Source organism: Argentina silus, assembly GCF_951799395.1.
Source record: "Argentina silus genome assembly, chromosome: 6".
Classification (NCBI taxonomy): domain Eukaryota; kingdom Metazoa; phylum Chordata; class Actinopteri; order Argentiniformes; family Argentinidae; genus Argentina; species Argentina silus.
In genome coordinates, this window is record NC_139660.1 from 8,775,502 (window position 1) to 8,919,680 (window position 144,179).

Genomic DNA, 144,179 nt, shown 5'->3' on the forward strand with positions numbered 1-144,179 from the left:
ACCGGTATGCAACTCTAACAATAAGTAACTGATGCTACTGCTCCCCTTATTTCATTTCCCCAGCTTTGAACATTCCTGTAAAGTAAGTAAGGACTTTTGGAGAAGATTAATCAGACGATAAGGCCCACACAGCGGCAAAGGCCTGATACACAAGAATGGGGGCCTTTGGACCCTGAATACATTGGTGGTCAGCTTGTGATAAACTGAGTGTGTGCAGGAGCAGGTTGGTTACTGGTGTGTGTGTGTGTGTGTGTGTGTGTGTGTGTGTGTGTGTGTGTGTGTGTGTGTGTGTGTGTGTGTGTGTGTGTGTGTGTGTGTGTGTGTGTGTGTGTGTGTGTGTGTGTGTGTGTGTGTGTGTTTGTGTGTTTTTGTGTGTGTGGGCGGAGGGGGAGGGGGAATCAGCACAGGAGTAAGGTATAAGGTCAGGGATCTATATACAGATTAGTCTTTTTGTTCTATTTTCTTCTGATAAGACTTGTTCGGTCAGAGCACCGTTGTTTCACATCCTCATCTGTCCAGCTCTTCTTCTGGAAAGCTTCGATCTGAAGGAAACAAAATGGAATTATTTATACATAATCCAATGGTTACTTCATATTTTACTCCACCTCCACAACATATTGATAACACCAGTAAACTCCTGCATTATGAATCCACTGGAATTTAAAATCTTTGTATGCCAGATGTTTTACCTGATAGTTCCAGCAAGGAGGGGGTTAAAGGCATAGAGCCAGTCGTGCATTTCTTTGTCATTGTTGGCTTGAAGCAGTATCCCGCGATGCTCTGTGCACACAGCAAATGTGTTGGGGGTCTATTGAGGAAACAGTGAAAAAAGTATATCAACAACCAGTCGCTTGGGAGGGCAGGTTTTCTTTTCAGCATAGGTGTAGAGTTGGGAAGAAAAACATGGCATCCTCAGTGAGTCTTTTCAAAAATGTTTTGTGTGAAAAGTGACCAACCTTGAGCATGGCCTGCTGGTCCTCACTGTACTCCACCTGGGCAGAGGAGAGGTTGAGGATGGCCCTCTCCACGCTGTCTCTCTCTGTGTTGTAGATGTAGACATATGGCCTCCGCACCACCACGTAGCGCTTCACCCAGCCATTGGTGTTTGGCTCCAGGAAATGCAAGTAGCCCTTCTTAGACACAATGGGGCTGAAAGATATTCACAGTAAGATTGTCACTACATTTAATGAGTCCAACTGCCCTGCCTTTACTAGGTCAATGATAAAGCTGTGGAGCCACTCACCTGACACGAATCTCCTGGATATCAGGTACAAACGTGCGGGCCCTAGGCTTGGGCTCTTGGGCTCCGTTGGGGGACTTCTTGACCTCTCCGTCCTGCAGGGAGTCGGGGTTGGGGCTGACGGCACGGGAGCGTGGTGTAGGCGGTCTGGGGTACACAGGAAAAATCATTTTCATTCTGTGTCAAGTTAGTTATCTAAAAAAATAAGTTCTAATTCTGCACGTGATTCTGTTTCAAAACACCATCGTATGGGTGCTCCAACATCTCTAGATTAGTGTTCTGAGCCTCTGAGAGGTGCTTCACAACTCTTGCTTCAAAGCATCTCATAATTAGTGTTTCATACATCCTAAAACATGTCTCTAAACCTTCACAAAAATATGTTGAAGTACTTACAGACCATACATACTATTTATGGTCTGTGAACCAAAAAAAAAAGAAAAAAGTTTTAACTGGTGGAAACTTTAAATTGGTGGCAGCTCAGTTTCCACCAGTTTTCGGGTTTCGCAACACTTTCCTTTAACAGTTATTAGCTGATATATACATAATGTAACAAGTTGTAAATAAGTCAGCTTAGCGAACCAAATCTTTTCAACTTTGTCGTTTCTGTCCAGTAGCCTGAGGACTGTTGTGTGTCATTTGTGCCATGGCAGGAGTGTCTCGGGAGGACTGACCTGAGATCAGTGTTGCCATAGTAACCTTCCACCAGTGAGGGGCATGTTGAGGAGGGTGTGAGTGTGTTCAGGGCAGAGGCTGAGTTGGAGTCCCTCAGCAGTGTCACAGACATCTCAGAGAGCTGGAACACACACCAAAACAACTTGTCAAAACACTGACTGGAAAAGCTCAGAGAAATAAATGTCTGTACCCACTCCCGTTTTCCTCACAAACAAACTAAAGCACTTAATTTATAGTTAATTAAATGCTATTCTTACTTTATTGCATTGCTATAATATATGAATACAGTACTCAAATGAGTCCTTTGAAATACTAGCCTATTTGGCTACCTAGAGTAAGTAGTAAAGTACCTTGCTTTCACTGGCACTGACACACACATGGCTATACTCTCTGTTGAAGGAGTGGGTGAGCAGCCGCAGACACTGATGGAAAAGGGATTGACAGAGATTAAAGTCTGAGAGTAGGGAGATTTCCAGAGATGTTCTCTGTGAATACACTGATTTTTTTTTTTTATTACTAAGAAGCAGGCTTAACAGAGCATACAGGCAACATTCAACTAACAAGCAGGTTTTTAAAGCAGACACTGACCTTGGCGGCTAGCTCCCTCTGCCTCTCATTGGGGGTGTCGGGGCTGAGGCTGAGGCCCAGGCCCTGGCCGACCTCAGGGGACTGAGAGGACTCACTCAGCTCCTCAGTCACACAGGACAGCAGCGACTCCTGACCCAGCAGCAGGGTGGACTCCAGCTTCTCCCTCAGGAGGAGGTAGTGTCTGGTCTTCTCCACCTAAATAAACCGAATAAACATCACATTCGTCAACACCAGCCTCTACTTCAGAGATTATGATACATACTGTACAGTCCAGTACAGACACATGCACTGAACTGGAAAGTGTGTCAGGCCCAGCAATAAGCCATTCAATGGCAAACAAACTATTATCTTTCTATAGTACATGATACTCGTCCACATATTGGTTTGAGTATGAATCAGTCCCCACCTCCTGCAGGAGACTGAGTTTCTCCAACTCCCACTGGTGGTCCAGGATGAGGCTGTCACTGCGGGGCCTCCAGCCAGCCAGATTCTCCTCCCCACGGACGTAGGCCACTGAGGTGTCCAGCACCCGCCTGCGTCGCCTCTGCATACCTGAGAGGTGACAGGTGAGAGGTAAAGATGTTAAAGAGAGCAGGGGTAGACAAAGCTAGACAGTTGGATGTAAGAAAGAGAAAGTCTCTTACCTGGGCTCCCTTTGTCCGCCAGATGACACAGGCTGACTTCATACACACCAGTGACACGGTTCCTGGAGACAACAAGAGAGTTTAGGTTGATTTCATGGTTTTTAGGGGTGTCTGAGATGCCCCAAGCATGCAACAGATGCAAAGGATGGTTTACTGTAGCTTATAAAAGATGTAAAACCCACCCCTCTGCTGCCCTAAGGCTTCCGGTGCCAAAGAGGTTGCGGATGGAACGGGAGGCAGGGAGCTTGGCGTCTCGGGAGTAGAACACCATGCAAAAGTCTTTGGTTATCACTGTGGGCTGAGTGCAGTTCTCCATCTACAGTTTAAAAAAAAGGAAAAAAGATCAGAACCTCATCCATCTCTCTACACCTCAGATCATTTCAGATCCAGTAAGTGCCTCTAAAGGTTTCCCCCCAGGAGCCAGGGGTCAGGGAGCTCAGCAGTCACTCCTGCTAATGCCGTTACTGTACCTCCAGGTAGGCGGACAGGGTCATGTAGATTTTCTCCCCATACGGGGTGACACGGTTCAGCAGTAAGGAGTTGTGCATGGAGCTATCCCAGGCTGCCTCGAAGCGGTAGAAGGTCCTGAGGAGTGGGTGGAGGAGGAGGCCAAAGAGAGCAGAGTTAACTACAGCATGCAGCGGTCCCCGAGAGAACAGAGGCTCCTCGACCCCCGTACGACCTCTGCCACAGACTATTCTGCGTGTCTCCAGCCAAGACTATACATTGTAACATGTACTTATCTGAATATTGTCTGCATTCTGAAAGCAAGTCTAGATGTTTGGTGACTGAATAGTTTTATAGTTAAGAAGTACAATGTTGCTGTCTATGGCAGATCTATTGTGTTGGGAAATTGGTTTGCCCTGGAAGTTTTACTGTAAGCGGTCGCTCCCTATTCACACTGTGATAATGTGTATAAGATCCTATCTATTACAGCAATTCTCTCTGGAATATATAAGTGTGTCTCTTATAATAAGATATTGTGTGGTTACTAATAGACAAGACTGATTTGTGACACATGGCCAATTAAGTGACATAATTTAGAGATAACGACGGTAATTGCATGCAACAGAACACTTCAGTTGTGGGTCCCCTTTGTAGAAACCACGACAAAATAGCATGAGGAAGGATGACTTCATCAGCACAGAACAAAAGGAGGTTTGATGAGAGATTGACAGACGAACAGAGGGACAGGGGTGAGAAATACCTATGGTCAATTCCCAAGGAAATGCTGTGAGAGGAAGGAAAAATCAGCAAAACAATCAAAGGTGAGAGTCAGGAAGTCTGTTGTGGTTGTGAGCTTTGTGATCCAGACAGGTGTACAGTATTTTCCCTCAGATTGCTTATTGTTATGAGTACACAATGATCATTTGAGGGTATTTCAATGAACACCAGAACATACTGTACATCTAGAAGGCCTCAAAATGGACACATAAAAGAGTACGTACTGTATATATCGAACTCATGCTATCTCCAGTTCTCATCTCCAGGTGAGGAGGTCAACTAAGACCACATGGCTTCTCTTCAAACAAAACTAGATTCCATTCTGCTTCTCTTCTATGATTTACCCCTATACACTGATATATGAGGTCTTCCCCTGAGCAAATAATCACACATTGAAACCAGTTTCTGGCCTCCGGCCCAGTATGGCCTTAAATCTGAAAAGGCTCATCCAAGCAAGAAATGTGAGAGGAAACTAATGTTTCTATAAGCCATAAAAAGGGGGATGAAATGGACCCCTTCATAAAGTTCAGATGTTGAGCCCGTTGGCGCTGGACTGAGATGACCCGGTGGGAAAGCGAGCAGCGTGTCACTCATAGGGAAGAGTACGGCAAAGTACTGAATACATCCCATAGCGAGGCTAGCAGCTGTATCCGTGGGAGGAGAGGAGATGCTTCAGTTAAGATGAGTGGACCTGGAGGAGGCAGCCTCACCCATCCAACCACTGACCCCACTGATCTGGACATGCACACACACCCACACACGCACACACACACACACGCACACATGCACACACACAGAGCAGGCACACTAGGAGAGTGATGAGGCCTTCTCATTCACACTAACAGAGGGAAGGAAGAGATTTCTTTCCTAGCACTACATTTAAATTCAATCCTTTTTTTTTTCCTTCTCTCTTTAAATTGCTGATGCCAAGTTTGAAGTCATGCTACTGGCATAGCATGTGAGGAAACATTTGTTTCTGCCGTTTGGCTTGCTTTCACTGAGGCATAAATGAGATTTGAAAAATGTCACAACACAGCAACGAGTTAGGGAAAATGCTACTGCTGAGGTAATGGTTCCATGGATTACATTTTAATGTTTGGGCTGGAACACCCTGCCAACGAGGATACTGTAAATGAGGCGTTCCTTACGAACAGCACTTGAGTAATACTGGAAGGGTTTTTTCCTGCTCCCCAGCGATTTACCATTGCTGTGAAGGGAGGGACATTATGTTACAGCCTCCTGGGGTGGAAAGGCTGCACTCTGTGCTGTTACCAAGGAGACTAATGGATGGTTCTCTGTACAGGCTGCTCATGGCCTCCCAGTAGGTGTGTTTCTGAGAGCATGGTTCCAATGAAAGTTTTGAAATATCAACAAAAGCGTTTTATTTGTACATGATACTATCAGGTTCTTGCATTAAATCAAAATATGTGAAACAATGAGAGTTAAACAATCCCTCCCTACTCTGCTTACAAGTTTCTTTTACAATACATTTCAGGATTGTATCAGTGTGGTAGCTTCAGTCAAGTCAAACTGAAACCCATTGGATGTTTGAATCCTTACTGCCCTCTAGTGGTAAAAGATTGTACTCATATACAGTGTACAGTAGCATGTTGCAAGCTTTCCAAAATAGTTAGCTGGTCCAGCACGATATTTCATTGAGTGTAAGATCAATGTTAAAGTAGGGGCCAAAGCTGACCCTAAAGTGACCCTTATATGTCTGGCTTATAAATGTCCCTGCAGCACCTGCCAAAGAGGAGACAAAAACGGAAATGCTGGCCCCACGACACCTCCAGCAGAGACACAGCCAAATTCAGCCCATAGGAAGCAAAGCGAGCCATGCAGTCCCTGTACGACATCAGCCCCAGCCCCACAACAGCTCAAACACACATCCAGGGGAGCGAGAGGAGGAGGGGGGAGGGGGGGGTGCAAAGTTACATCTCCTCCAACTGCTCATGAGGAAGGAGAAAAGAAAACAACATAAAAGAAAGGCGAAAAGGAGCGAGAGACAGCCAGAAACCACAGTGGAAAACAATGGGAATTGATTCAATGGATGACTAGAGGGTTTTAAATGGAGTGAAAGTAGAAAGAGTATACAGAGATACCGTACACAAAAAAGAGATGCGTATCTAACTCAACAGTATGAGAGGAGAGGGATTTGAAAATAATAATACCTAGGCATGTCCGAATCAAGAAACTGTCTGCAAAAACACAAAACAACATTCCGTTAGTGGACTGGAGGGAGAGAAATGTCAGCATCAGCATGTCCCTTATGATGGCCCCTCCAGGGCTGAGCAGAGACCAGACTGGACCACTCCCAAACCCTCCTCCCCCACCTTGGCCTGGTGCTGTACTCCCCTCTCCACTGAAGCCCAAACAGGATAAGATTTTTCAAGGGGCATCCTGGGTTGTGGCGTCAAGGAGTTCAGCACCATGTCAGAGATGGTCAGAGATGGACCAGCAGGACCACTGCACAGGTCTGCCTGGGGCCTCTTTTCCATATTGTTCCTTTGTGATGGCAAGCAAACCCAGGTCTAGTAGGCTTTGTGAGGAGGAATTAGGCGTCAGCAAAGCAGTGTGGTTAAACCATAAGAGAGGAGGTCACCATACTGGTACATTAGAGAGAAGACCATCTAGATTTTGGAGAAATTGTTAAGGCACTCATCTTAGTATATAAATGCTATTTTTGTTTAAGATATTAATCGTCAAGAAGCTGAACATTACATTAGCAGTACATTACATTCAGCTTGATTAAAGTGTATAAGTGGATAAAGTTGAAACTTTGGTTAATTTCATGCCGATATACAATGATATTCTAGGCCTATACAAAGCCAAAACATTACCAACGTTAATATACAATGTTAAAAAAATAAATTTAAAAAATCATTCATTCTGTGGCACTATACCAAGACACTTCATGCAGTGCTATGGTGAGGTTGAGTTATGGTGAGTGGCGAAGCTAAGTGAGGTTTGGTGTTAGGGACTGGATATGTGGTCTTGAAATGGCAGGGTGCATCCCATGGAGGGGAAACCTAGATTCTCAGAGCCACAGGAGCAGCATAACCTGCAGTACCCTTTACTACAGTATAAACTAAGTAGAAAGAGAGTTCTGATACACGAGGAAACAGTGGCAAACACTATAGCCAATGAGGACCAGGGTTATCCATTGTTGTTTTGTAGCTATTGGGCCACTTAAAAGCCTCACAAGCTCTATGGCTCTATGAAGATGTGCAGTGGGTGTGGTTATGGTCACCAAAAACAGATGGATCTTTTCAGGTTAGATATTCTATTAGCCATGAAAACTAAGAGGCCATATTTACTCCTGATAACAACCATCATTTTGGATGTGCATGCAGGGAGACACGGCCAAATGCTTGGTAGAGAATTCTGACATGGTGCTTGTTCTTTACCAGCAGAATAATTCAGAGGGGTTAGTTTGTTAGTAGTCAGGTCAGGGAGATGGTGGCAAGTGAGGATGCATTGAACAAGGTGAGAGGTAGCATGGAAGTGGAATGACAAACAGACATCTAAAGCACAGACGAGCACCAAGGGGAGGGTCGTACACAGCCAACACAGAGGTGAGCTAAATAACCGTCAATAAAACAGCTTGAAGAACAAAACGTCATCATACTGCAGATCTAATCACAGAGGCTTTGCTTACAGCACAGACTACAATAATCAGCCTTATAGAATATGTCAATGTATGGGGATAACAATAATGTACGTTTTGTTTGTGACTGAACTGCCTCTCGAGCAGAAGGATGGAACACTCTTGTACTGTGCGTTGCCTTTCTTCCCATGTGACCTCCTGCCTCTAGACTGATGAAACCACATTTTGTTTTGCAAAGCATCTGCTGCTAAAGTGAATGACAGGGGGATGAGAGAGGATTTGAAAAATAACCCAGCCGTCCCCACCCAAAAAAAGTGAAATAATTGCCTGAAATCAGTCAAGCTGCGCATCTTGACTGCGTTTCAAGCATTCTGACCCATAGCTGTCTTTGCTATGAGTGCCATGCAATTAGCCTGTGTGCAATGCACCAATGCTACAGGGGATATGTTACTGTCAGTGTGATGGTGTCTATTTGTCTTAAAATAAAATCAAGAATAAAGTCTTAAAGAGACTTAAGACTTAAAAAGTGTTGAGTCAAGGTGAAACTCGGTAGGTAGTGCTTTAGGGGGGCTGTGATACCAGAGTCTCTATCGTAACTGTGTGTGATCCTGGGGGAGGTTGTGTGTGATGGGACAGGTCTATAATAAGGGTGTGAACGAGAGGAGGGGGAGGTGTCACTTTAACAACAGTGACACAGGAGAGATATCAGCCCAGAAGGCTTCTAGTTCTATACCACTGTGTTGTTAAGAACACACCCACTGTGTGCTGATTGACACACAGGGATTCACCAAACCCCATGTGACACAAGAGCACAGCACCCGAGAGCTTAGCTACTGTATGCTAGCGTCACCATAGTGATGGTGCATTTCAATTTTGAATTGCACAAATATGAATTGCATATTCCTTGCAACCATTTGAATTCAAAGGCAAGAGAAACACATTCTGAATGGAGTACTGTAGCAGTACTGTGTTTCTCTTATTATGATGTTATCTTGACATTTTCAGAACAGTTTTTTATAAATGTATCATAAACAGTTCAATATGATGTTGATACATCAAGCAAAGTTACAATCATTTTCTACAGTATATAGGTAAACATCGTAGGATTCTGACATTCTTGTTGCTTATAGCTAGCTGAGTATCTGTAGGTGAGTCCCCATGAAGGGTCAGTATTGGCACATACCTGTCGTCTTGCATGGGCCTGACATACCCAGCAGACAAGATGTTGAGAGAGAGGATGTTGGGGTCGATGATGGTCTCGTCAGCCTCTGGAGTGTTGCGAAGGCGCCCTATGAAAACATGGAAGCCTCAGTGAAATATACTTTTAAATGTTGCACGTCGAAGGTATTCAAAACATACAGTCTCATTGCATTGTAAGATTTGAAACTTTACTCACCCACAACAAGCTCACGGACCTCCTTCCACTCAATGTCGCCGCCTGTCTCATGCACGATTGTCACAGTGACTCTCCTCTGGATGCCCTGTGGATAAAGAGAGAGAGAGAGAGAGAGAGAGAGAGAGAGAGAGAGAGAGAGAGAGAGAGAGAGAGAGAGAGAGAGAGAGAGAGAGTAATTGGTATCCAAATCCACAAGAAATCATTTCAATCATCATTACAATTCTCCTACTCCTCGCCCTGTTCTCAGAGTGTGACTGGCCTACCTGGTGCAGTAAGAATGTGCCATGGCACGGCATGCCTCCTCTGTGATCCACCACTGCAGGGATGTAGCTGAGGAGACAGATAAAAAGTCAGCCATCATTCCCCAGCCTCCCGCCCTCCGTCCACACAAAACACAGGAACAAAGCCTTCATTGATTTCACATCAGCCTGTCTGTTCCAACTGGTAATTGTTATTTCAACAGATTTTTTCACTGCACTGCTTTTTTGTACTGTGGGAATTTAATATGGAGATGATGTTTGTTAGTCATAGCAGGACAATTATTTCAACCAGTCTTAATGTTACAATCATTACACTCTAAACATGCACTATTAGTCTTACAAAGAAGAAATCAATACAACGTTCATAAAACAATATTGCGTTTCATGGAATACTGGGCTCATCGATTGCCAGGATCTGTTAAACTAAACCATGTCTCTTGATGTAGCATATAATACTTTCATTTTGTTGGTGGGTGACATGAGATACTCACTCTCCATTGGCCTCCAGCTCACAGATCTCGAAGAACACCATGAGGTCATACTTGCAATGGCAGGGCCCGGCTGTGGGGCGTGTCAGGGCAGTCAGCTTCGTGGCAGGTACTGTGTGTGTGTGTGTGTGTGTGTGTGGAGGAGAAAGCGAGAGAAGAGATAAGGGTTATCATACAGCTCTTGCCCCACAGGCTGAAAGAGAGAGAGGGTACCAGAGTGATGCAGGGAGAAAGGAGCCACTCAGACCTGTGGAAAGGGGACCAGGATGTCAGGAAGGCCATGACCAGCAATGCAGTCACCCCTTAACATGGGGGTGTATGTGCCCATATAAATCTATGTATACTAATAATTTTGAGCTACAGTACATATAATATTTCCCAAGTAAACAGGAAACGTTAGGGAATAACTGCATTACTCATATGTAGCCCTGGTCCTGAGAAAAGTCAAAGAGAGAGTAACCTAAATCAGGGAGTGATTTATATACATACAGTGCATTCGGAAAGTATTCAGACCCCTTAACTTTTTCCACATTTTGCCATGTTACAGCCTTATTCTAAAATGGATTCAATTCATTTTTTGCCTAATCAATCGACACACAATACCCCATAATGACAAAGCGAAAACAGGTTTTTAGAAATGTTTTTATTGAAAATAAAAAACTGAAATATCACATTTATACGAACATCTCTGGAGAGACCTGAAAATAGCTGTGCACCGATGCTCCCCATCCAACTTGACAGAGCTTGAGAGGATCTGCAGAGAAGAATGGGAAAAACTCCCCAAATACAGGTGTGCCAAGCTTGTAGCGTCATACCCAAGAAGACTTGAGGCTGTAATCGCTGCCAAAGGTGCTTCAACAAAGTACTGAGTAAAGTCTGAATACTTATGTAAATGTGATATTTCAGTTTTTTATTCTTAATAAATAAGCAAACATTTCGAAAAATCTATTTTGGCTTTGTCATTATGGGGTATTGTGTGTAGATTGATGAGGGAAAAAAATAATTTAATCCATTTTAGAATAAGGCTGTAACATAACAAAATGTGGAAAAAGTGAAGGGGTCTGAATACTTTCCGAATGCACTGTAAATATAGCCACATTCACTGAAGTGTGACTCAAATCACTCAGACACATCCTTTATACCCACTTCAATTTATAATCCTATGCCATAAATGATTATTTATGACAGGGACTACTGCTGAGAGCCCATTGATCCAGTGGAGGAAGAGTTCAGAGGAGAAACTGTAGGGGGAATCAAACATACAGAAGACACACAAGACACAGGAGAACCAACGCAGTGTAGAATCCCAGAATCTATTCCTTCTTATGTCAGTCGACTGATTATCTAATATATCCCAAAAATCACTTTGTCTCAGATCATTTTGTAATTTAATATAAATGTTACGCATTTTAAATGTATTTATTGATAACTTATTGTCTATATACTGTCCATCAGATTACAATCTGATCACATTGTGCATTAAGGGATACAAAGCTGAATAAAAAGAGCATAGTTTCAAGGATTCTCTTTGGCCTAACACAGACAGTAACCAACCCGGCTTCTGGGCTTTGATAACTGAACAGATAGAGATGGGCGGGGCTGTCAGCTTGGCTGGCTCCTCCCCCTCGAGGAGGAAGGAGGCGGCCAAGCCGGCTGCAGACAGGGCGTGGCCTGACAGCGAGTCCACCAGCGCCCCATTGAACACCTCCGGGACCAGGTAGCGGATCAGCTCCAGGGTCTTCTCCCGGTCGGGCGGGGTCTCAGAGTCCGCTGCTTCACACCCAACAACATGAAGCTGATGTGACGTGACGTTACACGTACAGTACACCAGCACAGAGGCAATACAACAGAGACACAAGCTGTACCAGACATCTCATCATATGAGAGCCACCATGACACGCCCAATAGAAACATTCACATTCTGATTTAGAGGCGTTCTTAAAAAAGATACAACAAAAGGTACAATAAGTATAACATTTCGTTCCCTCTGTTCTTGAAGAACAATGAGATTGTTTTAGTGCTTACCTGGTTTAGATAGTGGCATCACACGAGGGAACTGTCTTCTGCAGGGACGCAATGGGCTGATTGTAGAAAGAAATATCACAAGGTCACAAAAAGACATTTCATTACCACATGAAAACTGTCAAAATAAAGATTACAGAGTTTCCGGTAGCTACCTGATAAGGTCTTTGCAGAGAGGAGGGAAGGGCTGTTTTTGATAGTGCCCAAACACCTCAAACACGATCGGCTGGGTCTTGATGTACTCCACAAAGGATTTGGTCACTTCCACAGCAATCTGTTAGATAAATAGATATTTCTAGCACTTGAAAAAAGCACATAAACCACATTATTGTGTTTCATTATCCTCCTAACTGCTTTCGTACGTTCTGCACATGGTAGAAGCCCAGAGGAGGGCCACGGCCCGTGTTCTTTAGAGGTTCAGTGGAGAACGCCTCGTCATGCCGGTGGATGAAACTGCAAAGAATCAGAGACAGAGGGTGTGCTCAGAAAAGTGCTTACCATCCCAATTTCACCTACAACTTTCACTCATTCAAAATGGGTACTATCAACTAGATGGGCACTATTTCAAAGAGTTACAGTATATTGAAGGTACTGTACAAGTAGGTTAAACTGCAGTAAACATTCTTACTTGAACTGGCAGAAGATGTCGGCATACTCTGCAGAGATGCTGGAGGCTTGCAGTACAGTCACCCTGAAGGTGAAGACATTACCAATCCTCAGGTGCTCCAGAGCTCCATCCAGAGAACCCTCCACATTGGCCTTCAGTGGGCTCTCCAGTTCATCTGGGCTGGCTGCAGGTGGACAGATAAAAAAGAGACATGGATATAGAAAACTACAGAGAAGTTAATCCTCTTGTTCCTACATTCCCGCATACTCATCACAACACAGATAGTCTGCATGTTGTAAATATATACTGCATACAGACAGTGTACACCCTCACAGAGAGGGCATTACCCGCACATGTGTTATTGTTGACCTCATCGGCTGAGGGTCCCATCTCTGAATTCTGACCTTCGCCCTCCACGAAACGGAGCTCCTCCTGGGAGACCCCACCAATACGGGACAGACCTACAGAGCAAGACTCCGTCTGGAACTGACCACAGGGGACAGCATAGAGTTAGTAAAGTTATAGGACGTATAGTCACAAAGGTGCAACTTCAAATCCTCTGTTGGTTCTGTGGAAGCCCTACCTTCTCAAATTGCTGATCCTCAAATGAGATCTTGGCAGTACCAGACTGCCGAACACCTGAGCCGTAGTCCGGAGCCTCCTCATCAGCTGGAGGGAAACACAAAGCACCTTCACTTCACTTCCTCAAGAAGTCACACTCAGTTTGTCCTTCATTCAAATCCTCCCTGACCTACAGTATCTCTGTATGCAATCAGGATCTAACAAAGACAGTAATGTTTCCATCTTGTCGGTTTTCTGTTTTCTCATTGTATTTTGTTGGCATGCTTGATTGATGTTTAGGTGGGAGTGGGGGTCTGTGGTTCAGGTCTTACCTGAGATAGCCTGCACAGCCACCCTGAGGAAGCCCTTGACCTCTCCTTTCTCACTGACGATGGCCACGCGATGGACCAAGGGCACAGGGTACAGCAGGTTACTCAGGTAAACAAAGGCCCTGGGAGAGAGATGGGGAGAGAGAGAGAGATAGAGATAGAGAGAAGACATAGAGAAGAGAGAAATTGAGAGAGAGAGGAGTGTGGGTTAGAGAGAACAGATATATTAGAAGAGCGTACAGAGGTGTAGTATCACTGCACTGGACGAACACAACACCAAGCTGCAAAGCAACCAAACAGAAGCTGGGACTGCTCTTGCGATGGCCATGGCTGCCCTTTACTATAAACTCTCTGTGATCTTTTTGTCAACATCAATGATTCTAAAGTTGGAGGGTCAATCAAGGGGCATGAGGAGAGCTTTCATGTTTTGTTTTTGAAAACTTGGTGAGGCTAAGGAGCATGTGTACAGGATGAAACTATGTCTGCCCTCTGTGTGCATCTTGCGCTTCAACTGCAAAACATACAGCAGCTGAATAGTAAGCTTGGGAACAGATGTCTCAAGATCCATTCATCTGTCTGACTGGTGTGTCTGACTGATGCCCTCCATCTGGTGACACAGCATACCCACCACTCTGCACAGCACTGTTTCTACTCAAGCTGTGTAAATATAACCAATCACAGCATGGAGAGTGGCTCTATATAAACACAATTTACAAGCAGCATTATCTTTGAAAGTTAATGTCTGAAAGAAACTTACTGAACTGTAAAAACAACTTTTAACCACTTAATTATAGGGTCAGGAACTGCAGGTGTTTTGGCTGACAAATTCCTAACATACACTAATAAAATACATTAATTAACAATTCTCCAGTTAGAATGTTATTTAAAGCCTGCTATGACTATTTAAACAAGAACCGGAACAAGACCAAAATGTAGTATCCTTGAATGACGACACTATCAGTGTTGTCATGGAGAGGGGACCAATACTGGATGTAAGCATATGTAAACAGCAAATATAGGCTATCAATGGTTATGTTGTTGAGTGAGTGACACAAAGTTGCAGCTGACTAGCAGATATATGTGGGAACATCTTCTTGTGGATTTCCTTCACTTTGACTGATCAACATTATAGAACCAATAATCTTGCAGTCATGGACCAAATTTTCCAAGAGCCAATGGGCGGGGTAGACATTTAAGGGTAAAGGAGTGGTAGAAAGGGGAGGCTTACGACAAGATTCAAGATTGGTGAGGTGCAAAGAAGGCATGCTCAGGACAAAAAGGTGAACAAAAAAAAAGCTTTCAGCTTCTTGACTCAAAGGAATCAAAAAGCAAATCAAACAGAAATCATTAAACGGAACATGGCTTAGCTTGAACCAACACTGCCAACAGCTTGAAATATGCTACATCAAAAACCAAAGGATGACACCAGAAATCAAAATAAGCCCACCTCCAACGAGTGGAGTGCTGTTTTGTGCAAAAGAGGGGAGCCAATTTATCAGAAGTATCCACGTAAAATTGGACAAAAAAGGTCAAAATAAAAAATGTGTGCTCTGGCATGCCTAAAAGAGACAGCTGCAGTAGAAACCAGCTCTTTCATCTTGAGATATTGAGTCTTCCTGAATTACCAGTTTGTTGCACCAGTTTGATGAATCAACATTCATGACATGGCCAGGAAATTTTGTATGCAAAACAGATATCTAAATGTATTATATGAGACTAGTCAGTGCTTTAGCTGATGGTCTCCTTTAACTAAAAAGCTTCTATTTTGCATTTAGACGTACAAAAAGGTGAGACACATACCTCAAGCAGTCGTTGAGCAACAACTTTGCTTGGACCACTATCAAAGCGAGTAGTACTGTATGAATTGATCCACCAAGGGTTAATTCACAGAAAATGTGTACAGGACAGGTTTTCCATGTCAAAGAGTAACATTCATCCATGATCTGTGTATGTCAAGGCATGTGACAGTAAGAGTAGCTCAAGATATGTGTTCACAAGACAAGTCATTTTGGATGAGATTCAAAGGTATGGAAATGATAAAAAGACAAGCGTAAAAGCCCCAAAATGTCTACCAATTGCATTCAATATTAAGTAGGATAACGGGCTTGCCCTATAACAATGTTATTTAATATATTAAATGTTTCACAGTTCTATTGGGAAATAATGAAAGGGCTATGTGTCTGGTCGTTAGCAATGGCATTTCTCCCTCAGAACTCACAGAGACTAAGACAGTGAGAGAGCTGAGACAATGAATTGTGGCTGGAGCAGCTAGCGTGAGTTGGAGGGCAGCTAGAATTAAAAGGCAGGGAGTGCCTTGGATGTGGACAATGGGAAAATGGACAGAACGAGAGACGGGGGACGTTTGTTTCTGATCTTTGCATGGATTCTACCCAACCAAAATGACGTAACCCCCAATAACATCTGCTCTCACGCAGAGTTTCAGCCACAGTATTCTTGTCCCTACAAAATACTGAACTTGTAAAATCAAAGATAGGCCAATATGGAAATAAGTAGTGTGGTTGCCACAACAGTGATAAAACTTCTATCAACAAAATTGTGTTACTGTAACTCCCATATTCTGCTTGTGCTCCCCACCCATGTACACAAATCCCAGTGTCCCATGTTCCTCTCTGTGCAAGTGTGTGTATGTGTATATACTGTGTGTGTGTGTGTGTGTGTGTGTGTGTGTGTGTGTGTGTGTGTGTGTGCGTGTGTCGCTGTGTGTGTCGCTGTGTATGACGATGCGTGTGTGTCGGTGTGTGTTAACGCGCTCATGCATGTTAAGAGAGGCAGCAGAGAGACCCTGTGTCTCAGTGTGAAAGAGCTAGTTTCCTCCCCCAGCATGCTCCTGAAACCTCACCAACCTTCCCACTACACTGAATAATGGTGAGCGGTCGTAAAAGGGATCCTGGCCTTCGCTGAAGCCTCGGCAGAGCTCTCTCTCATCATCATCATCATCATCCTCTCCCCCGAGCTCCGAGCACGGGTCGTCCAAAAAGATATCATCGTCCAGGTCCTCCAACTCCTCCAACTCCTCCTCCTCCCCTCGCTCATCCCGCCGCGAGTCAGCGAGCTCAGTAATGTCAGAGTTGGAGAGGGTGGGGGAGGGGGTGGGGTCACTCATGCGCTCGCTCATGCAAGTTTTGAAAAGGGGGTTGCTGGTGCAGCCAGAGACATGGGAACTAGGTTAGTACAACAAGATAGAAACACACACTGGATAAACCTAGAGAGGAACAGGGGACCAGTTCTGCTATAGCTCAGCAGAAAGACTTGGCTCCCTTCAGATCAATATGGCAGGCTTTGAGATGTATTTACAGTTTTATTCAGTGAACCTTGAATACAGGAGGGTTCCTTGTGGCTAACAGCCACCCTTCCTCAGAGGTCACTGACAGATCTGGTGACTAAAGAGTATTCTTAGCTTTGGTTGTGTTGATGCTGCAAGCCCATGTTCACCAAAAATGCAATCTCCTCGACAGTCAGAAATAAACCACTCAGGCTATTAAATACCAGGCTATCAATAATAATGTCTTTCCCCTTCCCCCAAAACCACTTTGGGGATACCAAAATGATGCAAGGGGCTCTATGGATGGTTTTTGATGCATAGACTCACTGCATAAATGTGTGCGCTGCTTACTCATGCTGGTGCCAGAACCATGCATTATGATCCTGCTGAAGTTGATTTGTGCAGGAATTTCTGGCATGGTCATAGGCAGTGAATAAACAGTGTGGACTGGGCTTAGTGATTAATCTCTAACGTTCCCTGACCATCTGTGCTCCTCTATGACCTGACCATGCTTTGACTTGGTCATCATCTACTGTACCTGCCAACCAGACGGAACCAGGGGAAGCGGTCGTAGAAGGGATCACCACCCGTCATCACATTCTCACAGTCTTCTATGGCACTGCTGGGCACCTCAGCTGCTCGGTCATACATCTCTCTCATAAGGTCCAGCCTCTGCCTGCAGGGGGCAGCATCAACCACCAAATCAAACATCATAAGCAAAGAAATAGATCTGCTATAATGCTATCATTGTTTACATTGCTGAGAACTGTCCATACCTGTCCATACTACTTCATATATGTTCTACTTACAGTACACTGGGGCTGAGTGGCTCTGTGGTTCAAGTTCACTAATTGTTTTACTGACTATGTTTCTACATGTATACCAAATATCCGGATTAGAGCATGCTCAAGTACCGAAGCTTCTCCAGTGTCCAGTAGTGTGTGGCTCCATTTTTCTGGTCCTGGACCTCCACAGCTACAATGGTGCGGGGGAAGGGCCTCTTCTCTCTGTCCTTGGCAGCCTCAGGGGGCAGCAGGTCCGGGGATAGTGGGGAGTACAGTGTGTCTGTGAGCAGCACAAACTGGAACTGAACCTGGGGGATGGACACAGGGTGAGGTTAGGGCAATAAGAGAAACATAAATACATCTGTGGTGATAAAAGACATGAATTTCTAAAACCTTCTTCTTGAGCTCCACACTGATGGCATTGGCCTCCTTTAGGAAGATTGCATTGCCCCACAGCAGGTCTCGGAGGGAGGTGAACTGGTAACACCTCCACTTGCGGAATCCCCACAGCGCCAGCTCTGTCTCTCTCTCTGTCCATTGCACTGAGGGTCAAAGAGTGTAAACAATCACCACAAATCCAGTTCTCACCAATTTGATCAAAGAAGGAATAATATTGTAATCTGTTCCTTTGTGTTGCAGTATATGCTTACTGAGCAGGAAGCAAATCTCAAAACCTAAACAGACTGAGTTTGATATAGATCCACCTCTACCTTCCTCCTCAAGTTCCTCCTCTTCCTCGGTGACATCGGGGTAATAACGGTCCACCTGCTTCTGAAGGGCTTCCAGCTTGCTCTCATAATCCTATGGATGAGAATATTATTTCACAAAAATGTAAATATTTATATATAATATAACATAAAATACATATAATATATCCATTCATTATGTGTGCTAATAGATCTTACCAGTCTCTGCTGCTCCAGTAGGTTATTGGCCTCCTCCCTCTCTTTGCGGTACTGATCCTCCAGCTCCTGCAGCCTGTAGACACAACCACAAATAGAACAGCGGAAGCTGAGGAGACTGATACTGCACCTCAGACCAAACAGTAAGCAGCACTTTGGCTGTCATTCCAATCCCTCAGATGCCTAAGTTGCAGTATATGCTAGTTATTGTGACTCTTAATTTCTGGTATATGTGTGGTATTGTGCAGTGTGTGATTTGTTACAGCTGTTGTGCTCAAAGCCAAAAGCTGGACTTACTGCTCTCCTATATACTGTCTCTTTTTTTTCCTACTTCAATTTTTTCTTCACTCTCTCTATCTCCTACTGTATCTTTACACCTCCCCTCTGCCTTTAGTACTACCTTCTCCCCCTCTGAGTGCTACATAATATCTCCTCTCCTGTCGTACCTCTGGTCCATCTCCTGCTTCATGTCGATGCCCTGTTTATCGAGCAGTTCTCTCTGGGCGAATGCCCAGTCCACAGGCTCCACAGGGGTCTCAGCGCAGGGGGTCCTCTCCCTCTCCTGCCTGGCCTGCTCCGGGTGGTTGAAGCGGAACACATGACTCTTCCCCAGGATGATGCGATTTCCTGGACAGGTCAATCCAGAAGGCAATAAAATGGACCAAGAGCAACAAAAAGCATTTTTTTGCTGTATAAACATACAATATACATGTATACAAAGAGACATGGACATGAATCAAATCAAATCAAATTTCATTTGCACAGGATACAGCTGTACATTTACAATGAAATGATATGAGTGAAGAATATGAGATGTTTTAAGTATGAGAGGCAGAATGAAGTAAGAAAGTGTAGGGGTTATTTCATAGGAGGAGGGAGAAAGAGAAATGGGTAAGAAGAAAGAAATATTGAGATGGGGAGAAGAGAGAGGGAGAGGTGACCCACCGGATTTCAGCACTGTAGCCTCTGTCACTCTCTTCCCATTGACATAGGTCTCAGCTTCCTCGCAGGGTTCCAGGATAACTGCTGCTGAATGACAGGGGAGAGGCCATGAGGGAGGCACTCCTCCAAACATACTACTGTACGTCTTCCCCAATATCATAAAACTCAGGCTACATGCTACTCATCTATAGTGCAGGGTAGGGTAGCTCACCTTCTCCCATGGGGCCAGTGGTGCTGGTGAAGGTGCAATGTTCATCCTTAATGAAGTGACCACTGAGGACGATATCCTGCCGACTGCTGGCATCCACTCGACCCACCCTGGGCAGGAGGACAAGGACAGAACATTACAGCGGCATTTAAAGGACAGCCAAGGATTGGGTGGAAATACTGCAGTATGAAGCGGAGCAAGATACTTGCTTCCATATGGATACATAAAAAAAATGGACATTAGGTGGTCTCGTTCTTGAGCATCAACAAGCAACCATGAGATGTAATGGGTTATGTTCTGTCTTACTTGGTGATTCCATCTTTGATATAGTAGAGCAGGCACTCTGACATCAGAGGATCTTCATTGAGGTTCACCAGATGAGGTGTCTAAAACAAGAGGGGTACGGTTCATTTTGGAGTTCCTTTCTCTCTTGTCCTATCTATCGCATGTGAGCAATGACCTTGGGAGTTAGATCATTAAACCAAATGTCATCAGGTACTGTAGATACTCCACAGTGACTGTTTCCACCATCACTCAAGTCAATTGGATGTACAATGCCATTTTTCATAAAACACCTCCATGCATACATCTGATATCGTAACACAGAGATTCACTCTATTGAATAAAGAAAAAACCCATGCAGACAGAGTCAGATTCAGTGCACTGGGATTCACAGCACCAGTCCATAGGTGTTATTTATACCCATGAAACACCACTGAATCCACTAGCAAACAGAAGAGCAATAAATGTCCCTAAAATAGAGACACATGTATTTAACGTGTTTGCTTTTCCATGTTTACACTCACTGCTGCTCTCAGCGTAGTGCGCATCTGTTTGCAATGAATAATGAAGTAGATTAAAGGACAAAACTAAGGGACTAAATGAAAAAGAAACCCTTTACTGATTTCCTTCACGAGTGTAAAGCACAAGGTCGAATTAGAGCAATGGAGACAGGCTAATGCCATAAAGCCTTAGATGGAGAGGACACCCTGGGGAAGGAAATCAGTGGCGCACACTCATTAACCACATAATTCTACTTCATTTCTGTGTTTAAAAAATTTAGTAAAAAGTAACTCAATTTCAAATCCAGCGTATGAGATTATTTTATCCTATTTTTAAACAGAACTATGGTATTGCTGAAAGCAGTCATTGAGAAGCCATTGACTTGAACCTCTTAGGCATAGTATCCATTTTGAAATAGTGTCAATATTTTAACACATACGGGCAAATGGGCCCTGTTGAAACATACTCTCTTATTAATACAAAATGAGAAAGGACAGAGTTCACGCATAAGAATTGTCAAAGTGATAGTTTAGTTTAGTGGGGCACTCAGAGAGGAGATATGTGATAGCTATGTGACACTCCAGAGAAACAAACCTCGTTGGGGGAGAACAGCCCTACATTGTCTATAAAGACGGCCTGGGGCTTTCTGTGTGAAGGCTTCAAAGTAAATAAACACAAATGCATCACTTGAGAAATAAATTCAAACAAAGTATACTTTCTTTTGCATCAAATCTATTCTACTTGACTTCTGAATATGTGAATCAGGTCTCATTGAGAAGCACAGCTACTTTTGTTGAGTACATGGTATTACCTTGAAGACCTGTTAAATTAGACTGTCTCCTTACCTTCTTGGGGGAGAAGACACCCACTGTGCCACCATCTTCCCTCATGGCCACACCCATTTCAGCCAGCAGGGCCTCTCTGTGGAAAACAATTACACCGTTGTCACTAGAAACTCAACAAAAATGCTACATTTACTCCTGTGTACCTCAGCATGTAAATCTACTTAAACCAAAGCTGTATAGCCTGTTCCACATCGGTTACTGCTCTACAATTATGGTGCTTTACAGTTCTATAAGCTCACCTTTCCATTCTAATGGCTTCGGTTCTGCGTAGTTTCTCCTCCCAAGTTTCATTGAGCTCAGCGATGATTTTCTCTGTCTCCTAATAGTTTAAATCATAAAACTCTTATCAGGACACAGTCATACAGGAGTACATGTAACAACTTAGCAACTTAATGCTTTACACTTTGTTTGCATTTAAATATGAATGCTCTCAGTAGTGTCAACACACAGTCATCCAGGTTACTGGACACATTTAATGGTCATACGCAGTGATGGGATTGGCCATTGGTGTATCATAGCTGGGGGTCTGTGTAAAAGGTGTGCCCTCTAGTTTTCACCTTGAGCCTTTCGATGGCCTCTTCACTGCCAGGGCTGAACATGATGCGATCATGGAGGCTGGCGATGGATCCCGCACGGCTGGACAGGGCGGAGAGAGAGGGGGAGGGACTCATCCCCGTCATGGTATGGGTCACTGTGGAGAGATCATCCTTTTGATTGACAGCTTGCCGTTTATTGTTATTGTTCTTGAAATCGGATAGGTCTGTCAAGGAGGGGCGGGGCATGGGAGGGGCGGGGCATGGGAGGGGAGGGGGGAGGTGGGGAAGCCAGGTACAGGGAAGCCAGGTACAGGGAGGTAAGAGAGACGGAGAGAAGCAGACAGAAAAGGAAGAGAAGAGAAGAAAAAACAGAAAAGAAGAAGAAAGAAGAAGACATATATATATAGCTTGAAACAAATCTGAAACACAAGCGAAAGTTTCACTGCGAGTAAGGTCACAAGAGAGAGGAGAAACAGCTCCTGCCATACAAAAATAATAAGAACTTAAAAGATACAACTGCATCGGCATATAGCGACTTGAGGGCCAAACAGAAATAAACCAGATCTAACTTCAAGCAGTTCATATGCAATCAAACTTCAAGCAAAGCGTTCTCAATATGCAGAATCATACTAAAATCAACCCTGTCATCTACCTTAGCTTTCCCTGTCTGAAGAAAGCAGGAATATCATTTCAGCTGCATCGAGTTACCATTCTAGAGGTGAATTAGAGGTCAGTGATGTCCTCAAGATATATTGTCTTGACCCTCCCTCATATTGATCATAATTCAATACTAAGATTTTTCCTTTCTATTTGTCATGGGAAAAGCACCATTCAAGTCAAACTATCCTTGGATATACTATTTTTGATTGAATATTATATTCATGTAACATAGAAGAACACATATCATCCCATCTATGGAGGGGGCTGTGGTTCCTTAGAGAGCACTAGCCACCACTGTGGAGATCAGATTACAACTAAAAGCTGGTGAGGTTCATTAACTGCTCCACCAGCTACTGTAAAACAATCATTACCTGATACATTACTGTAAAAAGGAAACCATTTCTACTATAGAGCGGAAGGTCTCTCATTGATAACCAAATAGAACATGGACATTGGTGATTTCTTTTTTTTATTATGCATTATGTTCCCCATTTTTCATCTGCTCTTGTGATTCACTGTGCCCTGTAATGCATAATAACCTAATGTAACCTTCTACAGAACAAAGAATATCAGCACTGCAGGTGCTGCTATAGCAACACCAAGGTGCAAAATGGGACACGCGTACCGTATCAAACAAAACCATCAGCCTAGTTGCTTTCTCAAGTCATGTCATGATTCTTGTGAGACACTGAAGCAAGAATGTCCTATTTGTCTTTACTCTAACTAAGACACATGCTAACTACCCTATCCTGCTAAAGCCTCATCCTCATACAGCATGCGTACATTGTGCTCATTGAGGATTACATCCCACAGTGCCAGAGGAGCAACCTTGATGCCACATCAGCCCTCTCTGCCAGCCAGGGGTATAAGAGCATGAGCTAAGCACACAACCAGCTGTTATGTGCCTTTGGGCCAAAGTTAGTCACTCAGACATCCATCTGGGCACTGGAAGCACTGATGTGATATTCTACATCCATAAACGCTAGTTCATCAAAGTGTAGATGCACATACTGAACATTTGGTGTATGATGAACAGACTGGTTTTCTGTATATGACTCCTTCACACCAGCGCCAAAGCTGTAAGCACACAATAGAATCTCTACAGCACCAGGGCATGACACCTGGCTAGAAGCCTGGAAATGCTAAAGATTGTGGTGGTAAAATAATTTTTACAGTATTTTTCACTCTACCCAGTCTGAAAAGGGATGACTAGCGAATACATTAGACTGAGCCCCTATTTACTTTGGTGTAAAAAAATCTGATGTGATCCGATTATGTCAATCATTTCATCATTAGATACTCGGGTGCTGCAGAGAATGAAGCTATGTAAGAGCTGCTAATGCTAAGTTGCAGGAAAGTGCACAAGAGCCGAAGAAACACACATTTCAAACCAGCAATCTCAGTGCCAGCAGGCCCCCGATACGCTGAGAGAGAGAGAGAGAGAGAGAGAGAGAGAGAGAGAGAGAGAGAGGGAGAGAGAGAGAGAGAAAGAAAGAGAGAGAGAGAGAGAAAAAAAAGGGCAAGAGAAAAAGAGATAGGAGAACACTTTGAGACTCACTCATTCACTTATTGTGAGCTAAACATTGTGAGAGAGTGTGAAGTGAGTAAAGAGGAAGAACGGAGAAGTGAGAGTGCAAAGGAAGTGAGCAGGAGAGATTGGGCGGCAGTGGTTAGCCAGTGATTTTCATTGTGAATATACATGTGAGATGTGGTCTCCATATAAAAACATTTTAACATCAAATCATTATGATTAATGTATGTAAGAATGGCCTCAATGGCCAGAGCAGCCAACTGGACTTACTTTCGATGATGTCACCCAGGCCCTGGGCATAGAGGAGGTCCTTGAGGCGGCCCACCTCCTCCTTCAGCTCACGCACCAGGCGGTTGTTGGGGTCCTCGTTGATGACAGCGTTACAGCGGATCTGTTTGGCTCGGTCTGCATACCTGTGGAGAGACACACAGGCATTATAACACCTGGGAGTGGTATAACTGGGGCTTCATTGAGACCCACTTTGACACAGACACAAACACACACACACACACACACACACACACACACACACGTACACACACGGACACACACGGACACACACACACACGCAAAAGGCTGAATCCCCTGGGTACCCAATTACACGATTCAGCAGTCTAACAGTGCAGCTGCAACTTTGAAGGGTGTTTGAAGAGTGAAGCTGGTACAAGCCACTGAGAAAAACATAATCTGTCGTTATGCAATACTGAGGTATTCAATGGCTTCGTCCTTCAATTCCACATTCATCAGCTGTATGGGAGGATAAGACAGAGACAGAGACAGAGACAGAGACAGAGAGAGAGAGAGAGAGAGAGAGAGAGAGAGAGAGAGTTGCTCTACCTGAGTGTGCTGAGGGTCTCATCATAGTTGATATCTGCTGGGCTGAGGGCAGCAACCATAGCAGTGCGAGAGTTCCCCCCTGATCAAGAGAGGAGATGACATTCGTCAGGGCACTGTACATACACACTGACTGTCGATTAGAATGTACTACAATGGGGTTAGATTAGCTGTATTTACCCTTATGAACATACGGTAGCAATCAGTAAATGGTCTAACAGTCACTAAGTGAGCTTCATACCTAAGTTCTCTCTCAACAGCCAGGTCAACACAGAGTCTCTGTATGGGATGTGGCTCTCCACTTTCTTCTTCTTCTTGTTCTGTGTGCCAAATAAAACCCAGATGAGTATACTGTCAGACTGCATCAGAACTAAGAACCATGAAAAGACATACTGCAGGTTAAGTAAAACAATACATTACCTTATTTAGTCCAGAATCCTACAAAGTAGATAATAAAACACAAACTTCAATTTACAGCCGTTTTAAGAACACTGTGGAGAAATATTGTCAAATATGAAGAATTGCCCGTACATGTACTACTTCCGCCAAAGCAGAGATGACTTTCCCCAGTGTGGTCAGAGATTTGTTGATGTTTGCTCCTTCCTGTAAAAAAAAGAGTAAGAGCAAAACTTTTAATGGAAGCTAACATCAACACAACTCAATCACTTCACCCCATAAGAAGAGACCCCTTTGAGCAAACAATAACCAATACCATCTCTATCGGACTACTAGCAGAAAGGCAGAGGCAGAAGAAAGTCAAGTCTCACCTTCAGCCTGGTCCCTTTGGCCCCTGTAGAATCAGCCCTCTCACTCCCTGCCAAATCCACCAGGCTGATTTTGCTGACCTGTGACAGAAAAGGATATTTGAGGTGACATCAAATTAAGCTAAAGTAAAGACAGCAACAGTTTGCACCAAACATCATCACAATGCCACTGCCATATTATCATGGTGTTGAAAGTCACAGAATTCAAGTAGCTAACAGAGAACTGATTGCAATTCATTCTACTGTATGAAATGGGACCACTCGGAATGAGACAGCGCCCCGTACCTTCTCCGAGGTGTTATCAGTTTCAGCATCATGGCGCTTCTGGGTAAAGATGATGTTGAAGACAGCATGAGAGCGACTGCTAGTCTCGTTCATGTTGGTGGCTGCCACAGTCCTATACAAAAAACATTGTTCATCTGTGTCATTTTAACAAGTAGAGAGGCAGTAATGTAACACAGTGAATTGCAATTATGTTGCGACAGAAAGGCAGCTACATAAAAAAGGCAACAGCACCGAATTACACTTTGTAAATCATCCCAGATCTATTCCACAATAATGTGCATAACCTCTACCCTGGAGTTAAGCCAGGGCTATGATTAATTGTATGAAGAAGAAAACAGACACATCAATTAAAACTAATTTCTCAAATGCTCTCGCCACTAAAACATAAATTATCAGATGCCTAATAATGCATTACATTTAATTTGAGGCGATTTAGGCTGGTTCGTCAGTGACTGGTAACACAACCGTCTAATTGCATGGTTGGTTTGGAGCTAATGAGACAGTGTGATGTGCTAATTTGTGGGGGATGCTCAGCCTGTGCAGCAGTGAGGAAGAGTGTTGCAGTGAGGTAGAGGCCTTGTTTGTCATTACGACATGTCCAGTCCTGTTGTTATCGGATGGTTGGATGAGGGACACGTTGGAAGAACACCGTCAGTACTGACACCTTTTTTGCAGTGTGAATAGACAGAGCATTGAGCTGTCTGGACTTGTCACAGGCAGCATTCCCAGTGAGATGTATACCGCACTGAATGACAAGTCAAGCAATGGAGGTTTTAAGGTTACTAAACTGCTGCTAATTGAGCTTTCATTGTCAGGCCTATGGATTATACACTTATACACTTATATACATTATGAGTAGTTTCAATACAGGGTACATTGGACTAATGCTCATTCAACTTGCTTTAGAATCTGGAATTTCAATGAGTCATCACTGTTGTGAGTCTCTGAACAGTAGAATTGTGTCCTCTTTGTAGAGTGTCCTAGTTTCCGTCTTTAATGTGTTGTTGATTTCAATGGAGGATTTTCAATGGATTTTCAATGGTGATCTATTCTTGTCATTCAGTTTGAGTTTTCCCATGCAGTAAATTCACTAATAGAAACATAAATGTCTCCTTAATTAATCTATTCAATCGTGGCAATTCACAGCATGGAAACTGCATTTCATCAAGCCTTCTCAAACTGCCCAAACTGCTGCTCAAACTGAGAATGAACCCTATTTGATCAACATCTATTTTATGTTTTGTATACTGGTTCTTTTATCCCTGTAAAGTGTGTTAAGATGTGAAATGCAATTTAGATAAAGAATGATTTGATTGGATTTGATTTGAAGTGAGTAGTGCAATCACCTGGCCTTGTTGCCAGAGTCCATCAGGTCCTGGATGTCATTGTAGGAGGTGACAGCCAGTTTGGACAGGTCCTCTACATAGGGCCCCATCAAGGGGTGCTCTCTCACACGAAGGTTCCCTTTGTTCTTAGGGTTGAGCAGGTCACGCACACGCTCACAGTAGATCTCCATGTAGCTCACCTGGAGGGTTAAAAAGGGTTAGAAAACATCTAGTGTGTATGGAAAGCAACCAGACATGAAGACAGGGGCCAACAACAGAAGCCCTCCATGATTACCTCCACAGAGTAGGACTTTGTGTTGTCAATATTGCTGTCGTTGATCTTGGTGAAGAGGTCTTCACACAGCTGGTAGGAGAAAAGGAAAAAGGGATGTTTAGTGTCTGTTGTGCTTTATGTTTAAACATAGGGTCAGACCCTGGATGTGCCACCCAGTTATACCTCAGGTGTGAAGGTATATTACTTACCAGAGGGATGATGCCTTGCTGATCCTTTTGATCCTGCCTGCCCATCATGGTGTAGGACTTTCCGGCACCAGTCTGCCCATAGGCGAAGATGCAGACATTGTAGCCCTCAAAGGCATGCAGCAGCATCTCCTCTCCAATGTCCTTGTACACCTGCACTTGGGAGGCATAGTTGATATCCGCTGGCTGTGGACAGAGAACATGCTGAGTGAGCTAACCATCCATCACCAACACAAACAATGACACAACTAAAGGTAATTTCTATCAATCTGACCAAACTTTTTAAGTCCACTAACCCACACTAAATTACTTCATAAAGATTTACTGTGAGCCTCAAAACCGGATAGTAGCAGTAGTGGTGCTAGTAGTAATAGTTGTCAGAGGTACTTACAGAGGTATGTGACCAGTAGGAGTAATCAAAGTTGAAGCTCTTGTTCTCTTTGGGCTGCTTGGGGTTGAGGATGGCTGAAAGACAGGACAGAGTACAGGGGTTAGGATGAGTGTGAGAGGGCTCCCTGTGTGAAACTGGATATCTGCGCTGGGTCAGTGTCAAAGTGTGCTCAGGGGAGGCAAGAAGGGCTGGGTCACCTCACCCATATGCACTGAGACTATTACAGACAACTAGCCTCTGAAGCCCTGTAAGCAGTTCCGAATACAATTTCTGTACATTAAGGCTGTATGACTCATGATGCCTCTGTTTACTGAGGAGCAACAGAGACTTATGCTAGTAAAAGCAACCCTTCTAGCATAAAACCATCCAGGTAAAACCATCATTTTCAGGGTCAGTGGAAGAGGTGAATGCCACTGACGCCACATTACTACTACTTCTGTTAAATGAGGGCTGTCAGATTGATTCGTGAGGGTGATGAGGTTGGAGGTGAAGGACGACCTGTGGTCATTTTCATTATGCTAAAAAAAACAGGAGCACTGATTAAGTATCTGAGAACACTGGTCTACTTCTATACTAGTGCCTTCACAATAGGGCTTCTAGTTACAGTAAGGCCCAGGAGAAGCTATACAATGTAAAACATTATTTCCTCTTAATCACTGATGCAGTGAATTCACGGATTCTCATCATGACATCATCTTTAAGTCACAAAAGGTCAACAAGCTATTTAAACTAATTGATCATGGGAAGAATCAAGTGACTCATGCATTGTCATCACTGCCTCTCTCTTTGGCAGTAATCATTTCCTGTCAATTCAATCTCCTCTGATGTGACGTCATGGATGACTTTGATGAGTCATTCATCTCCCACATAGAGCAGTTGGTACCACAGATGCTAAATAAAAGAATGCAGGGCCGTATTCAAGACATGAATCGTTCACAAAACAATTATATAACCCAGTGAAATGACCTAACTTAGCCATGTATTAGCTATCTCCCTTAGTGAAATCCAAATGTAAATTAAGGCGTTATGATGTACACACACAGACACACACACACACACACACACACACACACACACACACACACACACACACACACACGCATGCATGCATGTAATGTAACAGATGGATCACCTCTACCTGAAGATACAGATCTACACACAAACACACATGCTGTGAACTCAGCGCACATACAACTAACACAAGTACCCCAACCTTGTAAAAAGGCATATCTAGGGCAAATACTGTATGAACACAAACAACCGCAAACTCAATGTCTCTGATATACTCTCTGTGAGCTATCTTACGACCCTATGTACTAAAGAGGGGGAGAGTCAGAAGAGCAGATGGATCAATCCTGTAAAATGAGATCCTTGCATCAGGCAGGGGTGACTCTCATTTCCCTGGGGACTTTTAATAAATCAACAGCATTTCCTGTGCAGGGTTCCTGTTCCCGGCCAGTACAGACAGACAGATTTGCTAAGTTGTAGAGTCCACATGCTATCCATAGATTCAAGGACCTCTCAATATCATATGTTTTAAGCACAGAAACACTAGCAGGTTGGGCTATGTTTATGATATCTATCATAATCACAACAGTACAAAGTGTACTTCAATGAATAAATAATGCCAAGGTAGACATTATATGGCATTTCACAGCTCTTATGTAGCCATTGTGCTAACATTGTGCAAACCACCAGAGAAAGCCTCTCCCTTCATCCCAGTACTCCAGACACCATTTTGTCTGCAAGTGCTGAGATGAGGTCGATAAAACAAGAAAAAGCCAGGGGCTAAGTAGACTCCTAAGTGAGGACACGCAGGGCCGTTTCCCCCTCTTAGATACAGTGTTTCAAATGGTTGAATATAGGCCAGTGTGGTTTGGGTTTAGGGTTTCAGACCCATTTCAGACCATACAAACACATGAGACCTCATTGACAAGATTAGGCATGATGTACAGTAGGTCTCTCACTCTGATGGGAAAGAAGCCAAATACGCACACATACCGTAGGCCTACACACCATTGTGCCACACACACACACACACACACACACACACACACACACACACACACACACACACACACACACACACACACACACACACACACACACACATGCATGTAATGTAACAGATGGAAACACATGCCATCATGGAGTCGTCTCTCCCCAATGAGCTCAGCCAAACATGAGATCAGCCACCCATGAGATCAGCCACTGTTCAACAAGTCAATGGGGACAGCAGCACAGCACAGGATCATAGACTAGAAAACCAGAAATTGGACCCTTCTATTTTTCATGTCATCTTACAATCAATTCTCAACCTCTTGTACCTCTTGTGTTGTATCAAAAGCTATTTATCAGTTGGTCGATCAATCAGTCTAACCCTAACCCTAACCCTAACCCTGTCATTCAATAAATAAACAAACAACCCACCCACCGAGTCTTTCAGCCCCCCACATTTGTGCTATTTTAGCTTGAGCCTTTGCTCAACCAGTACAGCAGACACCCATTAATGTATGAATCGGTTTAGCAGTCAGCACACCGTCTTTTCCCCTAGTTATGTCTTCCATATCTTATCGAAATGTAACATTATGTATATGTAATTAATCTCATTATTAAGGACTGCATTACATCACTGTTGGGTGGTGAGAGTCACGCTAGCCTACTGTGTTTCTCTGACAGTGTCAGCCCACTGACCTCCTTCCCACCTTGACGGCAGTTTGACGGTACCCAGCTCAGCGTGCTGCTAAGTGTTATAATAATAGTTTTCACAGCACAAGGGACTGACAGCATCATCACTGTTCATGCCCCATCATAATCTCTCTCAGGGAAAGGGAACATTAATCAGTTTGTGGTTATAATTGTGAATTCAAACTAACAGTCCTATGTGGCTCAGTTAGTAGAGAACGGCCCTGGCAACAGCAAGGTTGAGGGTTCAATACCCGCTGTACATTCACATACAAGTGACTGCTGAATGGCATATGTACCTAGCTTTTCCATACAGCGCTATAATCCACATAAGAAGTGATAATGAGAACATTGTGAGCCCTGATACCACAACAAGGTTTGGCAGAGTGTAGAGTTGTGGAATGGAGTGTGTAGACTACACCTCAATTCAAGTGCTATTTGTTACCAGAAGCTCTTGTGTTCCCTTTGTGGAAACTGGGAGGGGCCTGTCTGTTCGGCAAGAGCAGTTGATCCGGAGGAGTTCCTGTGACAATTCAGTTTGAATTTGTAATCACAGCGTAGCGGCCTCTTCTAGCTCTAGCTCCGCTCAAAATCTGGACTTGTTTTATTATAATACACAGTAAACAAACTGGTTAAATCATATCATAGCTTCCTGAGAGGGATTTTGCATTACTCCATCAAACCTCTCCACAGAGATACATACAATATTGCATTACCTACACCCACATTTTTTGTGACAGTTGCTTGTTCTATTCTCTCTCATCCCTGACTGATCTGAACTGTGATTCATACTGTATAAACCCCCCTTGTAAAAAGAAGTGCTCTGCTTTCAGCCACAGCAATTACATCAGCATCCGCCATCAGCGGAGTGGATGAGGACCACACGGAGTGAACAGGCAGGGTTGGGCTTTTTAATCACATTCAGTGCCCTGTGGCTGATGTTCTTCTAAGTGCTGACTGCTTACGTGTGTGAGTCTGGTCCCATAGAGGCCAGTCTAACCAGTGTGGTAGGGAGGCACACGTCTCTAATCTCCAACAGACTCCCCTTAAAGAAAAGGTCACTGTGCTTTGTGTGTGTGTGTGTGTGCCCACCCGTTTATGATGGAAACTCTCGTAATTGCGAGTTTATGGATGTCAGCAGGCCTGGAATTGACAGGGCAAACTTAATTAGGCAGGTTATAATAAAAACTAATTAAGAGCTCTGTCAGAAGGTGCTCTCTGCTCTTTACTGTCTGGTTGTTTCCAGTATCTCCTCCCTCTCATACTGCAGTGCAAGCTCTACCAGCTCCTTTCTCTCTGCTTTTTCCTGCTACCTTGTGCCAACATCCCCCCATCATGTCTCAGAGCTCTATGTTTCCTATCCGTGAGGTGACAGTGTATCTGACGCTTCTGCTACACTGCAGTCTTTCTTAGATACCACTTGCATGTTTCAAGTTACGTGCTTACTGTATTTGTACAGCACACCCAACCTCTTATTGCCATTGCTTGCTGTGACTCTATAAGCCTGACTCTGGGTGATGCTGGTCAGACAGTCACGGATGACCTGCTGCAGTCAATAGGGAGAGGAATTCTGGGTGCGTCAGCAGGTCTCACAGTAGGGATGTAACACCCCTGACAGAGGCTGGTGGAGAGCCCAAATCACTGTGAACCATGGTCAGAGGGGGTATGGTCTACAGTGAAAGGGAGGGAGGGTGGTGTTCTGTGGGGGAAGGTGGAGTGGGGGGAGGCGGTGGAGTGATGAAGGTGGGTGCTCTCTTTGGGGGGGAGGTGGTGGGGGGTGGGGGGAGGGGGGGTATGTTTCTGTCTTATCTTTGGTTTGTTTTTATCTCTGTTATGTTATTGTTTGTGTCAGTGTGTCCATTATAATAAGATTAAGATTAAAAAGATTATCTAATGACTAAGACACAATCAATAAAATACTTATAAACCCTTTATAAAGGCAACTTTAAAGTAAAGTGTTACCAATATTTCATCACTAAATTAATTGCATTGTCAAGCTAACTAGTGTTAGCTCCTTTCAATTAGAAAAGTATCCTTCCAACAAAATAAGTATTGATACGCCTTGACACCCTTCCACTGATTTGCTCCCCAAAGAGAGGTTCATGATGATTAATCCTTCAAGTCCATCTCTTGCACCCTAATCAAGCCTGGCATGATGGCAGGGTAGATCTCTCCAGCCAGGCCTGTCACTCACTTAGATCGCTGCCATTCTTCTGCTTTGTGGGAACGGGGCTATTGACCCATCTCTGGCCGTCATTGAGCACAAAGCAGAGGGGGAGATGCACAAAAGCCCCCCGGCTCACTCTCCTTCCTTCCCCTGGCCCAGACTACAACAAACAACGGGCCATTTACACCCTGCCCCTGGCCTCCCTCCAGACACTGCTACCCACCAGAGGGTTTTCTAATGACATCATCCTGCCTCCATACAGACCCCACATCCCAAGCCAGAGCTATTGACTCTGTGTGGCAGAGAACAATCTGCCGAGAAGCACTGCTGCCTCAAAGAGTGTCATTGGGTTTGTGTCCAAGGAGTCCAAAGCTGGCATCAAACATGAATGCAGTCTAATCCTATGAGAGGATGTCTGGGAGATTTTATAATACTGCTGATTTGATGGTAATCTCTGTCTCCTACTGACAAGGGAAACTGTTTTAAGGTCAGTGTTTTGACTACAATGTATATAACATTGCGGTAACTAAACTAGCTGTGACTGCACAGCTAAATTCAGGACAGGTTAAGATTGTCTTTGAGACGGCTCTGAAATGCTGCTGACACAGCAAACAGAATCTTCTTGCAGGTAATCTTGCATTATGTGTCACACTCCCTTGAACCGAACTCAGTATCATGTTGTACTGCAGATCTACTCCTATGTCCTCACTGCCCAGCCTGAATATGGCATGCTAGCTCCTAGACAACATTTACAATATCGTATCATTATAACAATGATGAACTCTCTGAGGTGTTTGGGAAGCGCAACACTGTACAGTGTCACAATACCATGCATGGTATCTTGCATTCTAGCAGCATAAGCAAATGAATGCTGTATCTAAAGTAAGCGAGCATCATAGATGTTGACTGTGAAGCTCTACATCAGCATCTCACGGTTGTCTTTACATCTCTAAAGATTGTAAGGACATGCACTCAAATGACATTAATATAAAAAGGAAGCCTCTGAGGACATTCCAAAGGTCTCCACAGTGTCAAGTTTGCCCAGGAGACTGGCAAGAAGATTACATCACTGCAGGTGGCAGTGTTCTCTGGCAAGGCTCTGGCCATCACTCCCTTCATTAGTGACGGAAGACAGTGCCATATGCCAGGGCAGTGAAACCAGTTTGATGAGAGCAAAGGATGTGGGACAAAATCATCACAGGAGCACAGAATTTCCCCTTGGGGGGTTCTATCAACTACAAGAAGCTTAATCAAAAATAAATGGTTGGAGTAAGCAAGTATGTTTTCTACCAGGGCTGAGTGTGTTGTGTGCTGGTATCGACAAACACGGGTCATTTGAGGGGACAATAGTTACGGTTAAGTTAATATTAGCAATTACTTATATGAAAGACCTAATTAAAGATCTTGCATAGCGCTATGAAAGTGTAATAAACATGAAACCACATTAAAAACACACAACACCTATGGCAACTGTATGTCAACAATGACTGTCTGAAAAAAAGGCAACCAAGTTGTTGTCTCCAGTCACATGACATGAAGAAGGAGGGGGAGATGGTTAAATTAGGCCAAACGGTAAATATTTTAAGGAGCCTCATCCATTATTAACAAATGGCTTTACCTTGCTGAACAGACTGGATATCAAATCTCTCTCCAGTCTCCTCCCGACCAATGTCCTTTCCAAAGCCTGGTATCCCAAGGAGCTCAGGGCACTCCATAAGATACTAGTAGGTGTCCAGCACTAGTTTTGTAATTATTTCATAATGGTATGGCAGACATACACATACCAGCATGGACAATAACTGTTAGCTGTGTCAATTGCGTCAACAATATAGTTTACATTGGTAGTAGGCTACTAATCAATTCTGTTCTTAGTTCTTAATTCAATAACAAAGAAACCAATAAATCTAATCAATTTCAACAAACACCAACACAAATGAAAAAAACATCCATGTCAAAATCGTATTATTCAATTCTGCAACGTTAAATTAATGACTACCCCTAAATGAATGTCAAGTCATATTTGCTCCTCTACAGTCCAGTCCAGTAACAAAATGGCTGCCCCTGTAATTTAGTTTTCCATAAGATGATATCTGCTGAAGCCTGTATCTGGGTAGAACAAACAGCATCAACCTATCCCTATGAAGATAAATTCCCTTATTTCCTGACCTCCCAAGAGATGGAGAGATGGGGTTGGTTACAATACTCACTGGTTGTGTTCCCCGTCATCTGGATGATGCATTTGCTGTCTTTCCCGGTCTCTCTTGAGTTGAAAGGGCGGACACGCACCGCCACCTTCACAGAGGCCCCTGCCATGGTGCCGCCTTCCTAGCACCCTGGAGTGCCTTCTCAAATGCCCAGCTGCAGGACCTGCAAGAGAAAGTGAAGAGGGAATCAAAATTACTATAACTGACTTATTTTAAAGGTTATGACTATTAATAACTTCACTGGCACTGTTTTTAGTGCCCTAATACTGTACACCCTGAAATTTCAAATTGATTACAGTATGTTCACCTTGTGTGCACCACTCAGCCAAGATTCCAGTGTCATTGCATTGCCATCAAGATAAACAAAAGGAGGTATATTGATTGTTTCATATTGATTGATTGATATTGAAGATGCCTTTTTTCAAAACGGAAAAGCTTATAAATCACATTACCGGCAACTTAGGTTTAGGATAAGATAGCTGTAGTAGACTCCCTCTGTCATTACTATGGCAACCTATTCCTCAGAGACTGATCAAATCTATAATCTTGTTGAGGGTAGATGACACTGCGGATTGTTCAAAATCCGAGCACAGGTCAGAGAGAGGGTCTATCAGAAAACTGAAGCCTCAAACCACTAAGATTAAATATATGAAACATATAAAATATGTTTGTAGAAACATAGCATCTTTGGTCTAGACAATCAGTACAATAGAAGAGGACTGTGTTACTGTGACATGAAAAGACCATGCATGGTCAGCTACAGTCGTGGGGAGATGGATACCTAGCCTAGCAGCAACAAAAGAAGTGCAGGCACAGCTAAATGTCTGCACGCTTCCCAGGATTACATTGGCCCAATAACACAGAAACCAAACACAAACCCAGGGTTCATTTATTGTGGGAATCCAGGAGATAGGAGAGTAGTTGGTTTCTAGGCCAGGTGAGAATAGGTAATCATCTTATTTCTAGGAATGAGATTCATGCCTATTCACATAACAACATAATAATTTACAACATTATTATTACTGGATATCACCACATGGTCATAGTGGATGAAATAAGAGGGCATTTCTGGAAGGACAATGAATCATCAATGAAAGTGGTCAAATCACTGTAACCTAATTTGATAGTGTTGAATAATAAATTATCTTAACAGGGAGCAACACAAAATGTGTAATACTTCTGGACTGATATGAGCTATCTCTTTTTCTCATAAACCATAGCCTCCCCTTCTTGCTCACAACACCCTAAAATTGATCTACTAGGCCCTTGTCAAACTGGCACCAACACAATGTTTAATGCATTGTACTATTCAATTGCCACTTTAAAATGAGTTTAAATTGTTGAGCCCACTGTGTGTATGATCAGTTGAAATGATTTGATAAAATCATACACATAAGAATAATTGTGTATCTTACAAACAATGACTTGGTGTAAAAACTGCTCTGTCACACCTTGATGTAGGCCCAGTAGCTTTCCACAATATGGGCCTTCAGGTAGTGTTGCGTGTAGGACAGAATATGTCCTTCAAGTTACAAGTTAAGACCCGTTCTCAACCACCTTTCCCATTTTCGCCATGGGCCCACCCCAAGAGTAATTCGGGTGCCCCGCCCTCGAAAAAGAAGGCATCATGTCGCACAACGTTTCGACCACTACTACTATACAGTATCATGTTGTAGACATTCGATGTAGTAGATTTTCACACATGGGTAAATGGCCAGGCCTAGCCTATTGCTGATTGTCGATCCTACCCGTATCTAATTCATGTAGAAGCCTCGGATATTTCAAGGGAGTCTGCGCCATATAGGTTCGAGTAGGCCTAAATTACCATTACCATTATTGACATCTCACTACCGTTTCACCTTGGCCTATGAACAGACTCCTCTACTGTCAGCGACCACATTCACTTGGCCTGATATGGATTAATAAAACCATAGCGTGCCACTAGTTGGAACGCCGTTGGCCTAGGTGTGCTGAGCTACACCTTATTGTGATGTTTTGTTTGCCCAGTTGAAATTAGGAGAATATAGTACCTTCAATGGTCTGTACCACCGGCGTGTCTTAATCTGGTACGGTTATTTTCTGGCAAGATACCATGAGAATGTAGGCCTAACTGTACTACCATTTTGGCGATCGAATGAGAATTATAAGGCTGGGGAGGATGCGTTGTAGAATGAGTAGCAGGTTTCATTAATTGATCATCATATGATGATGTTACAATTTTCTATGCACGTCAACAGAATCCATAAGTAGCCCTATAAGATATTTCCTATAACCTCGATTTTTCATTTAAAATTCACCAATCATAAATGTTTTAGAGGCTATGATGCTATTCGCCGTGAATAGCATTTGGTAAATGATACGCATCATTCTAGAGTTCTCTGCCGACTGGTCGTAATTTGGTACCAAACCCATGAATGACAGAGCGTTTCATCTCAACCTTCTAAAAACGGTATTGACAAACAATTAAAAAGGTTATTATAGAGCCATGCTGTTACAGAGACATTGAACCCTCCCTGTTTTCCATCCTTCAGACATTGTCTGATATGTTGACAGCTTCTCAATAGCCGCACCCCACACCAATCCCTTCCCATGAGATCCAACACCAAACAAACAAATGTTGGCTCATTAAAACTGCATTATCACCAGAACAATGAAAAAAGATGAGGTCCTACCTCTGTAATGTCTGTAATGCCTTGTCCTTGTTTACAGGCTTGTTTGCTGTGCTCTTCTGTTTATCAGCTCCCAGTTCCACCTCTTGTCTTGTTTCCACAGCCTTTTCGTCCTGCGCTGTCACTGCCCAGCTGGCAGCTTCCCTTCTGCCCTCCACCAAGAAGGAAGAACCCAAGGTAGAAATAACACTGGTAGAGGGTTTAGTAGATACCCTGCTTAGCCTGGTCGTGTGAGGGTTTGAAAACAATCAGGGCTTGCGTGTTCCACAACCTAGAAGCCAAAATGGCTCTGTTGTCTGCCTACGGCAAGGATGCTGAGCTGTACTGAGCCAGTGACATCATCACTGAGGGAGGTAGCAGCATCAATGCAGCAGAGAGAGAAAGAGAAGGGAGAAAGGGAGGGGGAGGAGAGAAAGAGATTAGTATCCTCAGGGGAATGAAGCACACACAAAATACCACTCGACCTGTGTTTTGAATAGGTATAACTGATTTCTGTAACAGCTTACTGAACTACACTGTACAATACATACTATAGGAAAAGAGAATTACAAATAATGAAAAAGTACATTTATTTTGAAGGACAATGGAAAGCTAAGCCACCGCTATTCTTTCTGGTAAATTAAGCCTTTGTAGGTCATGCTGTGAGGAGACAATAAAAACAAAGCATCTCTCTGTGCAGTAACATGGGAATTGTGAATGTTATCAGGTATGATAGCCCATTAAGTTGTTTAGAGGTGTTCAGGATCAGGCATGAAATGCAGAGAGACATTACATACTACTGTATGTCAGAGCTCATGCCAAGAGGAAGGTCCTGAGTATGAGGGTCCTGAGTATGACACACCCAGACTATATTTCAGATGACCCCAAACCACTACTTTTATTCAGGTTATATATAATAACCTATTATATATACATATATAATGTTATGATTATTTAATATTTTGTTTATTTTATTATAATTATTTATATGTAATAGGGTTTTTTATCCTCAATGTTTTTGGATTGGTTAATGATGGATGGATTACTGAAATTTGCGAAAATTTGATATGTTTTGCTTGATATGAATAAAGCAGTATAATGATACAGCAGTATAATATCTACAGTATGCAACACTAGTTGATCATTTACATTGATTTATAATGAAATGATTGTCTATAATGGCTGCCCTTTTACCCTCTACTAAGGGTTAGCTATCTGGGAGTTAAGGGATTATATCCCATTCCCAAAATGTGAGAGAAAATATCCCTCTGCTCTTTTTTTGAGTAAATCCCATTGCAAGTCATCCCGTGTAATATGCTCTCAATAGAAGGGATTGCAGTTAGACATGGATACTGCTCCTCCTTGTTGAGTCAGCTTTGGCTTAGACTTACAAGGGGTTGAATTAAGGTCTTATTTGGAAAAATAGAGGAAAGTATTATGATTCTAATTCAGGAATTTGTAAATTATATACGTAATATAACTGAGTTAATTATGGTTCTTCAAGATCAAGTTTTTATCGATCTATTTTGTTTTGTTGTCAAATGTTCCCAGTAGGGTAAATTGTTTGATCTATATTTTTGATCTGTACATCATTTAAACAGGCTTGTACATCATTTACACATTAAATGGTTGGATGATGATATGTTGTGTGTGTAGAGAGAGAAAAAAGGGCCACGGGTAGTGTCCATTGTTAATGAGGTTTACTCACAATAGAGGGTAGTGGATGGGACTGTCTATCTGGCTGCTCTAGAAGGTACCATGGAAGGGCAAGCTTGGGCCGCTCATGTTTCAGCCCTCGTGAAACACAATGCAATTGTGTTTTTTGACCTTGCTCTCTGCACAGCCTCTATCCAGACATGCTAGTTACTGTCAGACGCTCTCCTCCTCTTGTATCTCTGTCTCCCTCCCTTTCTGCTCTCTTCTGACTCACTCTTTCTCTCCCTTCTCTATCTGATGCAATTGCTGTCTGTAATTCAACAACGCACTGTATCATGGTCTAGCTGGAGCTATACTGCTGTCAGTGTAGCGAGTGTGTATATACCACCATCATCATATAATTTAACAAATGATATGCATATTGACCCAGCTCCCCATGGCCACACAAACACCAACCAGAGGATGATTTAATGACAGATGTTGAAGTGATGATATGGTATCTATGAAAAACACTTACTGTGTTTTATTCCAACTGTCTGTATGCTTAATAGATGGCTGGCTCGCTACATAAACAGCGATTGAGTCGTAGAATTTATACTGTACTAGAGGAAGAGGTAAAAGATAGCAGGAGATTTTTGAGTTGCTGTTGACCACAATAAGAAGGAGAATGGAGAAAAATACATGGTGTGGGTCTGACTAGCCCAGTTCTCCTTCGCTCCATGTCTCAGTTTAGTGGCACTAGGACCTGAATAATTTATAGGTAGAATGAGTTGTTGCTGCAAGCCCAGTGTCTGACGTGTTTTCTTAAAGAGACGCACACTGTGCACCCCTCTCAGGTCCACAGCCCAGGGAACCAACCTTCACTCATAGGGTCTATAAAATCATAGAAAGATCATAATAGACATAGATAGGCATTGTAATAATGAACCAGATTACTTAATTCACTGTTTATCAATTTCACTCTTTGGCTCCTCTTTCACTCTTTGGAACTTCCGCTCCTCTACTTACAAGGCTTATCATTAAACTGTCTGTGCGGAGTGGAGGTCAACAAACCTTTATCCATTATAATGTTATGCAAGGCTTGCTAGGGGGAGGTGCCTCCATAGTAGCACACTGAACCACAAAATATTTGAGACCTAAAAGGAGAGTCAGGACTCTATTATACAGGTAACAGAGCATAAGACACAATAATGAAGCCTGGATCGACGGTCAGTGCAGTCAGGAGCAGAAGGGTGCTGTGTGGCAATGAAATCCGTCCTGCCCTCATCCTCATTAAGGATGGGAAGATCCTCAACATCCTTCCAGATCCAGGCCTGGATGCTGACTGTGAGGTAGGCTGTGTCTCATGTACAACATACTCCCCCTGTTGGAAAGAAAATGTACTGATCTGTTACTCTAAATCGGCCATAGAAACCATGCAGTTTCTCATACGCTTTAAATGTTTGTTCATAAATACTCTGTAATAACTTATATAACATGGCATATGATATAACACTGATTCAGAATTAATTTGATGGCAGGAGTTAGATGTGGGTGAAAGTTTGGTTATGCCGGGCATCGTGGACTGCCACGTACATGTGAATGAACCAGGTCGCACCACATGGGAGGGCTTCTGGACTGCTACACGAGCTGCTGCCGCTGGAGGAGTGACCACCATTGTGGACATGCCCCTGTAAGAATATGGAGTCCCCATTTCCGCAGAATCATTAGTTTGACCCTCAATCCACACACAGAGGTTAGGGGTTGTAGATAGAGGTAGCAGGGTAAATAGATTGCATAAGAATACTCTTTTAAAGCTGACCTTTCAGAGCTCGAATACAGATCAAATCTTTCACAAGATATCCATGAGGCATCATGGATTCAGACTGAAAATCAAAATAGGCCCAATGCTTTCTTTTTACTTCAACAATGAATACAATATACTTACCTAGTGTGTTCCACCAAATGTAGGCATTTTGTGTGTTAAAAAAAGTGGGGAAATATGCAAAGTGAACCGTGTGCTTATCCCTCTTCCTATAGCAACAGCATTCCTCCAACTACCACCCTTGATAACTTCAAGGAGAAGATGCAGGTAGCAGCGGGCCAGTGTTTTGTGGACACAGCCTTCTGGGGAGGAGTCATCCCAGACAACCAGGTATTGTTGGGAAAGTTGGGATAGAATTAGCTCTCTGGTCAGTCTCAAACAAATCACAGTGGTGATAGGGTTCCTGTGGTTTCTACTTATAATACAAGTGATGATAGTAATGATATGTCTCCCTTAGCTTGAGCTGCGGCCCATGCTCCAGGCAGGAGTGGCTGGTTTTAAGTGCTTCTTGATCCACAGTGGGGTGGATGAGTTCCCCCATGTGACCGATAGTGATCTGCATAAGGCAATGAAGCAGCTGCAGGGCACAGGCAGTGTTCTGCTGGTAACTCAAATACAGTATCCTCATAATATTCACTGTACTTTCAAAATATAAGTATATTACCAAATATTACCAAAAACAATTATATTACATAGGCTATACATGCTCTTTTTCCCCTGCTCTGAAGTTTCATGCTGAGAGGGATGTCCACCAGCCATCGGAAGAAGAAGGGGGTAAGAATCAATTTAACACTGACAGCTGGTGAAATAGAGGTTATGCAGTAGCAGAAACTAGGAATGACAAAAATCAAGTAAGATGAAAGCATATTTCCATACGGGCCACTCATGTACTAGTATTGTTACACTACAATTACAATAAGAAACATGCCTAGATAATTTATTATTCAGTTCATTACTGTATACTTCTTTATACACAATGTGGCCATTTGTGGACTTACATCCCTATTGCTGGTACAGATCCCTCTGAGTACTCCACCTTTCTGAGGTCCAGGCCTGATGTCATGGAAATGGATGCTATTCGAATTGTCACTGAGCTCTGCCTGCAATACCAGTGAGCAGATCAGCATGTCCACTATCAACATCATAATGCCATAATCATGTTATGTTCTGTGCTCATTGTTTTCTCTTGTAGAGGTTAGAATTCAGCAGTAATAACATTTAGAGAGATCCCACCATACTCTGTACTGTATATTCCTCTCTTATCCACTTAGGGTGCGTTGCCACATTGTGCACCTGTCCTCTGCCCAGCCACTGGGGCTGATCCAGGCAGCCAGGCAGGCTGGAGCCCCCCTGACTGTGGAGACCACCCATCACTACCTTAGCCTTTCTGCAGAGCACATCCCTTCAGGGGCCACCCAGTTCAAATGCTGCCCCCCCATCCGAGGAATAGCTAATCAGGTGACATGATCATGGAGACAGGTTTAGGAGGAGAGTAAGAGTAAACCCTTTCATCTCTGTATCACAGAAGGTAACACAGGGGTCAGTCAATCATATTAACAGTTTATTAATACCTGAACAAATGAAGTGATCTAAAAATACTCAAACATCTTCTGCCCCACCAGGAGCAGTTGTGGTCCGCACTGAAAGCTGGGCAGATCGACATGGTTGTGTCAGACCACTCGCCCTGCACCCCAGACCTTAAGAGACTGGACAGTGGGGATTTCACTGAAGCCTGGGGGGGAATCTCCTCCCTACAGTTTGGTAAGATCCAGCAGCCCAACCAGTGACTGGTAATCTATGAGATTCTGTACTCTATAGTGCATTAGCAAAGCCACATTTTATAGCTTAATGGCCATCATAGGCACTAAGCTGAAAGGTGTCATTTTTGATGATTGTTCTGGAAAAAAAGGATGTTTGTACTTTCATATACAATATATTCATACATGAAAATATTACTTATATAGCAGCAAGTCCCCCTAAACTCGCTCCTGCTGATCATAGTGCTTTGTTAATCTCCCTCACAGGACAAAGTCCACAGGGAGGTAAACAACAGTGCGGTTTACAAGACAGTCTAATTATTTACTGCAGTCACAGTACAAGGTCTGGTCAAAGTCTCTTCACTGACGCCAGGACAAACAGTGATAATCCAACCAATTGCTATGACATCCATATACAGAATAAAGATTCTCACCTATCATTATTATTTCAGGTTTGTCTCTATTCTGGACCTCAGCCAGTAAGAAGGGCTTCACCCTGCCTGACGTGGTGAGGCTCCTTTGCCAGCGAACGGCACAACTCTGTCGCCTTGACAACCAGAAGGGGAGCCTTATTCCTGGTCACGATGCTGACTTGGTCATATGGGACCCAGAGAAAGAGTTTGAGGCTAGTATCAGAGGGATTCAAACATGTTATTCACAACATAGCATCGACTGGTATACAGTATAATTCTAACTCTATAGGCTCTTCTATTGATTCTTTGATTCAGGATGTTATTTGCTGCCATGTCACTTTATCCAAAATATGAGAGGCTAAAATATAATCAGTTCTCTTTGTTGCTCTCTTGTCTATTATTACATTGGGTCAAATAACATTTTATTGTTGAATGTAAACCCACTATGCAGTTTTATTGTTAATTTCTGTTGTTACACTTCCCAGGTGAAAGAAACAAGAATACATCATAAAAATAAGGTAAGGTAACATATAAACGTTTATAATAACATATGGAAAGTATATAGCATACAGTATAGCCTACAGTGCTGCTTGAAAGTATGTGAACTGCTTTGCAATTATAGATTTTTTTAGTTTTTACCATGACATTTTTATTTAATCAGAACCAGTCTTTTTTTATCTGACATAACAGGTTTATATTTACCAATTCCATATGTTGGAGGAAATCATGCATGGAATAGAAAAACTAAATTATAAAGAAATTAGTGCAGGTGCAAAAATAAACAAACCCCAAGTTGCATTGGTTAAATCAAGTAGGTAAGTAGAATCAGGTGGGTAAATAATTGGGTACCAAATGAACCAATCAAAGCAGAGATCTTTAGGAAAGCGTTTGGGCGGGACTCTGATAGATAGAGATAAGAAACCTGGTTTGGGTCACATCATCAGGGAACCATGAATTCTGAGGTATACCAGGAGATTCTTGAACAGAACTTAAAGCCATCAGTCAAGGAGCTAAAGCTGGGCTGAAAATGGGTCTTCCAACAAGACAACGACCCAAAGCATTCAAGCAAATCTACCAAAGAATGGCTCAGGAGAAAGAAGATTTGTGTTTTGGATTGGCCAAGTCAAAGTTCTGACCTGAACCAAATGAGATGCTGTAGCAAGACCTGAAGCGGGCAGTTGATGCCAGACACCCCTCAAACCTCACTCAATTGGCTGAGTTCTGTAGGGAGGAGTGGGCAATAATCCCTCAAAACAGATGTCAGAGACTGATTAGTGGCTATACAAGACATTTACTCCAAGTTATCGCTGCTAATGGAGGTGCCACAAGCTATTGACTGAAGAGGTTCACATATTTTTGCACACATGAAATCTGAGTTTTTGTTAAATAAACCACTTTTGTTATATCATTTTTTTGTTTGTGTCCTTTATTTGAATGTCTTTATTACAAATTGTGGTTTAGATAAAGATTTTGTAAGTTAATTTTAATATTTTATACAAAAATAATGACCATCCCTGTAGGGTTCACAAACTTTCAAGCAGCAATGTATGTATTCTCTCTCTTTCTCTCTCTCTCTTTAGCTGACTCCCTACCTTGGCCTCACATTGAAAGGGGAAGTGCTTGCCACCATTGTCCGGGGAAGGGTGGTGTACAAGCAGGGGTCCTTCTCCCCTCAGCCTCTGGGGAAGCATCTCCTCATCACCCAGGGGTAGACACTATGAGGGAGGACAGGCCATGTCTGTCTCAAAGTTCATAAGCTTGACAGTGTTTAATAAATAAACAAAGCATTTTCAGTAGACTCTTTTACTGACTCAAAAATGATTTGCAATGATTTACAATGATTCACCTGAGGAATTCTTGGCTTGTTTTTTCGCTTGTAGTTCTGTCCCCTGCACCAAGAGGACAACACAGTTTGATACACAAGTTGCAGACCCATAATAGTCATAAGAATTACTCACAATGTAAAGTAAAAAGTGTGAAAATCTGTTGCTTACTGTCTGGAGTGTGTAGGCACCTGCCTTGCAGCCTTGAGGATAAGCTTCGAATAACATGTTGATAAAGTGACAAGTCTGGTGGTCAAGAATTTCTCAGGTCCTTATAATAAAATTATTTTGCTTTATATTATTTTCTAAATAAGTAGGCTACCCATGTTTTTATTTTTATCTGTAGCTGTGTATTATGAAATGTCATATGGTTTCATCCATTCATTCAACCATTTGTTTTGAGAAGCCAGCCTTTATTTTGATCACACAAATATTGGCCAGATTTTCACCACAAAAGTATAGGAACTCGAAAAAGTGAGTTGGCCTATCCAGTCTCCTGACCAAACAGCCACTGAAAGAAATCTATGGACCATAAAAAAAATGCTCCAAAATCAAATACAACAGGGCAGAAATGCATATCTCACAAGTGCACCTTTTTAAAGTTTATTTTGTCAGGAAAATACACATACAATATATTCATTACTCAAACCTGAACTCTATCTCACTGAATCACTTGCAGCTGTACACTTCTCTGTCTAAAGAACTAAAGACTAAAGACAAAAAACCGATGACATTACTGTACACCAATCAGATTACTCTGAATGTCTTATATAAAAAAAAATTCTTGGCATATTGCTGAGCATGCTCAAACTGGTATGGTTAATGATTAACATTTGTAAATGTGTCGATGTGTTGAATACATTTAAAATTACGTGTGAAGTGTTGACTTTTATGACAGTAAAGGGCTCTGGATTTGTGCTTTTACCTTACCTTACCTTTTACCTTTTGTGTTTTTCCAATGTAACTTTCACTTGCTAATCAGTATGTGAACAACAAACACAGATGCAGGGTCAGTGACGATGCCTGGTTGGTCAGGTGAGGGGTGTGCTCCTCAGTCGTTGTTAAATTCAGTTCCTTGATACCCACACTGACACCGGCAGCCCTGCACCAACCATGTCATCCGTTTTTATTCCCCCACCAAAATGCTTGGAGAAGCCTTTTGTGGCTCCCCACCGCCACATGTTTGGACCAGGACCTTCCAATGTACCTCCTCGCATCCTTACGGCCGGGGCCAATCCGATTATTGGACACATGCACCCAGAAATGTTCGAGGTAAATATAGACTCAATTGATGAATGATCATCCACAGTCATGTTGCAGACTTTCAATTATAGAGCGCACAACACAAACTTTTATGCATAGCCCCAATCGACATGGACGGTTTTACGCGAAACTTTTATGTGTGTTTTCCCAGTTGAGATTTGAGACTTTGAGACTTATTCAGGGTGGACAAACATCAAAAGGGTTTACGGTCTAAAGCAAATAATTTCTGATTGGATAGGCCTATATTGCCGTAATTGGGTCATTCCAGAATTGGAGGACAATTAGGCATCAACACTTTTGAAAAATTGACTTCTTTTTTTTTTTTTGTAAATGTACTTAAGAATGTACTTAAGAAAAACACGTAATAAACCATCAAATAATTTGATTCATCCAGCTCAAGCATCAAAGGTATACTTTTTATGAGATGTTTTATTTGTTGTGTGCTATGCTTGGCGTAACTCTATTATGAATACTCATGAACCTGAAAAAAGTATATTTTAAAATATTGTTTAATAAATCATTTACCATTAAGTAAAGAAAGTCACATTCACATTGAATACTCATTTAATTTCAGATAAGACTTGATTTATATTCATTTAAGAGCTATTTCGTAATATTTTGGACCCACTTTTTCTACAACAATATTTACATTCTGTCTCAGGACAAGTATAATTTACACAAGTGCATGTTTTTGTATTTTGTACAATTTCATGGGTGGGACAGAAAATGTCCTCCAATTCTGGAATGGTTTCTCACAATAATTTTCAATTATTGTGTGGTCGCAGTGATCTCCAATCGCCCAGAAATACGTTTTGCCCTACATCTACATACCAATCATAACATTTGATATGCTTGTGCTTTTATTAAATACGTATTAAATAAAATAAGCCAAACCATTGTAGGAGATGTACTAATGGAATTAATGCTTACCGAAATATTGCCCACAGAAGCATCTTGTGTTTGTTTTTATAGATAATGAGTGACATCAAGAGTGGAATCCAGTATGCCTTTCAGACTCTAAACAACATGACGATAGCTGTAAGTGGCACTGGCCACACTGCCATGGAATGTGCTATCTTCAATACAGTTGAGCCAGGAGAGAGTGTTCTCACTGCAGCCAATGGGATATGGGGAGAACGGGCAGCAGAAATGGCGGAGAGGATAGGTACTTTATTGTCACAAATTGTATCTGTAACAGATAGTACATTTTCCTTGAGTTTAACATTTTTGTGATTGAAATACATTTCTTGCAAATGCAACAGGTGCCAGAGTTAATACCATTGTGAAACCTCCTGGTGGCTATTTCACCAATGAGGAAATTGAACAGGTAATGCTCAATGACTCAAATATCTTTTATACAGTAATCTTCTGACCATCTTTACCAAGTGGTTGGATGCTGTCTGACAAATTCTCTCTGTCAATCAAAATAAAGCTGGAGAGTCTGATTGGTGATGCCATTGTTTCATCACAGGCCCTGTCTAAACACAAGCCAGTGCTGTTCTTCCTTACACATGGAGAGTCCTCCACAGGAGTCGCTCATCCATTAGATGGCATTGGGGAGCTATGCCACAAGTAAGATCCCATACTCACCTCTCATTTCAAATCAAATGGTTAAAATAACACAAGAGAAAATGCTAGCGAACATTACCTGACTTTTCCTTCTTCAAGGCACAACTGTTTGTTCCTTGTTGACTGTGTGGCATCAATGGGAGGTACACCTCTTTACATGGACAAACAAGGTACTGTATAGTATCCCAGGGAATCATACCTTTGGACAAACATTTCTAAATTGGCTACAGAGACAGTTAATCACCATGTATATCTGTTTTTTAGTAGTCATGTGTTGTTGCATTGTTACTTGACTGTTGAACATGTTGAATAAATATTTCATCAATGTTGCCAAGATTATTAAATGTGGATTATTTGGTTTGCAGGCATAGACATCCTGTACACTGGCTCTCAAAAGGTTCTGAATGCCCCCCCTGGGACAGCACCTATCTCCTTTAGTGAAAGAGCATGGTGAGAACATATTCTAAGAAAATATTCTTTAAAAGGTAGATAAGTATATTTTTCTCAGAACACGTGCACCTTTCAACTTCTATCCAGCCAGAAAATGTTCAACCGGAAAACAAAGCCAGTGTCCTTCTTCCTGGATATGAGCTGGTTGGCAAACTACTGGGGGTGTGATGGCAAACCTGCAAGAATGTGAGGTTCTCCTTTATATTCCACTGCATCACCAAACAATAATCAAACACAGCATACAACTGCATACAACATTTCAGATAGTAGTTTCATTATCTGCCCTTTTTTTTTTTTTTTTTTTTTTTTTTTACAATGTAACAGTTTCAGATTGTACACCAGGGCATTTTACAGTACTCCGCAGAGAATAAGTAAAGCAGAGTTGCTAACTTGCTACATTCTGGCAGCACCATGTTTGAGCTGTTTTACCTCTCTACAGATATCACCACACAGGGCCTGTGTCTGGATTCTACTCTCTGAGGGAGAGTCTGGCCATCCTAGCAGAAGAGGTGTGGGGGTGGGGGTGGGGTGGGGGGGGTAAATTAGGCTCCTATTGGATATTACACATTTAAGTGAATTCTAGAATTAAACATGAATATGTTTGTCAAGGTTGTGTTGTTGATGTTACATAATCGTGTCTGATCTCCAAGGGTCTTGAAAACTCATGGGAAAGGCACAGGGAGGTGGCAGAGTACTTCCACAAAGGCCTGGAAAACATGGGTCTCAAGCTTTTAGTGAAAGACAAGGTGAGTGTCAAATACCCTATTTACTGCATTTACAGTGGACACAAAAAAGTTTGTCCAGTGGTTTAACCTTTGAACTTTGACTAGCTGAAGTGTTTAACATAATCACACAGTAATACTTCAAATTAAGACACTTCACTGACACACTCTTCTCTCTCCGATGGCTGGTGTATGGATAGAATGTAAGGTTGCCGACGGTCACTACAATTTTAGCTCCCCCGGGGTATGACTGGAAGGAGATCACAGCCTACATCATGAAAAACCACCAGGTAGAGATATCTGGAGGTCTTGGACCATCAGTTGGCATGGTGAGTATGGCTGCTGGTTCTTTACCAGGACCAAAAATGAACATATAGATACACTTTTGTAAGGGCACACTTGCCTTAAGGACAGCTTTATGCATGTGTTAAGAAAGCTCTTAATAATTAGCCCCTTCCCTCTCAATGTGTTGGCTCAGCCAAGCCTTCTTCTAACAGACAGGTACTGCACAATGAACACCTGGTCTGTTTTTTTCCCCCTCAGGTGTTGCGTGTGGGACTGATGGGATGTAACAGCAGAAAGGCCAATGTTGACATGGTCCTGGAGGCCTTGAGAGATGCTCTCAAACACTGCCATAAGAGCAAGGTGTAGCTAACATTGTAGTCTCCTAGTGCAATTTCAGTCACCTTCTGAGGAAAAAATACTCACTACACTTTGCATCTCTGATAAATATAATTGTGTTTGTTTATCTAAACAGTGTTGTGTAAATTCAGAATAAAATCTTTTTCATTGATTAAACATTGTCCATGTCATTCATTTCTGTGCCTCTCTTTCTCCTAAAGCAGATCATTTAAATCCACTTGTCAACAGTAGATGGCCCCTTCTACTTACAAAAGTGTTACAAAAAAACCATCAGTAACACTGTTTATTATAGACAGTGAACAGTTTATGTGTGCTATTAAGTTTATGTGTGTAGATAAACCCCAAAACTATAGCAAACTTCGATGTGACATGAAATAAAGGGTGCATGGTGTGTTTGTTATTGATCAATACATTCTATCATCAATGGTTTGCCCTTTATTTTGGGTAGGATAGTATCATCATGGATCATGGATATTGTAGTTCACAGAGTAGGGTCGATTATATTACAATACTATTTACATCATATAAATGACATCAAAATATGAAAACATGTTTATTGCCTGACGATTATTCGGTTTATATGCTCAGATTGACCTTTGTGTGACCCGGAAGAGGATGTGGGGTTTCGTTGACAGAATGGGCGCGTAACTGCACAAGTGACGTCGTTTGAAGTGTAAACTAAAGCAAGGACTCTAGCTTTGTTTGTTTCTAGTCAAGTCAAACGAAATATTTATGCTCTGCTCATAAAAATGACAAGCAGAAGAGGAGCTCTCATTGTGCTTGAAGGAGTGGATAAGGCAGGAAAAACGACACAATGTAAAAAGCTTGTCCAAGCACTGCAACAAAGCGGACGGACAACAGAGATGATGAGATTTCCAGGTGAAATTAACCTTCGCCGTTGATGACAGTTTATAGAAATGTAGCTACGTAAAGTAGGCAAATACATGTAGATTATGTCAGTTATATATACACCTAAAGCTGTCTGAGTTCCAAGGCGCACAAAGAAAGCTGCATATTCTTATCACACTGAGCTTTGCTTTCATCACAGGGGGGCTATTAAGTATATGGGGGCTATCTAGTTGATTTCTTAATTTCATTTCATTAAAATCATTCAGACATGATGCAATGGGATACTGTACATGTCTATTCTTTGGATTGTTTTTACAGATAGAACTACAAATATTGGGCAGCTGATCAACTCCTATCTTGAGAAGAAAAGCAATTTGGAGGACCACACTGTGCACTTATTATTCTCTGCCAACCGCTGGGAGCTAGTGTAAGACATGGATAACGTGGCCACATCTGTACATGTTCATCATGTTTTATGGATAATAGTAGAACATTTATTAATGCTATTTCAATCAGGTACTCCCAGGAGAGGCCATCAACATTCATGAATTATGCGAAATGATCATTCAACAGTGCGTAGATCCCAGCAGAATAGCCTACATGATATTTTGATTAGCTGCTATACTGGTCACAGAAAATGAATCACTGTTGTTACGTAATGGTGTGTTTGATAAAGATGAATGAATGATCTGATAAGGAACCGTTATCCTCAGGCCTCTGATGAAGGAGAAGCTGGAGCAGGGAATAAGTCTGGTGGTGGATAGGTATGCCTTCTCCGGAGTTGCTTTCACTAGTGCCAAACCGGTGAGTTCCTAAGCAAAATACAATGTCTTGTCTTCCCACCCTATTGTCCTTCCTTTTACCTTTTTGGGGAAATTTGCTATTTTTCCGCCCCTATGTGCGTAGGGTTTCTGTCTGGATTGGTGTATGAAACCTGACGTTGGGCTGCCAAAGCCAGACCTGGTGATGTACCTGCAGCTAAATCCGACGGAAGCTGAAGCTCGTGGTCAGTTTGGAGCTGAGCGCTATGAGACCAGTGTCTTCCAAAGGACTGTGCGGCAGAAGTTTGAGAAGCTGATGAAAGACCCCTCAGTCAACTGGCAGGTAAGAGGAACTGAGGAGATTTGGGTGTGGTTCCCTCCACCAATCAATACAGCACAAAGGTATATGATTTCCCCTGTAAATCAATTGATGTGCAGTAGACTGTAATCTTATATGTGGCTACTTCTAGGTGATTGATGCGGCCCAAAGTATTGAAGCAGTGCACACAGTCATCAAGACTCACAGTGTAAATGCCATCAATGCAGCAGAGGATCAACCAATCGGGGAACTATGGAAGTGAGCCTGAACAAGTTGTGACTACCTACCTTGGACCTACCTGCCTGGTTATAATTGACCATTTTCGACCATCATTCATCTACCTCAATCATACACTTAACAGTCCCTCCTAAAGACCGCTTCAACCCCCCTATACTAATCCTAAACCCGAGACCTCTTCTCCCCTGCTACCCCCCCTGTACAAGTTGTCTCCTGCTAATAAAATATATTTAAAAAATATATATAAAAATTGCCTACTGGCATTACGACTGCCAATGGCCCCTGGTGAGCATTGATTACTTTGTCTTATGATGACTGTTGGATAGATGATTCACTTACTTAAACAAATGTATTGTTGTACGTCGCTTTGGATAAAGGTGTCTGCTAAATGCCGTAAATGTACTTTGCATAGAAATGAAACAGAAAAAGGTTTTTGCCTTTAATGTAATTCTGTAATATATTTTTCCTTTGCATTTCCATCCCTCTGTCCTTTAATGTATAAGTAAATAAATAATCTTAAAATTAACTTGTGTACAGATATTGAAGACATGTGGGGCTACTGTGAACAAATTATACATGTATGTTAATCTACTTGGTCTGCAAATTTACTAAACCAAATTTGTTTTTCATTTAGTTGATAGACTTCACATATCAGTGACATATAATCCAAGAGTGTAGCAAACCATTATGGATCTAACCAAGTTCCTGACAAACACCATAAACTGTGTTATGTTTTTTCAACTTGTGGGGTAGAGAAAGGCACCATATCACTTCAAAATAAACCTTTAAAGTGTTAAGACTTAAAATGGAAACACAATGTGAAGATGCACACACTGAATTTGTCCTGAGCTCCTGCTAGGCAGTCTCCACAAATGGGTACAGAGAGCAGTTAGTGGCTGTAGAAGAACACTGTGTGACACAGATGACTGCCATTGGTGCTAGACTGGCTAGTGATGCCACTAGTAATCTTCCACCCCTTTGGCTTCCCGTCTGATACAGAGAAGAATCTTCCAGGTACTCCCAGCAAGCAAATCAATGCCCTCATCTTGCTCACAGAGACAGGATCTCAAACTCCTCGTCCTCAGAATCAAAGAACCGCTCCAGTCTGTCAGAGTCTGAGAAATCTAGGGGGTGTGGAAGAAGAAATTATACATATTTTCAACATAGTCACAAAATAACATCAATGTCTGATTTGTAGTCGAGAAATAGTAGAAGTAGTAAATCATAATATCAATATTCCCCTACATGATGTTGATTGGAATTCTTGATGTTTACCAGGAGTGAGGTTGAGCACATCTACACTGGCAAAGTGAGATGGTTGACAGTCTACCAGTTCAAACATTGGTAGGCCTCCTCTACTGCATGACAGCTGGAAAACAGGATAGATAGTCATAAGTGGACGTAGCATTCTGCCGCACCATAGGGCCCAATGCTCAGTAGAGCCTGGCTCAGTGATCCACAGCAAAAATAGCAGTTACAATACATCAACAATACAAAATCAAGTAACTGCTGCTCCTAAATTAATGTTCAAAGTGGTTGATTCAGCTTTTTCATTTTGCTATTGTGTTCCTTTTGTTTTGTTCATGTAGATATTTTTTACATGTTTTATTTCACCTTACTTTTATGAATGTTGTGCTGGTCTATATTTAAAAAAATACACTAAATGAATAAATATAAACATACCTTTCGGATACGCATACACCAGTCGTCAAAGTCATCCTCCGTTCTGCAGAAGAAACCCTGGTAAGCATCAGAAAACAGGACAGCTGTGGGATGTCTGGATTACTGCATTTAAACTTAAATATGACTTGTATGTTTCAGCCTAAACAATGAAAGTAGAGGTAGTCATTTAAATCATAATGTGATGGTTAGCAGAATGACCCTTTACGATCATTATGAGATATCTGTTAGGATAAGCAGATGTTGAGTATGGTTCCCCTTCAGCCCTCTTGGTGATCTTACCGCTGCAATGGAGGGGTCCAGCTCACAGATGTGCATGCGGCAGGGTGGGTGCTGACAGTGGTACGTGTCATCAGGGACCTGGCCATCCTCACACGGCTCCACCGCGGGCTGGGTGGTATGTGGGTCTAGGTAGATGAGCTCCTCCCCTGAGGTGAGTGAAAGGGATAAGGACATAATGAAAACAACCTCTACTTTGCAGTCACACAATTCAGAAGTGCCAATACACATGAGGTATCTGGCTGAGTTAGATGTTGTTTGATTCTTATTTCCAAACAATAACTCATAAAAATCATAAAATCATTCATATTCAGTATCATAGTATGTCAGGTTAGTGCACAGAACCTACCTACAAAGCCTATGAAGTAATGAGCACTGTTGGGTTTCCCACCGATTACACCCAGGGACTGAGGCAGCATGAAGCATTGCTGTGCACAGAGAAAAAGAAGAGGGGTCATAGTACCCTTGCAGTGTCTTAAAGGAGCAGGGCATAAGTCTGTTGGAAACCTGCCACCATGGAGAAATTCAGTTCGAAGTTCCAAAAAACAACATTCTCCCTAAAAAATAATATAACCCCCCGAAATGGACTTGCAGTATTGGTCATTAGTTATCGTGTTTCTCCTTGAGCGCACAATTCGAAGAGGCAGCCACCAGAGACAGAAAGGCGAAAATTGGTGAGTCCACTCGCCAAGAACACCCCTGGCCAGTAACAATATGTTTGTATACAAACTGAGTGTCAGGTAGAACACTCAATTTTAGAAAGCAATTGGACCCCCAAAAGATGGGACGATTCGTAAATTAAATATTTCATTCAAGTGAATATTTCATTCCCTGACCACTACCGATTACACTTTTAGAAAGCTCAAATGTTACATATTGCACCTTTAACAGATGTACATTTAGTGAAATTGTGCATCAGTTTGCTGTGGTTGAACATGCTTCTCTCTCAGTCACACCTTAAGGGTCTCAATGTAGGCCTCATTGATATCACTCAGGCCCAGCCTGAGGGGGATGAGCAATACTAAGGGCTTCCAGAGGGCTGTCTCCTCCTCAGCCAGGGCACAGGCACCCTCCAAGTAGCCATTGAGGCCCCGCATCCCCTCTGGCTCTGCACAGGCTGCTCCTCCAAAGTCCAGCCAAGGCATACACAGCCGTTCTGGGAAGAACAAATGAGAAGTCAGATACCAGCTCACTCATCCTCTGTTCATTGTGAGAGTGAGAGTTGCATCATCATTTATGTGTGAAATGTGCTACAGAAATAAAATGTGATTAATTTATTGATTGATTGATTACTGGTCTATAGGTGTTCCTGGGTCTGCTGGACTAGTAGACACTGACTAGAAGGATTATATTATGAGTAACAGAAAAATACCACCCTATTAGACCACCTCTGTCATAAATATTGTTGATACAAAGGTAATCATTTAGTACCATGACTGTGTACTCACTGATCTCCTCGATGACCACTGTGTTGTCCATAGCCACATGTACGGCCAAACGGCTCCAGGAGTCAAACACTGCTAGTTTCCTGGGGGGAAAAATGTACATAATATATCTTAAATATAACATGTGCATGTGACGGTGCTGTTACTCAGGGTGGGCCCCTGCTCATATTCCTTCTTAAGTGTGCAGTCATTCTCTTGAAACAAAGTCATGTGCCACTCTATGCACTTACTTTAGTACCTGTGCCACCGTGTTTGGTCCGTACCACTGACCTATGGACTTTCCCTCCCCAACTCCCATCTGGGCTGCAGCCAAAAATTAGAAACAAATATTATTAGTATGTACACTATAGCAATTTGTTTAATCACAAAGATTTTTTTGAATACGGTATGATTGAGTATACTGAAATGTGATAACATTGCAAATACAAATCAATATTTACCAATCTGATGTATGGAATAGTAGCTGTCTTTCTTGTCAATGAAAGCATTGAGAATACTGATGTACTCTTCTCTTTGTTTCTGGCCTCTGACCCATCTCCAGTCTGATTAACAAAAAATACCATTATCAATGCTGCTTGAAACAAGAACCTCATTGTATAGCCTACTTCAAGTACAACAGTGCAGTGAGAGATCTGTACCAGACAGTACTGGAGATCATTTGGTGCAGTACATTCAATGGGTGGCTTATATCTACAATGAGAGATACTAATGTTGAAGGGTACACTAATCTCATACAAAATCCCACCTGATTCACTGTTCAAGAGCAGATCAACATTTGTTTTGGCCATACCTCTGCCTAAATGCCTGCAGACCAGGGCCTCGCCTAGGATCATCTGCCCACATCGCAGCATGCAGCCCCAGCCTGTGTCAGATGTGGGACCTGTCCCTCCTGCAACAGATTTACATCTAATGTACACCTGCTGATCTAATTGGTGCATTCCAAATGTAGGGAAACTAAGGAAAAGTCTAACTGGGATCTTTAAGATGGCCCAACACTGTTGAGACAGTAAAGGGAGGTTTAAGGTTAGAAGATCCTTTTATTGAAACATATTGCAATTCATTACAGTTACGTTAAGCGTTAGGGTAGGTGTACAGTATGTTAGCCAATAGGTTAGGGTTGAGTTGACCCAAGGATCCCACCATATATGCTGCCATGTTACTATCCTGTGGATTGTAAGGTTTCCGCATAGTACTCACCAATTGGCTGGAAGTTTTTTCTGTATGTGAACCATAATCGTGAGGTAACATCCGACAGGATCTCATCCCTCTCTTAATAAACAAAGAGAGGGAATTAGCTATACATACAGTGCATGCAAAAGTGTCTGGAGTGCTACTGGTGGTGTGCTTTCAACTTTTGATAATGTTTACAATGATGACAATGGATTGCGCAATGTAGAAGATGTCATCATTTTCAAGCCCTGACATCAGTATAATTGAAACATTGTAGTGGGCCTGATTCTTTATTTCAGCTACCTGTTAGTGCGTTGAATTGTTTCCCCAAAATCCACACAGGTTCTGACGTCTCAGGAAAATCTTCAAACTCTCCAAAGCGAAGTGTGTCGTATGTGAGGGTAGCTGGGACAAGAGTAAACCACAATCAGAATGCTAGCCAAGCTACTAGGATGATTGCGACGCAGAATGACATTGCAAAACATTTAGCTAGCTAGCTGCCTGCCAATTTCTTCTACAGTTGCGGCTGGTGGCACTGACTCGGGAAACATTGCATTGGCGAAGGGCCGATCCATACTGATTTCTATCGAAGGATCCTCGGATGGCCCAGCTAGCTGGTCAAAGAAGACCCCTTACTAAGCTGGCTACCAGCTAGCAAAGTCAAGGGCAGAAATACAACGCAAAAAGCTTAAACTCAACTTGTATATCTAAGCATTAGTTAATTCTAAGGCATGCCTATTTACTTGATTTATTGTTAGTGCAATACTATAAGCTAGTTGCTTTTTCATAGCCAGGCCAGAAAGGCAAGTTGCTGTGTGTCATTTGACAGCTAGCTAGTTAGCTATTTCTGGACGCTTCCAAACATGCAATGCTCAACTAGTGTGTAGCCACAAATTGCACAACTGATTGGCACTTCATGTAAATAAGATATAAACATGGCTTTATTTTGTTTAGAGGCTCGCTAAAATACAAAAATGTTAGCAAATTGTTCCTTTTGGTGTCCTACCTGCATCCATCCCGACAGTTTTTCACCCTACCTATCTTGTTATTAGTTGTAGAGGATCCTCTTTGGCTGCATAGTGCAAAAATGGCCAATGGGAAATCAATGTTAGGGAAAATGCGTCATTGTGGAGGCAGGATTTACTTTTCAGTATCCAATAGAATTTTCTGTTTTGGGCGGACACTGATCATCCTGAACATCCTCCTAAATCTGTAGGAAGTACCGCTAGAAAGCACTGAATTAAAGTGATTTTGTACTGCGTAACACATACTATGAAGATCGGCGCAATTTAGTAGACCGTTTTGACGGTCACCAACAACCTCTCTGCGATCCGCCTATTTGGTGCACCAACTCGTCAACAGGAAGCTAAAGGGAATTTTGTCCAACGTGTCGCTGTCTCGTGACCGCTTGTTTACCTCAATGATGTATACATACACTCACCGAGCAATTATCTAATCAGCCAATCCGTGTGGCAGCAGCGCAATGCATACAATCCTGCAGATACGGGCCAGCAGCTTCAGGTAATATTCACATCAACCATCAGAATGGGGAAAAAATGTGATCTCAGTGATTTTGATCGTGGCCTGATTGTTGGTGCCAGACGGGCTGGTTTGAGTATTTCTAAAACTGCTGATCTCCTGGGATTTTCACGCACAACAGTCTCTAGAGTTTACTCAGAATGGTACAATGAAGAAAAAACATCCAGTGAGCGGCAGTTCTGCGGACGGAAACGCCTTGTTGATGAGAGAGGTCAACAAAGAATGGCCAGACTGGTTCAAGCTGACAGAAGGGCTACGGTAACTCAGATAACCTCTCTATACAATTGTGGTGAGCAGAAAAGCATCTCAGAATGCACAACGCGTCGAACCTTGAGGCGGATGGGCTACAACAGCCGAAGGCCACGTCGGGTTCCACTTCTGTCAGTGAAGAACAGAAAGCTGAGGCTGCAGTGGGCACAGGCTCACCAAAACTGGACAATTGAAGACTGGAAAAACGTAGCCTGGTCTGATGAATCTCGATTTCTGCTGAGGCACACAGATGGTATGGTCAGAATTTGGCGTCAACAGCATGAATCCATGGACCCAACCTGCCTTGTGTCAACAGTCCAAGCTGATGGAGGTGATGTAATGGTGTGGGGAATGTTTTCTTGGCACACTTTGGGCCCGTTAATACCAATCAATCATGGCTTGAATGCCACAGATTATTTGAGTATTGTAGCCGACCATGTGCATCCCTTCATGGCCACAATTTACCCATCTTCTAATGGCTACTTCCAGCATGAAAATGCACCATGTCACAAAGCAAAAGTCGTCTCGAACTGGTTTCATGAACATGACAATGAGTTCAGTGTTCTTCAGTGGCCTTCCCAGTCACCCGATCTGAATCCAATAGAACACCTTTGGAATGTGGTAGAACGGGAGATTCACAGCTTGAAAGTGCACCTGAAAAATCTGCAGGAATTGCGTGATGCAATCATGTCATCATGGGCCAGAATTTCAAAGGAATGTTTCCAACATCTTGTGGAATCAATGCCACGGAGAATTGAGGCTGTTTTGAGAGCAAAGGGAGGCCCTACCTAGTACTAATATAGTGTTCCTAATAAAGTCCTCTGTGATATATATTCCCTATATGTCTATTAGTTTACCTCCAGTTGAGCTCATTTTCAGAAGCCCTTATTTTCAACGACCAGAATGCAATTCTTGTTTTGTTTTTTTACACTCAATTTAAATAATTGGAGTGTAAAATTAGTTATTAATTCAAATAAAACTGGTTAATGCAGCTGCATTTTTACTTCTGGGTGTACAATGCAATTTCTCCGTCACAAATCAGGGAGACAAAGAATGATACCGAGTTAGTTTTCATAAAAATATAATGCACCATGCTTTGCCCATGAGCTTATAAAGCCTAGGGAAGGTGCTGAGATCACATGATTTTGTTTGCCTTTTCACTGGCAATGTTTTGAACATAGGCCAAGTGATTGTTAAATGAGCAGACAAAGTATACTCGCCACGTGAGATGTTATCACACATCTACGGTATAAATGTAATATCATACATCATAGATTTGGCCTGGCAATATCAGTTGCCAAGAGAAGACAAAGATTGACACAATTAAACAAACAAATGGGCTAACTTCATTAAAGTAGACCTATCCGATGGTTTCAACAAGTGGGATGCTGAGACCTGTATTATGATTTTTTATTTGTTTTGCATACAGATGTGTGGGTATAAGGCATAGCTCCAGAAGGGGCTTGTCAATGTTTAATTCTGTCAAAGAAACCATTTACACACTTTTATATTTCACATTTAAAACTTTATTTCTGAAGACACTCAGTGCTGCATGCCAAATATAACGTGTTATTCACAGAATAAAATGTACAGTATTTGAAAAATAAAATCTGTCAAAATGTCTGAATAGGTGATGGAGTCCTGTAGTCCCTCCCAGTGAAAGACAGGCATGCTGCTCTCTCTCACTCACACACACAATGTATAATCTCTCTAAAGGAATTTCTATTCAAACTGAAGAATTCAGAATGCTTTAAATTAGAATATCATATTTGTTCCTTTTCATTCATCAACTCAATTCATAGATCATCCACATAATGTAATCTCAGGTGTTCAGGTCATTCTTATTTTCTACCACTGGAGGCAGTATGACCCCTTGCAAAAAATAATTATTGTGATACTCTATCTAGGCACTGGGGGGCCATACCCTAATTTGAGATATGTGCACAAAACAAAAAGTCTAATGTTTCCATTGCTTCAAATTAAATATTTGTCCAGGAGTAATGAAAGCACATCTCAATCAAGGATACAACTCTCTATGAGGGGACCTGGTACATTACAGCTAGAATACCTGCAGGCTATATCACAATATATTACAATAAAAGCTAAATAAATATCCTAAAATGTGAAGCAAACAAGACAAGGCTAATTCACATTGATGCTCTTGGCCGTGTGCGTCTGTGAAGGCCTGGATGCTCATCAGTGGAGGCTCAGTGCAAATGTCTGCAGGTGTAAACATAAAAGCAGTGGTGGCTTCAGACGGAGGGTGGCTGTCCTCCGCTGGTGAAAAACTGTTTCGAATGTGGCCACAACCCTCACTTTTCCCGGAGCAGATAGAACACCATCGTCTTCAGGTAGTGTCCACAGGCACAGGCAGCAGACACCAGCCAATGAGAGCGGAAGCTGGGGTCAGTGTTCACCACACATTTTGTGATGTCAGCCTATGATGGAAGAGAGGAGGCAACATTTAGCTACAATTTCAATGGAACTGACATGGACTTTTGAGCAGAGATCAAAGTTTCAAATTCAGTTGAGAATGGCCAATTGTTTCTTGAGTGAGAAATTACTGTGAATCCCCTTAAATTTAAGTCATTTTAAAAATGTGAGTAGATATAGTTTGGAATTTTAGTTTAGGAACAAAAGGTGCTTTGTGCTCAAACATAGGAGAGGGGGTGCTGCCAGTGTCACAATTCACATTGGTATGTTAGCACTTAGGTCTATATTACTCATTAAAATTGCTTCCTAATCCAAATTATGTCCCTTTGACAAGGTACAAAGGAACAGTGGAGGAAATGCAGCTAGCCAGCAAGTATGCAACTTCACAGCCAAAGCCAACACTACAATCATAACGTCACACATTTCAATACACCACTTCTAACAATATAGGTCAAAGGTTTTAGAGGCAATAAAATCATAGTAAGTACATAGAAATTACTCAAGACTTTTGAATGATATGGAACTAGGTTTTCAAAATAATACATTTATCAAGATCAAAAATAGACATAACTGTAGTAATATAGTTTTATATTAAAACTAAGTACTGGTATCTGATAGTTCAGCATTTCCCTATCAATGTTGTGGTACATTTCTTTATCAGCTGCAAATTCCACATCAACATTTTGACCTTCATTTAAAGGAGGCTAATCCTCATGGTGATAAGGACACTGATCTGTAGCCTAATGTTTTGTCACACAAATTAAAGTTCAAAAAATAAAAAAAATAAAAATGACTGGAATTGCAATAAATAGGGCCCTCATTTGTCCCCTTGAGGTTGGTTGCACAATAATTGTCTCCCAGTTTGTGATGCCCCAGTAATCTGGAAGAGACTTGGGAACACTGGCATCAACATAGCCAGTGCAGAGGGGAGGGATTAGGAGGCATCGTTATCTTTAATTATGTTGCGTATTCCCTTCAAATGGGCCTTTTCGGCCTTGCAGTAGACCCTTTGTTCGCTTTTAAGCATTGCCAACAGAGCAGAACACACAGATTTAGACAGAGGCACCTTGCCAGGCCTCAAGCACCAATTGAGCGCCATGATTTCAGCAGATTATTATCAGATGTTCCCTTCACAAGACTATATAGAGACACATTCTTTTTTCCTTTTCTTCTTTGTTAAAGGGGTAATCTGGGATTCAAACCACAACAAAGCTGTCTCCCCGCCACTTATTTTGGTAAACAGCTAAGGGATGGGGCTGGAGAAATGTAGCTATAGATGAAATGACTGACAATGATCAAAATGATAATTCTAACCATGTTTTGCAGCTATACAGTGTTTGTTTACAAACAATGGAGTAAAACAATCTTATATTTTGGGTTATGATGGAGGTAAACAGTTGAACTAAGCTCATGAGGCATTTATAAGTTATATTCAAGAATCAATGGCTATATATATATATATCAGACATTTAAGTCCAAACATGGATGTACCAATCTCAAATTGTCCCTTAAAGCAGCAAAGGCTCAATTGAAATTCAGGGTGTTTACAGACACCTCTTTTTTTTGGAGATGGTCTTGAATTAATTGTGTTCACACTCATCTGGTAGTCTCATGTTTGCTCTAAGTGGACATTTTAGGGCTTTATGAGGCACGGTAAGGACAGACCTGAAAGATAGATATGGAAGGGGAAACTATGACCTGTATACTGCAGACTGTGAAATGAGGGCACTGTGAAATATATGATTGCTAAGATCTGAAACTGAGTGCAATCAAATATGCACAACATAAGCAAACACATACAGATGTCAAAGTCAGCCATGTAGACATAAGAGCCCTCTGCATGTGCAGACATAGGCTTGAGTACGAGTATTCAATCAGACTGTCGTCGAGGGTACTCATGTACCATTCAGAGAAGGTAAACCATGTCTATCCTCCCCTTATTCAAAACAAAGACTGGCAGCATAAGAGCACTGCCAATTCTCTGTCCCCTGACATGCATGTTCTGCTTTGCATTCAAGATCCCCCCCCCAACCACCATTATGGTATGACAGAGTAGTGTTCCTCTTACCCAACCCCCTCTCCTTTTCAGCCAGGACACCAGGCTCTTTCGTACAAACTCCCCCATACAGTCCACAATGGTGTGCACCATGGCTGGATGGCCTTGTCGCACGCAGTCCACTGCCAGAGCCCCCGCCACTGCATACAGAGACACAATCTTCCCCCACGTCACACCTGAGGAGAGACGGAGAGAAGCTAACATGACAACCACTCCTCCACCACTGCACACATAGCTTTACACACATAGTATAACTTACAGTGCAAGACAGAAATTATATAGTCATCATCATTTCTCAATCTACTCCTGCACAGCTATTCATTATAACAACATATATATTTACATAGGATTCTCAAGCAGGAGTGTGTCTGAGACATGAACACTGTTGACAATAAGGCTGAATGTCTATAATACTGTGTTGTACATATAAGTGTCTAGTGGTCCATTTTTGTAGTGAGTCATTTTTGTAAAATTAATGTTTTTATTTCTACGGTATTGTGTCTCATAACTCGAAATGAGTGGCCCTTAATGTTGTTCCACTGCATCTTTTCTTTGCACATATGGCAAAGTGTACACAATAATGTAATCTATTTTTATTAAATGCACTTGCACATGTCACACTTACTGTGTATTCTGTATTTTGGACCCTTTTGCAACTTGTAATTTATTGAAACATACTGTATCTTACCTTTACTTGCTATGTTACTTGCACTTGTGAGTGACACACAAGTAACCTTTTCTCTAACCTTTCTCTCTAATAAACTCCAACCCTAACTCTACATACAGTAAGGCAAAATCACAAACACAGAATTAAGCTATGAGTCTCCAATGTGACTTAAATCAAAGAAATTGCTAAATGCAGTAAATGCATGTCCAATGGGCTACATCTTTTGACTGACTTCCACCAGTTTAACGGTGCCAAATATATCCTAACCTCTTTCAATCTTTCAGAATCATCAAACTGTATAGCACTGGATAGCACGTGCCAACTGAGACATGCGTGACAGAGCCCAAGCAGTGGATTTATGGAGTCTGTGGGATCGGAGTATGCTTGAGGATCTGTATCTCTCTGTCAGCAGCTCTCTCATTTAAGGGGGAGCAGAGAGAGGAGTTGTATAACTGCAGCAGCAGCCAGGCATTCGGCCGACATGCCTATCTGCCCACGAACAAGAAAACACAGATACATCTGAAACAAGGCTTGCTCCAAAAGTGTTGCAATATTCCTTATTAGCTCAGACAGCAGTCATTTATTAAACTACAGTAAATGTTCTTGTTTTAAGTAAGGCTTTTATCTACCCTACCATTTATGGTCAGGTGTTTAGACTGTGAATAAATCCAAATTGAGACGGCCTCATTCCCAATTGGCCTGTAGAAATATAAGCTTTATAGAAGAGATATTTCATGGAAATAGTTGGACTGCGTAATGAAAATGTTTTCAACTGTCATTCCCTTATATACTATACTAGGGCCATCTTAATATAGCTAGACTATATGGTCACTTGTGTTCCACCTAAAAACAAAGAGATGCTTCAAGATTGAGGTCCCTCATATCTTACTGTACACCTGGTCAGATAAGAGGTGGAGGAAATTCATAGCTAATGGGGACATGCTGAATGGGTGAGAGTTTCCTGTACGGCTGGACTCCTGTGCATACCATGTAGTTTTATTAAATAGTAATCAACTGTTGCCCACGACTTCCTCTTCAGGAAGCTGGGCAGAATTACAGGTCTAGCTCTAGCTTGCTCAGCTGTCAATCTCACTCGTTCACTCAACCAAGTGATGAATGTTCAACTGCAAATGGATCGTGCATACACACACACGCACGCACGCACACACACACACACACACACTATGTTTTATCATTGTGCATGTCTTTTCTGTCAAATATTGTTCCCTGCTAAGACAAACATAGGTTGTATAGAGACTTTTGCTGATGGGGTAATGGTCCAGTTCTTATCAACTTTTTCTGCTGAACTTGATATCCATTTATGTCTACCACAAGGGAAACTAAAGTGGCAAAAAGTAAGGCTTTTCTAAAAGAGAAAGCCCTCTGCTCTGCTTTTCTGCCAACTAACAGGATGCCCAGATATTATCTTATTTTACCATCCTGTTATGGCCACTGTTAAACTGCAGATAGTTTACTAAAAAACATTGTACATATTTCAGACAAGACTTGATGTTTGCCATTGCCACTCCTTAATTGTCCTTGCTGTAGGATTGAGAATTGTTTTGCTTTACCCTGAGGAGAAAGCTTGTTAAAGTTCTTGGGTGAACTCCCTGGGTGGGGCCTTTCTTTATAACTGTTTATAATCAACTCTCACATGGGGACATTCTAGCCCAATATGGGCCATGAGTCTTCCCTCTATCAGTTCTGTTCTGAAAGGAGACCAGAGCAGCAGGAACCTTGAGGTAAGGTCTTCAATCGGCTCCTGGATGGCCAGTGTGTTTACATTAAAAAGTCCCTTATTGCTCTAAGAGCTCTCTCTCTTTCTCTCCCTCTGGAAATTCTTCTTGAAAATTAGTCACACTTCTCACCAACTTTAAATACCTTCATTGTGTTTGACTAATGTTATGCCATGTAGTTCCTCCTTTTTAAAACACACCTGAAACTAAAACGCCAAATATCCCCTGTGCTACCTTGGTTCTCCATTTAATATCTCCACGAATATTTGCCAGAATAGTACTGTACAAATATTGCACCAACAAACAAACAAAATCATGTGACAACCAATGGATTGTAACCAGTGTAATTGTCCAAATACAGTATTAATTACAGCTGCATTTTAAAGAAGAGTGTTGACTTACCAGTAGAGAATATTTCTGCAGCTACAGCCAGGAAGGCATCGGACACCACGCTCTCGGATGCCACTATGATATTAAGCTGACGTGCTACATTACGGTAAATGTTGGGGCGTAGGTATTCCAATTCATCACCTATAGGAAACACAAAACAATTAATGATTTCTACATGGTCACTTGTGCTGCAAGTATAAGCTCAGCATAATTCAATGAACTATAATTTGATGGTATCCAATAAGGCGCAGGTGCTGAGGTGTACCAGCAACTTAGACCTTGGCAGATCTTCCTAAAAAACAGTGTTTGGACCTATTCAGTGTTCCTTAATCCTGTTACCAGTGAAACCCTTTTTAAAAACGTTAGTGTAAAAGCTGCATACAGTAGGTAGGTACAGTGGTAGTGAACAGAACAGATTAAACAGTCAAATTGTCAGAAGACACTTGTTCTCCCATAGGTTACAGTACAAATCCCTAGTGTTAGTACTGGGCAGGATCAAATCCTGCACACTCTGATGTCGAAGATATCTGAAGAGAAGAGCAGTCATGTAGGCTACCCCTGTAGCCATATTCAGACGCTCTATTGTTGAAATTGTGAATAATGAACAACACAACCCACTCGGAGTGTGGGTTATAATGTAGACTCAAATAGTCTAAATATATGACTCCCTTACCTAACCAGAGGAGGACCGACGATACCTCTCCGAGCGTACCACCTGATGCGGAGAGTCCATGTTCAAGTTTGGACCACCCTATCCCTGCACGATTCAGTCTAGAGTGGATGTAGTCTCTGCATAACGCCTTTGCTTGTGACACCAGCTCCTTGTCGGTGGGAGAGCGGTCAAATACTTCCATCACTTCAGCCGCGAATACTGAGGAGCGGCGCAACATCTCCATGCCCCTCATAGGCGGTAGTTTATCACAAACAATCCGCCTGATCCGCGCCTCCAACTTGATCACCGTGTATGGTCGTCTACGTCAGTCAGCTAGTCTCTTCCCCCTCCCTCCGAGGGCGTTTCGGAAAGGATTTCCCTGTTAAAAAGACAACCTCAATTTAATTTCTCTCGTTATGCAACTCAAGTAGAATCCTATCATGGCTTGGTTAATAACGTCAATGTTTTTCAGAGGAAAAATGTGCAATGCGCGTGCATGCATTCTTCCCTCTCGTGCGGTGCGACGTACCAGACACTCTTCCAGGTATGCTACACCACCACAAACACATCTGCATGTTGACAACATAGTCAAGTAGCCTCGATAGTTATGCCAAACACTCGAACCAAATGAATGAATGAGAACGAAAGTGCGATGACAATTGGTATACAAATTGCAAATGTTAGATATCAAATTATCATCAATCACAATTAAACCGCCCCATTCTTACAATGTCATAAGATAGGCTCCTCTACAAACCTTTGCGAAGCCACGCTCAACGACTCAAATTTCTCAGAAGCGACACTTGCGCGTGTTTTCAATTGGGTGCGCGCTGATGGTTTCTAATTGCGCTAGGCTACTTATAAATATGTAACTGCAAACCCATAATTTGATCGAAGTGCCCCCCCGCTAATAAACTGTAATAAATAGGCTCATGTATCTTTATGAATAAACTTGGATGAAGTCTTCAGGACAGTTCCTAGCAAAAGCGCAAGCGCTTCCTTGATCATTGAAAGATGCGTTGTTGGCTGCCAGTCGAGTTTTCGAATCCTTCGTCACGCTCAGAAATGCACTGTACACACCGAGCAAAGTTTCCTTCTAAGGAAAGACTCTCATTCCGTTTGGACCAAAGGCGGAGAGAGAAAATAACATTGGATCGACGGAAGCCCCGCCTCCTCTCAAAAACGACATTCTATGTAATTTCCAAGGAGTTCCCTTCAACAAAGCGATAAGGGGCTAGGTAAACTGGTGAAATCTACCAGCTGTGAAATGTGCAATAACCACAAGTTGTCTGTTATCAAACAGCATAAAATTAATTATTGCAGCTGGTGACAGGCTGTTATTATGAAACATTTCCTTTTTCAGAGTGCCATGGAGCAGTTACAGACTAAACCCAGACCCCTTTCTCAACGATGAATGAGTGACAAGTGTAGGCTAGAAACCGACAGTAGGCTACTTACATCCAAATTGGTAGATATTTAGCTCCAAAATTGGGGTGCATTTACCAAGAAATACACTCACATATGCAACTCAATACCAGTTCTTCCAAGAATCTCCTACTGGAAACTCATGTGCCCACAGTACCATGCTAAGACATGCCTGATAATTATATCAGAGCTTTGCTCAATGAAAAACAGTTCACTGTGTTCCTTTATTAGACAGTGTCTCTCAATGATAATGTGTGTTGTAAAGTATTCTAATTCCCTGCAACAAGCTGCTCAATGTCAGTAAAAAATTAAGAGGAACATTTAAGAATACATTTTACATTTTAGTCATTTAGCAGATGCTCTTATCCAGAGGGACTTATTACAAGTACATTTGCCTAAAGTAGTGAAACAATTATACATCACAATCATCGCAAGCAAGACTTTCTATAATAATCAGTGCTAGAATACTATTACTATAATACTATTAACAAGACAACAACAAAACTAAGTTTGAGAACAGGTCCAAAAATACAGAATGTTGTGTGTCTAAAATGTACACAGCAGCTGTATTTTCAGCACAGTTTCCCTCTCTAACCTCAAATACCACTCTCGCCTTTCTCTTGCCTGAAACTGAATGTTATCTTTAAAGAGGAAGCTCTCTTGAGGTTTCACAGAACTGAATAGATAGCCTTTGTGGATTTATCAAATATCAACACAGTCATAGACAGTTCATCCCTAGTGAGTCTACCAGGACTAAATGTAGTGGGTATTTTGAGTTCATGAGTTTACTGGAAATCAAGAGACTCAAAAGTAATAAAGATGGCCTTGATCCGGGGGGGAAAATCAATCAACCAAGCACCTCAAACTTTCTGGGAACATAACACAAAAATGCAGCTTTGAAGGGGACATATTGGACAAGATATAGTTGATAGAATATACAGTATGTATATTTGTACATAAACAGCAACTGTTCTTGGTTACACTTCTTCCACTCCCTTACAAAGAGTCATCTCTATTTTTTCTGTGGTATTATACTGTTGTGTTTGGGCTTGCCCAAAAAATTCCCTCCCTTAGGATGCCCAGTTGTTGATCATTGTTTATTTTCAGGCCTTTATTCATAAGAGTATGTGTAGTTCTCAGGATAGAGAATGATTCCTAAAATCAAAAAGTACCAGTGATATCAAGTTCCATCCAATAGCACTGACCCTACACTTAGGTCTGAAGGCCCAAAATGAGAATGTCTATTCCCTGTACACCGCTAGCCAATAGGCAATGCTGCCACCTATTGAACATGAGAATAGGAGTAGGATAAAGGTCACAAGATCATCACATTCTGAAATGAAGTGTTTCTGTTTATTTGTGATCAGGGTTTAGTTGATGATGACCTATACAGAAACTCCCCTTGCCACCCAAATGGAGAGACTAGATACCTGGATACAGTGAGAATTTAAGATATATCTCTAAATGCATGGAAACTTGTGTCTCCATCTGAAGCACAATTAACAGAAGGAAAGATCGGAGTCATTATTTGAGAGTAATTAAATATGAATAGGCTACACCAAGCCGAAAATGTCTGTAATCTGCTGCTCTGATGGATGGAATTACATGACATAGCCCGATAGTAACCATATGTTGTAATAGCTGAATGCACAAATTGGTGACTTATCTCTCGTCTGACAGTGAAGGGAGGTTGTTTATTTTGGGTAGAATAATTCCAACAAAATTCAAGGGAACTTGCAGAACCAGGTAAACTGTGCGCTATTGTTTCCAGTTTGGGAGCGCCGCACTACAGAAATATAAGATAGGCCAACTCTTTGATTTGCGATAGTGATTTCAGGGTTCATAGTTCTCCTAGATAAGCTTTTTGGTTCACCTTAGAAGTGGGGGAGACACTGCCTGGTGTCTATAGGCCTGTTGTGACACTGGGTTGGGCTAGCTGTTTGATTGTCTATATTGTTTTACACAAGGTTCAAGTTCAGAACCTTCTCTAAGGGACACACCCAATCCCTTTCCATAGCTGACTGACTAGATATTGCTCTTTGAGAGAAAATATCCTTTCATTCAAAAGTATGGCAAAATCCATGTTAAATACCAAATGATGGTGTGAGATAAGGAAAACTATAAAACTTTGGATTGAGGGCCTGTTTTAGTTATTTCCTGTAAATTTGACATTGGTATTATATCTTCCTAAACAGTGACAGGTAATCTTCTCTGAGGTGCTCTGGGACAGGAGAAGGAGTGACAACTGGTGCAACCTCTATGATGTTACATTGAACCTCAGAAATAGCTCATTATGTGACTCACTTTATGAAGTGTTCAAGCACTCTGAAGTCCACACAGGGATGGGCCAAGACCATAACGTTTACAGTAAACCATACAAGGTAAAACTGTCTATGGGTTCTCAACTCCTTTTTCTCTCTCTAATAAAAATAGTCCCTGTGTGTTAGCATCAGTGTGGTGGAACTGGGCAGCCATTAGCACCTGTTGACTAGTAACTGAGCTGTCATTGAAGTGGTGTAGCATCAAAAATTTTTTATTGGATCTGTGTGTTCCAGACAGTTAGGTTTCTCAACCATTCAGACACAAAGGTGGGGATATGATCTTACTAATTTGTGCTTACTGTAATTGAATGATATTTGATTTCCCCAATTCTTCTGATCTCTCCTTGGTTTCACTTGCAGACATCAGACCTGAAGAGGCAGTCCAAGTCACACTCCCTCACTTCACTGATCACTGCCATCTTCAGACAGGTGAAGTCAAACTAACACTTCACTTTTCCCACATCCGTAGCCCATTTATTTGTACACATTTTAAACAGAAATTTGGGTAAAACAGTTCTAAACAGAATGAGCTGGAGAAACCAAAAACCCAGCAAGCCCTTTGAAATACTTTAATACTGTATTTAACTGAATTACATTATTCCTCAGTGTATCATGTACAGTATGAATCAGGAACCTTAAAAAAGGAAAGGTACAGATTGTGTTTATCTTACACCTCGCCTTATGTTGAGTTGAGCTATGGGAGCAGTCGTTATGACAGTGTAGGCTATCCAGCGATGAAGTGATGTGTGCTGTGTTCTGTTTGTAGTTGAGGGACAAGTGGCGGTCCAGTGGGGGCAGTCTGGGTGCCCTGGATGAGCTGGAGAAGGCTTTCAGTCTGGCAGAGAAGTCCTGCCTAGGCATCTCTGATCGCATGCTCACACATATGCTGGAGAGAGTGTGCAAGTGAGAGGAAAGAGGAGTGGATAGGATAAGCTGTCTTTGAGAGACTGAAGCCTAGTTTGGGAAAGAAAATTCACATTGCCTGAGCAAGTACCTTTCTGCCTTCACTATGAGATTGGCTGTGAGCCCAACCTATCGCTGCCGCCCTCTGGTAGAGTCATTTGGACAGGGAACCCAGAACCATGCCTCTCCTGCTCATTATACCACCACCTCCCATGCTGGACCTGTACTCCTACTGCTGCCAAATTATTTAGACATTTTTAGTCTTTATGTAATGTTGAATGTTTTCAAGAAAAAAATAACCAAATGCTTTGTAAACATACGGTTTAATCATATCAATCACAGTAGCTCACAAACTGCACAGACACTATATTGGAGAGGCTGTGCACTCAGCGGGCAAGTGTCTGATGCAGATGCTAAGAAAAGAAAACCTGGACCAAGTTGTTGTTTGTACCTGTTGAATTTTATTTGTTAACCTTTCAATTCAATAACAGAAGAAAGACTACATGCAGGGGACACCGGAGCAAGGCCCCAATGACATGCTATAAAATAAATAGAGGTAACAGTGTGGGCCAGTGGGGCTGGTGGTAGTACCTCTCACACAGAGAGCTGGAGCTGAGAGAGGGTTTAGAGTTGCGCCTGAAAAATCTGGTTTCATTACAGTCAAAGAAGGGGAAGTTGACAGGACTGCATCGCTGTCCCCTCTACTCCAGAGAGAGAAAGTTTAGAAGAGATTCCAGTCCTCATAGGAAATGTACAAAATAATGAGGCCATGGGCCCATGTAGTGCACTCAGTAACTCAGTAAGGAGAGGGTCCTTTGGCGACAATTAGCCAAGATAGGAAGTCAGTCATCTCCAGTAGTCACCTTACTCAGATGGCCTAATATAGTCCTACACACACCAAGAAAGCATTACCAAAATACAATAATACCATACAGCTTATGTTCAGACATGCTCTTCAGCCTTGCCATATTAGAAAGGATTCTGCTACTTTCAGATGCATAATCCCTATGTAAAATAACAAAAAAAATACAGATACATGATTTTAGTTGTTAATGATGTAAGCCCAGCAAACCACACAAATATTCGAGAGTGAGTGTACACAGTCAACAAAAAACAACCAAGCAAAAATTGTAGACCTGGCCTTTGCTGAAAGATTAGTCAGGAAACCAAATACTGCATATTTGACAGCAGCTCCACTCAAAGAAATTAAAGAATTACTTGGTCAGCCCCCAGTGCCTTCCAGAGAGAGGAATGAGGGTCAACAGTTAAAACTGACCTACATATAATCACAATGCCCATGTCTTATATGGCAGAACTGCTGTAGTAGAAAAGACAGGCTATCAATGGTTCCTACAGGGGAGAGGCAAATTTCTCATTGTCTCTCCCCTTCTGGGTGATGGACAAAAACCCTTGATGTTCAGGAAATTAGGCTTTAACAATTAAGAGGTTATTACAGTGTGACCTATTTGGACAGCATTTTGTACATACTGTACAACATCTTAATAGGTACAGAACAATTCATCAATAGGAAAATGAGCTCTACTGCCCTTGATCGAAAAACCTTGAGTGAATAATTATATCAGGGGTACAAGAAAAAATGTAACACTTCAATGGAAAAAAGTACCCTATAAAACGTGTTTATTCCACTTTTAGATAACCCAATGACCCTCAACACCTCAGTGTGAACAGTGACAACAAAGCAAATAAGAACTGCCTGTCTATGTAGGTGATGGAGAGATGCATCACAGTCAGAATGATTATACAATCCTGACAAAAGCAAGTTAATTTAGATAAAATGTTGACAGTTACACAAGCTGGCAGTGAAAGAAGCCTTTTAGTTTTTGTATTTCAGAATATGTGCATATGCTGCATTTAACACCCAGTTAGTGAACACCATCTGATGGTTTTCATCATTCTCTTAATGCCTCATGTTCATAAAAGTATAGAATAGTCTAAAGCCCTAAAAATAGCCATAAGTGATGAAAAACATCAACCTAGACTCTCTAACAATGCTTAATACTTCAAATCAGAGAGAAAATGTCGACAAGAATGCCTCAACCTTTCATGTAAGTCCTTACAGACTTCATAAAAAATGGGATTGGCTGTGTGTCCTAAAACTCATTTCAACATACAATTAACCCTCTGCTTTCATTCGTTTCTGCGATAACTTCAAAGGATGTCATTCAATGGATATTTCCCTACCCCTCCTACATACCTCCAGATCCTCTAAATGGGATGAAAGTTACAGGGCGAGTGTCCAGGAATTGAACCCTCCCTAACCTATCCACCTTGCCATCACCTCTCATCCCACCCGTATCCACTTTCCAGTTAATTTCTACACTGCTGCATTAGTATGGACACAAAAACTTTGCACTTGCTAACGACTATTGTTCTACAAGTCCCAATTCAACCTGAAAAATAATATGTTCTGCTTAGAGGTGGAGTTGGTCCCTTTTCAGTTCCCCATCTCAACTGATTATAATTGGTATAATTATTACCAGCCTTATTTGGAACTACCTGCTACATCAAGAGTTTGCTTGTGACCACTCTATACATTCCTCTCTTTTTCTCGTACCTCAACTCATTTCACTAAAATAAATGTTATTCTGTTCGCCATTGTTTGAAAAAAAAAAAAAAAAAAACATTTTACAGATCCTCACAATAGAATCCAAAAGGGAGAGAAATGTAATGAACGAAAAAAAACTGAACTGCCAGTCTAATCCAGTCTTGAGGTGTCACTGAACCAAGATCTGCCAAATCCAAGTCACATTAAAATCACGATGATAGGAGCCAAAGAGAAGGGAAATAATACAGTAATGTGTCTTTCTAAGAGTCTATGAGGCCCAGCCCCTAGCTCTAGAAGCTCAGCTCAGTTGCCGTTGATCTCCATAGGGCCCTTGGGTATGAGCAGGCTCATACGGCCTGTAGCGCTGGCTGCACTCTTGATCACCTCCATCCATCTGCAGAAATGAGAGACAGAGCGACAGCCACAGTATAAACACGCAGCATAACTTCATATCCGCAAGGCTGACCTGTGAGGAGACATAGGACGCTCTCCAGAAAATTGTTATGGATTATGAATGACTGATGCAATTTGTTATATTACCTCTCAAAGGTGTACTCGCTCTCTGCCCGGAAGAAGTAAACGTGGGACTTGAACTGCAGCTTGAAGACATACTCCTTGTGAATGCTGTCAGACTCCTCTGGGGTGCTGACTGTGTAGCCTAGCAACGGCAGACTGGCCAGAGGGAAGTCGTCCTGCACATAGACAGAGGAGGGAAAACAAGCTTAGAGGCCATGATGAATTGGCTGTGATTATTCAGGATATTAGTATTCATGACAGTTTTTAAGTCTGTATTGTAAGAGCGACAAGCTTAAAGTAATTAGGCTGCCTCTGCTGTGCATATTTTGAAAATGTGTTCACGCCTCCACATCGGTAACAAGAAAACTGGCACCACATCCTGACAAAATGGCGACTGAATTGTGCACTTGCTGATAGGTGAGGCGAGTACCGTACCTGGTGTGTCTTGTAGAAAAACAAGCAGAAGTTGGTGAAGACCACCCAGAGCTTTTGCCAGCCATTGCTGTTCTTGAATTTCCTAAGGAGATACCCTGAGAGCTGGTTCTACGGAGAGGTGGAATGAAAAAAAGAGTAATATGTTATCAGTGGATGTTGAACAAACATTTTGCATGAATCATAATGGAAAATAGTTAATGAGTCAGAGCAAAGATGATATGTTTATGATATGTCTGTGTACTCCATGTCTGTGAGTTTGTCAACTGAGTACATGCCAACCAAACGGACTAAGTCCTCTGCTTGATGCTGCACCTCTGTCTGTTGGGAGTGTGCGACATGATTTGGCCTCTCCCTGTGGCACTGTGCCATGGCTCTGGTACCTGGTTCATGTGCAGGTAATCAGTGAGAGAGAGGTTCTGGTTGCGGTACCAGCACACGTGTGTGATGGTGTTGGGTCTCTGGCCCTGACCCAGGAGGTAACGAGGGGGGAGCTCCGGAGACACAGCAGGAGAGCAGAACGCTGAGACGTGGGCAGAGAGGCAGGCAGAGATGGAGAAGAAAAGAGAAAGATATGGAGAGAGGGGAGAGGATGAGTTAGCATGTTAGCACCCAGTGGAAGAATGGGGAGGGAAAGAACAGTTTGAAGAAAGTCCTCCGGGGCTGAGGAGGGGAGGTGTTAGTGACAGTGAAGATCATCATAGATTAGCTCATGCTTCTGTATCGTGGTCCTACTGTAACTTCAGAAACACAGATTGAAGTTCTCACCAAAGCAATACACCAGTAGAAGAACACAGAATAGAACAGTAAAACGTTGAAATGAAACATAAAAGACAGAATCAGATGAGGGAGAGAGGTGAGAAGGTTAATCATGGGAAAGAGTGGAACAGGGAAGTGTGGGTGAATAAGGACTGGGTGGGGGTGAGGAAATGCCGTGAACACCAGAGCACGTTGCTTCATATTGCCAGTACTGCGGCACTGTCAGTTGGCCAACCCAACCCTGAGGGTTGTATTACATGTTCAGGTAAACACTACCAGGGTACCTCTAGAAAGACGACAAACTGCCTCAACCAACTGATTGATGATTAACTCCTGAGTGCCTGTGAGTGTGTGCTCTTAAGGTGGGCAGGGGAGGAGTACCTCCACAGCCAGGCTGTGATCAGACATGGACACACTGGTGTTGCGGTGCCAGCACACATGCATAGTGGTGTTGGCACGGTGGTGCGTCTGCTTATCCAGTGAGCTACGGGAGGAGCTCATGTCATCCTCCGACTCCTGCTCCAGAGAAACCTCGTCAGACGACCCTGAGAAAGGAGGGGGAGGAGGAGAAGGATGGCAAGGGGTTTGGTTGGAGGAGAGTGGGGAGGCTTTAGCTGCAGATTTAACGGGAATGGGTATTTCTAAGGCAAGATCAACCCACTAAGAGAATCATCTGGGACAGTTCCATGACAACGTCAGATCCACACACGTACAAAACAACAACAAATATCACTGGTTTCAAACCAATCTCAGTCCTATGGGATTTTGCAATACAGCAGATCAAAAGGCTAATAAACACACAGGTGGTGAGAATTCAGTTCAATGTTAAAAACACAACTTGCATGAAGAACAGTGAAGAAGCAGTAAATCCTAATCACACAACATTGAGGGTATTTCAAGCTCTTACTATTGGAGCGATCACAGAGTCCAGGGTCCAGAAAGATGTCTGATTTCTCCTGTGACTTCTTGGCCATGTCGATTGCCATGTTCAGATCATCAATCCACTTGCCCATCTCCACTTTGGAGCTGAAACCATAGATGTGAATTTTACTGGTAAATGGTTTGGAGAAAAGTGTGTGTGAGAGAGAGAGAGAGAGAAAGAGCACAAGAGGAACATCTCTCTGCTTACCTGGCTGCCACTACAATAGTCCGCTGGGCAGAGTAGATGGTGAAGCAGTGGGGCACAGACCACTCATTCTCACTCTCCTCCACCTGAGGAAAGAGAACACATGCACACAGTAAGATGGATGACCAGCACAGCAACTGCCTCCCTCTGGTCACCAACACTGGCCAGACCGCCTTCTCTCCACACAGCCAACTCTACAGACGGAACCACCTAAGGTTACTCCTCCTGGGAATGAACAAGAACAAAAGGAGAACAGAACAGTGAGACAGAACAGATCACAGGAAGGCCTGCCAAGAGTCTCTATTGGGGCATCTAGATCTGACACTCTAAACCAACATGGGGTTCTTTCCCATCCATTCACAGGCTCAAACTCTCCTCTCTTGCCAATGCCCACATTTAAGCGCTGTTTTGTCTACACAGGCATAGGAGGGAGGAGAGTGGGGGTTGGGCGTCCAAGCTGACCGAGCTCTGAGTACTCACCGGTGCATCCAGCACTATGAGCTGCAGCCAGGAGTGAAGCAGAGACACATAGATTAGGATACCCAGGCACCCTGAGGTTGTCTCACTGTCTGCCAGACCCTCAGGCAACCCCCTCACTGTTACTTTACTCTTAATGCTACTGACTCTTTCTGCACCGGGTTTAACATTACAGCACCCTCATTCGCCAGAAAATGCCACAATGAGGAGCAGTCTTCGAGACAGGTCTTCAGAGCAGAGGTTGTCCACAGGTCAACTGATACCAAATGTAGTTTATACTCACAATCATGCCGTGCAGAGGCAGCTGGCCATGGACTTTGAATTGGTTGGTAGCTGTAACACCTTTGCTTGTGTATAGGAGCATGTCTGAGAACTGAAAAAGAAGAGTGTAGACCATGAGGTACAATGGACATAAACTACCACTGTGTGAGCTAGTTTCAGCTGGGAGATTACAAATTTGTCTGAAACATTACTCACCAGGAAAAACATCCTTTGCTGCAGCCCTTTTTTCGTAAGCTTGTATAGACAGCCTTCTCGAATGAACTCCTAAAAAACGGTTCACAGAGTTCACATTAGATACAAATCAACCTTTACATCTGAAACTGTTTCACAGCGCCCCCTGTCACCCTGCCTAAGGTATTGCACTCACCCTGCCTGGTGCAGTCAGGTTCTCAATACCAATTAGGTCCCTCTGCAGCTCTGTTAGCTTCTGAAAGTTCTCCAGCCGGATCAGGCTGCTCTGTAGCTGAGTGGCTATCTCAGCCACCTCCTTCAGGGCCTCTGTAGGGTCACACACAGAGATTAGCCACAGAATATTCACCAAAAGCAGAACTACCCAACCCTGGTCCTCGCCAACTGATCAGGATAGTGTTCCATCTATTCATTCAGAATAGATTGTTATGATGTATTCAGATTATTAAGGCATCCACAGATACAACAGAATCTTCAATGATCCAATAAGCTGCTTGGCTAACTGGTATCCGAGGGAGCAATAAGCAGGAACAAGCCTATCCTTTGAGTCTCACCCTTGCAGTCGTCATGGTCGCGGTGGTCTGGGGAATAGTGCTTGCACAGTCTCTCCAGAATGAGCTTGTAGTGCATGAGACGCTGGATGGGCTTGAGCAGGAAGGTATTGAGGGGCAAGTAGCACACCTTCTGCAGCTCAAACTCTTTGTAGACAGTCTCCAGCTTTTTCAGTCGTTTGGTGGCTTTCTCCAGCTCCGTCAGCACCTCGTCATGCTTCTGTAGGTAGCTGGTGAACTCCTGAGGAGTGCAGCAAAAAAACAAGCTTCAGTCAACCCTGTAGCTTCAGTCACAAATGTAGTTGTATGCTTACAAATGGAAACAATGGTTTATTCCATCTTTTTGTACAGCGGCACAGCGTGATGTGGAAAGGTTGTTGGTGAGTAAGCCTGACTTATGACTGACAACTGGGACAGCCTCACCTTTAGAGCTATCATGTTCCTCAGCATCACGTCACCAATCCTCTGGTAGTCCCCCTTGACATGAGCGTTAGAGCGCCCCTCCCTGGTGAAACAACAGATAAGTCTGAGTGGATAGATCTAGTTATTGAACAAGTATAGCTACAGCATCAACACAGTGTTTATGCAGACAATGGGAGCAAGACAACTGACCAGAGAGCCAGCCTCTGGTCTATCTCCTTGAGGAAACCCCGATGGAACTCATAGATGGGGTCAATGTTGGAGAAGAGCAGGGTCATCAGGCCTTCGGGCATAGCGTTCTCTTTGATCACAGCACTGCGGAACCACTGAAAAATGCACAGGAAAGAGGACTTAAATCCATTGAAAGGCAAACAAACAAACATATAAATGGATTGGGATGGGTATCAGCTCACCACAGTGATGACCTCCAGGTCTTTCAAGTAGGTCCTCTCTGTGGTCAGAATCTCTTTGGCAATGAAGTAGGCCTTGTCGGTGGGATATCTCTGAGGAGGAAGAGAGTTATTCATGTCAAGACTGGTGTGAGTACAATATGGATCAGTGAAAGTTTTCAACCCGAGATGGACAAGCAAAACAGTAACCACGGTGACAATCACAAACGTCCTCCTCAAATTATAAGAAAACAACTTGATTTTGGCAATGACGACATTACATATTTGTACATTATCACGATGGGCAAATACAAAACACATGCTGTCATAAATCTATCAAAACAATGGCACTGTTATAATTGGACATAATACCACAGTGCTAGTAGCCAACTACACACCAAATCACCATGCAGGAAAACATCCACCCTTCCTCATTTTCATTTGTGCAGTGTTTAGTGTCTGATTTGTCTAGATTTAGAATGTGAGTCTGGGGTGGAAGGGTGGCATGTGAGCAGTGTACCTTCCTCCTGCCCTCCTCATCCTCATCTAGTCTGGCTGTGCCCACCTCACTCAGGATGGGGCTCTGAAGGGGCGAGGGGGCCTGGCCCGGGAGGCTGAGAGTGGACATCTGGAAGGAGGGCGAGAGGCAGAGGGGACTCTTGGAGTTGAATGGAGAGAGCTGCGGGCTGTCCATGGAGGAACCTGTGAGAAAACATTTAAAAAAAAAGAAGAGATCAAAACCAATTTCTCTTCATACAGAGAGTGAAAATGACACGCCCAACATTATTAAAATGAGCTTCTACTTGCAATGAATCCCAAAGGACAGTGTGCCTACAAAAACAGGAGAAATGTGCTCTGAATAATCGATGAGATGTATATATTTGTATGTAAGGAATTCTTAAAATAAGAATAACAACATGAGAATCTTCATAAACACTTCCTATTGTTCATCCAAACTTCCCCATGTATCCCCCTTTGAAAGACCCATAATCCTACAGGCAACAGGCTCCTATGACAACTTCCTGTGTATTTTAATAGAAACAAGATTAAGGATTCATCAAACAAATTTTTCACGCTCACACACACATCGGTTGACATGAAAGGAGAGAGGGCAGGGCAGACCAAGGCAAATAATAGTTCCCACATTTTTTTTTCAGCCATTGTTTTCAGAGCTCTAGCCCTCTAGAATGGGGCCAAATGATTTATCGCCAGCTCTTATATGAAGCTGATTACATTACATAGAACTGTCTTAGGGCCTTTGTGAAGGCTGCGTGACTCGCTGTTGAGCAAAGTGGGGAGAAATGGACGCAATGCTAGGTTTTACTCTTCACAGAGCCTTGGGAAGCCACAGCTGTTCTTCCATTTTTCAGAAAAAAAACAACGAATGGAAAGACAGGGGAGAGAGAAAAAAAAAAAGAGGTTACTCTTCGACCCGGAAATAATTCCCTTAGTCGAAGCTTATCAGGAATGTGGTCGGCCGGCCGGCAGTTTAACTGGAGTGCCCCGTGGGGGATGACACAGGCAAGGAGAGGATGGACAGCACAGTCTCTGCACAGGGGAAATGGGGGTTGCTGTGGAATGACTTGGCTGAGAGCCTGTCTAAACAGGGAGCACACACACTAGGCTGGAATTAGGCTGTGGAATTTAGTATTTGAGGAGCACCACCCCACCCCCGGCACCATAACAGAGTCAGCCTATTCACCTCAGATCAGAGTAAATTAGTACATGTATCGATCCACTGAAACATCCTGTATGCAAGTCTCACATTTAATGTTTTCTGAAACCACAGTGCACTTTATCGTAGTGCTCTGAACATTCATCCGCTCTCAAAACACAAACAGATATTCAATGCGCCATTTGTTCTCAGGTGAGAGCTTCACACATACAGGGAATACTGAGGAGACCAAATGAAAATGAGTAACATGTGTAACCATTTCTGATACATATGAAAGCAGACAGATGCTGTATGTAGGTGAACTATAAGACGACATGCACTACCCAGGTACAGTAGTTCAACAAAACCATTATTAGGAATGTGTATGGTAACATTGGAAATGGAGAACATTTTAAAAGAACAGAAAACAAAACGTCAACAGCTTTATTGACCTAGTAATTTGTGGGGGCCTCATTGAGGCGGTTGGAGAAACACATCAAGATGGTATTACAAGCCTGCAGCCACTTGGTGTTGGCACTGTTTGCCCATGTGTTAGAGTATGACAGTGTCTCCCTGTTCACTAACCTGGTGTGTAAATACAAATGACTGGGAGGTTAGGGTTAGTGGGAGAGAAGGCAAAATCAATCCATCTAACATCTCTTTCTAAGCCTCTAACTTGCAGGTGCTACTTATGGCATTCTTCCTACGCTACTGGTCAAGTTGTAGGATGAGCATGTCTTCTCTACATTGAAGCCATACAGTTCCTAGAAGAAGGGAAGGGGGCGTGGATAAGAATTACGTTCATTTGAGGATTATTCAAATTAGAAAGCCACAGAATGTGCCACTGAGCAAGCTTTATGAGAGTAATTTGCACATCATTACGTATCTGATTAAAAATCTATTTGGTGGCTATAAAATAATCTTAAGTCTGACATACAGTACAAGGTACCCAAAAGTGATTACTTTATTTTTTAAGAGAAAAGAACATACAAACATAAGCACACTTTGTTGAAAATCTGTAACCATACAACCGTTCAATAGGAAATATGTGTTGCATTATTTGATGTTCAAGTGCAGTTGCTTTAGCCAGTTGAATATTTGTTTCAGAACATCATCGACTAAATATAGAGGGGGGATGGATAAAACTATACCCAAGAATAAAAGCAAGGTTGGTCTAACAGAACAAGGATAGGAAATTGGTAACTTCTTAGTAACAATTGTTTTTTTTCCTGGTATATGTTAAATGAATCACCAAGTCCATCCAAGAGTCATAATTAGGTAATAGCTATGTAATTACATTGTTACCATGTAATTTCCAGGAAATCACTGTCAATCTTTCATATATGAAAATCTTTGTTGTTGCTCAGTGTCTTTCACTCGAGCCACAAATGTAATAGTTTGGTGGGGCCACTTTTATAGTTAGCTAACTATCAACACTTTAAGATAACCTTGCTTTAATCTCAGTACATAGTTTAGAAGAAAAGGGTTATTAAGACCAAGTTTTGCAACTGCTGTTTTATCCAAATAAAAAAGGTAATGGTTTCCAAGGAAGAGGAGCATCAAAAAATGTCTAGCAAGCTAAGAGAGACACTAGCAGATGAAAACACAGAACCCTGCCCACAGAATCAGAGTGGAGTTGCAGGGATGTGTGCAGTGTACTGCCAATGGTCTCTGTCTGTTTGACCTAAAGCCCCCCGTGCCCCTAGGTCACTCAGGGACTGCTGTCCTCACTTGTGATTGTAGAGAGGCTCCGCAAGCACGCCTCTGAGAATGAGATGTGTTTTCAGATCGTATGACGATTTACCTTTGATCAAAATGACAATGAGAACAGGCTACATTACAACATAGCTGACCACTTCATGATCATAATTGCTAAGTACACTTTATTTTGCTTACGAAATGTCGCCCCCACCCCCATTTCGACATTTGGCATTCAGAAACACGTATAGAAAAATTAATAAGACCCTCAGATATCCAATATATGAATGCACATTTACTGAATGAGTAGAATTATTAGTACTTAAGGCACCAAGAGCAATAAGCAAATAAACATTGCTGAAGGTCATTACCCTTCAGAGTCAGTACAAGAGCTACAGTACCATGTAGACAAATCCAAACAGATTCTAGAATAAGTGCACGGAAAGAAGAGGAAAGTTTGCTGTGCAGAAAGCCGAGGCAAATCTGCCTTCAGGCAGATTAAAGCGGGATTCAAATGACAGGAAATTAAAATGGGACTTGGGGAGTCAAGACTGTTATGAGGAGGAAATGACATCAGTGTATTAAGAGAAACACCACTGCCTATGTTTATTCCAAAAGTATATCAGGACTTCATGTACTATGGCACACAGTCAAATGTTTCCCACACAGATTGAATGTTCCCCACTCAGAATCCAAATACTGTACATATCTGTGGTCTCGATGTCAGACTGAAACACCAGTCTGATGTACTATGGACCAAAACATGTTGCTGACCGACTATGGCTTTGACTGCAAACATTTTAAATTATTAAGTGACACTGTATATAAAAATCAACTGGAATCTAATTCTGTCTAACATAAACATAACAAGAACCAAAGTGCAAAAAGCCCCTGCTGCTGCTGTTTCTTTCTTTAAATGCCAATGAAATGACTTAAGAAAACTTAAAGTGGCACCAATTATAGCGATAACTTTTAAGTAATCTGACAAATGTTTAAAGTAAGGGATACCATGCGGTAACTGATGAAAAGCTTTTAAGTGTATCTACTCTATATAATTAACAGCATGTGAATCACAGCATAGCAAATTACAATGTTTGCCTAAATTAAGAGCTCCATCAATTCCCTATTATTTTCACATAAGGGATATAATCATACTGAAAAATGTTCCTAAAGATTTACTGAAGGTACTCTACTTAGCTTATAGTAGATTAAACATCTAAACAGTTATTACTGTTATCATTGAATCGGGGAGACTTCATATATTTGTTACATGGTACATTCACTTGTTGGCAGTGGTATCAACAGTATACTTATTGGCTCAACAGCATACTGTTTACATTCAACTGAACTTAAATCAAAAATATGTGCTGGTGTCTATTTCAATGCACAGAATACACGTGATATCTAGTTTTAAATTTAATAGCTGATTATATGTTGCGTTTCTGCATTGTGAATAAAGCATTAATTGAAAAACAATTAAATTCCATAACTTCCATGAATTCCACAATTGTACAATCGCAGCCTCGGATATCTAACACGATCTGCAGTCCGTCTGCAGTCTGGATATGTAGGGAATGGTAACGGGTAAGGACCAGCAGATGTCACCATGGCACACAATCTTCAAGACAGCAACTGGATAAAGGCTCTACAAAAGGCACATTGTAATTTGTAAATTTAGCACCGATCCACTAGGCCTGTATGTTAAACAAACCAAGGAGAAGCATCAACTTCATAACTACCCCTGAGATCTGAGTGGTATGAAAAAAAAGTGACATGTCGCATATCTGATATTATTGAAATGTCTAATTGAAGGACACAAACTCTAGTCAGAATATAAGCACTACTATACTATCAGTTATGAAAGTGCTGTAATATTGTGAAAATCACATTGAAACTTTACAAGGAACAACTGAATGGATGACCTAACCTAAAATTCATCCACAACAGCTCGAAGTTCTGTTCTTTTTATCTACCAACATCTATTGGGTCGCATTTGAAAAAAACAAAGCGTATTAAGTATTGTTTGAACAATGAGACAATAAGAAAAATGCAAGATCTTCACATGACTTCCCCTAGGATACTCAAACAAAAACAATGACTATTCAGCTAAGCTAATAAAACCTAACATTTACAAACATGAAATAATGCATTCATAAGAATGCCAGAGAAGCAACATGTATTAGTTGTAAGAATATTCTCATCAGATGGTCATAAAAATCACTGAAAATTATTCCATACAGAAAGTACCAGCTGTCATACTGACAAAATCAAAGCGCAATCAAAACCACTATAGTTTATGTTGTTCAGAGGACTGAACAAGAGATGCAAGAAATGAATTGACTGAAATAGATAAACCCCCACAAAATCTCAATGGCTGTTTGAGGGCTAGCATGCAAACATATTCCATCAACAATCTCTCTAATCATTATCGATTATACTTCTTGTCTTTCAAACATTTAAATCATATTCCTGTACACTTCAGCATTGTGCCGTTGCTGGAACTTGTTCTGCAACATGAGCTCACAAAAAATTAAGAGTGTGCTTTATCATGTTTCATTAGTAAAAAATGGCGAGCATCCAAGCTCAAAGCTAGATGGGAGTGCATGAAAAAAAAGGCAAAACCTGCCTATGAAATGAATAGCAATGACATCAGGTTAAGTGCTATATTATGTGGCTCCATTTCTTTGCCTATGGCTAAGACCCACATCAAAAGGCAAATTTGACAGCCAATGAGTGAGGAGAGCCTTACATTTTAACATGGGGGGCTTCCAGGGAGGTCCCCAAGCGCCAGTGCTTGTAGGTTGTGGCACTGAAGGAGAAAGCCCTCCACCCCCGTCCCCCCTGCCAATGGGTTACTGTAGAAGAGGTTCTGCTCAGGAGGCAGGCCGCTGTCGGAGCCCCAGTCTGAGTCAGAGTCCGAGCTGCCATTAGCAGAGCCCTCTGTGGCTGTGGGCGGGTAGCTGAGCTGCTCAAGCTGCTCCACCAAGTCACTAAACTGCACAGCAGAGCTGGTCTCAGAACGCACTGAGCACGCTGGAAAGTTGACCATAGAACTGGCTTCTGACGGGTTGTCAGAGCCCGGCAGGCGGAGGGAGGACGAGTCGGGCCCACCAAATCCCAGTGACAGAGAGTCGCCAGCAGAACTGAGCCCCAGGTTGTCCAGGGAGCTGCACTCTGACCGGTTGTTGACCAGTGAGCTGGTCTCAGAACGACCGACTGTGCTATCAGAGAAGAGATTGGTGTTCCCATTCAGGTCCTCAAGGCCCAGGCTATAGACCCTGGTCTTGCCGAGGTCAGCATCCCCATAACCAAATTTATCCCCTTTACCCTCAAACCTATAAGCATACGCCTCTGCCCCCCCACCGTAAAAGGAAATTTCAGTTGGGTCGTCATCTATGAACTCTTCAGTGACCTGCAGCTGTGTGTTAGCCAATGAAAACAGGGGTTTCCGCCTCGCACGCAAGAGCTCAGCCTCGAAAGCCTCAGGAGTAAGAAACGTCTTTCTCTCCCCCCCTTCCCCCATGCACCCAGTCACCCTTCTCCCACCTTGCTCACTATCCTCATTGCCATTTTGGAAAGGCTGCGGTTGGTAAGTGAAACTCTCTACACACACAAACGAGGGGCTGCAGTCTCCTGCTGCCCGAATACAAGGGGCACCTTGGAAGGCGTAGTGAGATGGGGGGGCAGCCTTAACAGGGTCTTCCTTCGGGGGGCTGGGGGGCCTGGCAGGCTGTTGCGGGGGCTGCTGCTGCTGGGGAGGCTGTGGAGGTTGGCTCTGCGGAGGCGGCGTCTGGAGCTCTGTCCGTGGGGGAGAGCTGGACACATGCAGGGAGTGGAAGGACACGGTTGCTGAGGATGGGGAGCCGGGGACCCTGAGGGTGTCATTGAATGACAAACTCTGAAATGATACAACAGAGACAGGGAGGGAGAGACAGAAGGTGGGTTGGGGAGGGGGTACATGAGTTTTCCCATGACTATGCAACTACTGTTGAAAAAGCTTTTGCCTGTCACAGAGATGCATTAATCCTCTAATCCTACTAACCTGTTTTGGCAAATCGGGAGCCAGGGAGCGACCAGACATTCTGACTTTACTGTTCCTCCTGACAGAGATACAATCACAGATGAAGCTTGCACAAAGGACACAGGAAAAATGTATGCCATCACTAACATTGTAGTTGAAGGCAGAATGTCACACACACACACACACACACACACCTCTGGTATGGTGTCCTCCTTGCGCCGCTGTCCCTGACATACTCCACTAGTTGCTTCTGGGTCCTCCCACTAACATAGACATAGTTTAGAGTCACAACGCAGAAATAACCAAACACAACTAATCAGCCTTTGAGCCTGTGTGCACTGACATGGGTTGACGCTGTATACTATATGGTACATTGGAAAGGGTTGCAAACCGATAAATTATACCTTGTGATATTTTCTATATTTTACATAGACTACCAAATATACCACAGTATAATACAGTGGTAAGTATGAACACCTGTATCTGAAGGAGGAGCCTCTGCTGAAGAGGATGGCTTTGGTCTTCGGCTGAGGCTGGTCAAACAGGCGGAAGAAAGAGTGGTGTTCCACACAGTTCTTCCAGAACACTTTGCACTGGTCCCGACTGGCCATCATAAACTCCAAGGTATCCTGATGAGGGCCCTAAAATAAAAAATATATTTTGGGCAAAACCTTCAAATCACATGTAATATATTTGGTTTTGATTGCTGTTAAAATGTGTACTACATGTAGTAAATAATACAGTTTTAAAACAGGAATGGTTTAGACTCTGAAATATATGCCTTCTCTTAAGATAAAGAAATACCTACATGAACCTCTGGGTGGAGCTTGATCAAGAAACGTTTTCTTTTGAAGCTCAGCTTGCGAATCTTGGACCAGTTGAAGGTATTTATTTTGGTGTTGCCCTAGAAGAAAACATTTTACAAAATAACATTACAAATCTGTTTTATTTTACTTTGGTACATTCTCAAAGCTGGAGGCATAGAGGCATGTGTGGGAGAGTGGCAGTCTGCAGTCACCTGGAAAACCTGGAGACCTATATGAGCTACAGCCAGATTGATCTTGGTCCCCTCTCGATCTGCTGCCGGGTGGAAGCGTACTCCATACATTTCAAGTTTACGGGCAATCTCCAGCACCTGGAAATCTGATTCGGCTGGAGTTTGACCCCTAAGGAAGAGATTGTAGCGGTAAGGGTGATAAGTGAATGTGCATATTGATAATCAAAACAATTCTTGTAAATTAAAAGACTACTGGTTATCAAAATCTGCCAAAAGATCGGGAACGGCTGCGCTTGGTGGACTAACATGGGTAATGTTCACAGTATAGACGATCCCCCCCCTCTCCAACCCTAACCCCCCTGAGGAATACAAGACACAACCACCCTAAATCCCCTAAAGCCATCTCCAAACCCTTTCAGGACTTTAAGGAAATACTCTAAACTCTGATTACATCCAAACAACATTCACGGAGGAGGATAGCCATCCAATCATCTAAATGTTTTCTAGTAAGTCCAAAACTACATCGTGCTTGGGGCTAGCTACATGCCAGATCATCACCACATTCTAATTTTGCTCATCCTTTAAGCAGTAAAATCTCCTTAGGGCCCTCCCCTGCCCTACTGGCCGTACGGCTAATAAACAGGCCTGAGCTGGAGATTAGGGCAGGGTGCTAGGAGCCATGCACTTCCTCAATGAGAGCCAGGGGGGAGAGATTACCACAGTTCCCCCACTGGCCCTGTCTGCTACGTCAGTTGAGGAGGGACTATCTATTGAGACTGAGAGGCACGAAAAGCCGTAGGACAATACTGTGTGAACAGGGAACGATTGTGGGAAAGTGCAGTGAGTGGTTCTGTTAAAGCACCAGATTACCATTAAGAGCACAACTCTGAACTGGTGCCAAACTCTTCAATACAAGTCATTGGAGAGATCACAGTTATCTGTTAAATCTCTGAATGCCAATGCAATTTTATCGTAGACATTTGTTTAAAACAATACATGTTCAGTAGTGAAAAAGCAACAACAACTGCTCAGGAATGTATCTCATGTTCTGCTTCATTGTATGATGTCATTCAAAGCAGCATTGAAATGGTCCATCAAGTTATAGCAGCAGAACATAGTGTTAAAGTGAACCAAATTCGGATACCACATTCATGGTTCATCCAACATCCAGTGGAAAATTCCAGCAAACAGTGGCATTAAATCACAGCACGGTCCGCCCTGAAAATGCAAACCACAGACAGATACTTGTAGAGGTTACTGAGGAGCATTGGCATGTTCCCATTAAGACGGCCTTTGGGAAGAAAACTGTATCAAATGTGTAATTTCAACGATGAAGAGGAAACTCTTGTCCTGCATGCATCATCTTGGAAATGTAGTAAAAAAATAAAATAAAAATTTCTACTCCAAAGAAAACTTATCTGCACAAAGTGAGGTGGACAATGTAGGACTGGGAATGGCAATAAGAGAAAACAATCCACTTCTGTAACATGAAATGCTTCAGGTGATCTGTGTGAGGACAAAAGAGGCAGCAACTCACAGGTGCCTGTGGTGGAGGTCCATGATCCTCTCCTGGACCCTCTCCTGATAGGGCAACAGCTTGTTCAGCTTCAGGAAATCTCTGTCTGCCACATCGTCATAGTCACCAATCTCCGCTATGAGTGATGCATGGACCAAGGAGAAGAGGGGGGGGGACAGTATTATTCATGTTGTAGCAACAGGGTATACTAAAAACATAAAGTACTAAATAATGTCCTAAAAGGTAATCATACTAATCATTACCAGTCATACATGTGCATTAATAAGTCCTTGCGGGGTTTTAGAAAAAGCTGCATTATCAATATCTGATGAAATAATGCAACTGTAACACTTTGTTCAATATACTGAGAAAGGAAGGCAGATGGACATACATTGGACAAGATGAGAAGCCAACAGGGCAGCAGTGTTCTCTGTGCAGGTCAACCTGCCCTCAATCAGGTCTCTTTTCATCTGAAGGGAAAACAAGTACCTGTGGAAAACAGCAGAGGGTTTACGGTGCCATCTGTTAATGTTTATCCAGCATAATAAGCAGCAATGTTTGTTAGAGGTCATTGGGACAGTTTCATCATCAGGTCATCAAAATAATTACTTAATTTCACTTGAAGTCAATAAAAACCTTTGTCACTCATTCAATGCATTTCATCTGTTGTGTAGTCACAGACCTGGTGTATTCCTCGTGTAGCTGGCCAGGGTCTGGGGGAAAGAACTTCACCGACAGTCTGAATAGTGTATTCATAGGTCCTGAAACGTATAAACACAACAGTAAGCACAGAGACATACTGTAGCACTCTACCATCTCATCTCATTTGTTTAGAATGGAATTGAAATGTGCAGACTTACTCCTCACTTGTTTCACGATGGGTTTTGTGGGTTCCAACCAAACCTGAAATTGAGAGGAGCTATGAATGGTCTTCCCAATTGTATGTATCAAGCATGATCACATCATCACAACTCAGGCATGATCATATCATCACATCTGGGCCCGATTGAGTGAGGAATGCACACTCTATCACCACACCACATCAGTGTTCAGCTCATCTCTCTCGCTCCCTTGCTTTTTCTGTGTTCAGGCCAGAGTCACGCGTTTTCTCGCTCACATTACAAGCATCTGAATGAAACCTAACCCTTCACTTTACTAAGAACATTTGATTAATTAAGTGTATAAAAACAGTTAATACAACTGTCTACATCAATTCCATTTCAAATTGTTGTTTGCAGGACCCTATGGCCTAACCATTGCGTAGTAGATTGCAATAGAGTATGTTGATAAATTTGTCACAGCTGATAGACCTTCACATTAGACTACACACTTTATATGGCAAAGAAGCAAGGGAAATCAACAGAAGATAACCTATGATAAACAACATGATAAATGGGAACCATAACAATTGCCCTATTAAAAATGGATGACTTTTAATGTATCTGTATTGCTGTCTAAAGGACAAGCATTTACAAATGGTCTTCATATACTCAAAACAATACTAATTTGGCAAATCTCAATATATTGTTTTTAAATTGCTTTCCATGTGACGCAACTGAACCTCAAAATATCTCCTGGAAAGGCTGCTGGATCTTGTAAACCTTGCAGACATCTGAAATCTTTTTGGCTTGAAATAGTCACCGGCTCCATCCTCTTTGAAGTAGCCATTGTAAATGTTTCACATCTGTCAGCTATTCCTTTCCATACATCTCATTTTCCATTATGACCAGACCATTTCTAGGTATGTTTCAAGAACATCAAGTTCTTACAGTTTTATTTGGCCGCTTGTGCCAGACAAGTTAAAACCAATACTTTGTTGAGTAAAAGGCATGCCTCTGAAGTCCAGAGAGCAGCTGAAAAAATACTAACTTATTAGACTCAGGATCCTCTATGGCCTTTCCTGCTTTTCTCAAATCATAAACATAACTGACGTTTCCATGTGAGCTGGTTGTCCAATTTACTAAGGAAAACCCAGTCAATTGCACAGTTAGTTGAGTACCTACCCAGTTCATCTGCATGTTCTGGAACTCCAAGCCAAAGTAATCACTTTCCATAAGATTGCATCTCCGGAACACTTCAGAGAGCAGTATCTGTCCATCAGCTTTGGACTAAAGGGAGAGAAGAGAAGGGATCAGTGTGTTTTCCTGCCAGAGTCAAAACAATTAGAAGAAATTACAACATTAAGTGCTAGGGCAAGGGAGACCAATGTATATATATCATACATTTTATTTGAGGCTTTTAAATAACTTTACTGAACAGATTGAATTTCTAGTTTGTGCCAATAACTTCACTTTCATCTCCTGTATTTTTGTTCCAAATCGAATACAACTTCTATACAACTACTTCAAAGACATTGTAGTTATATAGGCCTAGTTAGAATATGACAATATGACAGGGTTACACAAGGTAATTCACATTTCATGAGACGTTTAATCCCTTAAAACATAAGTCATAAACATAGTTGAGGTGAATGGGGTCAGGGAGAAATGTCTATGGTATCTGTAAATGATCCACTTCACTGAATTTGCAATATTGTCGGTCCGATAGCAGTGTCCGATAGAGAGGGTTGTGCCTGTGTGTGCCAACAAGTCCCTGGACAGACTACTGTAAATTTACAGAGAGGCCAAAAAAGATCAGCAGAAGTTTACCTTCGCAACGCTATGGGGTTTGTTTTCACTAAATGAAGGACTAATTACTATGTACCAGGAACACACAGCACTTGGGGTTTGGAATCATAGCCTGTGACTTTTTGAGAAAATTATAGAGGGAGACATCTGGTTGTAATGTAAAATTGTATTTTTAAAAACCTTATAAAAAGGTCCGGTTTGCATTGGCAAAACTCAAGCAATACAGTTCTCTTCAAAGACTAACAAGAGATGTAGCCATAACGCCTTTGTTTAAGGTCGATACCATTACACACGCAGACAGATTCACTGTCTGCATTTACTTAATTGGTATTTAGTATCCTCCAGATGTTAAAAACCAGCACCACATCCAGGAATTCCACGTTTAAATGAAAATGGGAAATGGCCTGTTTTTCTGTTCTCTCACACATGGGCAGAGATGCGATTTAGGTTAATCCTAAACAAAACCGGGGTGTCGCCATTAAACACTGTCTGGATAAGAACCTTTCAGAGGCACCTCCCTGGCCTGCTGGTGTTAATCATTAACCGTGTAAAAGAATGTAGTGCCGTTGAGAAAGCTTTGGTAGTAAATAAAATACTCCGGAGCCTCCTCCCCTGGGATATTCAGCATTAGGCCGATCTTCCACAATCAGATGTCTGAGTCTTCCAGTGCTCAAATTGCTCCCAGACGCCTAGAATGAGGACAAGGTGTGCCACTGTTAGACTGTTATGCTTTGCAAGCATAGTCTTGAACACCCAACAGTTTTTTTTGTAGCAACTGTAGACACACAGGTGGCTCTGCTGCAATCCTACGATCTTACACCTCATTTCATATAAAGCATAATTTCTACCCGGAATGTCACCACAATGCTGTACTGTGCAGATCATTTCACTCCAAATGGCTTCCTCCTCCACTGGCCAAGACTGGTACAACCAGTGGGTACAATCAAGTCAGCTTTTTTTATAGTGTGCATAGCCTGTCGAGACAATTTCTGCCAAACTTGGCGACATACTCCAGCTCCAGGGAGCAGCAAGGTGAACAAGACTTCACAGGTGTGTTTTTAACAATTACCATGTTCTTTTCAAAACATTAACATAAGGAATGTGTTGACATTAAACAACAACAATCAATGATATAGGTGTCCTTGGGTGACCTGAAAGGCGCCTCCAAATAAAATGTATTATTATTATTATTATTATTAATGAATAACTTCTGTGTGGAATTGAGTTACTCACAAAAAACAGAATGCTTCGATAGAATCAATTATGTATCTTCTACATGCACTGTGGTGACGTATTGTCCCTGCCCAAGTATGGTAATGTGAACCAGAGTAGGACTTTCTTAGTCTCATCTCTGAGCTCTACCCAGAAGGGCAGGTTAGTGGGTCACCCAATCTAGCCCATGCAGCAGCAGGGATTAGAGCAGAGCAGATGTTTCTCTGGCAGTGAGATCTTCCCTCATGTTTACAAAGAGGAGGGGTATGAGCCAGGCTTTCAAAAGAATCCATGTCAGTGTGAAAACTCTACCCATACTCCAGCACAGAGGAAAAGTAGAGACAGAGAGAGAGAGTAGGAGACAACAGGATTCCGTTTAATTGAAGGCCATTCTTAGGTATGGTTAAACCAAAAGGCAGTTCAATGTTCCACAACAGTGAGTGAACAGCACGCAGCACACTCACATAACATCCTGCTGCCAGCAGGTTTGTGTTGGGGCTTGTTTCTGGCACAGTGGGAGGTGCATTGTCTAGCTCTTAACACTGGGCTGAGATTTCCCACAAACACACCATTTACAACTCCATACACATGTGCTCATATTCACCAAGAGAGAACAAGAGTCCTTAAAGCAAAGTTATTAAGGTTAAGGGTCATTGCTTTCTTTTTTAGTCAATACCATTTTTAACTTGGAGTTGTGTATAGTTCTTGTAAGCCTAGGCACCAAAACTAGTATTAATAGTACTAGTACTATTAATAGTATTAAAAAGAAACTCAATGGTTTTCAATGTGTGTCACTTTATTCCTAAAAAGGTCAAAAACAGGAACCTCACAAAACCCTCTAATGCTTGTATTCCCTAAAGGTGATGTTGAAAAAGAAGGTGTGTTACAATCTTACCCTCTTTAATTGAGGAAGCCAACTACACAATATTCTCAATGTTGTTTGCTTTACGTCACCTGTGTGTGAGACACACCCTATGTACAGCCGGCCAGAGAGAGTTTGTCAACAGATAACACGATGAATACCGGTAATCAGGGGAAGGGCTTAAGTGTAGCTGTGCCTCCTGCCACCGTCTGTCTGTCACCCAAATGGCACTGCATCACCAGCTTGCTACCACACCACACTGCACACTGACACCAGCATGTCTAGAAGAGATGCATGGTGCATTTTCTGTGCCAGCCAACACTTTCTACAAATCACCAAGAAAGGACAATTACCAATGGCTTAGACTAGCGTGACTGGAATCAGATGGATTTTAATGAGAGTTTAGTTTTTAAAGCCTCATTCAAAGCAAAATGTAAGGACGGCCAAAATGTAGAACAGGTTTGCCATCTTTTTAGTCGCAGTCTATACATTTTATACATTTAGCAGACGCTTGTACCCAGAGCAACTTGCAATAAGTACATTTGTCGAGAGTAAGTGAAACAACTATACATTGCAAATATGAATCTCTATCAGAACAGGTGTCACAAGCAGTCACAGTACACGAAAATGGGAAGAAAATAATAGTTTGTTGAATTAATTGCAATGTATGGCAGGATTTAAGATGGGAGTGTGGTGCAAGTTTGACAGCTGTACTCTCACTGTCAGAGATTATAATTGTGTGTATGGCATGAGCATGCTTTTCGAGCTGCAGACTGCTGCTTGACATAATGCTTAATGCTAACATTGTGATATTCCTTTTCTGGGAACCATATGTCATGCATGCTGCAGGTTCCTACTAGCAGTCAAAGCTTCCACAATGATGATGATGGCTTCCACATCATCACTTCACAATTTAGGGGCATACATATAACTTTGTGGTTTCATCAAACAACATCGGTGGCACTTTGACAGATTATTGTACTGTACTATATTGAATTGTATTTGACTTATATTGATCTAGTATTTACAAAGAAATTATGTAGTAAAAAAACACAATTTGTAACTACCCATGGCATTTCTAATGAATCCCAAAAACAAACAACTAATTCATGGGTTGTTACATTATTAGCATTTTATGATGCAATTAATTTATAAATACCTGGTTAGTTATGTACCGTAAAATAACTTGCAACTCAAAAGAGTCATGAAATTCTGGACAACTCTCTGGAACTCGTCACCTAAAGGGTTAAAGGTTTAAAGGCCCGTCGTTGAAATTCCTTGGCAAAACGTCCTGTAGGGCTTCTCAACTTCACTACTGAGTGCATCCCCTCCCCCCCAGCCATGCCCAAACTCAACATCAGACACACTGCTCATTTAACACTAGAGGCTGTCCCTCTGTGTCCCTTACTTGGTTGTCAACCTATTTATGTGCTTGTTTGCTAATGCTGAGCGAGGCCTGTCCCACCTCCCCTCCACCAGTCCCCGACTGCACTGCATTCTCACACTGCTTGGTTCCACAACACACCCCCCGCCTTGTGAGTTTGAGCTGAGAGCAGTGGTGAAGGCCAGCAGAGGGGCTGGCTGCGCTGGATAAAAGAAGCCTGTGTTCCCTGTCCTGCCTCCCCATCCCGAGACCACAAGGCTGGGCTTTCTCCTGCATTGGGTGTGGGAGGGGCCTGGTGGCCATGGACAAGAGCTCTACAGGCAAATGTCTGCTGATGATGACCATGCCAGCTACCTGCAGCAGATCAGGGTCAGTACATCAAAGCACATGTTTTAGTTGGATTTGTCCTCCTACGCTTTCAGATAGGGGCAAACATTTTCATAACACCACTACATTTTCTCAAGCAGAAGAGCCCATCATCTGTTGAAGGTCACAGGAATTTGTAGCATCAAACAATGCAATGTTGTATCTATTCTTGCATGCAGTCAGCAGGGGAATAGATAAAAATTGCAAAAAACTGAATAATAGGTCTGCAGAAAAAAACAAGAAGAAAAAAAAAAAACACAGAGCTACAATAATGGAATAACTCCTTAGATGAAAGATTAATTCCTAAATATGGAATGGTGACGTTTAAACAGTAAATTAGCTATCTAGCTAGACCTGTGAGAACTAAACCGAGGACTTCATTGCACTACAGAGCATATTTGTGTCCAACCCCTGTGTCATTGAGCAGATAAATACTATTCTCTCAACTGGGCCCCAGCTCTTCAGAGTGAATTAACACAGACGTTTAGCAGCAGTAGAGGCAGCGATAAACAGAACGTCGTCATTTGGACGCCGACTTGCTCTTGGCACACTGCATTCTGCTTGAATAAGGGATTGGTGTCACCCTCCTTTTGCTGTGAAGGGACTCAAGGACAACTCCTATTACAACCATTTATTCTTGTCTGTCTCATCCATCAGCAGCATGAGCAACTATTCATTTTAACTACAGAGGTCAGTGCATATGCAGTGTAACAGAATCTAAAGGATTCCTTGGAGGTTTCATTCAATAATGACATGCAAATTGAACTTGAATTGTCTGTAAAATTATTTTTGTTTAAGGCTGGGAGACAACATATGGCGCATAACATTATGAAATGTCTGCCCCAGCAGTGACCCCAAACTACAGCTGCCAGCACCGTTATTGTTATGGCTGCAGAGAGATTTAGGTCAGGGCAGTTATTACAACCACACTTAACAAATATTAAACTGTTGTTATAAACAAATCCAATTCTATTACTGTGCAAAAACACAAAAGTGTCAACCATGAACATAGGCATGTTTGTTAATGACTCATCCTGTGTTAATTCACTGTGGAAACTATATATGGATATGTTTTCTCACTCCAGAAAAAGCAGGAAACCTCTTCTGATGTAGTGGCTTCCTCATGACTTCCGATTAGCCTTGTGAATGATGTCCTGCAGCCGCTCAGCCAGCAGGCAGGCAGACCACCAGTGCGGACCTAAAAATGTAGCCTATGCAAGAGAGACAACTAAATATGTGCTATGCAACTATATAAATATGATTTTGTTCTTAACATCCTCCCATTTCCAAAAATATGACCATTGTGTTAGCCAAAGATTTTTTTTTTTTTTTATAAGGACCCAATACATTCTTTGCCACCTGACCAAGTAAATCATGTACTATGTGGAAATGAGTGAGACACCTACAAAGCACAAATACATCAACCAGCTTCGTCCACTGTGTTTTTTATTATTATTATTATTATTATTTCACTAGCAAGGTTAATCATAACACTGGTAGCTTGAGTAAGAGGCACCAGAGGGTGGACACCATGTATTGAGTTTCTGTGGTGGCAATGATGATGACAGGGCTGGAGCCCTAGGGACAATGTGACCGTCCCACCACACTCGCACAACTCAGTCTGCCACCAGGACCACTGGGGTTACACAGGCTATAAAAAGATCTCAGGGAGCTGACATGAAATGTGGCTCCTTCTATGAACCAAATTGATAGAGTTTAGTAGGATGGCATGCAGTCTACAAGAGTATCCTGTCAAATTATTCTTGAATCAAAAGATTACTCATCAATGTTCAGTTACAGACAGATTTGTTGCAGCCAGGTCATTTGAAACAGATAGCCATGCTGCTCTCTCGCTACCTCCTTCAGTGAAAGAGTTGAGACACCAGAAAGATACAACTATTTACATAAGAGGGAGGAACCCAAAACCTGAGCATATACTGTACAAAAACCAGCATGCCAAATAGGCAGATGTTAGAGCGTTTAAGGCTTTCCTAGGCAGTAAATCGTCTGTTTTTCCGGTTGGTCCAACCTCCCGTACAGCAGGGGCTAGAATAGAGTACTGCCACTCCACTGTACACCCACAATGAGCACACATCACAGCCACAGTAAGAAAAACAGTGCCCTGGTGAGTAATACTAGGTCGCCCATGTAAGCAGTCTTAGAGGAGAAGGGATTTCAAGTCCAAAGCCATGTGGCAGCTGTCACCAACCACAGCGACACGCAAACAGGGCGGCTAAGGGGCCAGGGGTGATCTCCTGTCTCTGCATCAGATTTGGTCTCTTTTTCCTCTCAAAAAAAATTACCCACCCCCAAGAGTTTAAATTGTATTTCTTTGACCAACTTATTACATACAGTATTTTGACTACCACACAACATGTACCACACAATTCTGTGAGAATACATTGAAGCTTCTCCAACCACTGATTCAGGATAATGGAAGCAAGGATCTCAGAGAGGAAACTCACCTCCATGTCGTAGAACTCCTGGGATTCATCCAGGCCCTGAACACGGATCTGTAACCCTCTCCCTTGGCTTTTGCTCCCACTGCCAATGGCAGCACTGAGGGTCTGACCAGGCTCCAATGTGCTGATACCGGCATTGAACTGGGCTCCCAGCCGTGTGCCTGGAGTCTGCATGGCCCTGTATGAGCCCTCGATCTCACCCATTGCTGCTCACACCGCAGCCCACCGACTCACTCCTGCAAACACATTCATGACGAATCAGAGTTCTGTGCTGATAATAGTTTATTTTTTAGGATGTGGATCTGATCTCAGTCAACTTAAAAAGGAGATTACATTCTGTATCTAAATGAAATAACAAATTGACAGTACAGTTGACAAAATACAATGAAAGACACTTAACTAGTACCAGATAGAGACTTGTACTTGTGTGTGTTGTGGTGGTTTAGTTGCATTCTATTCCTGACTTAATTATTTCCGTTGGTGCATTTTTGTGGCACGCCAGCCTTGAGCACTCTTGAGCCTATCCCAAAATCTCAAAACACGTCGACATATTGCACCTTGTCCTTATTTTTGCCAAAATTAAATGGAAATATCCTTATTTAAATGATTAGCTGATTACATGAATAACACATGGTTAATGAAATCAAAATTCGAAAGAGGTATAGGCAACTCCTACATTTGCAGTTCAACTCTACAACAGAGGTCTGTGTCCTAACCTACACAATCCGAAGTTACCCGCATGTTGCGCCTCGGCAAATATAACTGGCCTGAAATTGATTTGAGGGACATTTTTAGTGCAAATAAAAGCTTTAACTGAACTCCAGAGTAGACAAAATAGGAAACACATTTCCGCCGAGAAATAACAACATGAAATAATACTTGAGAGTCCATATCCAACGGTGACGTGCAACAAGTTTGGCGACTTGTTGTGACATATACTTGTTGTTACATTTAGTTTTCCAATCAAAGCCAATTTGACTACGACATACAATAATAACAATGACGAGCAACGCAATCGAGGGACTAATCGATAAAGTAATTGTTCTTGCTAACCAATAGCAAATTGCTCTTGCAATGAAAAGAAAAGAAAAAACTTTATTATACCGACAAGAAAGAAGCTTACCTTGAAAATAAATTTCCCACTGATCAACGAATAACATTAAAGTGCATTTTGAGAATTCGTAAAAAATGTAGGCTCCTGCAAAAGTGAACCTATAGCAATAAATGTTTCATTAAATAGACCGTACCTTCTCTCTTTCGTCTTGAAATACTGGAACCTCAAAAACAGGATAAATGGTCGTCGTAAAAAGAGCTCACACAAGCTACTTTGTCATTGGCCAGAACACATCTAATTCGTCCTGCTATTGGTTCAGATTGCATTGGGTAATTACCTTGCAGAATACTGGTTGGTTGATAAATAACCAATGCAGTACTACTCTTCATGGCTATACTATTGGTCAACCTATGTCCTTTTTAAATACTATGAAAATCTGTCCTTCATTGAAAAAAAAACACAGATCCATCAAGACTTGATTGGTGAAAGCACTGCATTTGGAATCTTACTTTGACTATTATTATCACATTACATCCTGTTACTTCAAGGTAGGGAGGAAGAAGGATACATTTCTAAAGTATGGCACTCAAATATGAAACATTATGAATAGAGATGAATACAATAATAATTAGATAATAAAATACTTGCAATACTGTCATTCCTTAAATGTTATTCTCTTTTAATAAAGAGGTGGCATGACATTGCAATAGGTTACAATACTTTCATGTTTCCATGACATGGCAAGGGACATTCACAATCTCATTTTTTAAATAAGAGAACCAACTCTGTGAGCCTCTACAGTCCCCCCTACAATTATCTAAGCAATCAAGTTTATATTGTCAAACAAATTAAGTTCATGCACATGATGATACACATATGTTTGGTGCAAGTAGAAGTTGCTGTAAACAAATGAAGAGTCTTTGTGTTATCTCCTGCCTATGATGGCAGGCTGTTGGTGAACAATGGTTGAATGAGTTTTGTGTAAACACAGCCATCATTGTTTTGTCTATTATATATATTACAGCTGATGGCTGTGGACAAGGTAATCTGACAGCATTTACCAATTTTATAAATCTTACATCTGCTAATATTCAAGTTTGGATTTAGAATCAAATTGTTTCCTTGTTAGGCAACAGTCATACAGTAGATAGGATCTCAAAGTTGTCTTTAGGTTATTATACATATAACACTGATATTTGAGAGCATATTTGATGTTCACATTGAAAAAATAAATAATAAGCTACATGAGTGAAGTAAAACACTGGAATAGTTTTCAGGCCAACAAAACATATGATCATTAGACTTCTGTCGGCCAAGCTGTGTTTTTGTGCTCCTGGCTGATGTGCATTATACTGTAGACTTCAGTGCATTGTACACATTGATTGTACTGTACCGTACCTCAAGACCGTCTGAGACCAAATGTTTCTGATTTTGAAAATATGTATATATAATATAACATTTCACTCGACAATTTGAAAAAACAGCCTGACATGTTGGTATTATGAATCATTATCATTATTATAATATTATACTTTTTAATTCCTTTGTAAACATTTGCAGTTTAGATCTCCTTATTTCTGCATAGAATGAAGCAGGAATTTAGGAGAAAACTTAATACAAATTCTCTATATCATTGAGTAGTCTGACCTCTAGTGGCACAAGGAGAAACATTTGGGATACTCAGTGTGCCCATAGTACTGTACTGTGTGCAATTTTAGTTTTCTTAGAGAAAGAACATCTCAGGTCCCCATGTTGGCACTGGCATCATTTCCATTTATGGGGCTAGAAACCTCTTGAATGCCAGAACAGATCTTACGTCCCGACCAAGTGCAAAAAATTACTTTAAAAAGTTAAATAACTTTTTTAACTTTATTATTTCAGTTGCTTGACAAAACAGGGAGGGACAATAGCTCTACGATGATAGATGGCCTTTATCCTTATGTTTATCTACATTCAGATCCCCATTAGCTGCAGCTATTCTTCCTGGGGTCCACATGTCTTGTATGGTCAATCGATACTTTCCTAAGTATTTAGGTAGCCTGAAAGTGGGTAGGAAAAGAAGGACACAACGTCTACTTGAGAGCTCAGTCACAACATGCAATGCTGTTGTCGGTTTGTGAATGAAAGCATATGCATCCACAAAACTAGATATTTATAGAGACAGAGGCTAATAACCAGTTCAACTACATTACCAGCAATACCCATGGAGATAGCAGTACTAAGTCAATGAACCAAATGAAAGCATCTATTTGCAGTACTACACCTTTCATGGACATGAAGGAAGTGGAGAAGGTAATTTCAGGAGATAAGATAAAAAGAGAAAGGTTAATGCACACACACACATACACACACATAGTGTGTTCTAGTGTGTTCATTACATTTCCGTCATTCAAAAGTGTGTTTGGGATTTCAGAGCAGATCTGCATACTTGCAAATAGCCTCAGATAAGAAGATCAGTCAAGTTGACAAGCATTTGTCTCAGACACTCTCAATTCAAACATCTAACAACAAACTGAATGAGAATTTGATTTAATTAAACATGTATAAGATTGCAAAACCTTCAAGAACAACAGTTCAAAGAACCATCAGTCCGTATGTGATGCAAAGTAGCCAATACCACTCTAAAGATGTTCTCCAATGTGTTCAGTGCTGTGATTAAATATAAACCACAATACAGTTTGCACACCACTTTCTCTCAAGTGTAATAAAATCAAATGGTCAGTTGCATCTGTATCTCCTCCTCTCTGTGATTGATTTACTAACATTGAGAGAATTAGTTTAAGCCTGCCATGCTCTAGCACTAGAAAGTAGGCCTGTCATTGATCCAAAATGGTAGGCTATTCTGGCTAGGAATACTGTTTTAAAAGTTTCTAATATTTGAGGTGGACTGTATCGCAAAGGCTCAGGTTACTGTACATTGTTCCTGCTGAAATGTAATAATGCACAGTATGATCTCAAAAACACTCAGCAAGCTAGTTTATATTCACTCCAAAGTATATGTTTGGTTTTCAGTGGACCAGGTAGCCGCAGGAGTCCAAAGTGTTTTTTAGTTTTCATCAACATTTCCCCAAAATGACAAAATCTGAAAAAATGCTGAGATGTTTTTTGTGTTATTTTCATGTTAAGTTCCATAACAAACTTTACCATAATAGAGTTGGATTTCTGGCATCATCATTGTGCTCTTCGATGGTAGGACACTGGGCTATAGGACTCCAATGGAGTACATTGGAGGTTTATCTGCAACAATATATAGCATACAGTAGGCCTAGCTACATGCAAAGTATCCTCTTTGCTAGTGTCACTTATCGGCTACAATTATCGTATGCATAGAATAGGCCTACCAATTAACCTGAAATGTTTATGTAACGTGTTATTTGGTCAAAGGCGTGATAGTGGCAGATCTGCAATGTACTGAAATGGCACATCATCAAAACAGTGTGATTATTCAAATATACTACTGGTTACACAATAGAGACTTATTTTCTCTCTTAATGAAAAATATGTGATTTGTAATCAGAGGCTCTGACATGACGTTAGAGGATACGATTGGAAGGCGGCTCTGGTATATATTTGTCAGACTTCTGTTACGCCTTCTCGCCAGTGGAGTTTCATCACAGCTTCTGCACCACACAGGGCAGACGAGAACATAAACACAAGTAAGTAGCTTAAAAATTATTTCATAATGTAACATGTAGGAGTGTACATTAAAAAAAAAACTTCCGCATTGTGATATCTTGGTAGTTAGGACTATTAGTGGCTGAGAATGCTGTTTATTTCAATATTTTCACTGTCCAAATGTGCTCTGGCCCGACTCCATGTCACTTCTCCCCTGTACAGCTGTATTCCTTATGCCTACGTGGACTTTGTGTAGATAATTGTGGACCTACGTATTAGCTAAAATAGAAGAAAATGTAAACGGTTTTGTTCAAACACTCTGCTTAAAATGTAAGAAGGCAAATCACCATCATTGATTGAATGTTGTTTCATTCAATTGTTGTAATTAAAGTTTCTAAATGGAGTTTCAATCTTAGCTGGTCGCTAGCCGCCTGGGCTAGCTGAGATAGCAGCTAGCAGTACAGCTACGTGTCACAATCGCGTACGGTCAAAGTTTATGTGAGTTTATTAGCTAGTTAGCTAGCTAGCAAGCTAATGCTAGTTAGCTAAAGTTTTCAATTGACAGGAGGATCTCACAACCCAAAGCATCTTCACAAGCTATGGGGGTTTATGTTAATGTCTTGCAATGCGATAACATTTTCAGCTAACATGGCTAAAGATCACTAGCCAACATATATTCAAATGATCAATTTTAGCTAAGGGTTTCCTCGGTCCGGTCGTTCTTGTTAGTCGACGTAGCTAGCACTTTCTCTAGCGGCTTTCTCTAATGGCTATAGTTTGGTACCTGAAAAAGCTAGGTAGCTCGATTGCAGTGAAACCCGTAATAATGGTTTGATTGTATTTTTTCACCTAGCTAGCTACTTAGTTAGCTACTAGAACATGAAGTTGTAGGCCAACGATGCTCCTCCTGTAATGTTAGCTAGCTAGCTCGCTGACAAGTAATCTTTTTATCAGCTAATTGACTAGTCAGTTGGTTGCCTAATTGATCTAATTTAGTTGGCCAGCACGACCACCTGCAATCGCAAAGTCTTGTAATCCAGGATTTTGATCAGTCTTTATTCTGTTTAGCCTGCTATGCATGTAGCTGCAGGTATTCTAGTGAATAACATAGCGAGCTTATTAGCGAGCATTACTATTTTATCCGCTAGTATTCTATTGGACCATCATAACCTTGATATAACCTATATTGTTAAAAATACCGCTTGCAATCTGCACAAATTAACTAGCAGCTTCTGTTAGTGCATGGTGAGTTCTCCCCCCATTCTTACTTGATGACACAGCTTGTCTTGATTTATATCACTCAACCCTCATTTCAATATCACACTTAGAGCAGAACACTGAATGTGTTGTGAAACCACTAAATGTTTGTTGATTGTATTTTTCAGGCAAAAGCTGGCAGGCTGACACGAACAGGCAGCTTTACAGGACGGATTATCTGGTAACTGACCATTTAGCTGGTAAGATCTGACACTACTCTAAGCTCCTAATTATAGCCATGCTGCAGTTCCAACCTGCTAGTTTGATAAGTCTGTAATAGTTGACCATATACATTGGCAGGCAGACATTTTACAGGGTATGCAAATATAAACAAGTAGGCCTATTCTCTTTTTGGTCCAATCACAAAATAAGAGGCCTCTTAAATCGAATTGGTCCACGTTCCTTAATAATGCTGTCTTTTCCTTTATTGAAACAACGACCTGTAAAATGTACATACTCAAAATACTCTTCAATCTTTTTTTTCTGAAAATCTGAAGGCCTTTACCATGTTGTGTGGAAGGCTGTGCTTCTCCATGGTAAATGCATGAAAAGCTAACTCATTGTGGCTACAGCGTCTGTGCACGCACAGCACTTCTTGGTCTTGAGACTTCAGTAGGTCTGAGGATGAAGAGGCCCCTGAAAGGGTGCTCTGAAAAGTGAAAACAACCCACTTAAGTATCCCAGCACCTCTACTGTAGCATGTGTGCCTGTCAAAATGTCACATGGCCACATTCCTGCCTGTGAGTAGTAAAACTGGTAACTCAGAGCTTTATCATGGATATAGTTAATTTGACATAGTTAATGTTTTGAATGCCCAAGTCACGTTTTAAGCAAACATTTTTGCATGGCAAAAATCTCATCTCCATGGCGAACATCTCCTCAGCTCATCTCCCTTCTGCCTCCACTGGATGAACTGTGGGGTCAGTGGGGAAATCCTCTTAACCTTGGAGCTTGTTCACCCAGCTCCAAGGCTTAGAATAGCCTTCGACATAGGCAGCAGACAGCCAACTTGGTCGGTTCCTTATATTTAAAATGTAGTCACCTCCACATCTACTGCAACATGGCAGTCTGTCCTCGTAATCATACTTAAGCTTGTTTGTTTTACCATTAAACCATTTTACCATTAAAAAGGTGCTGTCACATGACATGGAAAAATGGTTAGAACTTAGATTATTCCTTGAAAGGCATGTCTGATTTTACTAGCTTAGATAATGACTAAGCACTCAAAGTCCATTCAAATTGATAAGCTTGAGCGCTAGACCTATTAGACTTGAGAGTTTTTTTTTTTCATGACATGGGTATATTTTGTTTTTGTTTTTTTCCTTCTAGTGGCACACTCGGACTCCGTGTAAACGTGGGATTTCGACCATGAGCTCAGTCGCTGTACTTACGCAGGAAAGCTTTAATGAGCACCGCAGTGGGCTCCAGCCGGAGCAGGGTGCTGGTGAGTATTGGCTCAGGATTGATAAATGTGGTCTTGAAAACCAATAACTGCTTGAAGGGTTAGGGTTAAAAGTGATTTTCTTACTTATTTGCTCTAATTTCTCTTATATTTCCTGGCTATTTAGACAACAAAGACCACTAATATCTTGCTGTTGAGACGTGGTGACAATCTGTGAATTTCCTTTCACATTAAAGTTATTGGATCCAATTGCAGTTTCTGGCTTTTAACCTGCCCTTTTTATTGTCTCTTGTTAAGCTCCTGGGGCAGGGCCTATTGTTGTAGGGCCTAGTGGTGCAGGGGAGGAAGAGGCCCTGCCAACCTACAAGGATGCCTTCCCCCCTCTGCCTGAGAAGGCATCTTCACCTGAGGGGACCCAGGAACCAGCCAATGCCTGGACATCCAAGATCCGTCCTCTCAAGTCCTCTGTCATCACCCAGGTTTGTATGCATTGGTGTATAATAATGAGGAAAGGTATAGTTTGCTTTGGTACATTTCTGCTTCTTTGAATATGCTAAATTTGCCATCATGTGACGTTTGCTCTGTCTTATGACCTAGGTTTTCCATGTGCCTCTGGAAGAGCGCAAGTACAAGGACATCAACCAGTTTGGGGAAGGAGACCAGGCAAAGGTCTGTGTGGACATCATGCACAAGACTGGAGCCCATCTGGAACTCTCCATGGCTAAAGACCAGGGCCTCTCCATCATGGTATCTGGAAAGCTGGATGCTGTGATGAAGGCCCGCAAGGAGATTGTGTCCCGACTGCAGACTCAGGTCAGCATAGCCTAATGTCCTGTGCATTGTTTTCAAAACCAATGCACAGCTAGTTACAAAAATGTGTTTCTATAGATTGAAATCTTTACAGTAGATGTTTTCCTCAATAGGCTTCAGCTACTGTGGCCATCCCAAAAGAACACCATCGCTTTGTCATCGGCAAAAATGGGGAGAAGCTGCAGGAGCTAGAGCTCAAGACTGCCACCAAGATCCAGATTCCACGACCTGACGACCCCAGCAACCATATCAAGATCTCTGGTACCAAGGAGGGCCTGGAGAAGGCTAAGCATGAGATCCTGCTTATCTCTGCTGAGCAGGTAACTTGTTGCTTCTGTCGTCTCATGTTACTTGGTTGTTTTAATGAATCAATGATTTTTGCGAATGTTGGCTGTTGGAAAAGTGTTTGACAAGTGATTATGCCTTGCTTTTTGGTCATGATCTCTCTCAGGACAAGCGTGCTGTGGAGAGGGTAAACATTGACAAGGTGTACCATCCCTTCCTCACCGGGCCCTACAACAAGCTGGTGGGGGAGATGATGCAAGAGACGGGTGCCCGTGTCAATGTCCCTCCTCCCAGTGTCAACAAAACAGAGATTGTCATCACTGGGGAGAAGGAGCAGGTGGCCCTTGCTGTGGCTTTGATCAAGAAGATTTATGAAGAGAAGGTATGTGGTGCTAGACTGCACAGAATATTCAAATCTGCATTGCTGTTCTTGCTGTTCTTCTTGTTATGCTCCTGAATTGCTGTTCAGCCTGAGGGGACATACCTAAATGTTACATTGCCTCAAGCTACAGAGGCCTCAAGCTACAGAGGCCTCATCCAGATTAATGCTGCGGTCACTGGCATTACAGCCACTCGAATTTGGTAGAATCTTTCTACAAATATGCTTAGTGTATCTCTCTAATCCATTGCAGAAGAAGAATACCACCACCATTGCAGTGGAGGTAAAGAAGTCTCAGCACAAGTATGTGATCGGCCCCAAGGGAAACACCCTGCAGGAGATCCTGGAGAGAACTGGCGTCTCGGTCGAGATCCCACCCTCCGACAGCAGCTCAGAAACTGTCATTCTGCGTGGGGAACCAGATAGGCTGGGTCAGGCACTCACTGAGGTTTATGCCAAGGTACAGTGTGTTCCAGGGCTTAAGTAGACTCCTTCTCCCAGCAATACTTCTGAGTCAAACTATAACTTAATGTATAACCCTTTGTTTTTACAGGCCAACAGCTATACTGTGTCCTCTGTCTCAGCTCCTTCTTGGCTTCATCGCTTCATTATTGGGAAGAAAGGGCAGAACCTGGCCAAGATCACCCAGCAAATGCCCAAGGTTTGTTGTGATGTTCTGATCTGTTTCATTCTGCATATTTCTACTCAGTTTCTCTTAAGGAAACCTGTTCTGTGGCTGACTTTATTTTTGTTTGTAGGTGCACATTGAGTTCACTGAGGGGGAGGATAAGATCACCCTCGAGGGGCCCACCAAAGACATGCAGATGGTGCAGAGTCAGATGGAAGCCATTGTCACGGATCTGGTACGGATAAAATCCCCACCATTCAGAGAACAGCCCATTCATTTATGTTCATTCTCTATAGGAGGTTGTTACCCATTCACCTTTTTGTTTTAAGAGTTGAAGATTATAGTTACATTGAGCCTAATGTTAACACTGTTTATCTTTCAGGTTAGCCGTATGGATTATACCGAGATCAGTGTGGATACCAAATTCCACAGACACCTTATTGGGAAAGGTGGTGCCAACAGTAAGTAGCTTTTGTTACTTTTTTGTTTAGCAGGGGTTGATGGAGCTTGGCAGCACTATGTACTGAATTGCACAAAATCTGAATTAAATTTCCCACCTATTCAGTAAATCGCATCAAAGATCTGCACAAGGTGTCTGTCCGCATACCCCCTGACAATGAGAAGAGCAACCTGATCCGCATTGAGGGAGATCCCCAGGGTGTGCAGGAGGCCAAGAAGGAGCTGCTTGAGCTTGCGTCACGCATGGTTAGTACCAGCTCCCATCAGTTCAATGTTGAGGTGGCTCAATGGTGATCTGTCTGTAGATAATGCTGTTTTCATTCATCTTGTGATCACTTGCAGGAGAATGAGCGTACAAAGGACCTGATCATTGAACAGCGTTTTCACAGAGCCATCATTGGCCAAAAAGGGGAGAACATTAAAGATGTCCGTGACAAGTTCCCAGAGGTGAGTTGAGTTGCCAGGAAACAAACCATATGATGTGTCCCTTGGACTATTCAATAGTATCCCTGAATTGCAAATCTCCAGCACCTACCCCTTCAGCACTTGTATAGATCTGAGAGGATTGGATAATCTGTGGCCACTAAAACTGGAGAAGCACAATTGCATGTCAAAGGATTAGGTTCTATTGAATCTTTCTAGGCTGTCCTAACAATTATTTTGGGACAATTGAAGGTCATCATCAACTTCCCTGACCCGGCGATGAAGAGTGACATCGTTCAGCTGCGTGGGCCACGGACTGAGGTGGAGAAATGCTCCAAATTCATGCAGAAGATGGTGGCTGACATGGTATGCGTACATCCAACAAAAACTTGCTCTCATCAAAGTGACAATAGCAGAGAAAGGAGAACGATCTGCACACCGGTGTCTGCTGCAGGAAGGTGTAGTTTATTAGGTTAAAATAACGTTTCGATGAAGATTCGGTCAAAACGTTGTCCTAATAAACTACACATTTCGGGAGCAACAACCTGTGTGCGCACGCTGTCTTCATGGCAGTTGTGTAGCTACAACATTGTATAAGAGAAACTGGGTCTCAAGTCATTTTCTTTATCATTTTAAATGTGTTTTTTTCATGTGATTCTCATTTTCAGACGGAGAACAGCTTTTCTGTCTCAGTCCCCATCTTCAAGCAATTCCACAAGAACATTATTGGAAAAGGAGGAGCAAATATTAAGAAGGTTAGATATGAATGGAAAATTGTTGGAACACAATTCTATTAGCCTGTAGAACATTGCCTGACCTTTTTTTATGCCCATATTTTTCAGATTCGTGAAGAAACTAACACTAAGATTGATCTGCCTGCCGAGAACAGTAACTCTGAGATGATTGTCATAACCGGCAAGAAGGCGAACTGCGATTCTGCAAGAACCAGGATTCTGGCTATTCAGAAGGAGCTAGTAAGTTACTGGCTTTCCTTAAGGTGTTAAGGAGAAAGTATTAGAAAGTATTGGGAGAAAGTATTATTCAAGTTGTGAATTATTCAGTGAAATGAACTGGAAATGCAACTGTCCCCATTCTGTGTCTAGGCGAACATCACAGAGATGGAGGTGTCTATTCCCTCTAAGCTGCACAACTCCCTGATTGGCTCAAAGGGTCGCTTTGTGCGTTCCATCATGGAGGAGTGTGGTGGTGTACACATCCACTTCCCCACGGAGGGCTCAGGCATTGATACGGTCACCATCCGAGGCCCTGCCGAGGAGGTGGAGAAGGCCAAGTGCCAGCTGCTCTCTCTGGCAGAGGAGAAGGTTTGTTCTTAGTTCTTAAAAAGGAGTCTAACTGAATGTTAACCTTGCCTAGTGGTTGTGATTTGTGACATCAGTGGTCATCTTTTTTCCAAATGGGAAGTAATCATTTGCTTTGGCAATGACGTAGTAAATTTAGCATTGCGAAGTTGTACGCTTTGCTTCAGTAATAAAATAATTCCCTATCATCTCCAGCAAATAAAGAGTCACACCGTTGAGCTGCGTGCCAAGCCAGAATACCACAAGTTCCTAATTGGGAAAGGTGGTGGAAACATCCGGAAGGTGCGTGACAGCACTGGTGCCAGGATCATCTTCCCCACTGCGGATGACAAGGACCAGGAGCTGATCACTGTGGTTGGCACAGAGGAGGCTGTGCGAGAGGCCCAGAAGGAGCTGGAGGAACTCATCAAGAGCTTGGTAAGGCCATGTCTGTAATTTAGGGATGGGCATTTGAAATGATTTCACTGTTCATATAATCTCATCGCATTTTTGAATATTCTGATATTTGCCTGGGTGTTTGGAAAATTTGGCACTGGAAAATCTGACCAGCAACAATTCTATTTGCCGGACAATTTAGACATTTTATGGACGTAGTGCACAATGGGGCATCCGGCTACTCTGCTCAGAATGTCAGAAGTCACATTTAGATTATGAAAATTCACTTTCTTCTGTCATTAAATTACATCCATTTAAATGATCTGTCAGTTTCTAGATGGCTATATGAGGTAGCCTAATCCTCTAACAGCCTATCAACATTGTATCCAAAATGTTGTCTTCCATGTTACAAAATACATCCATTATTACGGATGTGAACACCGTTAATACGAATACTCACGCGATCGAAATACTACCCATGTTTTGAATATTCCAATAACTAAATAATTTGCTATGTTTACATTTATTTGAAGCCACCCTTTTGATTAAGGTTTAGTTGGTGAATTTCATGGTCATTAAAAACCATCTTGTCCCTCAGGATAACGTTGTGGAGGATGTTATGAATGTTGACCCCAAGCACCACCGCTACTTTGTGGCCCGCCGCGGCCAGGTCTTGAGGGACATAGCTGAGGAGTATGGCGGTGTGATGGTGAGCTTCCCTCGCACTGGCTCTCAGAGCGACAAGGTCACCCTGAAGGGAGCCAAAGACTGTGTAGAGGCAGCCAAGAAGCGCATGCTGGAGATAATCGATGACCTGGTGAGTGAACATTGGTTTGCTTGTTTAAAATGGCAGTTTGTTTTTTATTTTTTGGAGTGGCATTAGTTTAAATTACATGACTGATCAGATAACTGTCCTATTCTCTGGTTCTCCAGGATGCCCAGGTGGTCATGGAGTGCGTGATCGCACAGAAGTTCCACCGCTCCATCATGGGTCCCAAGGGTTCAAGGATCCAGGCGATCACCAGAGATCACAATGTGCAGATCAAGTTCCCAGAGCGAGAGGACCCCCAAGCTAAAGACCCCCAAGGTAAAAAAAACATTTTGGGATAAAGGGACGTTACAAGCCTGCAATGAGCCAAACGGCTTTCTGATTTCTATAGCTCTTTTTCTTTTCTTCTTTTTTTTTTTTTTTAAAAACTTTTTGTGTCTCAATTCATTAGCCTCTCCAGCAGAGGCTCCAGTGCAGGAGAATGGAGAGGCCAATGGTGAAGTCAAGGAGCCTGTCGACCCTGCTGCACCTAAGAAGTGTGACGTGATTGTGCTTTCTGGCCGCAAAGAGAGGTGTGAGGCTGCCGTGGAGGCACTCAAGGTCAGTCCTCAGGGAGCATATTTTTCCTCAACCTGCCTCAGCAATTATCAATTAATGGGTGCAGTCAACTTGTGTTTCACAATGACCTCTTTCCTAGGCTTTGGTTCCTGTCAGCATTGAGGTGGAAGTGCCTTTTGAGCTTCACCGTTACATCATTGGGCAGAAAGGAAGTGGAATTCGCAAGATGATGGACGAATTTGAGGTTTGTCTCATTCTCTTGAGATTAAAGGGGCAGGACCTGAAATGGAAACTAATACAGGGTGACCCTTCTGTTTTGGATAATGCATGATCTCTTAACCAACATGGTAATGTTCTTTTCCTCAGGTTAATATTCAAGTGCCTGCTCCTGAGCTGCAGTCCAATATAATCTCCATCACTGGTCTGGCCAATCACCTGGACCGTGCTAAAGAGGGCCTCCTGGAGCGTGTTAAAGAGCTACAGGCTGACCAGGAGGATCGGGTAAGTGTTCGACTGTGTGTGAGCGCATGGGCTCACACTACTAGCCTTAAGCCCCATCCACACTAGTCCGTTGTATCCGTTAATAGCTAATGGTTTGTCTATGGGAGTCATCTGTTGACGGACAACAGGGATGACAAGGGTCTGTAGGTGTCCGCTTAAAAAGATTCTGGAACTTTTCACCATCTGTTCATCCATTTAGCCAATTAGAAACAAGGATCCATTGTTGCCACACCTGAATTCCACGGATCAAATCAAATACTGTGTCGACCGTAGATTTCATTATGCATGGGTGGGACATGTCTGTCTCACTTTTTGAAAATGGGATTATTGTCCACCCCACTTTTTATCCAATAGATTGCATTTGATAGGATCAGAGCTGGCCCAGCCTACAAGCGGCCCAAGCGAATACCTTGTGATGGTCAAAGAACGACCTGATATTTCCTAGAAAATATTATTTAAGTTAAGTCTACTTAACTTTTACTCCCATGACGTCTTCAGAACATCATTAGGGACCAAACCAGGACCTTATTGGGACCTTCTTAGAACCATGATCTACTTGTGTCTCCCTGGAGGTACATAGATGTGGGTACATTCTGAAGACCTTTTAGGGACCTTCAGAGGACATTCTCAGGACACATTTACTCTTGTTTTAAAGTTGTGATTTAAAAACCTAACTTATTGCTTCCCCCCCTCCTATCAACTCAGTTAGATTCATGTATTGTTTTGTAACCTACACCAATGGATACTGACATCATTCCTATACGTTTTTATCCATTTAGTGTGGCTATGTTCAGGTGATGTGTATGTATGCTAAACATGACAGGACATATGTAAGCATAGAGTTTTGTATCGATCTTCGACTGAAGAAAGTCAGAAGTAACATGAAATTACATTGGCTCTCACTTTTCTTGCAGGCCCTCAGGAGCTTCAAGTTGACCATCACTGTGGACCCCAAGTATCACCCCAAGATCATTGGCCGTAAGGGTGCCATCATCACCAACATCCGCACTGAACATGATGTTAACATCCAGTTCCCAGAGAAGAATGATGAAAACCAGGTAGAGAGCATTGCAGTCGCTGTTTGATTGTATGCAATGCGTACATGTTGATTAGGTTGGCCTGATATGCTGCCCAATGTTTGCCAACAGGACCAGATCACCATCACTGGGTATGAGCACAAAGCCACAGCTGCACGTGATGCCATCCAGGCCATTGTCGATGAGCTGGAGGAGATGGTCCAAGAAGATATCACCCTTGACAGCAGGGTCCATGCCCGCATTATTGGAGGCCGTGGCAAGGGCATTCGCAAGATCATGGATGAGTTTAAGGTGAGGCTCTTTGGAAGATGGCTGTCCTTGTGTAATGAGGAGGGAAGAATGGCTTCACTGATTCTGTATGGCCCAAAGCACTTGGGTCTAGTATGTGAGTTTATATATCCTGGGGATAATTCCTGTCTAGGTTGATCTGAGGTTCCCCCAGCCCGGAGCTGCAGACCCCAACCTTGTGACTGTCACAGGCCGTCCTGAGCTTGTGGATGAAGCCATTGACCATCTCCTGAACCTGGAAGAGGAATATGTAAGCACTCTTCATTTCAAAGCAATGTTATCCATCTACCCATGATACTGTTTGATCAAGACTGATGAAATAAAATTGCTGAGATTAAATCATAATGGTTTGTTTATTGATTATTTTTCAACAATGTTTTTTATCAATTGTATTCATTGCTGTGCTAGATTTTTTTGAATGCAGTGTTGTAATGGTTGCCTTTTTACATTGTTTTCTGTACCCTCTTAGTTGGCAGATGTGGTGGAGAATGAGTCAAAGATGGCTTACATGAAGTCCTCTGGTGGTGGTGGAGGTGCCGCCTCCTCCATGGATGAACCCCGTGGACCATCCAAAGGCTTTGTGGTTAGGGAGGCACCCTGGACCACTGGTAGTGAGAAGGTTAACCAGATCATTGATTTGAGCCTCCATTAGAAATGTCACCTTATCACCATGTTTACCCTAGGATTGACAATTTGTGAGTATTTCAATTAGGTCATTAGCAAACAGCAAATCATTCACATCTGCTTACTTTTTCCTCTCAAGGCCCCGGATATGAGCAGCTCGGAGGACTTCCCCAGTTTTGGAGCACCAGTTGCTACAAAGGCATCTCCCTGGGGACCCAAGCGCTTCTGAGCTGTGCTGCTACAGATGGGCCTCAAATCCACCTGACACAATCTTCCCCTTCATCATCCCTCTTGACCTGGACTGACCGCTGACACTGACCCCCCCACAAGAAGTCTCTTCATTTCTGAAAATATTTCATGCTTCTTTACGTCTTCTTAACTTGGTCTGCCTTTGTAGATTTGACTGTCTGAAGTGCTTTCATCAAACTGTATTTGAGCTTTGTACTGTATCTGCATTCAGTATGTCTTCTACAAAACAATAACTACCATAAGAAATATTACCAGGTGGTTGGGTTAAGTCTATTTCACACAAAAAAAAATAATGAAGTTTAAGGTTGTTAGACTTGACATTTCATTGTGATTTGAGAAGTGCTACCAAAGCTGTTAAAGCAACCAAGCATAACTTCTTAGGTTTACTAAGCTGCCCCTATAGTTGCCTTTGCAGGGTGGGGTGGGAGAGGGTTGAAATACCTCTGGTGACATGTTAAGGCATGTCTGTCCATTTCTGCTTTTCATTGAAGTTGTGCTTGACCGACTTGGTGGCCAGCTGTTTCAGCAACTTCCCTCCCCCTCCATTCCTCATGTAGCTGTATGTAATCCCTGTCAGATGTTCATCTTCTGATACGTGCATTTTAATGATGTCATCTGTTGTATTTCTTTCCTTTTGTGTGTAACTGTGCTTATGTGAATATGGGCAGGTAGTGGTATGTACCATGCAGCCTTATGAATTGGTCAAACTTGTTTGGAGAGGTTTCATTCACTACAGAATGTCACATGCTCAAACTGCCAGATGCTTTGGAGAACATATGGGAGCTTTACCCTCTCCTACAACACTAGACCCAGAGCTCCAAAGTTTCAATCTCACACTAACTGTAGAAGTACTTCTTCCACACTTTATTTTAGTTGTTTTTGACATTCAAAATGAAGTTTAAAAACTCTCTGATCATGTTTGGAAGCAAAAGAGCAGACCATTCTGTGCCAATTAACCGTCTAGTGATGTCATGTGTTACTTATCCTTGCTATCGGGTCAGTGTCCAGTCCCTTTTGTCTTCCAGTTGCTATGCAGATTGTTCTGTAACCATAGCAATGGCCCTCTTATCAGCCTTACATCTAGAATGATATAAACCAGACTGAGATGACGCTTAGGAGACCACAAAGTGTGTTGTGTGTAAGGTTTTGAGAACAACTGTTCCAATCGTTGCATTCAGTTCCATTCATTGGGTTTTTCATTTTTCTCCCAGTGCAGATACTGTACACTTCCTGAAGATTTGATTACACTATCTAATCCTGGTTTATATCATTCTAGCCTTATATGAAAGATTATGCAAAAAACATACAGAAGAAGTGAAAAGATTATGGATGACACTGGAAATTAATTTGTCCAAAAAGTCAATAAAAATGGAAAAGCTATTTGTGGTTTGTTTTTATTACATTGCTTACTGTATAAAGCATGCCAAAGGTAAGGCCTTGCATCACTTGAAAAAATGGTTGAAAAAACATAATCTTCTTGATCTTGAACAAAGTTGTGAAGTTGTATGAAAACTCCTACTTGTAGCCATCAGAACATTCTTCAGAATCATGAATTAAAGATTCTGTGCTTAAAGAGGGAGAAACATATGATTTTACTGTTTACCGTTAGGAAATTACAGTTACGGGTTGACCCAAACCGTTCATCATCTCCCCTAAATGCAAGTCCTCTTTCACCCAAGAACTTGATCACTGCTACAACTCTTTTCAAAATGTCCCTCCAGTATTTATGTTCCCCGTCAAGTTGGTGCGTGAGATCTGCATCTATAGCACTGCCCTTTGTCTGCTGGTGCAAGGCAAGCATGCATGATCTGTGTTCTCCACTCTTTTAGCTAGTTAACTAGCTGGCTTTTTAAGTGCAGCTAATTTGGTTGTTAGGGCAGCTAGCTGGCAAAAATGGCAGCTCGCTAACTAATTTCTGTTAACAAGCTGAATCATATGGGCAGCTAGCTAGGGAAAATGGGCAGCTAGCTAAAATAAAGGGATAGGTAGTTAAGGCAAGTGAAATTATTAACGGATTACCATAATATGACACCCTTCAAACTGTCCTGTTATGCAGAATGAACTGACTTGTTGGTGTATCATGTCACAGCATATTGTAGCGTGTGTAATGGAAAAACCAGTATATGAACATACTCCAGCATTATGATTAAGGCAGTTACATTATCTGTGACGGTCATAGAGGGTATCATGTGTTCAGTCTCATTGATTAGATTGTGCCCCTGGCCAAGGTTTCGACCTGTGATCGGGAGACGACCCCATTGTCGGGTCATAGGGCAATAAGCCTAACTAGTAGCCTAATTATATTTACTGCCTGTAGCGGAATAATCGTAAATCCAGAGGCACCCTACACAACTTGTTGACAGGAGAAGATGAAAATACACATTAGTGTCTTTTCATAGGTTCAGTCTGTCCCCAGGAGATAGAGACGTAAAACTTCTTACTGCAGGACCATTGTTCTTCGAGGCTGTCCCCACGGTATTATCTAGGACCGCTGTAGATCATGCCACCTGTTTTCCAGGTTACATTATTATCATGTGAGGGCCCCGCCTCATCATCGGACCATCTTAAGGGTATAAATTGTATGCTGTAACTTGTATCGGGGCTCTCTGTTCGTACGGTGCTTTCTATCCGTATGGTGCACATTGCTATGCTTGCAACCATTATTAAAATCTACTAAACAGATATTGTGTTCGTGCATTTTTGCAAAGTCTCACCGAGATCGTTATTTGTGGTAAATCCCCTAGACAAAGATTTCCACCACACATGCCAACCAGTGTCTCAGTTGTACAGAAGCACTGTACTCTCCGAGAGGCACTCATTTTAAGCATACACTGTATGTACCAAGGGGCCCAGGTGTTACGCTCGATGTATGCACCAAGGGACCTGGGGGCCCTAGTGTTCAGCTCATGCTTTAAGCACTGAGGGGCCTCACATTATAAGCGCTGCGGGACCCGGGGCCCTAGTGGTCAGCTCATGCTTTAAGCGTGGAGAGGCCCAGGGACCCTCATACTGTAGGTGCCGAGGCGTCCAGGGGCACTAGTGGTCAGATCACGCTTTAAACGCCATGGGGCCTGGGGGCCCTCACATTGTAAGCGCTGAGGGGTCTGGGGGATCTTAGTGGTTAGCTCACACTATAAGCACCCAGGGGCCTAGTGGTCAGCTTGCGCTGTGCACACTGAGGGCCCTGGTGTTCAACTCCCTTCAGAAGTCTTGAGCCACGCACCGCAAGCGGCCTGAGGCTACTGGCCCGGTCCATAATCCAGCCTTGGACATGCTCTTTACCTTGTAAGGATAATTGTATTTTAGATATCATATCTGTCAGTTTCATCCTCTTTGGGCACACCAGGTGATTCTCAAGCTTCCCATTTGAACTTACTGTTCTTCTCTCATTGGTTTTCATAGTTTATTGATTAAAAAGGTTATTTTGCATTCTCATTTAAAAGGCATCACACCAAAGGATGTAACAGCTCGACACAAAGGAAAGTGCTAGAAAAGTGCAATATTTTGATGACAATAAATGTATCCTCTGGCTATACCATATGCCCCAGCGATATACTTCCTGATTGAGAATGGACCCTCTACTAAAACAATGGTGTCAAAGTAAATGTATGTTTTAAAATCCCATTATTGTGTCACACAGTGAGTGGAACATCTTCTTTGTATACAACCCTCTTATCCTAGATTTTTTTTTAATGTTATTAATAGACTTGAAGGATGTCATTCTTATAAATATACTTATGTGTAAACATGCCAAGAATTTAGTTGTACTCATTACTATAAAAAAAGTCCCCAAATAATGCATTTTGCAACTTTTTAGAGAAATACAAATCTATTTTCTATATGAAACAGTTTGGTTTAACCCCCATATCCACATAGCAGAGAAATAATTGATTGATGGTCCTATATATTACGTGTAGCACATAACTTCATATTCACTTTATCAGTTGAGCCATAAAGAGAGGGAGATGCAAACCTGTAAAATACTATCCTTGTCTACGCTAAACGCTATAAGCTTCGGTCTTCTAACAAAAGAACTCAACTGACAACACGTGGACTACACACAGCAAGGGCAACTCGCGAACAGTGCACGTGACGATATTCAGATGTTGTTGTCCGGTAGGTATTCTAGCTAACAAGAAAAGACAGGAATAATGTTTGTTAAGTGTCTATTTTTTTTGGTTTTATGTTGCCCCTGTTTTGGTATACCTCCGTAGTAGGCTACGTGCCAACAAATTGTAGCTTACAGAAGACTGGCTAGCTAGCTAACTACTACTAGACAGTTCACCTGTTGTCTCATAGCTCACTAAGTAGCAATTCATTCAGCCATTATAGTCATATGTCGTACGGTTAGATATACGACAGATGTTCAATATTATAACGATGATACGTTAAGACAGTAATGCATTCGTTGTAGCTAGCAAAACAGGATATTTGGCCAGTACGGGGATCGAACCCGCGACCTTGGCGTTATTAGCACCACGCTCTAACCAACTGAGCTAACCGGCCATTATTTTGACAGTCGATTCTACCGTCTCTTACATCTTTGTTCTTGCAAGCTGAATCTGGTTGGGGCCACGTTAATAATTTTAAAGTATAGGTTTAATTTACGCAGCTAGGTAGTTGGGTAGGTAGATAGGTAGGTATAATTAGGAACAAGTTACTAGGCGTATATCTGTGTAAGCGTTATTCATAAACCATTTAGTTTGCCCTAACATCTATGGCTCGTTGGTCTAGGGGTATGATTCTCGCTTTGGGTGCGAGAGGTCCCGGGTTCAAATCCCGGACGAGCCCGAATTTTTAATCTAAATATGACAGAACATTTATGTCGTTCACTTATGGTCTACATGCAAGCATTTACTCAGCTTGCAATTATCGGATAGTTGATATATGGGTGCAACACCGGCAAGCGTTTGTAATAAAGAATACATTTATTTGTATATTAGAGACACAGACCTATATAGAGATTATATTCTTACGTCTCGGGAGAGGCAGTGTGTAAGCGTTGGTGGTATAGTGGTGAGCATAGCTGCCTTCCAAGCAGTTGACCCGGGTTCGATTCCCGGCCAACGCAAATCTTTTTTTTGCAACGTTAATAACGTCTTAAGCGATCTATGGGGATACGGTAATAAAATTGAGAGGAAACTTATCCAAGGTTTCACTTATGATGACTGTTGTATAGTTTATTCACTCACTTCACACACTCAAATGTACTTGTTTGTAAGTCGCTTTGGATAAAAGTGTCTGGTAAATGACTTCAATGGAAATACGTTTTGACAGGACTATGGGCCTTTATCAGTGTGGGGTTAAAGGCTTTGCAACTTTCCATAAAGAAAGCAACATTGTCATCTGCACATCACCATATTATACCTGTGCTGGTATTGGCCGAGGACAAATGTTAAAAATAAAAAGGCCTGTCAGACCTGACTTGCCAACAAATTAGCACGCCACTTTGTCACTATTGAAGTTGGTAGAAGTACTATTATAGTGTGCAGATCTTTTTAGTTTAATTTCGTTCCTTTCCATGACTAAAGAAAACTATGCACACAATCCTTTATCTCCCTATCATCTCCACTGAGAATGTAGTTACTTGAATATGCTTAGATGAATTGTAGCAGTTGGGCTACCTCAAAGACCTTGGATAGGATTGGACTATGGCAGAGTATTTAGTCTTTAGACTTTTCTGCCTTTGTGATGAACCTTCTGATGTGTGCATTCTTAGTAGCAGTGATCTAAGGTGCACACAGACTTCTGAAAGTCCTCCACCCCTCCTGTGCTTTTTAAAAAGGAGCAATGTATGCCTCTCACCAGTGCTTAGAGGCATAATCATGCCACAATTAAGATCATTTCCCAGCGACAGCTGGTGGGGAGAGAAGTCATTTTCACGCCTCCTAATCAAGTCTGGCTGTCAGATTAAGATAGAGAGGTGATTTGAGGGAAATTGTCTTGGCCAACTCTTTGGAGTGAGACCCAGGTGGCCTCAGGTATCTCTTTGTCCGTTGGAGTTGCCTAGAAGGAAATTTGGTTTTGATTTGCTACACTGGAAAGATCATTCGAGTGGTGTGCTCTCTGTCTGTCTTGGGGGATTTGCCATCTTATTACCTGCTTCTACTGCCACCTACTTCTGCCACTTATAACTAAAAGCAGCCAAAGTGGTCTCTCTTCCCAATCTCATTTTTCCTCCCTCTCTTTCTCTCTCCTTCTCTCTGTCTCTGTTGCTCTCTCTCTCTGATTATGCTTTTTTTTATGCCTCTGCTTTTTTCACTTTATCTTTTCCAATTCCTCCTACTGTTACGGTCAGAGCTAAAGAACCCAAACGCAGGACACAGAGTCAGGACACGTATATAAAGGAACTGGGTTTTAATGAAGGAATAGGGGGGAACGGAATGGCAGGGTAGAATGACAAGCAGGGCAGGGTGGCATGGCAGACAGCCTAGGTAGGCAGGGCAGGTAGGGCAGGCAGAAACCGGGAAGTGGCACCATAGAACAGAGAGAGCGCGGTTAGACAAATACTAGACACAGAGAAGCTTCTGAGAAATAACGTTATGAAGTGGCCGAGAGCGAGACTGACGTGTAAGGACAACAAACGATCTGGTGATGAGTGGATGGGAAGCCAGGGTTTAAATACAGCAAGGTGATGAGTTGATGAACCGCAGGTGTGTAGACCGAGCAGGTGGAGTGGATGACGTGAACTGGATAGCTGGAGTCTGGGCCACGCCCACACACACAACACACAGACAGACAGACAGAGACGGACAGACAGGAGAGAGAGAGACTGGCACAGGCTGGGTGGAAATGGAGGGCATGACACCTACTGTCTTTCCTATTTACTACTATTTGTCCTGTTATGATGCTTTCGTCAAGTTTGATTGTGTAATCATGACGGTATTCCTTCCCGCCAAAATACCTGATACACAGGTAATATCTTTAAAAAATTTCAATAATGGTAAAAAAATGATATGGACGGTGTGGCGGGAATTATTCTGGTGTAAGCCTGTAAGCATACATTGTGTATTCTACCGGTAAAACCTTACACCGACCCAACCTTATTCTGCAGAGAATGTGTGTCCAGTTTTTTTGGCAGCAATGATAAACCTGAACAGATGCCAAGGTCTTCCAACAGGAGGGTGCACATTCCCCGTCTTCACTGAACAAGAGCAAAAATAATACTTTTTAAAAGTGTATATTCTCTGTCTGCTATCACTCATTGCTCAGATGGATCCACTCCAGTGAAGGTAGTGACAATAGAAAATAAAGGTTCTGAGAAGGAATGAGACATTACATTATTACTTAGGTAAGTTGTAAATGAGATGTAGAGACACCATGTAGACAGAGACTTTAGGGAAACCAAGATAAAACAATATTTACTTTACACTGCTCTGAGGTGCACATTTAAACAGCATAGAAGAAGCAGACACCCTGTGAGAAATACCCTAAATAACAGTGTCTTAGGTTGTTCACTAGATGGCAGTGATTGACTTCCAAATTTGAGTCTTTCCCTCTGTCATCTGTGAAACATCTTATGGCTACACGTGTATCAGTGATACAAAAGTCTGAGGCATATGGTGGCCTACATAGTGCTATTTATTTGATTGAAATTCCTGAACCCACCCCCCCCCCCCCCCATCTCATGATAGAAACATACAGTATGTAAGTGTTTTCTCGATGAATATGTGTATATGTTTTGTATTTACTCACACCAAATTAAATGATAAGATTATTGTGTGCAATTTAAATGATAAGATTATTGTGTGCAATTTAACGGCTATTTGCGAACCTCTTCAAAGCAGTTTATTTTTCTTTGGCCTGGCCAGACAGACTGAGGAATCCGCTGTGACAGATTTGCCTCATCCCATACAAATTTGAAGAAATGAGTGTGAATATCATCTAACATTTGCCGCCATATACATTAGAAGACAATTGAGACATGAATTCTACCCCCTTCAGTCTTACCCTGGCATCTTTAGTTTACACATTTGCTGTAAAGGTGACATGCATAAAGGCGGTAAAGGCGATGTATAACCTTGAATTGCTGTGTTTAGTTGTACTGTAATTTGCCCACACTCCTCAATGATAAGATTTAACTTTTAGATCCTTTATGCCATTAAAATAGCTAGTGGCCTCTCCAGGTCAATTTAGATTCATTTGGCCTGGCCAGTAAATGGCAGACACAGACTAGAATCCCCTGTGATTGAGACAGGCGGAGCTCAATCATATGAGAGGCAACATACTCAGAAGTGAGTCAGAGAGGACAGATGAGAATACAATGTGCCATGACAGACAGTCACAGAAAATACTTAATTATTCTAAATATTGAAATTAGGGCCCTCGACAGTAATTATTGTGGTTTTCGATGGCCCACCCTCTCGCTTCATGGGTTAACCTTGGTTGTGCTTGGCCAAGTACTGTGTTACCATCTGCACAAACCACATTAATTATAACTACTCTCTTGAGTTGACATTCAGAAATTATACTGAATTGTAACATTCAGTTGATTTTTGGCTATTGTGAACTTTTTCATAAGATATTTATTTGAGGCCCTCAGAATGAGATGAGTCACATAAGAACACAATAGAAGCGTGTCAAGGGGTCTGTGTCTCGTGCTAATCACCTGGCTGGCTGCATTTGAGGCGCTGTTTCTCTTTGATATAGCTACAGAAGTGTAAAATAGCGATAAGAACACATGCTTCTGCATGTTCTATCCTGTGGTTATGGGACCTCTGATTTCTTTCCTTGTTTTCACCAAGTGTCTTGACAGGTTTTTAGACCATTGCTCATTGAGCCAATTCAGACTTGAGGAAGATAAGTATTGTCTTTCTGCCGATCTTTTTGCACATGCTGACTTTTTTTTCTTCTTTTTTTCCCCCCACTTACGCAGGGCAGGCGCATAATACGCTGAATAATGTCTATAATGAACACACACCTATCGGTGGCTGACATATTTTGGCATTAAGTTTTGATTCAACCTTACTTTCATATTTTCTAAGCGGTTACTTTGAATTGGTCTACCTTTAGATTTACATACCTTCTGTGAACAGGCATATTAGGAGTATAACATTGAAAAACATAGAAAGGGGTTTTAGATGGTTTAGCAGCAATTCACATGTAATGTTTCAAAGTAGGTCTAAATGTTTGAATATTTAGTATAGTGTGATAAGGAAAGTAGGCCACTAACCACAATTGTAGAAGACAAAAAATAGTTGCCAAGACAGAAAACAAGCAAGCTGTACCCACATCTGTGCTTTTAATGGTCTTTTACCTCTTGGTGCCTCTTGCATTGGAGTAACAGACTGTAGTTGAAGTGCTGACATGTTCATTGACCATTCATTCAGTTAATGCAATGATGTTAGTAAAAAAAGTGGAAAAGAAATAATTTTGATTGTGTCTCCTTGTATCCTAGTAGTTGGTTGTATCTCAATTGATTGTTTTCTTTTTTGGGATACCATGTGTGAGCTCTATAGTCCAACACTAAGATTCATGGTAAATGGTCATGAAATAGCTGCAGGAAAGGGGATTTGGTGAGACGGTCTAGCACAATGACATTGTCTGAACTACAGCCTCCTCGACTTGCTCTGCCTCAGCGAAAGCCCTTTAGTATTTCCTGTCAAACAGAGCATTCTTGCCTTTAGTTCACCTTAAGTGTCTAGACAGTGGTTGTCTTGCTTCGTTGGTTCTCTTGGACAGAGGCCAAATCTTCCCTCTTGGAGGTGATAAGAGACCTGTCTTATCTTGCCGTTAGAGGGGGTAGAGTAGAGCTCAGGCGAGTGTCACTCAGGTGGGAGCGAGGGCACCTCCAAGAACAGCTGGGACGTGGGCATATCATATGGAAAACAGGAACCATTGACACCAACGTTGTGTACTCAACCTCATGTATTGGCTTTACATTGATATTCTATTGATATATACATATTCACTATATGTCTTTTTCTGATAATTGCAAAACGCCTCAGCTGTCTTTATCCTACCTAACTGGTAAGCATTCAAGATGAAGTCCTGAAGCTGAAAGGAATTAAAATAAATGTTTCTAGAGTTTAATTTTCTGCCTCTACTGGGAGTGCATTTATTGCTTATTTCTCTTCATTGTCTACATATATTCCCACCAGAAATATTATTATTCTGCACCAGAACATTCAGTACAATTCACAAGGGTAAGTGAAGGTGGTAACTAAACAAACATGATAGAAAACTTCCAAAGTTGTGGACTACAAAATAGCTGCTGTACAATGTTAGACAACAGCGCTCAAAGCAAGCTTTTGCTTTTTGCCATTACAATGGGAAAGTATGAGATTGAGGTCACCCATTGAGGTGCGCTCAACAGCACCTATATTCCTCCTGACAAAGGGCATGAGGGGTAATACAACGACTATTCAGACCATTCATCGCTTTATGCCTGTCTTCCCAGGATATTGTCTGTTGTGAAAAGTCCAAGGTCCCTGAAGTAAAAATCAATCCATGAATTGTGCGTTGGTCCTTGTTTGAAGTCTATTGTGGCTTTATTCCCCAGCCAGGTAACACAAGAATACCTCCTTTATTCTGAGCATAGTTGATCCACAATATTGGCAACTGGTCCTTAATGCCTCTCTATGCTAGGTAACTCTCCAGCTCCAAGTAATTCAGACTCTTCTCTCGGTCTTGAATAGAGGGCTTGTGTTGTGAAACGAAAGGGATTCAATAGATGTGGATAATTTATTCAAGGAAAAAGCATCACGACATTGAAATGAGAAGCAAAGCAGTATTTTTTTTCGAAGGACAAACGTTTAGTTTCCTGCTGCACAACACAAGCAAATGCTATAGCTGCTTCGACTCATTATGTGTTTAAAAAATAAATTAAATTGAGTTAGTAGAGAATAGAAAGTTATCAAACTAGAAGGGTGAAGTTGTTTGCACCTGGTACAGTAGCTGTAAAAGTGTGCATTATTTAAGCAAAAATGTCTGAGAGGCTGTGATTTATCGTCAATATCGTCATGGGTAGGGGGAGTTGTTTCACACAACATGCAGCTGAGTGCCGGCAAAACCCTACCAATATTGATGATTGAGGCATTATTGCTTTACACAATGGTTACACAACAAATCAGAAAACAATGCTTTAAGTATTTATTTTGGGGTATATTGTGGTGGTTTCTGCCCTGCACTGAGAAATATAGTTCCCAAAACTACAAATGTTGTCAAGGAAACCTTATACACAAATCTACTGCAGCGTATGCATATCACAACATGTGATTTAACCGTGACATTATTGTTATTAAATCATGGCTTTGAGCGCCTTTCAGCCAATCTCAATGCTTGTTTTCATCAACCCATTGTATAAATAGGACATATTCATTCATAGATTAAAGGCGAAATCTGTAATTTCGTCCAACGAGTATCAACTGAAGTTGCATGCAACTCAGTCAAGTTTATCCCCATCTCTCATTGATGCTATGCATTTCACATGTTGTGTATGATATTATGGAAACAATATGTTGGAGCTAAATGCTCTAATAGTACTGTTTTTATGTTTTGGTTGTTTTGACATGGTTGGTGGAGGCTGTCAGGCCTTGTCTTGGATTAAGGGAGGCATCAGGCAGACATACTGTATGTCCTTTCTGCTTTTGTATTGGGGGGGTGGGTTGGGGGTTTTATCTGGGTGAAATATAATTTTTATCTCACTTCATTCAGAATGACAGTTCTTCAAAATCGCTGCACACCAAGGGATATTCATTACTTTTTGTAAACCCGCCTGGGTACCCCGTCAACATTTCATCTTCCTTCATCTCTCATCTATTTCACTCTCCCAGAAAGCCCATTTTTCCTGCCAATTTCCCTGCTTTACTTTGCTATGACCTTCTGGCGTAAATTGCTTGGCTTGTGTTATTCACAGTTTGAGATTTACCAGGAATAATATTTCTCCATAGGATTTCCCGCATTCTTAGGTGCCCAATAACTCGTGCCGATAAACCCAGAAAATTCAGTCTCTCTTGCTTTTTTGTATCTCCTCTGTGTATGACAGCTTAGGGCTGTCTGATGGTGGGTTGCTGTCTAAAGAAATTAACATGTTTAGAGAGTGAATGTGACAGTTGTCCTTATGTAGCCTAACACAATACCTCGTGCTGCTTTAGATATTAGATCAGTGGTTCATGTGGGTTTGTTGATGATTCCACCCCTTGAGTAGTTATTTTATTTTTGCTTCAAGGGTCCAGCTGTTTTCCATGGTATTTATGTTTAACTCTGGTATTTAGTCTAGATTATAAGGCCTGGTAAATCATCTCTAATTTAGACTCATTATAATTATAAGGACTTTGGGAAGATGAGTTTTCTCTATGAAGATTTATTTTTGCATACACATTTACATTGTACCATACCTCAATTACCTTAAGATATTTGTTATTGAAAGACAATATCAGAAAACCAGTTTACACAGTGGGTGAATAAAGTTTTCTATAACTTGCCCTAAAGCGGGGAGCTGGAGTGCAGGAGTACCTGCAGGCATTAAGTAGACAGCAAGTACACAGCAGGAATGGTGGTGAGATTGAAGGACTTCAATTGTAGGTCCTTACTCTCTTTGAATCTTTTAAGCTACAGTTCTTTCTCTTGTGTTGTACCACAGTACAAAACGTACAAAAGAAAGTGCACTTAATTCACAGATATACCTAAACTCTAACCAGATGAGGGGCTATTACGATCTCCACTCTCATTTGTGGGACATAATGGTGTCTGCATCTCTCTCTGGGTGCATTGCACCAGCAAGATGTGTTGTGACCATTTAGAATATTGGAAAAACTAGGAGGGCTTTAATCTTTCTTCATTATTTTCCCATTATTGATAAATGCTCTTGTAATGCATTCCTCCTCTTATAAATGAAACACTTTGACTCTTTCTCCATCCCTCATGTTTCCCTGTTGTACCTTTCACCTGCTTTCATCTGTAACAGCGGACGTAAGTAAGTGTGGCGACCAAATGAATTCCACTTGGAGATAAAAGGATAATTGACTTGGTAAACATCAGGGTCAGGGCAAACGCATTGTAAGAGGTTGTTAAGAGGTGCTTTGTCTCATTTCTGTACGCATATTACCATTGTTGCTATTTGCAGTGGGGATGAAACCTTGTCCACTGAGGGCTACCTACCAACAAACAAGATTTCAAAGATCAATAGGACAGAGACATCAAGGACATTTGGCTTGTCTGTCAGAATAGAATGTGTCATGTGTGAATCATGGCTTTGCAGAATTGTCACTGACATACGGTAGTGTCCTTAGAGCTTAAGAAATACCATAGTTTTCCTTTATTCTCAGGAAAGGTGACTTTTGAGAAACATTCACAGCAAGACATAGTTAGGAATTCAATAAATTCAAGTTAGTGTGTAGGATAGGCATACTTTGAAAAAATAGATTAAACATAACTATCAAATGTGCTGAATGAGTGTAGCCTTAGACAATATTAATGTTCAAGGTAATGTCACCAGCATTCTAAATAAGTTAAATATTGACAGCAAAATATTGGTGATGTAGTTGACAGCATAAACTATGTTTGGTGGCCACAAGGTCACATTGACATGTTCTTTCTCTCTAAAAATCTCTCTCTAAAAATGGGTAACAAGCAAGCAAATGTTCCGCCATATTCACATTATAACCCAATTACCTGCAGAACATTGCATGCCTGAGAGAGAACAGAAGTGACATGGTTAATGTTCTATGTGCATTGAGAACTCCCTTTCTAATAGAATGAACCCTCATGTAATTTCTTCTGATGATTTGTGAGTCATGCTGTCTTTTACCCAAACCCATCTAATCACTCTGCTTTCTTTCTTGTTTTTGATAGAATTGTGAACAGGATAACATCCCTAGAGATGTATCATTCTGTTTACAAAAGGGGCCTTGATGGAACAACATTACAAACCAGGCTGTCAGTAATACAAACAATAGATCAAATTCATAAGAAAGCAAGTTCCATCTGCTCCCACTATTTTCAATTGGTCAAATTCTATTTGAGGCAAATTGAATGGGTTACCATTTTCATTTCAACAAACCATTGCATTTTTTTTTAGAGACACAGTGCCTTCAGAGCGTTAGATGGACAGGGAGAGTAGTGGTCATTCTTCCCATCCCAGAGGCCCAAGCAGCTGATAACTTAGGAGCATGTGACCAAGTGGAGCTTATTCTGACTGCTTGTCCACAGAGATGAGTTGGAAAGGGAAAAAAAGCACTGCTCAAATAACTTATTGAGACCTTTTTCTTCATATCTAGCACCAGTGTCTTTTGTCTGAGGATGACAAGCTACCTTGAAAAATCCACAATGGGAGCTCTTTCAATTAAAGTTAGGCCAGTTGTCTGAAAGTGTTGCTTAGCTGCAACGCAATTCATGGTGAAGTTTGATAGTTTTGCTGTTGCACCATACAAGCTGTGATCATTTTTGATCACAATGAAGATTTGCCATTTTGGGTCTACCTGTTGCCTCTATTCTTAATAAAATAGCTGTCATTTATAGTAGCCTTGATTGCCATGGTTCCAGGTTCCTTCTATAACGCCTGTAGTGTGTTCAAAATGCTTGAGATGTTAAATGAACGGCGTTACAAAATGTTGCCAGTAAAATAAGATTATAATTTGCAATTATTTGTGTATGTTAACTTCATATCACAAGCGTAGATACTGTTACTTATGACATTAATGTTTATATCAGAAATATTCAGCAAAATCTCTGTGCCCAATGAAATCAATACAACTTGTAAAGCTTGGTTGTTGGCCTGCTGGATCTTGACTGCATCAATGACTTGCTATCCCTCCATGAGAGAAGTACCACAGATGCCAGGAGGCTCGAATCAATGCAACAATATAGCATCTAGCTATAGAACTCAAGACTATACCATGACAATGGGCCCATGATTTGGATCCCAGTGTAGTCCGGTTCTTGCCTGGTTGGGTGGAGTTTGCACTTAATTTCAGATTTATGTGCCCTGCTGCGTACACTGAATGACCTGCTCAGAACTGATGTCCAACCTGGCAACGGGGGAGGAGTTGAAAATAAAACAAGAATGAAACGCACGTGGTGGAAACATTGAGCATCAACACTGAAGAAAAGTTCAGATCATTGATGAATATACTTTACAGCAGCCTCGACATTAGAGGCAAATGAGACTGCCATTATACTGCTATTGCACATTTTTGTAACATACAGCTGTCTTTTTCCTTTTTTAAAGGAGAGTGTAATTCCACCCTCCTTTCATATTCATATTGATTTCTAATAAAAAAGGAAACAGATGTGAGGGATGACAGAGCAGAAATGGTAGCACTAAACTCATGATCTTCGGGGGAGGACGTGCAGGACCACTAAGCTAGCAGGGTGCGCACAGCTGCCATCTTTCATTGGTGATGACATTCAACACTCCTGGCTCCCCTGTGTGATGGTACCGCTCACATAGTTTAGACATTGCAAAACGAGTGCAACTGGTAATTCACCCAGTATTTACCCATCAATGGTAGCATCTAATCAAAATGCCAAGTTGACAGTAGGGAAAAAACCTGACAAGTTCCTTGTATCTTAGATGAGATGCAGTCCACACTCCATGGCTGTTGCCAAGTTTCACTCGCGGACTAAGCCAATGGGCTGGCATCCTCTACATGTCTACAAAGGTACCAACCATCTTAACAGTGGGGACCTACAAGTGGCTTGTTTTGGCCTAGACCTACAGGTATGGATATTTTCCGGATGTTTACCTGTACAGTTGGTCTCAATCACACTTGAGCTATGGACACGTATAACCTGGAAGCATCTGTCTGGAGTCTCCCTAAAATCCTGACGACCCTAAATGGATGCACCCACTGAGAATTGAATAACATAAACAAGAGGACTTTTATCAAAATGTGTCTGAATGTTACAATTTTGCCTGGGTTAGTAATATTATCTCACTTACTCCAACAATGCAGGATCAACTGTTGTTTATTAATCTGTCAGGAATATGACTGCACCAGCCAATCCCAGGAAACCCTAATGAAAAAATTATTTTATTCCTACTGTAAAAACGATCATAACCGTAGTAAACCAAGTTGGCTTGTGAAATGGAGGAAATTGTGAGTAGGACATGAAGATAAAGATGAATAAAATAGCAACAGAATGAACGATGAAGTGAGGCAAGAGGAAGAAAAAATAAAACAGTTTTTGGATTAAGCATGCATTGAAAAAAGAGAAGAATCTGAATTCCCGGGTCCTAATCTTTCGCTCCAAGCGCTGCACTGCTAAGCTCTGGTTTGGGATGACAGGTCCCCCACCTGGACAAGCTTGGACAATGTCTCTGCAATGTCTCGTTTCTGTGGGAACAGTGCAGCACAGACGGCTAATCACGTCCGGAACCAAAGGCACCTGCCCTATCTGCCTCTACATTTGGTTGGGAATCTTTAAAGAGGCTAAACCTCACTTTCATGCTTGTCTTTTATTCACGGTAAGTGCTTATCGAAACCGAGCTGTTGCCACTGCCCCATCTTCCCTCCCACAAGCTTGGAGAATGCTTGACGTAAGTACAGCCAATCTGGGTAAATACGAATCTCTCCTTACTGTCACTGCTGGCATATTATGCCCCTGAGGGAACATTCTTTTCATAATATCATAAGCTGCTTAGCGGTGTGCTTCTATTTAAGGCATACATATTAATAGCTATAAGGAAATCATATTTGAACTGTTCCCTGCAATCAATGTCTTTCGGATTGCTGTTATACTTTGTATAAGAAGGTGCTAATAACTTGAAGGCACTTACATTGGGCGATCTAATCCCTTTGTATGATAAAGGCTTGCCTTGGCAGGAGAGTGTGCCAGATCACAGGACAAGGTGCTCATAAGGTTTAGTCCCTCACATCAGAACCTAGCTCTTTTCCCCTCTCCCTCTCATCACCAGTTAAACTAGAAATATGCAAAAGGCCCAACAGCTTAATGCACCCCATAACAACTAAAAGCAGTGCACTTGACATTTGAACCTCCCCCTCGCATAATTGTCAAATAATAATTTGTGGCCTACGAGTGACTTGTGTTCAACCTGAAAGTGGCCTGAAAGTAGTAGATGGCATTTGGGTTGACAGTGACTTGACAGAACACTTGGAGGTTAAGAATATTGTATAATGTTGTTTTGTATAATGGAAGGTTTTGCTATTACCTCAATCTTTACAGTATTAGTAAACTCTAAAGCATGTGCTTTGGGTAAAAGAGAGGAAGAAAAGGGAGGCATCTAAGGGTGTTTTGGAAGGAGTGGTAGCAAACTTTCCTGGAGGAAGTAATTCTTCCTCTGGCCAGCATTAGCAATTATGTTGCTGTTCGTTTATTGACTCCCCACCAAGAGATTATTTACTCTGTATCCCAAACTGACAGATATCGTTTATCCATCCCTGCGACAAAGACAGAGAACGAGACACTGATTGTGTTTTCCTCGTTTCTGATCATTGCCTAATTACTTAACTAATGCTCTCTCTCCGATTAAGGCAGTAGCACTGGGTCCTGGTAGCAGGTTCTTGCTTTTCATGATACAGTTTGATGCTATGACATTGCCTTTTATCATACGTTAAGTACTGTTGCCTTTAGGAGTTATCAATTAGCCAATACTCTATATCATATTATCTCCCATCACAATGGAGGGTCATTCTCGTATATGGTAATTACATCCGGCATAGTACTTTTGCCAACTTAGGAGGATTGATCACAGCATTGGCAAGGTTATTGATTTTCCAACACAGATGTTGAAAAAGGGGGACATTATGTCGCCTGCCCTCTTGAAAAGTCATACCTGATGCGTCTGAATTGAAGTTCTGACCAGAGTGAGTGGTCGCAAATCATTAGACCAAGCTCCACCCTCAACCGAATATTCACAATAAAGTATTATTAAACTGTTATTCTTAGCATTGATGATATACAAACTCCAAACTTTATCCTGAGAGCTAGCCTTTGTGAAGTATGTAAACAACCACCTACCCCTGAATAAGTCATACTAATAATAAGAGCATTGCAACCTTTGAAATCTTCTCAGTGCTCTGTTTATGTAGTGATCAGGATGTAGGCAGAGTCTCTTGGTTCCAGCAGGGGGTGCTGGGTCACAGTGGTAAGAGCCAGTGAGCAGGAGGGAGAACTTGGCGCCGGTGCTGGGGCATGGCTCTCTGAGCCCGGATGAGTGCCTCAATTGTGAGGATATGTTCCTCTAAGCCTCTGGTTGACAGCAACACAGTGCTCTTATTTAAAGCAATTTCAAACATGTCTTGTCTGACAAGTTTTAAATCCTACTTAACACCCCGTAACAGCCACGAGTTTACTGTCAGAATTAAAGAACAGAATTCTCAAAGGGAGAGAAATTATCACTTTCATTTTGTTCGCCTCCGTTGTGTATAAGGGACATGGCAGGCATGTTTACCTAGGGATGAATATATTATTACCAATTTGCAACACAATGCTTTTCATCCTGCAGAAAAGGCTGTTGAAAAGTTTACCTTATACTTTAATTGCTGCCATTATGGATCAAGGAATAAAGGCAAGCCCGAGCCTCAGTGGATGACTGGGTGTTAGACTTAAAGGGCACAGTAATGTTTTAGGAGATCATACCCTTTAAAGGGGTTTTATAAGATAGCATTGGTAATGGATGTAAACCTGTATGATTATTATTTCCCCCTTTTCCTCCTTTTGTAAATGTAACAAATGTGCAATGACATTTGAAGACATATCTGTTGCCTACAACACCATAGTATAGCGTTTATTATGAGTTCACCTTATATCCAAGCCTTCTGCGTATTTGACTCATATGCTTTATTGTTTTTTATTTGGTTAAATACATGTGCAAGTTGTTGTCTTAAATGTCCTAATTGCTAACCTTTTTGTGTGATATCTTTAATCAACAGTTATTGCATGGTTATTTCAATAAATATACCACAATCCTTTAGTGAGAAAAAGCCTATATTTACATTAAGACATTGTGTAACAGATCTAGGCCTGCCTTAGAATTGCCTCATGTCGTGCATGGAGAGATGGGCTTTCTTACTCAGATTCCATTTTTGTTTTTATCAGTCCTGAAAAGCAAAAACAAATCTCCAAATGTAACAATCTTCCTCCTGTCCTCCCTGCGATTGCATGTGAGGAGGTGAGGTGATAAGCACACTGGTACGTGTTGTTGCTGTGTGAAAGACACCCTTTATCGGCTCATACCTCTGACTTGTGCTTAGTCTAGTCAGCCAGAGAAATATGAAGGAAATCTGATAGTGGAATGGTCCCATCTCAAAATCAGTGCGAGTGCACGCTTAGCTCTCTGATGTTTATGCTGCCCGGCCTTCTGTTCTCAAAGGAAAAATGTCAATAGAGTGTTTCAGGACGGATCTTGCCAATGGGAGGGTGTCTTGTGACTAACTCAGCCAGTTTATTGGTATAGCCTATGTAGCAATGTACAATTATAATTAAGAAGCTGAACAAAGGTGAACAAAGTTGCTGTTAGACGACTGCTTGAATATGACAGGTATTTTAATATGTTCATTCTCTATATGTGCCTGTTTTTAGAATTAAGTTGTATATTTGTGGCTGTGTCAGAGTATGTATATTAATATTGTTAATATGTTATTTGGGATAATGTGCATGTCCGTAGTGACTGAGTGTGTGTGTGTATTATATGTGTGTGTCTGTATGTATGTGTGTGTCTGTATGTATGTGAGAGATAACCAGTCTGTGTGTGTGTGTGTGTGTGTGTGTGTGTGTGTGTGTGTGTGTGTGTGTGTGTTGGGGGGGTGGGGGGGGGGCAGGGTAATTGCAGGGCTGGAATCATGGCAGTGAGACAGGCCGCCCCCTCACAGCGGGGCGAGGGAGGCTCTGTAATTACCCCTGTAAGAGAGGTCCTCTCTGAGGTCATCAGCAGGCACGTCACAGCTCTGTAGCCTTGTGTTGCTTCTGTTTGCTCACAGAAAACACTGATTAGACATTCTGTGGTGGAATGTGTGTCCACAGACTACCAATTAATAATACAATTTAAAAACATACAGCAATACCAAAGTCAAATATACTCACTTTTTTTTTCATTTGATTACCTGGGTATAGTTAATTGCACTGAAGCCTCCATGAATATATACTGTTTCAACTAGCCTACTATGTTAATGTGTTATTTATTCTCATGAAAATTACACAGATGATAATGTAAATATTTGTATTTCTGTCTGCTAAGGTACTTCTTTTACTGTAGGTATTCTACTGTGATGTTACATCCTTTGCATTTAAGATCTTCTACTTGGATTTGTTTATGTGATGTAATCAACCTATTTATCTGAACCAGGTGTGTGTGCTCTCACTCTATGGTCACTCACTAATGGTTAAGTAAACCGAAATGTTTGTCTTTCACTTTACACTTTTTGGGCATCATGTCCTAAATAAATGTTACATCATGTCCTAAATAAATAATTACATATTTTAGCATCTGAGCCTCCGGTTTTTTTCCATGTTTCAGATGTGTGCGGATATCTATCATTTCCATATTCCACTGAACATCCTCTCATCAACCTCTTAATAGCTCTAACACTTAGATGGTTTCATTCTTTTTTTAGTCTTGCCAAAATGTATTTATTCTTACCATGAAGTAAATTACATACGCTTTGCTTATATATACACTACATTTCATGATGCAGTGTACAAATCTATATCCCCAAATGAAATGTAATGATAATATTTAAGGCTTATATGCAACACATTACTGTTGGTAATGCTAGCTAGAAACCTTAGCATTGGTGCCTTTTGGAAAACTATAGCATAATTCATCATTTACGGTTTATGTTGCAAATATACTGTAGTTAAAGGCAACACGTGTTCTTTTTGTTCACTGTGCTGATCAGGTAAGCAAGTAATTCCATGCCTAATTGAAAAGTGCAACAGAGCATTTTGTGTCTGTGGGCCAGTCAGCTGTAGGTGTCCCCTGTCATATTATGATTTTAAATTAATTAAATTCAAATTGAAGTGTGTATGTTAACTTTGCTTTACATGCATTTCATGCACTGTTCTGTATTGTGTTGATATTAATAATGACAGCTCTCAAGCTGTCAAAATTCACTGTTGACTTTATCATAAGCTGTCAACAGTTTTCTCTGTAAGCAAGGCCTCATTAGTGAACTTAGTTGTTTATCCCGTCACCGTGAGGGCTTTGGTTCCTATTATTGCATTGTTGACCATCTCCCAAAAAACAGGTGATGGTTGCAATTAGTTTAATGCTGAACTCAATGTGCTATAAAGGAACATTCTTTTTCTCATCATAATACTGAAAGGAGGGAAAGCTGTTGGGTGAAACACGCCTTTAATGTGGCGATGTAATGGTGATATTGGCATCAGTGAATACAAAGAGGAATGATGTTCTTGTTTAGAGTTACATTTTGTTTCAAGAACATCTGGGCTAAGATACATGCCAAGTTAAGACAAACAAACAGGACTTCCGGTCAGCGCGAGTATGGTGTAGACGCGTATTCTCGTTTGTCCCACCGACTTTATAAAATCTTAGACTTTAGCCCCCCTTTTACACATCTTTATCACGAAAAAACGAGTAAAGACAACTCCTAATCACGGACCACATTAGAGGATGACTTCAAAAGCTACCAGAAGTACTAAAAAGGACGAAACCTCTACTAAAGATATCGCCGCAGCTAGCCACGTGGATATGGAAGCCATAGCCGCCATGCTACGAGAACACAGAACAGCCCTTTCGACTGACTTCAAGACTGCCTTCTCAATACTTGAGGCAAAACTGGACTCAATGCAATCCAAAGTAGACGACCAGGATAGACGAGTGCTATCTCTTGAGACCAATGCCAACTCAGTCAGCGATAGCATCAGTGCCCTTGAAACCAACTGCGCAGCACTAGCCGACGCCAATGCAAAATTACAAGCTAAACTGCTAGATCTGGAAAGCCGCAGCAGGCGCAACAATATACGCATCATAGGCTTACCGGAGTCAGTAGAGGGCACCCATCCCACCGAATTCTTTACCGGGCTCTTGGTGGAGGTACTCGGGGACCAAATCCTAGATTCACCGCCGGAATTAGACCGGGCCCATCGATCCCTTGCAGCCAAACCAACAGCAGGAGCGAAGCCTCGGTCCGTCGTCATCTGCTTCCACAGGTTCCAGACCCGCGACCTCGTCATTCGTGAATCCCGCAAAATGAGAGGCAAACTCCAGTACCGCGGCAACCCAATCCACATCTTTGAGGACTACAGTCCAGACGTGTTGAACCAGCGAGCTGAATATCGAGAAGTCATGAAGGAACTGTACAACCTGGGCCTCAGACCAGCTCTACACTACCCAGCCAAGCTGTTTGTCACACCTAAGGACGGCGGCAAGAAGAAACGGCTCTTCTCCGTCAAGGAAGCACAGGAGTTTGCGTCTTCAAATCACACTCCGTAACACCGACCGCTCTGATACAGGTTACAGCACTGAACAGTCTACCTCGACTGAAGAGATCTACGTAGCCCTTGGGCGCTGTAGCCTACTCGGGGCCCGTCAACATGCCGTGAGTTGGATATTCAGCTGTGGAGCAGATTAGCTCTGTAGGCTAGGCAGCTAACCGTCTATCCTAAACGGATCATTTGTATTTTTGTTCTGTTCTTCCGTATGTTCTATTAATTAAGTGGCTACGTTCTGTGAGTATAAGTCGTTCTGTGAGTATAAGTCGTTCTGTGATAATAAGTCGTTCTGTGAGTATAAGACGCCACCATAGCCTTATATGCAATTGTCATTAACTTGCTCAAACGAACTTGTAGGCACCTTAACCTGTTGGATGGCAATACTCATTATATTTTCTGTGTTGTATATTACAAAATGTTCACCTTGTATATTACATTCCTCAAAAGGTTAGCCCGTATATAGCCTATGTTCTCATTTTCCCCTCAGGATTTCATTATTACCTTGCACAAACGAACTCGTAGGCACTTTGGCCTGTTTGATGGCAATACTCGTTATATATTTGTGTTGTATATTTATAATGTTTATAAATTTATGTATGTAAGTTAAGGGGCATTCTCTTTAGTTCGGTGGGCCGTGAGTTTTAGACAAGGAGCCCAAGAGATGCTTTCCAGTACAAGGAGCTGCCCTTCTGGTAGTCTCCAGGCTAGGGACGGGTGGGGGGTGGGTTTATTGTTTATGTTTATTATTTTTCTTTTGCCAGCTTATTCTAGTTTTCTCCGCGACAACAATTATCTACCCTGCTTTACAAACATAGACAATGACACAGAACACTAATTCAACTCAAGTGCAAAGAGGAGGTTACAAGTTTGTGAGCTGGAACGTAAGAGGATTGGGTCACGTCATGAAGAGGGCCAAAGTATTTGCTCACCTGAAATCTTTATCGGTGGACATAATGTTTCTACAAGAAACACACATAAAGCACGTCGCTAAGGGGAGACTCAAGGTTAGTTGGGTTGACCAATTATATCAATCGACCTTTAGCGCTAAGGCGCGAGGGGTGGCAATCTTGATCAGGAAAAATGTTCCCTTCGTTCACAATTCCACAATGAGCGATCCAAATGGTAGATTCCTCATAGTAGCTGGCGTTTTAAACTCTGTCCCTATAACATTAGTGAACCTGTATGCCCCCAATTTCGATGACCCATCATTCTTTCAAAAGGTCTTCAATGCGATCCCCAACATCGCAGAGACTAACATTCTAATTGGGGGTGACTTTAACTGCGTCTTGGACCCTCTGTTAGATAAGCAGTCGTCAAAATCTCTCCAGCAATCCAACTCCAGTATCCGTCTCAATACGTTGATAAATAACCTCAATCTAGTTGATATATGGAGACTTACACACCCCACAGTTAGAGATTTCTCCTTTTATTCTCCAGTCCATAAGTCTTACTCGCGCATTGATTACTTCCTGCTAGACTCCAAACTGCTATCATCTGTCAAAGCTGTATCCTATCATCCCATTATCATATCTGATCACTCAATACTTTCCATGGAACTGAATATTGGGGAGCCCAGAGCTGGAGGCCGCCAATGGCGCTTTGATCCTACACTTCTACTCGATGAGGAGTTCACTAGGTTCTTGCAAGAACAGATCTCCCTCTTTATCTCGGAGAATGACACCGGAGATGTTAATGACTCCATATTATGGGAATCCCTAAAGGCGGTGATCAGAGGTCACATAATAGCATTTGCCTCTAATAAAAGGAAAAGGGAGAACAGTAGATTGAAAGATATAGAACGAGACCTTTCTACTCAGGAACATCTGTTTAAGAACCATCCAGATGATGCTACTCTTGAGTCAATCACCAACCTAAAACATGAACACAATACCATCTTGTCACAAAGAGTAGCCGCACTGCTTGCTAGGACGCAACAAAAATACTTTGAGTTGGGTGACAAACCCCATAGTTTACTTGCAAGGCAGCTGAGACACACACAAGCCACTCGTGCTATCCATAAAATAAGGGACAGAAAAGGTAAACCTATAACAGACCCGGTTGAGTTAAACAAATGTTTCGCACAATTCTATGAGGAGCTATATCAATCCAAATGTAAAACAACGGACCCCCACCTAGTGAACCAATTCTTGATCAACAGCCAACTCCCCACACTCGACGAAGAAGCAGCAAAGACATTGGACTCCGATATAACATTGGATGAGATTAAAACAGCTATCTCTCAATTTCCTAATAACAAAGCCCCTGGCCCTGACGGGTTCATCATTGAATTCTACAAAAAATACCTACCAAGCCTGGCCCCATTACTTTTACGAATGTTCATACATTCAAAAGAAACCTCTGTGCTACCCAATACACTATACATGGCAAACATTGCTCTGATCCTAAAGAAAGATAGAGATCCACTGGAAATGTCATCCTACCGTCCTATATCACTTCTCCAAATGGAGACTAAAGTGTTGAGCAAAGTGCTAGCAAATAGATTATGCAAATACATAGCCAAATTAATACATCCTGACCAAACTGGTTTTGTCCCGGGCCGACACATATATTTCAACTTACGCCGACTCTTCAACATCATGTATCATAACCACACAGACGAGGCCATAGTAATAGCCTTGGATGCCGAAAAAGCTTTCGATTACATAGAATGGAAATACATGTTGTCCACCTTAAAACACTTTGGTTTTGGTAAAGGGTTTATTAACTGGATTGAAATCATATATGCTCATCCTCAAGCATCAATTATTACTAATTGTGAGGTTTCGCAACCCTTCCATCTTCAGAGAGGCGTGCGCCAAGGGTGCTCCTGTTCACCTTATCTCTTCAACCTAGCCATTGAGGTTCTAGCCAGTCAAATTAGAGCGAATCAGGAGATTGCCCCAATTCGCATCCACAACACAGTTAACAGTCTGTCTCTATTCGCTGACGACATCACATTATTTCTGTCGCACCCTAAAACATCCGTCCCACCATTATTACGTTTAATAGACACTTTTGGAAGCTTTTCTGGATACAAGATAAACTGGGAGAAGAGCGAACTGATGCCCATATCAGACAAAATAGACCTAGGTTTCCTACAAACCACTCCCTTTAAATTGTCAATGGACCAATTCAAAACTTTAGGTATAATCGCCACACGTGAACACGGGAAACTCCTGAAAAGTAACTGGGAACCCAAGATGCATCAGCTAAAGCAGAATATTGAATTTTGGAATACATTACCTATCTCACTGGTTGGCCGCATTAATGCCATAAAATTGGTTGCCCTCCCACGTTTCTTATACATTTTTCAATCCATCCCTGTATTTATCCCCCTCTCCTATTTTAAGAAGTTGGACTCCATCTTATCATCTTTTATTTGGAACAACAAAACGGCCAGAATATCTAAAAAACATCTATGTAAATCCAAAACAGAAGGTGGCTTCGGTTTACCGCAATTTAAATTGTACTACTGGGCAGCCAATCTGAATGCACTTTCCTACTGGCGCAGCTGCCTGCCGACAGTCCACACTCATGAGAGCAGACCCTCGTGGCTCCAACTTGAACTAGCCACATGCAATCGTACTTCCCTCCCTGCAATACTCAATAACCCAGTCAGGACAAAGATCCCAACCTACATAAACAACCCTATCATTCTTCACTCCTTAAAGATATGGAAACAAATCCAATCTTTCCTTAAACTCCCTAAGGTCTACTTGGACAGCCCAATCTGCCACAACCATGCCTTTCCCCCTGCACTGGCTGACCCAATCTTTTCCATCTGGAAGGACAGAAATATTGCCACAATAAGGGACATGTATGTTGATGGGTACCTTGCTTCTTTCCAACAACTGCAACAGACTTACGCTCTCCCGACATCACACTTCTTTAGATACCTACAGGTTAGGAATTTTATTAGGATCCATCTACCACACTTTGAACAAATGCCCAAACATAACACACTAGACAGCATCCTTCGACATACACCAGGCATCAAAGGTTCAGTCTCTTTTCTGTATGACACTCTGCAGGCGAACGTAGTGATCTCCAATGTTAAACTGAAAGCCGACTGGGAACAGGAACTCGCTATTGAAATAACTGAGGAAGTCTGGGAGGCAATACTCGAGAGAATACATCATAGCTCTATAAATGCAAGACACTCCCTAATACAATTCAAGGTAGTTCACAGACTCCATTATTCAAAGTCAAGGCTACACTCCATCTATCCCAATGTCTCCCCCTTGTGCGACAAATGCAAACAAGGGACTGGAACTCTCACCCACCAGCTCTGGTCCTGCCCAAAACTAAATTCCTATTGGACCCTTATATTTGACTACATAGCAAAGGCATTCAATAAATCTATCAATCCTGACCCTCTACTTGCTATCTTTGGATCAGTGGTAGTTAACACATCCATCAACAGACATGAGAAGCAAGCCATCTCTCTCTGTACACTGTTGGCCAAACGCCTTATCTTACAACAGTGGAAGTCAGAGACTAGCCCACTATTCCGGCAGTGGCTTAGGGAGCTGGGGAACGTGCTCCATATGGAGAGGCTCCGCTATAAACTCACCAGCAGAGATTCCATCTTCCTGAAAACATGGCAACCCCTACTAGACAAATGGGCAGCCGCCTGTGATAAGGATCCTCCGTAGCCTCTCATCCGAAACACTTGAATGCATACACAACACGATTACATTTTAGTTATCACAATATACTGTTGTACACTCTGTAGGCCGTTAACGTTGCCATCATAATTTATATTATTAGCCGGTGCTAACTCAATGAATACCTCTGTTCCTTTTATTTCACTCTCAATTTCACTTTCAACTTCCTCTTGCTACTTTCGTTTTTATTGTTATTATATTACTATGCTTTCATATTTGCGGTGTACATCTGTGTATAAGAGTGTGTGCGTGTATTATGTGTGTATGTGTATGTATGTAAGTGTGTGTATGTATGTACATATATACGTACTACTCTTCTTTTACCTGAATCTTGTCTAGTACACTAAGCTTACTTGTCATGTTTTAGTTTCTACTTTTATGCTGGCTTTTATTTATTTATTTTATTATTATTATTATTATTATTATTATTTTTATCTATTTTTTTTTTTTTTTCTTGTGGGTGGGGGGGAGGGGGGGGCCTTGGGGCCCTGTGTTGTTTTTGTTGTTGTTGTTAAAATTTAGAAAACCTGAAGGAGGACCAGTGTATCTTAATCCTGTACAACCCCTATGTTTCCTTCAATAAATATATATATAAAAAAAAAAAAAGACAAACAAACAAATAGTGGAAATTCAACTTTTATTTGAGACTACACACTTACTTTTATTGTTTTTCTCTGAGTAACAGGTAATGAGTTAGATTTGCAAACAGCAAACAGGTGACACACAAAGATCCCATAGCAGCGATGAATACTCATAACCTGCAAGGCTGCATACTGTTGTTGAAATGTTGCATTTTGTCATGGTGTACAATGTATAATCTCAAATTCAAATGAGCTGATTTTCAACTTTGTTGTAACTTTTAAGCAACGTGAAGATGTGATATTTATGTTTAATATCATCTATTGTTGTATGTGATAAGCTCTCGCAAGGAACCTCTTATCTCCTTACCATATCAAGGTCTTTGCATGTCACACTCCCACCTGGGTTGTATCGTCTGTTGAGCACCTTTGATTTCCCAGTCCTTTCTAGGTATTCCAGAATGACTGGGAGGTCTTTGAGAAAACTGAACAAAGCCAGACATTTGTTACCAACTTTTGCCACCATCAACGGCAACATCTTGTTTGTCAGCTGAGCAGAGCAAATGGGAGTGTGGATAGGGGTATTTGGAGGTGAAATAAAGGAGATGGTATCCCAGGTAAATGAGGGAAGGTTCACACAGTATAATGAAGGCCGGACCCATGTCTTCATGGTTGATGTGTATCTAAAAGGCTTGGTAAATACTGTTTCTGAACAGAAGGTTTAATCTGCAGATATACATATCCCCTGCAACCACCGGCCCCACATGAGGGCCAGCGCTATCTTTTGGATCACTTGTATTCTTTACAAGTCTTTTTTTTATCGTAGGGGTTAGAAAAATGCTGGACTGCATCAGAGTTTAACTCTTTCTCAGTTTGACTCTGATTTTTGGGATGGGATTATTTTACCCCCAAAATGTTTTTCTCTATTTTTGTTTACCGATTATTATGTTAAGATTATTATGTTTTGTTAACTCATATTAAAATGGTTTTAATAACTAAATGCTAGGCCATAATATAATTAAATATTTGCCAACAGTACTTTTTCTTATTCTTATTTTTTGGCTTGTATATTAATAAACTCTTGTCTCTTTCACAGCATAAACCCACGGGGATAGCAGAGAATCTCTTTTAGGCCCTGTCATCACATCTTGATTCCTCCAGAGAGACTAGAGAGATTAGGCAGAGAGGCCTACAGGTATATGAAATAGAGCACTGACAGGGCATGACCCTGACACACTTGGTGGAATCCTAACTCAAGAGCCGCGCGTGTAAATACAATCTGGTGCAAATTTCCCATTGACATCAATGCCAGATTTACACAAATGCTGAATCTTGAGTTACGATTCCACCCTTTATGGCCTATAGTTGGTGACGGTGTAGACAATTAACAATACCGGAGAGAAATAACATAAAATGACTGGTTGCCGATCTTATTCCAAAATTACTAATTGTTATTAGAATCCATAAATCTATTATTATTATTTTTTTATTTTAAATCAATTCAATTATCTGCACTCTTTAAAAAGTTCTAGTTAGTACCAAAAAGGAGTTCTTAATTTGTCCCTATAGGGGTACACTTTAAAGAACCCATTTGGGTTCCATGTAGAACCCTTTTAGGTTCCATGTTAAACTCTTTTCAGTTCCATTTAGAACCGTTTCCAAAGAGGGTTCTAAATAGACCCCAAAGGGTCTAGATGGAACCCAAAAGGGTTCTTCAAATAGAAACAAATTAAGAACCTTTTTTTTCTAAGAGTGTACATGAGCACACAGTAGTTGGCCTGTGAGGTGCTCTATTGAGAGTGTTATGGACACGGTTTCGTTAGAGTTTAAAGTGGGAACATTTTGTCAGAGGAGTGAAATGTTGTTGGCATAGCAGCTGGAATTTTTTTTATGTACTGTATATTAGAACACAAGTTGGAGCACATGTCAAGGCAGGTCACAATTGTGACGAAGAATGGAAACCTTACCATTCAGTACCAAGGCCTTGGTTTAGAAGGTGCAGGTTGTGTGTCCTCTCCTGAACAGATTGTTTCCTTTTCTTCTGTCACTGCAATTGAGGAACGATTGCTGAGGAGAAAAAAGAGTAGGAAAAAGGTCAACTGGATGTGAAGCTCCTATTATCAGCAATCTTCCCCTGGCTTCCACAAGCAGCTTGTTTCTAAGCTGCAACCTAGCCAAGCATGAAGGGAATATAATTTCAGCCAATCTCCCGGTAGCTTGGGTGCACAGAAAGCCATTGTAGGCCAGCAAAATGGTCACAATAGACTCACTGGCCCCCTGATAAAGATCTGCATAGGTAATGCCAGGGCAGCAATAAACACAATTTTTGCTTCCTCGCATTCAACCAAACTCCCTCACTGCTCTGACCACTGTTTGTCCCTTGGCATTGAAAGTGATGGATAGCATTTTTGTTGCGTATAATTGCAAGGGCCGTAGAATGGCGGAAATTGATTAATTTCCTCAGTGAATAATGCATTACCCGGACATTTATTTACTGTTTATCTGGCTACGCAGCCAACAGCTTTGTTTGCTCTCTTAAACTTTCCAACTCCTAATTTCTTTGCCTTTGAAAAGAGTCCTGGGACTGAAAAGCATCCAGTCACATTGGTAGTATTTGTAGCACCATAACTTGAATATCAAAGCTGAAAGCAGGGCAGTTTACCAAGCCTCACACATAGGCCATTGTATTGTATCTGAGTAGGGTAAGGAAGATGAAATCTAGCTTTCTGGATTAGAGTCATCAATTTGTAAACAATATCTAGAAGTTGGTGATTTGTGACATTGTCATCATCAAGTGTTTATTATAGATTGCTGAATGCTGTATTAAGTGCATTTCTCTATTCTATCTAACCTCGCAAGCACAATGTATTGGCTTCTATGCACTCACCTCCTGTCCTTGTGAAATCATAGTACAGTATATGGTGATATGTAATA

At 41.9% G+C, this 144,179-nt stretch overlaps 8 protein-coding genes across 13 annotated transcripts; 4 read left to right on the top strand and 4 right to left on the bottom strand.

The window, feature by feature from the left end:
- Positions 1–476: 476 nt before the first annotated feature.
- Positions 477–35,357, bottom strand: kif1aa (kinesin family member 1Aa; the record flags this gene model as incomplete). The annotated part of the gene is made up of 48 exons (XM_083671180.1): positions 477–542; positions 690–808; positions 957–1,149; positions 1,244–1,387; positions 1,912–2,033; positions 2,263–2,334; positions 2,501–2,695; positions 2,907–3,052; positions 3,145–3,206; positions 3,327–3,460; positions 3,615–3,729; positions 4,352–4,375; positions 6,540–6,566; positions 9,159–9,264; positions 9,372–9,456; positions 9,635–9,701; positions 10,123–10,231; positions 12,145–12,200; positions 12,297–12,415; positions 12,504–12,594; positions 12,770–12,932; positions 13,096–13,234; positions 13,332–13,417; positions 13,642–13,760; positions 17,460–17,597; positions 17,836–18,014; positions 18,100–18,248; positions 18,417–18,507; positions 18,612–18,684; positions 19,055–19,235; positions 19,554–19,637; positions 19,762–19,868; positions 20,065–20,144; positions 21,387–21,462; positions 21,626–21,705; positions 21,944–22,077; positions 24,384–24,526; positions 24,951–25,029; positions 25,189–25,267; positions 25,368–25,385; positions 25,485–25,550; positions 25,715–25,792; positions 25,997–26,108; positions 27,343–27,521; positions 27,617–27,685; positions 27,805–27,987; positions 28,193–28,266; positions 35,252–35,357. The coding sequence occupies 48 exons, from the start codon at positions 35,355–35,357 to the stop codon at positions 500–502; spliced, it is 5,094 nt and encodes a 1,697-aa protein (XP_083527306.1). The 3' UTR covers positions 477–499.
- Positions 35,358–40,742: 5,385 nt separating this feature from the next.
- LOC310805780 (allantoinase, mitochondrial) lies at positions 40,743–45,238 on the top strand (the record flags this gene model as incomplete). Its single annotated transcript, XM_083671587.1, has 11 exons — positions 40,743–40,883; positions 41,073–41,224; positions 41,572–41,686; positions 41,814–41,960; positions 42,085–42,130; positions 42,374–42,467; positions 42,628–42,814; positions 42,979–43,117; positions 43,566–43,738; positions 44,012–44,044; positions 45,107–45,238. The coding sequence occupies 11 exons, from the start codon at positions 40,743–40,745 to the stop codon at positions 45,236–45,238; spliced, it is 1,359 nt and encodes a 452-aa protein (XP_083527713.1).
- A 1,224-nt stretch (positions 45,239–46,462) lies between these two features.
- Positions 46,463–50,004, top strand: agxta (alanine--glyoxylate and serine--pyruvate aminotransferase a; the record flags this gene model as incomplete). Its single annotated transcript, XM_083672546.1, has 11 exons — positions 46,463–46,621; positions 47,585–47,777; positions 47,875–47,939; positions 48,084–48,184; positions 48,281–48,351; positions 48,547–48,631; positions 48,719–48,817; positions 49,071–49,140; positions 49,282–49,377; positions 49,554–49,682; positions 49,897–50,004. 11 exons carry the CDS (start codon positions 46,463–46,465, stop codon positions 50,002–50,004), a joined length of 1,176 nt encoding a protein of 391 aa, XP_083528672.1.
- Positions 50,005–50,644: 640 nt separating this feature from the next.
- Positions 50,645–52,446, top strand: dtymk (deoxythymidylate kinase (thymidylate kinase)). Its single transcript, XM_083671783.1, has 5 exons — positions 50,645–50,874; positions 51,163–51,271; positions 51,558–51,648; positions 51,751–51,948; positions 52,076–52,446. The coding sequence occupies exons 1-5, from the start codon at positions 50,745–50,747 to the stop codon at positions 52,184–52,186; spliced, it is 639 nt and encodes a 212-aa protein (XP_083527909.1). The 5' UTR covers positions 50,645–50,744; the 3' UTR covers positions 52,187–52,446.
- Positions 52,447–52,587: 141 nt separating this feature from the next.
- On the bottom strand, positions 52,588–60,817 carry atg4b (autophagy related 4B, cysteine peptidase). 5 transcript variants are annotated; one of them, XM_083671779.1, is made up of 13 exons: positions 58,604–60,817; positions 57,039–57,140; positions 56,763–56,834; positions 56,356–56,454; positions 56,006–56,107; positions 55,796–55,868; positions 55,569–55,648; positions 55,077–55,276; positions 54,470–54,548; positions 54,124–54,269; positions 53,845–53,901; positions 53,407–53,530; positions 52,588–53,285 (listed from the first exon to the last, which is right to left on the bottom strand). In XM_083671779.1, the coding sequence occupies exons 4-13, from the start codon at positions 56,414–56,416 to the stop codon at positions 53,212–53,214; spliced, it is 996 nt and encodes a 331-aa protein (XP_083527905.1). In that variant the 5' UTR covers positions 56,417–56,454; positions 56,763–56,834; positions 57,039–57,140; positions 58,604–60,817; the 3' UTR covers positions 52,588–53,211. The 5 variants fall into 5 exon arrangements, with proteins under 5 accessions (XP_083527905.1, XP_083527904.1, XP_083527903.1 ...); XM_083671778.1 differs by lacking the exon at positions 58,604–60,817 and adding an exon at positions 57,742–57,808 and having other exon boundaries at positions 53,437–53,530; XM_083671777.1 differs by lacking the exon at positions 58,604–60,817 and adding an exon at positions 57,742–57,808.
- Positions 60,027–67,298, bottom strand: boka (BCL2 family apoptosis regulator BOK a). The gene is made up of 5 exons (XM_083671782.1): positions 67,215–67,298; positions 66,479–66,836; positions 65,818–65,946; positions 63,025–63,188; positions 60,027–60,961 (listed from the first exon to the last, which is right to left on the bottom strand). Exons 2-5 carry the CDS (start codon positions 66,708–66,710, stop codon positions 60,836–60,838), a joined length of 651 nt encoding a protein of 216 aa, XP_083527908.1. The 5' UTR covers positions 66,711–66,836; positions 67,215–67,298; the 3' UTR covers positions 60,027–60,835.
- A 4,194-nt stretch (positions 67,299–71,492) lies between these two features.
- farp2 (FERM, RhoGEF and pleckstrin domain protein 2) lies at positions 71,493–98,922 on the bottom strand. Of its 2 annotated transcripts, none has more exons than XM_083672185.1 (27): positions 98,860–98,922; positions 97,616–97,848; positions 90,703–90,807; positions 89,560–89,602; positions 89,382–89,460; positions 89,091–89,188; positions 88,721–88,835; positions 87,205–87,352; positions 86,995–87,090; positions 86,664–86,827; positions 86,381–86,449; positions 86,208–86,265; positions 85,823–86,063; positions 79,334–79,515; positions 78,838–78,927; positions 78,617–78,750; positions 78,428–78,509; positions 78,008–78,245; positions 77,632–77,762; positions 77,460–77,528; positions 77,266–77,355; positions 76,509–76,591; positions 76,287–76,405; positions 75,761–75,924; positions 74,624–74,731; positions 74,213–74,364; positions 71,493–74,066 (listed from the first exon to the last, which is right to left on the bottom strand). In XM_083672185.1, the coding sequence occupies exons 2-27, from the start codon at positions 97,814–97,816 to the stop codon at positions 73,976–73,978; spliced, it is 3,150 nt and encodes a 1,049-aa protein (XP_083528311.1). In that variant the 5' UTR covers positions 97,817–97,848; positions 98,860–98,922; the 3' UTR covers positions 71,493–73,975. The 2 variants fall into 2 exon arrangements, with proteins under 2 accessions (XP_083528311.1, XP_083528310.1); XM_083672184.1 differs by lacking the exon at positions 98,860–98,922 and adding an exon at positions 98,736–98,855.
- A 3,347-nt stretch (positions 98,923–102,269) lies between these two features.
- On the top strand, positions 102,270–115,024 carry hdlbpa (high density lipoprotein binding protein a). Its single transcript, XM_083672141.1, has 28 exons — positions 102,270–102,322; positions 103,667–103,738; positions 104,868–104,982; positions 105,238–105,419; positions 105,538–105,753; positions 105,864–106,070; positions 106,202–106,417; positions 106,668–106,874; positions 106,968–107,075; positions 107,173–107,277; positions 107,425–107,503; positions 107,608–107,747; positions 107,844–107,948; positions 108,177–108,290; positions 108,593–108,679; positions 108,767–108,898; positions 109,028–109,246; positions 109,439–109,660; positions 110,217–110,435; positions 110,552–110,705; positions 110,839–110,987; positions 111,085–111,189; positions 111,312–111,446; positions 112,361–112,504; positions 112,595–112,774; positions 112,905–113,021; positions 113,241–113,390; positions 113,535–115,024. The coding sequence occupies exons 3-28, from the start codon at positions 104,907–104,909 to the stop codon at positions 113,622–113,624; spliced, it is 3,858 nt and encodes a 1,285-aa protein (XP_083528267.1). The 5' UTR covers positions 102,270–102,322; positions 103,667–103,738; positions 104,868–104,906; the 3' UTR covers positions 113,625–115,024.
- The last annotated feature ends 29,155 nt before the right edge of the window (positions 115,025–144,179 follow it).

Coding starts and splice junctions, on each gene's coding strand:
- boka (XM_083671782.1), bottom strand. CDS start 66,710: ATGAGGGGCATGGAGATGTTGCGCCGCTCCTCAGTATTCGCGGCTGAA. Junction 65,947..66,478: donor GTCGGTCCTCCTCTGGTTAG/GTAAGGGAGTCA, acceptor TGTTTCCTATAG/GTGATGAATTGGAATACCTA. Junction 63,189..65,817: donor TGCAGAAATATTCTCTACTG/GTAAGTCAACAC, acceptor GTCTCTCCTCAG/GTGTGACGTGGGGGAAGATT.
- atg4b (XM_083671777.1), bottom strand. Junction 56,455..56,762: donor AAAAAACTTCCAGCCAATTG/GTGAGTACTATG, acceptor AATCTGTTGCAG/GAGGGACAGGTCCCACATCT. Junction 55,277..55,568: donor AGTGGTCATCGAGGAGATCA/GTGAGTACACAG, acceptor TGTTCTTCCCAG/AACGGCTGTGTATGCCTTGG.
- dtymk (XM_083671783.1), top strand. CDS start 50,745: ATGACAAGCAGAAGAGGAGCTCTCATTGTGCTTGAAGGAGTGGATAAG. Junction 50,875..51,162: donor AGAGATGATGAGATTTCCAG/GTGAAATTAACC, acceptor TTGTTTTTACAG/ATAGAACTACAAATATTGGG. Junction 51,649..51,750: donor CTTTCACTAGTGCCAAACCG/GTGAGTTCCTAA, acceptor CTATGTGCGTAG/GGTTTCTGTCTGGATTGGTG.
- hdlbpa (XM_083672141.1), top strand. CDS start 104,907: ATGAGCTCAGTCGCTGTACTTACGCAGGAAAGCTTTAATGAGCACCGC. Junction 105,420..105,537: donor AGTCCTCTGTCATCACCCAG/GTTTGTATGCAT, acceptor CTTATGACCTAG/GTTTTCCATGTGCCTCTGGA. Junction 107,076..107,172: donor TCACCCAGCAAATGCCCAAG/GTTTGTTGTGAT, acceptor TTTTGTTTGTAG/GTGCACATTGAGTTCACTGA.
- farp2 (XM_083672185.1), bottom strand. CDS start 97,816: ATGGGTGAGATCGAGGGCTCATACAGGGCCATGCAGACTCCAGGCACA. Junction 89,189..89,381: donor CTACACGAGGAATACACCAG/GTCTGTGACTAC, acceptor TGTTTTCCACAG/GTACTTGTTTTCCCTTCAGA. Junction 86,828..86,994: donor AGCTCCACCCAGAGGTTCAT/GTAGGTATTTCT, acceptor TTTTTATTTTAG/GGCCCTCATCAGGATACCTT.